A 110192-nucleotide genomic window follows, 5' to 3' on the forward strand; every position below is an offset into this window, starting at 1 on the left:
TTATTGAGTTTTAAACATAAATCCTGCAACATAAATAAATGATGGCACAATGATATTTGTCATTGTTAACAATGCTGACATCATGTGGCCAGTTATAAAACCTGTTTAATGTCCCTGTATGACTGCTGAGAGGCTCTGAGTGTACTTCAGTATTGAAGCACTCTCCGATATATTTGTACAGTCACATTTTGTTTTCATTTTCTTTTTTTTCGCCAAAATCAAACAATATTAAAAGGTGGAGCACATAAGGAGTTTACATCCAATCCAAACATTGGTTTCCTAAATGGAAATCGCATTCCTCATATTCACCCAGCTTCTATACCACCGTCTCAAAGGTTACAAGGGGGCTTGAGTCTATTATAGCTGACATGAGCTGAAGGTCCATTGCGGAGAGCCAAAAAAAAGAAGACTCACATTTACAGTCAGTTTTTATATTTTTATATTCTTGGACACACACACCCACACAAAATGCAGGCATGTACACACGCACACACACACACACACACACACACACACACACACACACACACACACACACACACATACGGAAGGCATGCAAACTGTGCATAAAACATCTAAAATTGAACATTCGATTAAAGTGAGCATACTAAAACCACACAACATTCATCACATACGTCCCCTCAACATTGTATACAGTATTTGTAATTTCTAAATCTGTGCTCAGTCACCACTCTTCCTGGTTCAGTCCAAAAGGAGTCATCCAACACATTTCCCAGTCACCTGTTGGTTTCCTGCCAACTGTGAAACATAAAGAACTATTTACACCCTTATAAAAAACAAAGGTGTAACCTGCAGGTACCACCACATTAAGTGTACATACAATGTTGTCATGTGGATGAACAGCACTGCATAAATAACATCAGTATCTCCACTGATGACAGAGACCAGTCGGAGTAAATAGTAAATCTCCTCAGAAAGGAAGAATTAAATTCATCTCCCCCAAGTTTGATTTGCATGAAGGCTCCAGTCTGCAGGCTATTGCTCCCTTGTGCATGTGCTCATTGTGTGCCATGCAGACATTTACTCTCATATGCATGACTGCTAAAACAGACCCACATGCAATGTGCTTCTCATGTAACTTCCAGCATTCATACACGCAAATGTACCAGCAGCCCCATTACACACCTGCTCAATATCATGAACCATGTGAAGATTTACTGAAGCAAAACAAGGCGTTCTCCCACATCATCATGTGAAAAGATGACATGCACTTTAGCAATTTGGGGAAATATAGCAAACAAAATCCTCGCATTTTTCTGGATCAACCATCACATTTAGCTCTTATTCTGATGCTCCAGCATGAAACATGTGCTCATGGATGAATACACTGATCCACTGTAATGCAAAATAACTGAAAAACAATGACGTCAAACGGGGGTGTTTCTCGACACCCTGGGGACCCGAGGCAAGAAGAATTATGGGTTCTCTCGGCCCGAGAATAATGATCAATGAAGTCCAGGATGACACATCAGTAATGAAATACTTTATTGAATAATTAGCATATTAGATAAATATTTCAAACTTTACACACAATATCTAAATGCCAGAAAATTGCAATTTTTACCACAATCAAATTGATTTTGACCAATATAAACATTAAACCGTTCACCTGTGTGCGCTACTAAATGTGTCTTTGTGCTTCTGAAATATTTAGCTTGCTAGTAAGGGTACAGTCCTGTGATGACAGAATCATGATGCTTTGTTTAAGACTCAAGTCATTTTGTTGTGTAGAAAGAGGGAGAAGTGGTTTTTCTGAGTGGTTTGTGATGTAGTTAATTTTTGACATTTCTGGTTAAGCTATTTATGGATCTGTCAGGTTTTCAATATGTGCTCCCCCCATGTTAAAGTCATTCGTACGCCCTTGATTACATTTATATCAAAAGACACGTGCAATTACTCCCAGATGACATTATTTATTTACATACATTTAGTTACTTTCAGCAGCTGACGACAACACCCCTCAATCTTCTGAACATAAAAACTACAACCAGTTTTGCCAAAAACTGATCCCTGCCTCCTGCACTTGCTGATACATATTTAACCTTTAACTTTCATTCTTTGTTGTATTTATATCTGACTCATGGTTTTATTATCACATTTTTACTATTACTGCTATTTATTTACCCAGAGATGTAGTTCTCGTCTGTTGTTGCATGACATTGTTTGTGTTGTGCTACTGTATACGTGAAGCTATCCAGCTCCAGTCTTGTAAATAATGCAGCATTTCAGGGTGCAGCTCTTGTGAATTAATAACGAAATAACAAAATGCCAAAACTGTGACAGAGACTAAAGGAGCTGGACTTCTCACAAACTGGGTATTAAAATGACTTACTCATGCACAATCCCACACACTGCAGCTTTAAGATTTGCTTCACAATGAAGTAGAGATGGGCAGATACCTTCACCCACAAATAATTAACATTGTCTTTCTTTTGATCAAGTTGCAGTTACTGTATCTTATTGAAGAAAAATGATCACAAAAATAGAGACACTGACTGACTGACCTTTTGATCAAAATAACAAGCCTGAGGTTGATGAGGCGGGCGGCGACTTGCTACAGTCGTTAAAGAGGGTAAACACCCAGAACTGGGGCTCTGCTTTGTGACGAGAACAACCAAAACACTGAATACAGTCGCACACACTACTGTGTTGGGCTGCAGCAAGGTCTATTCCTATTTTTGACAGCTGCACGCACCACTGCACTGTTTTGTCTGAGCCAATCAGCGTGCTTTTACTGCAGCAGCAGGGAGGAAGAGCAGAGCAGGAACAAATGACTGAAAAGGCTGAAGATGCCTGAAGGTGTGTGCCAGTGAGAGGAAGAAGGATCGGACCACTCGCCACAGTGACGTGAATTTGTTAATTGCGCGTCAAACAGGAGAGCAGCGTCACAGTGGATGGACCAATAGGAGGCAGAGAAAAGGGGCCACTTATGACATCAATGCTGGCATGGGATGAGAGTTGCCTGCATGAGGGAGCTTTCCAGCGAGTAGACAGACGGAGGGAGTATGCAGTGATACTCCAGTCATCAGTGGTACAGAATCACAGCCCGCATGCTTTCTGCAGTTTCATTCTTTTAGTCACAGTCATGTGTTCATATGGCATGCATTCAGAATCTAGTCACACATCAGACATGGTAAATATTGCTGCCTTGAATATGTGCTGAAACGGATCCAGACTTACACACCTGTGTACACTGTGAGTGTGTGTGTGTGTGTGTGTGTGTGTGTGTGTGTGTGTGTGTGTGTGTGTGTGTGTGTGTGTGTGTGTGTGTGTGTATACCCTAATTCCGTCGTCCAATGCAATGGCATGCAGACTGCAATACAATAAATGGCTGTGTGTTTGTGCATGCGTGGGAGTGTGTGTGCATTTATTCTTTGATGGACATGTGACCAGGATGTACTTTGCCTTCCCATACAGTCATCTGGGATCAACTCCAATCCCAGTGTGACCCTAACTTGCACAAAAAAAAGCCATACCAAAGATTGAAGTTTGTGGTCTGAATTCACAGAGTCTCAGTTGGGACCAACATTGGATTCAAAATAGATGACAACATCTTGTATTCAGAGAAAAATAATGTAGTTGAAAAACAAACATTTTGGTGCCTCATTGTGGCTGTTTCTATGTCCTTGGATCACAGAAACACAACTTAAATATAGCTTTTAGCAACAGAATGTATCCAATACAGGGTAAAGAGGTGCTGGAGTGTGTGTGTGTGTGTGTGTGTGTGTGTGTGTGTGTGTGTGTGTGTGTGTGTGTGTGTGTGTGTGTGTGTGTGTGTGTGTGTGTGTGTGTGTGTGTGTGTGTGTGTGTGTGTGTGTGTGTGTGTGTGTGTGTGTGTGTGTGTGTGCGTGTGTGCGTGTTAGGGGTGGGGGTGGGGTACAATTTCGCAAGAGAAAACTGACTTTATAGAGATTTTTCCCCTCAGAAATATGGATATAGTCCTTCTGAGTGGGAATGTGCTAACTGCTGATCAATTAACAAGTCCAACCTCCTTGTACTGGACATAAATCTTGATGGTTTGCACCTATAAAATACAGCAAAATCGCATGTGCAACTGACGTGCTTTTGTACTGATGTGCTGTTGTCAGTGTCTCAAACTTTCTCTGTAGAGTTATTTGAGCTAAGTATGGCCAGTAGGGTTATAGGACTGACCTTGACACTGACTGACAGTTGAATCCTACAAATATTGTCATTTCGAGTGTGTTGTATCTACTGAACAATTTTACCATGACCAATAGTTATAAAAAGTACTTTTATAAGTTATATTTTATTTTGTTTTATACTTTCTTATGTTTAAGAATCAGCTGCAAACTTAAATACATACATGGGGGTTGGAGCTGAATAATATGCAAACTTTTAATATTTCCACGAGAGGTTTTGCCATCCATTGTTAAATGCCGCACAAGGAGAACATGCAAATGTATAAAGTTAATTGAATAAAGGCCCAGGCACAGCCTTTGAGGCAGGTGTGCGAATCACTGAGTCAATGTGCAGCCCAGATTCAACCTAGCACATAGTTAATATGAAAATAGATGCGCACGATATTCAGAAAGTGATCACAGAGCAAAAACGTCAATTAAAGGCCAACTCCTTTTTCTGACATACACAAAAAACCCACATGTATACAAGCACACGGACACAAGCAGAAATCATGAAAGAATCCTGGTCATCCTTTACTTGTTTCAACAGAACAACTTCTTTTCTGCTTGAATCTCCTTCAATTACACACTCGCTGTTTCCAGAGTAATGTTGAGGCGGCTGCATCACACATGACACCCACAGCCTGTTATTACGTGACAGTATCTCAGCTTAATGTTTCAGGTTTAGGAGGTGAGTGTGTTAGTGTGCACGTGTGATAGATGGATTAAAGATGCAATCTTGCATCTATTTTTTTTTCAATCATCCGAATGACCTCTGAGCCTCAGCTATATTCATCAGTTTACCATGTCATTCTCACCGTCTGTTCATAACTGCACTGTTCTCCACCACTTCAGTTAACCAAGTTTTCTTTGGTCTTCCGTGAGCGCATGTTCCCCTCACATAACCATGCATGACTGTGTGTGCAAGAGTTCCCAGTCTTCTTGTATGGAGCCCAAACTATTGTAACTTCCTTCTATAGGTGTCTCATGTGTTTCTAATGTATTTTGAATTTGCTGTCAAACTTCTTCGTCGCTAATGCAATATTTCCAAGTTATTCCAAGAAGTGTTCTATGACAGCGTGATATATTCGAAGGCCGTGATACATTTTGGAAGTTTAGTGTTATCTGTCCTTGGCACAAGTCCACACAAGGCAATCTTGATCTGATTTTGTTGTATAGATATGTTTGTGGTCTTAACTTAATTTCAGTTTGGCAGGCTGTTCCGTTGCCGGAGCCAACCTCCTTCTATTTCGGTGTCCAATGTCACATCCGTGGTGATGAGAGCTCTAGGGTATTGGAAGTTGCTCAACTCTTCAAGAGAGTTTAGTCCTCTATCGTCTGGTTGTGCTCCATTGTCATATCATTTCTTCTTCTTGATACCCAGGCATAAATCCCGGTTTGTGATCTTTATGACATCCTCTCTGGATCCAGCAACAAAGTCAATATCATCAGCAGATAATTTTTTCCATTTTCTTAATTCTTCATTCACTAAACTTAATTAGATTCATTGAAATTCTGCAAAGTATCCAATGGACACTTGGATTGCATATAGATTGACATAAATAATGATGTTACAATGTCCATCATCATTTATGTCAATCTATATATGACCCAAGCAGGAACATGTGCACATACATCCCTTCATTAACATTGATGAATGTCTGTACATACAGAGTGTATATAGTAATAGTGTTGTTACTTCATGGTTAAATCAGCAGTCACAACATTGGTTGTGGTAGATGTTTATTGATCCCAGACAGTGGAACGTAAGGAGACATGTTCCCATGTTAAAGCCAACACAGAGTTCTGATTGATCTGAGACTTTCTCTTTGATGGGAATCACTGACATGTTGTAATGACTTTTAAATCCCAGCAATCTTTACAGGGAGCAGAAAACTGAGTGTGTTGTCAGATTTTAGGCTTCAGTGTTGTACAATGTATCGATACTATATAGAGTTGAATTTATTTGCGAAATACTAAGAATAAATAAATAATGCAAATCAGTACTGAGGAACTGTAAAGGAGAAGCTGAGTGGAAAAGGGGTAAAAAAAAAAAAAAAAGAAATTGAAAATCATCAGATTATGGAAAGTAAAAATAAAGTGCAGAACATAATGTCTGTTTCTTTCTCTTCAAGAGGAGGATGTGTGGTGATATGTAATCATATGAAACATCCACCATGATAACTCAATAAATATATCCAAATATAACACAATTACAAATTAGTTTGACATTAAGTAACACAGACATAGACGCAGCTTTTATATTTAACAATGATGGCAGACTCAAACACCACATCTGCTTATCGAAGAGATTCATGAGACATGATAAATCCACTGCTTACATATGGAATACTGATGTGGTTTTCTTTGTGTGGTTATTCAATCTATTTTCTTGTAACCGAGAAAGAAAGGTCTCTTTCTAGGGATTCTGCTATAAGCTCAGTGAAACCACAGTGAGAGAGATTCACAAAGATAGTATAGGAACGCCCCTGGGACTTGTGGGAAATCGATGGCATCACAACAGACTGATGTGAACTAGCCGCTCGTCTCAAGAGGAGAGAAGCCGGGTGAAATTGAAGAGGAACTGGTGGACCTGCCATCTCATCCATCTTTGTTCTCACGTTGCTGCTGTCATGTGCAATGGGCAGAAAATTAGACCTTTCTCTGTCCACACATTTCTTCACATCCTATTATATTTATCTTGTGTGCTTTAAGTGTTATCAGCAGTTTGTGTATTTATGTACTGACTAAAGTAAAACACCCCGGTATCCACACAGAACCATGAGGACAGTGACATGGGTTTGGAGAGGGTGACCATTGAGAATTTACAAAATCTTACTGTTCATTTCTATCCATTTTTCATTGCTGGGTTCTCACCCTCCCCCGCTTCTGTTTGTGTGAGCCCACAGCTCCTTTGGGAAGGTGTTAGGATGATAAGAACCAGTCTGGAAAGCAGGGAGAGGCAGGAAGGGAGTGGGGGAGTGGAGCGATTGGGGTCTTTACAGCTGGGTCTGGTGGTTTAATCTTTCTATTTATGAATCCCAGATGTTTGCAAAACAAATCCTGGTTTAGTGGAACTGCACATGTGTAGATATACACACAGACACACAGCGTACAGATCAGGATGAATTACTGGCTGTGTTTTTTTTTTTTTTTCACACTTCACTGGGGTGTCAGATTAACACTTGGTTTATATGAGGGGATAATGGTGACATAATGTACTGATAATGGGAAAGAAGGGAGAAAAATAAAGGAAGGGAACAGAAAAAAACAGAAACAGAAGTAAAATATAAAGTAATGACATTACTACGTCTTTGTAATATATTTGTTAATTTGAGCAAAAACATACAAGTTTTCTGACCTTGAAACTGCTCGGTGTCGCTCCATTTGTAATGGCAGCTGTGAGACAGCTGGAATTGTTGCCCAGTTACTCTCTGCTCTGTCGCTATTTCTTTCTGCTGTTTAGAGAGACGATATATTAAGCACATTTCTGCCACTGCAATTTGTTCTAAACCGCAGAAAATCATTGTCACGTCTGGAGCGAGGACTCAAAAAAGGCCAGCCAGAGCAGGTGTGAAGACAAGTGCTCTTTTATTAAAGAACAGTGAAATGCAGGGAACACGGGAACCCAAAGAAATCCAAGAAATGGTATCAGAAAGAACACAGGCAAAACATCCTAGAAAAGACACAGACAAACCGGCAACAAGACATAGAACTCAGGCCCATTATAACCTGCTGCCACCAATCATACATTCAGGAGAAACACACCAGGGCAGGTCAGCAGCAATCAGACGTGAGGAGACAAAGTCAAGGAGACGAAAACGAGGGACAGGAAACATACAAGACAGAAAATGTGCACTGACAGCATTGATTTGGGTCAGTATGGTGGCGGGTGTGTGTGGGCAAGTGCTCTAATATACTCCTTTCAAACCATAAGGATAAATAATGGAAAAGTTATTTAGTGTGAAGCCAAATGCTTTGTTGATCAACAAAGCGTTTTTCAAAGATCACAGATCGAGCTCGTCTATTCTGATGAACCCCGAAACGAAATTCAGTCTGTCTATCGTGACTTTTGAAGTTTGTGACTTTGGCTATCCTGACTATTCTGGCTTGTCTTGTGTGTTGCCACAGTTATCTTGAAAAAATAATCTGATTACTGATTGCTAGTTACTCCTTCAAAAAGTAACTCAGTTATCGGTTTTACCAAAAACTCAGTTTGGATCACTGCCTGGCCTCCCACTTATGCATATGTAACCTTTGACCTTCATTGTTGTATTTATATCTGCCTCACGCTTTTATTATCAGATTTTTACTAATACTGGTATTATATCCATTTGCTCTATGCAAGCTTTTAATTGCCCTTCAAACAAGAAATGTGTATTATTTTTTTCTGATTGTGACTCTGATCATCCATCAACTTGTCTGTTATGTGGACTTTATTTGTTAGTTTAGCTGCTTTGTAACTTAGCAAGTAGGGATATTTGGTTTAGCTCTGGACCTTCTAATGTATACAGTCCATTAGAAATCTTAATGTTACAGTTAGATGCTTTTAATTGAAATATCTAATAAGTAGTGAACCTACTGTAATATCGGTCACACTCAAGGTTTCATACTAAAACATTTTAATAGATCTGTATTACACATAAAATTAATATTGTTGTGTAAAATGTCTTAATAACACATTGAATAGTTTTACCCTCTACTTCTTTCTAAGGCATCCTCATGATAGGTTTGTACCCTGCCTCATATCCTCATAGCCTCATATAACATATCCTCCTGCCTATTTGAAAAAAAAAATGTTTGCTGTTCCAGCTCACATATTTTTTATCTGTGATTATGCACAATGTTCGTGTCCATGTGCCCCCTCCCTTCTCTTTATTCTGTTTTCATTGTGCATAATTACAACATCACTAAGCGGCTCCAGATATGACTCCCAAAGGCCTTTTCTGTTCACTTCTCTGGATGCCCACTGCTGAGTTTATGGCTTTACAAACAAGGCACAATGCGCATGCATCTGGATATGCCTGCTTACTGTGAGCCATGGGGGTGCTGGACCTGTAATGGCTCTCTTGCTGGGCAATAAGCCTGAAAGCCTTTTTTTCATTTGCACTCCTTCTCTGTTCCCAAGCATAGATTGGTGGGTTGATGCTAATGCAGTATACAGTTCCACCTTGAATTGGCAGTCCATGCTTTTGTTACCAGTCAGCTGGACCATTGCAATGCTTTATATGTAGGGGTTTAGTTTGGCTTCCATTGGTCACATAAACACATAAACATGACCACTTTTCCCCTATTTTAGTGTCATTGCACTGCCTGCCCATACATTTGTGCAGCTCATCAGCTGCTCTTGAGAATGCTAACAACCAAGCGTAAGCTCAGTGGGTTTGTGCCTTTGCAGTCATTGTTGTGGAATGACTTCAGACAGACCTCTTCCCTGTCTGTTGTTAAAACACGCAATACAACCCACCTTTTCTCTTTGGCCTTCAATGCCATGTGAGCTGTTGACATTTTACTCGACAGTTTTACTTATCTTTTTAATGCCTTTTTTTATACGTTTAACCTGTTTTAATTGTCTTTGTTGTGTTTGTATTGTCTGTAAAGAAAATTGTAATATGTTGGGACTTTGAAAGTCAGATTATGAATCAAATAAAGTTACATCAACCTGACTTTGGCGAATCAACCATTTTCATAAATGTATTCATTCAGCACGGATCAAAAAGATCCCATTCCAGCAATACTGAAAGTCTGCTCCACCGTGGCAGCATTTCATGTTTTGGAGATCTTCTTGCTTGAAACATCCCACGGTCATTGCACAGCAGTGCTGTTGGTACCTGTTCAGAAATGAAGGTGAATCTTCTGAATCTCTGCCGAAGGAATGGCTCCTATTTCACTGTATGTACACAGGCTGCCAGTGTAAATGGATGAGGTGATTAGAGGAAGTTTGTAAAGGAGAGACAGATGGGAATATTTTATCCAAGATGCAAATCTGCTTGGCAAGTCCCTCTGGCTGTATTTCTTTGATAAAAATAAAGCGCTTGAGCGGAACATTTAGAGCAGAACAGAAAATATTGGATCAGTTCAGTATGATACAATATGAGAGTGGCCGATTCCATGCTGAAACCGGCATCTGACCTGGTTGCCAAAAACAGAATATCTGGAGGACACTCCAAAAAACACAATTTTCACTGATATCTGATGACTAACCAAATGCAACTGGTCAGTGTCGTGAGCATCCAGTGCCATATGTACAGTATATAAGAATTCCACTGGAAACTAGAACCCAATTTTAGATCGGAGTTTGTGCAACATATGCAAAATAATAATTCAGTTAGATCCAAAGTGATTCATTATTGTATTTTCTAACTTTTTTTGAATCTCCAACTCGCCGGGTGCTTTTGCAGTCCAATGACACACTGTGGGGGCTTTAGTGCCTTCAATAAGAAAAACTGTTGATTCTTTGTATTTTTGTTAAGAATTGTTGACGTATTTTGATGTCAACAGCTTCAGGTTCATGCAGCATTCTGGAAAATGATCTCCTGTAGTCATAGTTTATTCTGACAAACCTCAGAATTCATGAAAAGAATTACTATGGTTAGTTGTCTCAATGCAAAATTTCAAAGTTTTATCAGGTAGAGTTCAAAATGTCAGTTAAACATCCTCCACAGATTATCAGTATTTCACAAAAGGCTATTTACACTGGGCGGTATTGTTATTTCAAAACATTAAATCAGCCAGAATCTCAGACCTGACATTATATCCAGATTTAAGACTGTGTTTAATGAACGTCAACACTTAAACTTTGGACCTGGAAGCAGAATGAATGATGCTGATTGTTGTTGTGTTTTGTGCATATTTAGTATATCCCTCCTTTATTCAGACCTCTCATGGTAAGGCAGTCCAGACCTCTGTGAGATTCCCTGAATAATTATCTTTCAGCATGAGGCAACGTCCCATAAATCTCTGCCACACTGTAGACAAAGATTTATTCTAATCTGAGTTAGTGATGAAACTTCAACTTTTTTTTCTTTTTCCACTTTTGATCTTAATTAAAACTTTGCATCACTCACCATGTCTCACCAGAACAATAATTAACTCACTGCTTCTCTTCAATATGCAATACCTATGTAATTTTGGCCAAAGCCATTTTTCTTTAAAGAAACAGAGAGACATTCATCTTCCTTATTTTTCACCTTTTTTTTTAAAAGGCTGTGAAGATATTTCTTCAGTGGATATTTTATATGCAGTCTGACACATACAATTGACAGAGTCCATAGAAAACACTGGTTGATGCAGACATAAATAGATTTTCTCAGTCTCAGAGGCTTGAATGCCTCAGAGTCCGTATACAGGGAGGAAAAAGCAGCAGCCTGCTCTGCCTTGTATTCACAATAAAAACTCTGGGCTCCTCTTTCTTATTTTGCAGTTAAGCTTGTATTCTTTATAGGAATAAGAAATGAACTCTCATAGGTTTGCATGCCAACCTTTTTTTTTTTTTATCGAATGTGTAAAAGATGAAAAACAGGTGTAGTTCTGTGTGACAGCTGCTTCGCCAGTTTGGCCAGATTGGTTATAGGAGTTTCAAAATAGCATTTGACTTTAATTTGAAATTATAGCATGGAAACACCATGTACTTACGAACACCCTACAACCTACATCAAATAAAAGGCTGCATTTGCACTGTTAGTGTCATGTGATGCAATTCAGATTTATATTTCTCTTATGTGACACAGATAAGTTCTGCTTTTGGACAATGTAAGCAGAAAAAAAGATGCATGCATTCTGATATTCTTAGATCTGATACATAACTCATTCATCTGTGGAAATACATCAGATATATATCAGATCTATGCCAATGCAACCGCCATATAACCTGGCTGATCGGATTTTCTTCACACAGTGTATCTAGGAGTGTGTTCACGTTCCCCTGTTTGAACTGGACCAGAGGTCTCTTCAGGGAAAAAACGTTTCATTTGGGCGATGTGAAACCTCCATCAAACTCTGATTCAGACTTAACAAGTCATCTCTGGTCTCCTTTAAATGCTTGGTCTCGCTTCGTTTGCAAACAATCATTCTCGCCAGTGGGGTGAGAGGACAGAAGAGAGGACGTGACAGTGCACAATGCATTCCGAGTCGTAAATTAACAAAGCTAACCATGTGAATCTGAAGAAGCAGACGTGAAAAGAAAAACTTTGAAAATATCTCATGGGCAGACGTGCAGCAGTGAGGAAGAATTAGTGAGAAAGGCGCTCCTTGATACCTGGTCCGAGGACTATCGCAGTTGTTTGTGGATATCCATTAGCCAGGAGCTAATTGGCGTAGCCACCACAGGCTGAAGCGGCTGGCCTGTGTTCACGTTTCTTCTTTACTTCCTTGCTGGTCGGTGTTTGTTTCAGGCGACAGCAAAACAGCAGCTGTTGTAATTTTGCATGACATTTTCCAGGCAGTCTGATCCCGTTTCCAAAAATGAATGTGAACGCCACCCGATCCAAATGAAGGTGTGAAAATTCTCAGCCCCCAATTCTCCCATATGAAAAGCCGCAACATCAAAAAATTTGCAACCATCCAGCTTATTTTGTCACTTGAGCATGCAGTCAATGAATGTGAAGCTTGGAGGCCATCGAACAGGAGGAATATCCGGCAAAGTGGTCAGTTCAAGAGATCACATGACTTCTCAGTCTTTGGGGAGAGGAAGGAATAATTGCAGCTTAAGGATAAGATGCATTATTATGGTTACATTATGGTCTTTTTCTCGCTTTTTTTGGCTAAAAGTCCTCCTTCACAGTAAGTACTTGGTTCAGAACGAAGTTGCCTGAAGTTTGTAAACACTACAAGTATGCATGCGTGATATGTGATCATAAGAATCAGATTTGGGTCACTTGATGAAATACATGTAACCGCATGGTAAAAACAAATCTGATTCAGCCAGCAAATTGGACTTGAGCATGAAGACTTGCAGTGTAAATGCAGTTCGACTAAGGACAGAAATGACTGCACCTTATTGTTTGACCACAGGGTTGGTTTATAGCCATTTCACTGGGATGATATAAAACTGTCCAGTCATATTGCTGTGGTTTGATAAACGCAAGGTGATTATTTGTGAAGGACTCACTTTCATGAATCCTCCAGTGATGTCACTGCTAACGTATTAGTGGTCTGACGCCACATTTCCAACTCAACTCAGCTAACCTACTAACCACAGCCTGAGTAGCTACTGAAAAAGCACCTGGTGGCAGTTCACATCCCCCAATGGAAATCCTTTGAAAATGAGTTGAGTGCAGGAGAGCTGAGTAGTTGTTTGCAGAAAAGCCCCACGACTGAATTGATATAACTTCAAGGACAACAATTAGGTGGGAACTGATGAGAACGGTGGGAGCCAAACCACATCTCCACATCTGTTAGAGCAGTGGAGCCAGACAATCTAAAAGCATCTGATTTGGTATGTTTCATTCTATTGTTTCCTCAACATGCTGAAAAAACTAAGAGAATTCAACCATTTTTAAGCTTTACCTCTTCTAAATACATTTATACATTTAATACAATTTCAGAAGATTTAAATTTAACATGTCTTTGTCCAGGCTTTTAATACACAGCAAAAAGCTGTAGTTTTCATACTCTTCATTTTATTTATATATATATATATATATATATATTATTTTTTTTAGTTTTTTTTATTTTTTTCCTTATAAGCTTTGCCTAATGGCACACTGCCCGTCTCCCTTACATCCACAAACTAGAAAAGAGAAGGATCACTTTTATGAAGATGGACATAACAGCTCCCACGCCTGATCTGTGCTGATGCGAGTTCAACCAGGGACAAGCCAGATGGGAGGCCGAGATGTGCAGATGAAGGGAGAATCGTGCTAAATGGACTGGTTCTGTCACTTACAGTAACGTCAGCAGGGATGTGAAGTCCGGGCCCACTCTCTGAGAATGAATGTTGCATGAAAATGGCCAGCCCTCCTTACACACGGAGAAGTACACACACAAACTTAGAAAGAAAGAAAGACAACACCATTGGATCTGTATAGTAATAATTGTTATGGTAAGATAAGACATTTAGCATCCAGGCATCTTAAGCATTGTGCGCAGCACTTTTGGTATTCATATTCATGTTTGTTTGGTTTGTTTTTTTATTCTTCCTAGTGTTTGTATGTTTTTGGCTTTGCATCCACATCTTCAGTTGTGTAGTTGTGTGTACCTGTGTTGCGGTTCAAGCATGTGCAACCATGCGTGTGCTTGTACAAGTTTCTCTCTCTGTCTGCCTGAATACATCTTCCCGTGTGTTTGGCCTTAGTCAGGAAATGTTTGACAACCATGACTGTACGTTATGATTTCATCGTGTTATCAGAATTGAGGTTGGTTTTTTGTTTTTTTGGGGGGGTGGGTATAGGGGGGTGGGGGGTGGGGGGTGGTTGGGATTTATTTTTGTACTTTTTTCCAGCATGCTCCTGTCAAAAAGTTCAAATGTGTCAGGTTCGAGGAATCCAACCAGTTTGAGATTTTGACGCAGCCTCCAAATCCTCCATTTTTCAATAATAGAGCATCTGTAGTTGAACAATAAAAGCCCCACAATTGTAATTTCCAGGACTACAAAGATCTGCTGCTCACATTCTGGTGCCAGATACCACCGCACACCTCCAGTGGTCTAGTCCAGTCCATGCCTCAATGTGTCAGGACTGTTTTGGCAAGAGAAGTGGTACCTACACAATGATGGCTGATTTGTGTAGACGACAGTGACATTTATTCCAGAAGTTAAACAGCTCTAGAACTCATTGTCTCTGATGGAGAGTGAACCAAAAAAATAAAAATGGCTGGAACAAGTTTTTTTTTATCTCATCCAGTAGTTGTTAAACTGAGGTAATGTCTTAGTTTGACCTAATATACAAAATAAAAAGTGCCTTCTTTCTTTCACCACTAAGGAGCCAACATGAATGTTGGAGAAAGTCAAACTTTGATGGTGTCCATTCATGGCTTGGCCTGTACTACAAAGCAGGATTAACATACCAGGGTTATACCTCCATTATCTGGCGACACACAACCAGACATCCACTGTCCAGATAACTACTATGAAGCTGATTATTAACTCAGTAACTTAACCCAGGCTTTTTCTAATCTACATTTGTTGGGCTCCACATAAAAGGGGTGTGGCTTGTTGTATAAGATGGCAAACATGGAGAAATCAGGGAAAGTTGCACACTGGACCAGGGAAGAGCAGACATTTATATTGATGCAATACTGGGATTATGGTGCTAATAACCAGGCAAAATGCAACACCACTCCAGCTTCCAAAAGAGGCATCTGCCAGCAAAAGGCTGAATGTGCACCGAACAACTAACAAAACAGTATCGTGGAAATTGTGAGATGCAATCAGGTTTAAAAAAAGATACTTAACATGAGGCTCAGAAGCCAGATGAAATACTTTTGTGGATGACATAATGAGTCCTCTGCTGACACAAATGAGACGGATATAACTATGACAGATTCTCGCTTGGTCTGTTTTTCAGCTCCAAATAACCAAATTTGACATGTTTTTAATCACTCCTACCCTTTTATACATATCTACTGAGTCTAAATTTCCATATCAATATGAGATTACGGTGTATTGTTTTTGTTTGTCATTGTATGAATTAATCCATGTATGATATGTGCAGCTGTTGTCTATGATGATGCCAGCTGGGCTGTGTGGTGCTTGTCAAGGTGTCAGTCTCACTCTGAATTCACCACAGTAAAAAGAAACAATGGGAAAGATGGTGTGTCATGAAGTGTAACGAACAAGTCGCATCCTGCACCTCCTCAGCAATTTATATCTGAAGACATGACACATATTGCATGAAAGGGGCGTTTTAAATAGCTCTTCACACATTTTCAAGCAGCTGTATGGCAGACATACAACCTTCAGTGTTCATAGTGTCAGGACTCAAAAGTGAATTGGTCCATTAAGGAGCTGATATACAGTCCAGCAATTGATTAAAGTGAAGTTGTCGGTCAGGCTTAAGAAGGCGATCATTACATTTAACAGGACAATGATGGGACTTTAATAGTTTTTAAAGGGTAAAAATGTCAGTCCTTGTTTTCTGGTGGGACCTTTCTGTGTTTGCATGTTCTCACTGTATGAGCATACATTTTCTGCAGGCACCCTCGTTTCTTCTCACAGTCCAAAGCAAACATGTTTTAAGCTACATTTGTGTTTGTGTAGCTGCCGGTCTCTCTGTGATTACCCTGCGATGGACTCTCAACCTGTCCAGGGTGTGATTAACTCCAGCGCCCTGATAAATCTTTTTTTCCAAATGTAACCTGGGACTGGAAATGTAAGTGTACCCTTTGTTATGTCTCTAAGTGTATGCACAGCCCCTCGGATCCTGAAGATTACAAGGCTTGGCTGAAGACATGGCTATGTTTGCCCCATTTGAATGAATGTCAGTAAATGTAGTGTCTATCACTGAAACATACACTTTTGGTTTGGCTGTTTGTTTACATGAATGTGTGACTGTGTGTTAATATGATCTGTGTGTGTACCTGAGTGCACGTGCTATCACTTTAGACACTCACAAAAGAGTTTTCAATAACAGAACAGCTCTCTGATGCTGCGCTGGTTCCTTTTAATCAGATGGGAGAAAATTATAGTTTGTTCTCTCGCATTCGTGACACTGATTACACACACACACACACACACACACACACACACACACACACACACACACACACACACACACACACACACACACACACACACACACACACACACACACTTACGTCTTTGTAATGACATACAAACTTACATTCTGTATATCTAAGAAATCCTTTAAATCATTAGATGAAAAATGATGGATGAATGTATGTAACATAAAGATGTATGTTATTCTTTGTAGTTCAAATGAAGATGGATTCTACGTCATCCAATGATGAACTTGTCATCCTCCTTATGTCGAGGAAGCAGAAAAATATTTTTTGTTTTTTTATTTTACAATGGGGAGGACGAGAAGAGAGGTTCCAAATAGTGCCAGATATAATCATATTTTAGCCGAGGCGCTACCAGGACATGTGTTGTGCTAAAGTATTCATTCCCAATGGAAACTGAACCTGTTCTGCTTCTGTACATAATTCTGGATGTCCATGGGGCAGTTTATGATCACAAATCAATCAGATCGGTCATTGTTGTGACGTGTCTAAACACAAATGATGGCAGATTGATGGTATTTGTGGTGTAAATGATGACGAAATATATGCTTCCATTTTCAATGTACAATAACCACTAAGTTGCATGGCATTACTGACTATACTTTGCAATTCTTTGTACATTTCTTGGGAAATAACAGGAAGCACCATACAGAAAAACTGAATCGCTCATTAGACCAGAGGTGCTCCATCCTGGTCCTGCATGTTTCTAGTGTCTTCCTGCTCCATCACACATTAATCCAGTGAATGTGTAATCATGAAGATGTGCAGACAGCCTGGTAATGAGGCCCTCATTACAATCAGGTCAACATCTTGAATATAAAGGACAGAGGCATTAATCTGATTTCTCAGAGCCACTCCACAATAATACAACTGCTTTTCCCAATCAGATACCTGGTTACTTTTCATTAAATAGTTAGTAACTATAGTATTTAAAACTATAAGCAATAACTCACCTTCTTTTCGGAACTTGTCCAATACTGGTAAGGGCTTTTTTTCCTGCAACATACTGGTAACTAATCTGGTTCAACAACCGATGATGACACCCAAACCTGAACCACAATGGGCCCCTTCATCAGCCTTTGAGCAGCTCTGGTCAATACATTGGTCTCAACAGCAGATCACATGTCTACTTACATGTGAGAGGTGTCTCTTGCAGGGAAGGCTCCCAATGGATAATGACCCAATGGTGCAGTGAAAAACGTGTTGCAATGTGTACAACAGTCTTATCTCGCAGCATTAACAGTCTGGTCTTGTCGCTAATCTATAGAGTGACAGACTGTTTAATATTTATAACATATGACTTATCCATATAATTCATTTTCTGTAGGCGGTCACACATGAAGCACCCTCATCTCAAACCACTAATACAGTCACACAGGGTTCAGTTTTATATTTATTCTGTTTAAGCGGGATGCGTAAAGTGCAAGGTCTCTCTCTCTCTCTCTCTCTCTCTCTCTCTCTCTCTCTCTCTCTCTCTCTCTCTCTCTCTCTCTCTCTCTCTCTCTCTCTCTCTCTCTCTCTCTCTCTCTCTCTCTCTCTCTCTCTCTCTCTCTCTCTCTCATTCTAAACAGTCACCTCATTTACACCACAAATACCACACATCTTCATGATTACACGTTCACTGGATTCATATAGATTTAAATACTATAGTTACTAACTATTTAATGAAAAGTAACCAGGTATCTGATTGGGAAAAGCAGCTGTATTATTGTGGAGTGGCTCTGAGAAATCAGATTAATGCCTCTGTCCTTTAATGAGGGTCTCACTACCAGGCTGTCTGCACATCTTCATGATTACACATTCACTGGATTCATGTGTGATGGAGCAGGAAGACACTAGAAACATGCAGGACCAGGATGGAGCACCTCTGGTCTAATGAGCGATTCAGTTTTTCTGTATGGTGCTTCCTGTTATTTCCCAAGAAATGTACAAAGAATTGCAAAGTATAGTCAGTAATGCCATGCAACTTAGTGGTTATTGTACATTGAAAATGGAAGCATATATTTCGTCATCATTTACACCACAAATACCATCAATCTGCCATCATTTGTGTTTAGACACGTCACAACAATGACCGATCTGATTGATTTGTGATCATAAACTGCCCCATGGACATCCAGAATTATGTACAGAAGCAGAACAGGTTCAGTTTCCATTGGGAATGAATACTTTAGCACAACACATGTCCTGGTAGCGCCTCGGCTAAAATATGATTATATCTGGCACTATTTGGAACCTCTCTTCTCGTCCTCCCCATTGTAAAATAAAAAACAAAAAACATTTTTCTGCTTCACAGACAGAAGGAGGATGACAAGTTCATCACTGGATGACGTAGAATCCATCTTCATTTGAATTACAAATAATAATATACATCTTTATGTTACATACATTCATCCATCATTTTTCATCTAATGTTTTTGCAGTAAGAAGTAAATAAAAACAGGAAGCACCAAATTGGGCTGAGAACCAGCTGGGAAACAACTCTGTCTTCTGGGGGGGGGGGGGGGGGGGGGGTACCCCCCCACACACACATGTGACATAGTGAGTTGATATAGACTGACTCTGAGTACTCGGTTACATGGCAACAATTTGCAGTGAAAACAAAATTTTTTTGTTGCATTCATCAATTTGAAAACGTTCTGACTTCGTCTCCATGAAAATTGGCGAAAATTAAATTTTCGAAATACTCAAGGCCCCATCCCAGGTTGATGGCGGAAGCGCTGCTACACCACGTGTGCAACACAGCTGTAATAAATAGTTCTTCGCTCCATGATGAACAATTAAAACCGACATTTGCCTCCAGAGTGTCAATGACTCCCTGTCCCTAGTGTTATAAAGATGAATTGAAATGATAAGGTAAGTGCAGAGTTGCAGACGTATCAGGTTGTTCAAATGACATGTACCCAATGAAGACGAGAAGAGTGGCGCTTTTATTGCTTGACTATGGATCTTGAAAGTTGTCAGCATTTTTTAATTCAACTACAAATCCATTTGTATGATAATGATTGATGAAAACTAGGCCCCTAACCTTAATCTAGCCTGAACCGTATCCAGAAAAGACCAATACGCCGATTGAGCGCCTTCATGGGGATCTCTGTTTTTGTGCTCACTTTGACATCATATCCTATCAGTTGGTGTACAATAGGTTCCCACAACTATAGAAGAATAATGACACACACAAACACACACTCTCTCACTCACACACACACACACACACACACACACACACACACACACACACACACACACACACACACACACACACACACACACACACACACACACACACACACACACACACACACACACACACACACACACACGCGACTACTATCAGGGCCCTGATAAGCATTTTTTTATCCATGGATTCCTGAAGGGTTAGCAGGCACAGCTTATCATGCTGCTGACGCAACACCATCCTGCGGCTCTATGAAGAAACTCCAGTTTGACCAACAGGGACAAATCTGTTGCAAATCTTGGCCCAACCTGATGAAATCAACTAACAGAAGAAACTGTATGCGAGTCTGGATGGCTGTTTTAGAATGATCATAGAAGACAAAATAAGCTAAAAAAAAAAAACTTCAGAAGAAAAACCTATGGCCGTTATGCTGGATTAGTAAAATGAAAAAACATGTTATATATGTTTGTACACACACTCACACACACACACACACTTAACGAGCCGGGTGTTTCATGTTCCACATCATTACGAGTGATTAGCAGTGGGAATGGGCTCTGTTGGAGATTTAGCTCAGCTGATGAGAAACAAACAGGACACTGTAGATTTTCTGCTGTGTTACCTCATAAACAGCTTTCAAGTCATCACATGTTAGCAGTAAGTGGACCTGCTGAGGTTTGTGCATGTATGAATAGATAGATAGATAAATACTTTAATGATCTCCAAGAGAAATTCACATCCAAGAGAAATTCACATCTGGGAATGTTTGCCTGGGTGCAAATTTTGGTATTGCATATTGCAGTTATGCTGAATAAATTCCACCGCTTGTCTGTCCGTTTGTTTGTTTGTTTGTTTGTTTGTTTGTTTGTTTGTTTGTTTGTTTCCAGTATCTGGGTTCTTCTTATAGGTCCAAACACATGCGTTTGAGATTAATAAGATTTGCTGAAGGCATTGGTTTTCTGTACTTTCTACATTTGCCCTGATGGACTGGTAATCTGTCGAAAGTGTACCCTGCCGTTGCCCATTGTTAGCTGGGATCAGCTCCAGCCTTGACCTTGACCTAAAGTTGGATGGAGGAGGATGGAAGATTGATTGAAATTTTATTGTGTGCTTTAACCAATTGAGCAGACATTAGTCTGACACACAGTTTATGTGTCAGCTGAGTTTAACCGCAAGTCTGCTGAGGAAATGTCAAAATCTGAAGCTGTCGTGCATATCAGTCAGCTTGTGTGACTGCATTTCTTTACATTGTCAGTTTTGCGTCCTGTGAGTTTTCGGCTGCTCGGAGATGGCAGATGGCGCTACGAACAAGTGACAATCATGCCAGCTCATTTTGGAGTCGAGCTGAAAAGAGAACACGTGCATTTCTGGCATATTGGCTTCAAACAAGAAACTTAAATTTGCCTTCATCTTGGTCATTATCAATAAACAAATGAAAAGTAGTCATGCTCCATTCAAAACACCTTCAGGCCACGTGGCAGTGTAATGGTTAGCACTCACTCTCACAGCAAGAAAATCCCCGTTTGGATCTTTTCCCGTTGCACGTTATTTTCTTGGGATACTCCAATACTCAGCTTGTGTTTGTGGAAAATCAATGTCTGTAAATTGCCTGTAGGTGTGAGAGTGTGTGACTTTCTGTGTTTGCCCCATTGCCTCCTGCTGACCTGTGAAGGGTGAGCACTGCCTTTCACCCACTGGGACTGGCTCCTGTCCCCTGGAACCCTGAGTTGGATAAAGTGGTGTGTGGAAGGTGGACTGATTGGTGATGACCTGTCCACAGTATATCCTGCCTTCTCCCATTGACAACTGGGATTTCCTCCAGCAGCCCACAATCTTAAAGAGATATACAGTCACGCTAACATGTGCTTTCAATAAGCCCTCAGAGCTGCTTGCACAAAACAAACACCAAAGATTTCTCCCTAATGTATTACAAGGCTTATATTAGAACTGCTTGGCATTGAACTGCTCATATGATCACATTCAGCTTTTTTTTGGTCTTAGACCCTTAGGGAGTCACTGATTTGGCTTGCTCTGTTCATAGCAGCAAGTCGTGTGTCTTTAGTAACACCGGCTCTTCTCGGGCCTGTGCCAAAAACTGCAGTGTGCCACATGCGCAACTTGCAGAGTTTCCCCCCTCGGAGAAGCAAAAAGGGTCAAAGCAGCACCTTCAAAATATTTCTGATGGTTTGCCAAAACATGCAGGAAGCAGAGGACAGAGGTGACAGAGAGAACAGTCATCTCACTGCTGTACGACTCCCAGAGACACAGGCACCCCTCCCTACACACACACACACACACACACACACACATACACACACGCGCGCGCACACACACACGCACCACGATGTAAAAATGTTCCGACAGCGTGGTCACATCCTTTAGTGTGTAAAATGTATACACTTTTTAAGAGCTTAGTAGAACACATGCAGCAGGACAAGGCAGTTTGCACTGTATGTGTACGACTCAAGGATAACGGGTTGAAATTGGTCAATGTTAGGTGATTTTCACTCACGCCTGTATACAATATGGTTGTAGAGAAACAGAGCAGGTAACAGATTCAAAGACTAAACTCATCTTCAATCACAATATCATTGCACTTATTCTTAGCAGAAAGAAAATATAAACCAAAAGTTACAATCAAATACAATTTGAGATCAGTTTTAGTTTCTGTTTCAATCTCAAAGCTTGGTCATATTTATAACTGAAATGTCTAAATTAGTGGTGACTCAACCACGTAACAAAAAACAAACTTAACCCATATTTCTCACTAATTTCTGCGATCTCTCTGTTAGATGGTAGTATTTGTTAACAATATAAAAGTAGCCATCTCTGGAATCACACTGGAACTCATTTAGGCAGCAACTTTAGAGAACAACACTCTGTTCTGTAGGTCCATGCTACATGCTGGTGGTGACCAGTAATCTCTGATTCTCCTGGACTCTGCAGTACATGTGATTCATGAGGAACTCTACTTTCAGAAAGTAATGCATCACCAGCACTTAACATGGAAGGCCACCTGCTTATATAGTTGGAAGTGATTATAAGTGCACCTGCTTATGTCCTGATTAGCGTTTACATGGAATGGAAAACTTGAATTCAAGAAAGAAAGAAAGAAAGAAGAGCAAAATAACTAAATTATTTGGGAGATTGATTTTAATGGGTGATTAGTCAGTGATGTGTACACTGAATTCATTGAATTCAAGGGAATTGTAGTTTCATATACAGCTTTAGGTTGTCTTTAATTGGGAAGAAGAAGGTTGATTTCCATGCAATACAAAGGAATGACTTTCATTTTGAAGGTGGTCTCTTTATATTTTCAATACATAGTACATAGCGTGTATTTTTGGACTACATTTACCTAAATTTAGATGTTTGGCAGCAACAATCATTGGTACAAAATGATATAGTATATTGAGATTTTTACATGACGTTTGAATATCCAAGTATCCATTTAGTGAAGTGAAAGGTCAAACTGACTGAATAGTTTTGAGGAAAACACAGCTGATGTCAAGGATTAAAATCCAAATCAGCATTATAAGACAAAACTTACAGAAAAACACCAAATGTTGGCTGATTCACCACATGAACTTTTTATTTCCTTTGTGACAAGACGAAAAAGTGAGATTGAGCAGAATTTTAATTATGGCTCAGCCATGCACAGAAGTCATAGTTTTTCATAACGTACAGCAAAAAAAAACAAAAAAAAAAAACAAAACATAGACCCCATATTCTTTAAGGTTGGAGATTTTTCTCGTCTGCTATGAACAGCCATGAATGAGAAATATATATAACTCACAATATACGCAAAAGATTAAGTTTGAACTGTCTGTGTTTATTTTTGTTCTGAGTGTCATGAACAGTAGCACAATACGGATCTATAGAGGCCTGATCACCTCCAACATCTCTGTCACCGAGGCTGTTTGATGAAAAGGCGAAGGATCATGGCTAAATTAATATATTAGACCTCAGCTACATTCTTCAGAAATGTAAAAGTTCTTGTTGGTGGAAAAAAAAAAAAATCACCTCTCTCTCTATGATGTTGCTTTTCTACCTGGTTACCCACGGGTTGATGGTCAAGTGTGGTTTTAGCTGTACAGTGGGCAGGGCCAGCATCTCACTCTGAATCACGTGATTGGGTGAGTTTGTGAAATGCCAATGAGCTCGAGAGGAATGATCGTGTATGTTTAGGTCGACTGGAAAAGACAGGATATAAAATATGTACAACACGTGACGTGAGACAGGAGCATTCAACACTTGCGAAATTATTTTAATATCATATGAGTTGAATATCTGCTGTGGTAATAAAAATCAAACCTTTATCTTCCCCTCTCTGCTATCGCTCATGCACAGTGAACATTCTTGTGGTAACATCTTGAGGCAGTGACATCATCCACTCCGACAGGGCAGACCATTAAGTGGAATGTTTATATGTGATGACAGTATAAATATATATCGGGATGTGTAAGTGGGGCTTTGGAGGAGGCCACATACAGATAACCTGATGAAAGCCAAAAGTGCAGCTTCTGCACACCCATTCAAACACTTCCCAAAGACAGATGACTGTGTTACAACACTTCCTCGGTACGAGTGAAAGAGCGCGTCTGGACAACCTCTCCCCGTGCAAAGGACAAAGAATGTTATTATTATCACTGTGGCTACACTTCCCGACTTTACAGTGTGTTAATGCTGTTGTGCAGCAGAGGCAGGTCTGACCTCTTCAGGAACCCGGATCCTGCATCATGTCACCATGCGTGGGAGCACACCATGCTTCAGAGACTCTTGCTTCTTTTGCATTGCTGCAATATGATGCATACATGAAGTCTTTTTTTGAGTTCATTCTCATGTTAAAAAAATTGATATACATTTTCACTATTTTTCAGACATGTAAAACATGAGATTTGTCATCCATGTTTAAAGTTATTACAGTATCAATGTCCCATTTAAGGCTTGTTGATATACAGTAAATACTTCTTCTTCCATATGTGATTAGTGATATTAAAAATCTTGTAAAATGCTTTCACACATAATATGTTCAGATGGTGGCTGACCACAGTCATGTTTGGAGTTGAACACAAGACAAAGAATGCTGCTCCTCTTGGTGTGTTCTCAACTTGAAAGAAAACGTCTTTTCACTTACTAAATAATGTCTCACGTTGGACGTTTTTATTAGTATCATATGTGTATCACTAATAAAGGCTATGGTTACACTTGGTAATAATAGGCCAGTGGTGTTGCATGTGGCTATCATGCATTGTCAGATAAAAGCACTTTAAATCCATTACTAAAATTAAATGCACTAAGATTAGTTAGAGGCAGAGGTAGATGTGGATTATAATGCTGGAAATATAAACATGCATAAAGGAAACAATGAACAGGCCTGTGTATCACACTGTATACAGATGCTTTGTGACCAAATAAAGTATCTAGATCCCTTGAAGAGTCAGTTTTTGACTATAGGGGTAAGTTTTTTGACTCAATCAAGATAAAATCTAGAATGAAATGAAATCAAGAAAGGCCGAATTCGGGCAGTTACGTCTAATGTGTACTATATTTGCTTCCTTAGATAACAGTGACTAGTGCATGATTGCAAATACCGACTATCCATTGTGATGGGATGACTAAAACATGAGATTTATGCCCCGATTGCACTTGTCTGATTGCTGTTGGTGTTACACAACATGGGCTGGAGTGAAAACACTATTCACTGTAACACAAAAAAAATAAAATGAAGTAAAATAAGAGAGGTGATGATATATTTGTACACAGAGCAAATCTCCAGACAAATGTTTTTGGCATATTTACAGTTTATCAAAGATGATACAGTATGAGCTTTTTATTTATTTTCTACCTATTTATTTTAAAGTATGATTTCATTTGTCTTTGTTGTATTTCCCTAATAATACTGTAGAACAGGACGACTGTTTTAAATAGCTGCATGTGATTCCAGCGCATCATTTTTTAAATCCTCTCATAAAATGTAGGGCAAACAGGTGAAATGCTGCTGAACTTATCCTGTTCCCGTCTGCCACAAGGGATGCAGAGGATGATGTGGTTTAGGATTTTTAATCCATGAATAAAATAATGGGGTGGAAAAATGAGTAGCAAGATGATTATTATTGAAAAGAGAACAAATTACTCTTTGTTGGATTGTACTTTTTTTTGTTTTCAATCTCGTATCATACCTGTTTTTTTAGAAGCACACACAGGTTTCCTTTCAGAGTGTCCTTTGTATCTGAGCTTTCAGTGACCTTCCCCTGATAAATGATAGCTTAAAACAACCGTGGTACCAGTAGAGTTTTTCCACCACAGATAGATATTAGGCTATGGAAGAATCCATTACATTTTGGAGATGAGCTGGAAATGTTGTTTTTCTGAGTCTAGGTCATCCTTTGGCAGATGTCAGAAATCTGTGATTGCTCTTGTTTCTTTATTATTTTAGTTTCCTGTGAATGAACACGCTCATTCATTTGCCTCAATCTGTAACCTGTATTCCAAATATAGTGGTTAAGATTAAGAAAATACAATGAATAAAATAGAATAAAATGAGAACAGAGAATGACAGATGAAATTCATACTGCATTCATGTCTCACAATAAAAAAAAAGTACATTTAGGTTGAATGGTGTAAGTTTATGTATTTTTAAAACGAAAACTGCTGATCACAGCTTATAGACGGCATTTGTTGGTTGTCATTTAGTAAAAGCCAATTTTCTACAACAGGCACACCTGGACTATTTATTATAGACATACATTGTATTTGATTTGCGTTAAATATTGTGTTTTTTCCCCCAAAAAACATGTAATTCTAAAATCATCTTAGTCCTTATTGCTCTTTCATCTGATATTGCTTTTTTTTTTTTTTATCCCCCAGTAAGATGTGTTTTTGTTGGCCTCGTGCCATATTTATACTGCACTACACTTTTAAAATGTATTACAGGATGACTACAGTTAATTCACTAAATGGGAGGTTCTCCATCCTCCAGAACAAGCCAGGAATTCTTCACGTAAACATGGCATCCATCCTTTGCGCACTGAGTCACATCCAGGGCAAACGGCAGCCTGCAGAATGAAGAGAATCATGGATGGGGTGGGAGGGTGTGCGGTGGAGGGGTGGAGGGGTGGAGGGGTGAAACGTGACGGAGGAATCACCGGAGCGGTACAAAAGAGGGATGGTGTCTAGTGGGAGGGGAGAAGAGGAGAGAGCGGGTGAGAGAGAGACTATGTGGACGACTTGGAGCAGTGGCCTGGATGTGTGAAACGCCAAGGGTCGGGTTTTTTTGTGTTCACTGGTTGACTACTGGGGCAATGCAATAATCGACCAAATATAATAGGGAGGTTTTGAACCACAAAAGTAAAAGAAAAGTTGCGGCAGGCCACAGTTCAACTGTTTCCAAATGTTGTTCAAACTCTTGGTTTTTAGAGGGGAAACATACCTGCTGACCAGTGTTTTTGGTGAACAGAGTGACTGGAACATGAAGACACACACATAGACGTGAAAAAAACATTATTATTATTAATATTATTATTATTATTATTATTATTAGTAGTAGTAGTAGTAGTAGTAGTAGTATTGTTGTTGTTGTTGTTGTTGTTGTTATTATTATTATTATTAAGCTTTCCGCCTGACTGATTAGGATGGCCTTGGAGGTGGACAGCGACAGGGGATCATCAAGAAGCGCTCATGAAAAACATCCCCGGGCGGCGCTGGAGCGCAGCGGCTACGTGAAGACATGTGTCAGCCCGCTGCGCCAAGACGCACGGAGCCAGTCGTGGCTGAGACTCGCCGTGACATGGACTTGCAGAAGAGTGTCGTCTGCGGTATGCGTCGCCTCCATCTCCGTTATCCTCTCTCTGTTGCTCAGATTGGTTGACTGGGATGCGGGCGGCAGCGGCAGCAACAGCAGCAGCAGCGGAAATAGCGCTGGCTCCGGCTCTGGGGTTCATTCAGCAGCGGGCTGCGCTGTGGAGCTGCTCTTGACTGCGTCTCACTGCGTCTCGCCCGTGTTCTCCCTCGTATGTGCCTTCTTCTGGGTCGGGCTGTACCTGATCCGCTGCGGGCTGCTGCTCCGCACCGCGCTCTTTCTTTTCGCGCTGTGCCACTTTGGCGAAGCCGCGGCGCAGACGCTCCTGCGCGACGCCGAGGTGCAGCTGCTCTCCCTCCCCGCAAATCTGCTCGTCCTCGGCTGGCTGGGCGGCGGGGCTCTGCTGGTTGTCCGGTTGGGTCAGGGAGTGTCCCTCCTCGTCCTCATCGGCGTTGTCAGGGCCGTGTCGCTCGTCTCCCTGAGCCGCGTCCGGGCCGGTTGGAGACCCCACCTGGCCTACCTGCTGGGGCTGCTGGGGGTTCTGCTTGCGCGGTATGCTGACCGGCTCCTGCCGGCCTCAGGGACCAGCGGGACGGGGTGCTGTGGCTCTGTGACCGGGGCGAAGGAGGAGGACATCCCTGTCTTCAAAAGGAGACGGAGGTCCAGCTCCATAGCGGCCTCGGAGATGATGGCTCACAGTCAGAGCAACAGCAAGTCCCACCGAAGGACTTCGCTGCCCTGCATTCCGCGGGACCAGGTAACACATTTACAACTTTGGACACCTCAAACTACATGTTTTTTTTTTTCTTTCTCTATAACTGCGTTGCCTGTGACCTTTACACTGCACTCTTCCCCATGTGCGACAGCTTTACTGCTCTGCACCGCATCATTTTAAACGCCAAAGCGCAATATTTTTTCAATGCAATATCCACTCGATTGGCACAGAGTTTGACACATCCCCGTTTTACTGTATTTATCTGCTTGTTTCGGTGATTTGGATTGCAGCGTGCTTGACATCGCTCTTGTTTACCTTTCACTCTAATTTGGTCACCATGTCCACGCAGTGCGCACTGTTTGTGTTGCTGATAAGAAAATGGATGGCGCGTTTATCATGCCAAGTAAACTGTGCCTGCCAGTGTGTGTGTGTGTGTGTGTGTGTGTGTGTGTGTGTGTGTGTGTGTGTGTGTGTGTGTGTGTGTGTGTGTGTGTGTGTGTGTGTGAGAGAGAGAGAGAGTGTGTGCGTGCGTGTGCGTGCGCGCATAGGTGTGAAGTCACATCTAAATATTTTGAGAGCCTTTGTTTATCCTGGGTGCCGGCCAGTGCTGTGTATGGTGCCAGACTTGACACTTCTGGAGCCTCTTGTGTCGCAGGTTATCATGATGATGGCAGCAGGGAGAAAGTGCAGATGGAAGGTGTGGGGAGTCACATTTTACATTCTGGCATTATAACTTGTCCTTGAATCAGATAAAGATTGGATTGTTCCGAGTTGGGAATCCTCTACAGCAGGAGAGTCAAAGTGAGAGCATATAATAACCTATGAATAGTTCATAAACAACCATAACTCTGCCTGTTTTCCTTTTTTAGTGCAAAGAAATACGAGTACAAGAATATGTAACCTTCATTCTAATTATGTGAGAGTTTGAATTCACAAAGGAAAAGGAGTTCAATTTAAACATAATAGCATTTTTAATTATAAATTAAGGTGCAAAATGCAGTGAAATGTCAATATACCAAGTTTTTTTTTCAAATGCTGCAAATGATTTTCTTATTTTTGGCGTATAAGTAGAAATATCTTAAACCTTTGCTGCAGCAGCCTTTCTTTATTCTAAAAGACTGATACATTTGAGTCACATGATTTCTACACACTTCAGCATGTTGTTGTTTTTATCAATTCACCTTTATAATGTGCTGATTCTACATTGCGAGTTGCTTCTATCACTGCTACCCAAACAAATTGAAAGTGACGTTTATGGTTGTGATCTTCACTTTTTGCAGGGTCAACCTGCTGGCCGGACCTGGTTTTGACCTGGTATGTTTGATAGTGAAGTGATCAAAAATCAGTGAGAGAGGTGGATACATGTGTTTTTTTCCCCTCCCTCAGTGTTTCAGTGAGTTAACTTTGAGCCTGAAGTGTGTCGTTGTTACTTGTGCACCTTCAGTATCTGGGCATATATAAGTTACATTGTTGTAATCAATAAGTAAAATCTGCATCACTGCAACCCTCAGTGAGCTTGTACTCTGATTTTATCAATAATTCTTGTGATATTTTTCTCCTTAATCCACCGTGAGACCAAGGAGAGTTTGTGAAAGAGGAAAGTGGAAAATATTGAGAACAGTATGCATGCAGCAACAGACGAAAATGTTGCATTTGCGGGTATTTCTACACATAATATACAGCTAAACAAGATTTTTTTTTAAAAATGTAATCTGTGGAGCAGATTCAATCTTTTTCACTGTTTCTTTTTTATTGTTTCTTTTAACGTGGAATACATTTAATTCGAAAAGTAAAGTTTTATTATATTTCAAACAGAAAAGGGACATTCATTCAAAACACTCAAATGGAACATGGTCTTAGATAGATAATTCCCGCAATAGTGGAGTCGAACCTTAATGGGTAAATTTAAAGCTGATGTAGAAAAGAGAGTTGTCAAACATTTCTACACGATATGAAGATCGTTGTGCTTTGTTTACTTCTAAATACATGGTGATTCACATCTTCTTGCAGTGTTGTTTGTTCTGAGTGTCCATAGTTGTTCTAATGCTTTCAAGAGCCAATGTGGGAGTGATGAATTTGGAATCACTCTCCTTATGGGAAATTCGAAGATCTATAGATGTGCATGTACCGTAGGGATTTGGTGCTTATCCTGGATGGCTGAGCTCAAGCCACACTCACTCATTTAAAACCTCTGTTAAGTCTCTGTGTTTTTCCCTCAACTTCACCTGTCGTTTGAAGACAGTTAGTAAAACGTGGGTGAGAAAAGAGAGCCTGATTGCAGTGATTACATAGTTGTGGCAATTTTAGACTTTACCAAGGTGACAGGTTCATTCATGTGGCAGTTTTGTACCTTGTATGTTCCACGTTAAGGCAATATTGTATGAGATTTGTTGTTTCTTTGTTTTTTTTTTTGTTTGTTTTTAAGAGCGAGCTCCTGTAGGTCTCTGTATACTCAGACATTGTTGCATTTTTTCAGGACAATAAAGTAAAGAGAAAAACACTTCTCAGTACAGAGTGCCACCCAGTGATCAGGGCTGCTACATAGATAAAGGATACACTCTGGGACATTGGAAAATGATACATTTAAACTATCTTTTCTTAGAGCTTTTAGGGCGAAATAGAGTTGGAATGCGCTCCCTGAGTATCTGTCGGTTTTTTCTTGGCTTATCTTACACAGTCAAAAAAAACAAACCCAACACGTGCTTTTAGGGCTAACTGATGACCCTAAACAACTCTTGGGACCTGGGACCTGTCCTGGCTGTACTCTGCCTCCATCCAGACTCAGCTGGGATCCTCTAAAGCTCCCTTGAAACCCTAAACTGGATAAAGTGATGTAGAAGTTGCATATGTGCATTTTTTTTCTTGCACAACTTATGAATTATTTCTCGCCTGGTGTTTGTCATAAAGCCATATGGCCACTTTTAAGGAGTTTTGCCAGTCAGATTCTGTAAGTTCTTCCAATATAAGTGCGTTAATTGTGTTTGAAGCCTGTTGTGTGAATAAAACACCTTATTTTGGCTCAACAGAATCACATTTCTCCTCACCGTGATCACTTTTGTTCCAAGGCACAGGTTTCCTTCACATGTGGTCTTCTGATCTGTTCTCACAACGGCTGTCTGATTCGTGATGCTCACTTGTTAATTGTGCCTGCCTCTTTAAGAGGCATCGCACAATTATTACAATCCTGGGAAAGCGCCGTTTTTTTTTATTATTCTTCCTCTGCCGCACAAAGTTTGCCGAACTACTAGTCCCGCACCGTTTGGAGTACGTATACAAAAGCATATCGCTACGTAGGGAGTTATCGGGAATCCTGTGCATCCATTTGGATTGTGGATATCGCAAACGGCTTCCGAACAACACGTAAAAAACGGCGATGATTTTTACATCCGCTTAACATGGCAGCCAAGAAAAACAAGAAAAAAAATCACACTTTTTCCACGCCACATCACGTCGCCAAATATTCAGCTACAGACTCAAACTTACTCTTAAAACGTTGCCGCACTTGTTCTGTATTCAGATATGTCCTCAGATTTTTCAAAAGTTTCACCAATTTTAAACTGTCAGCCTTCAAATGTCATCAACTTTTCCCTCCTTTTTCCAGTTTTGTATGGGTGTGTATGTGGAAAAGCTAGAGGGTGAGATGTCAGTTAGAGGGTGAGAAACTGCCGTTTTACAGGAAAAAAAAAGTTTTTATCTCGTCACCACAGACACATTTCTTCGTCTTTCTCAACATATTATACATCAAATTGTAGCCACAGGCCTTGTGCTTCTCACGAGGGGACACTTTTGTCTCAGAGAGACACGGTTCTCCCTCCAGGGGACTTAATTGATAGGGAGTGCAGGATTCTGTCTCATCCGCGCCAATACATTTTGACAAGTCATTTTCTCCCCAAATCCCCAAAGTTCAGCCATTTGTTTCAAGTCCTCACGGGGAGACGGAACCTCGTGAGCACATGAAAACCACACCGCACGTCCTTCAACTTCTCCCGACGCCCACGGTGAAGGAATTTTTTACCCAAGTGTCACGGTTCTCCAACTATAAGCAGTTGTTCGGGACCTGCGTTTGTGCTTAAACCCCTTCTTCCCTCAGATAACGTCTCATAGTCTCTGCACCTGCAGCAGCTTGTCAATCAGGAGCCGGCTCCATGACATCACACAAGCTGCTCCAAATCTGCCTGGCAACACACACGGCTCCTCTGATTGGCTGGACCAGTAACATGATGGCTGACCACACAGTGCTCACACACACACAGTAGCTTAGGCACCATACTTTTCAATGCATTTTAATGCTGATGGCAATGACTCAGCATCAACACTTGTTAGCATGCCAATTAGCATGCTACAAAGTTTGTTCAATTGAGCTGAAATTTGGAGGGTGGCCTCATGGGGGTGCTGCGATCACGGCGCACTAGCTAGTTAGCCGCCGCGCTAAGCTACTTGGCCTACCATCTCAGAATGTCATAAAAATCCAGATTCCAGGTCAGCCACACCTGGGAGGTAACTTCTGCGCTTTTCAGGCAAATCGCAGGTGTTAGCATCTCATGCTAACAAGTTTGTTCCAATGAGCTCAAATTTGGAGGGTGGACTCGTGCTGGCGCTGCGATCGAGAATCACTAGCTAATGACATGGTTTCCACGTACTTAAATCGCTGGTGTTAGCATCGCATGCTAACAACTTTGTTTAAATCAGCTGAAATTTGGAGGGTGGCCTCGTGGTGGCGCTGCGATCGAGAATTACTAGCTGACCACATGGTTTCCACGCACTTAAATCGCTGTTAGCTGTTAGCATCTCATGGTCATAAGTTTGTTCAAATGAGCTGAAATTTGGAGGGTGGCCTCGTGGTGGCGCTGCGATCGACAATCACTAGCTAATGACATGGTTTCCACGTACTTAAATTGCTGGTGTTAGCATCGCATGCTAACAAGTTTCTTCAAATAAGCTGAAATTTGGAGGGTGGCCTCGTGGTGGCGCTGCGATCGAGAATTACTAGCTGACCACATGGTTTCCATGCACTTAAATCGGTGCTAGCTGTTAGCATTGCATGCTAAAAAGTTTGTTCAAATGAGCTGAAATTTAGAGTGTAGCCTCATGCTGGCGCTGCGATCGAGAATCACTAGCTAATGACATGATTTCCACGTATTTTTCACACTACCTCGCTCGGCAGCAGTGGGCGGCAGGTGGCAGGCACAATAAAATTTCCGCGGGAATTTTCTAGTTTAGTACTATAATTGGTATCCAGGGAACGGCGAGTTAGTGGGCTATCTGTACTATTAGAACAGCTCCATTACACATTCAGCCCCACTATGCCTGAAACATGAAAGGTTGCAAACCGAACTCTGAAACTTGAAAGAAAGCAACCTTGCAGCTAATCAGATGTTGAGGTCATTGGTCCTCTGGCAGCTGGTCCCCGATGTGTAATCTGTAGGACTGATGAGTTGAACATGGAGATTGATGTGAGACACAGGGGGAAAGAAACACAAACAACTGATTTGCATGGGAGCTTGTGAAATTGGTGGTAAAAATTACTTAAAACTGACCGATTAAAATTTTTTACCTCATTGATGCTATAATTGTTCACAATTTACAGAGTACCTGTGGCTGCAACAAGTCAGTTCTTCTGACATCATGATGCCACACACACACACTGAGCCATAACTCAGTAGAGAGGAACAGCCCACAGACAGTTTGCATGTTGTGAGTGATAACAACAACAACAATAATAATGATAATAATAATGATAATGATAATGATAATGATAATGATAATGATAATGATAATATCACATTTTGATTTGCAGTGAGGTTGAATTGGGGATGCACTGTTATATTACATCAAACTGCTATTCCATGTGACAACATGTCATCTTTTGCACAATACTTCAAATATTTTTCTAAATAGATCATTATTGTCACCTATACTATAATCCAGAGTTTAGAATAGTGTGAAACTCTACTGATTCGGTATTTTATGAATACATTTTTAGTTTCCTGATAATCCATAGCGCTCAATTTATTTGGGAGGTTTTCAAACTGTCATGATTGTACATTTCTGTCACTACACATTTTATGTAGAATTACATTTTAAGACTGTTCTCCTTTTATCTCACAGCCTCTTTCTGACACGTGCACACACACACACACATGCACGCACGCACGCACGCACGCACATACACACACAGGCACACACACACACACACGCAGTTTGTAGGTACAGTTTATCCATACTGTAGATAATGAAGCTCTCCAGAGTGCAGTTGTACCTGAGAGAAGCTGTTTTTTTTGTTGTTTTTTTTTTTCCATCAAGCACCAGTTGTGCAGTATTTATGAAGCAAGGCTGGTGCAGGCTGCCAAGCCAGAGGCAAGACAGGCACTCTGCTGAACTGGAAGCTGGGAAATAGCATTGGCTTGGCTCCATGGCTTTATTTCTCTATTTTTTTCCTCTAACATGAATGGGATTTATTGTTTTCCTGATGCACTGCTTTGCAGAACCTTATGTGACTAATGTGAAGTTTATGATGTCGACGTGATGCAGACAAGACACAGATATGCACGTGCAGATACACGAATTGCAGTCCATTATGATCTTTGTGGACAGAGGCTCTCTGTTTTGACAGAAGTTGTTTAGCCAGGATCTTAGTGGGATGAGGATTTTAGAGAATGGTGGCTTTTTTTTGGGGGGGGGGGGTCACATGCAATAGAAAAGCATTTTCCGTATACAAGATAACAACAGCCATGAATAGAGTGTCTATTTAAAGCAACAATATTTCAAAGTGTGTTTTGACATTTTGCCGTGCAGGTTTTCATTTCCTCTTTGTTACAACATGGCAATATTTTGCTACGCAAATGCTAGCTGACTTGTTTCATCCGAGGACAGCAGAATATAGCAGTGTTGTGATAAGACGTCTAACGCAACATTAAAACCACGAATAACATTATTCTGCTGCACGTACAGCACGTACATCATCTTATTTCCATATACAGTATCTGTGTCACATAGGAGGGTGAAGGGGAGAGACAGAGAGAGAGAGAGACAGAGAGAGAGAGAGAGAGAGAGAGAGAGGCAGGTTTTAAAGCAGAAACATGTGCTCTGAAATCTATTTGAGGGCAGGCCCACATTCTCTCACTGACGCACATACATTTCCAGTGAGACACACAACCTGCTCCAGTCGCCAGAGGTGTCTTCTAATGGCATCCGTGCTTAGTATATCTAATGGAGACTGTTTTTTGGGGGTAAAAGACACATCGTCTATCTCTACAGGAAATCTGTATATGGTTCTATAGTACAATTTGTTATTCAAAAACATATTGTTTTTCTGTCTGTCACAAATACAACTGGATTCTGGCTAGGTAAACTTGCTCTGGCTGCATTCCCCCCCAAAAAAGGAAACAAATGAGTTGACTTTGTGCGTCATTTGGCAAATCTGTTGGTGAAGGTCCTTCATCTCGTCTGCTACACTGTTTCTCTTAAATTGTTCTCTTCTCAGTACAAAATGTTCATGTAGCTTTTAGCAGGCATGTTTTCCTACCCCGAATATTATGGCTTTTATGCTAATGCTACACAGATAGCAATATGGGTGCGAGCTTTCGCCGTAACTTTTTTTTGAGATCTCCCAGCTTGCAGCCTTACTGATGACACCATAGGGTTTGATTTCTGATTGGCTGGTTGGATCAACACACTTTAAAATCTGAAACAAGCCAGAGAGAAACATGAGAGACTTTCTTCACTTCTGAGGCATTAATCCCTGGCATGGGGGTGAAAATCACTGTTGGAAAACCTTTAGAAAGTACATTTGTGGACTATGACCGCTTTAATAGAACATTCAAAAAGGTCATCCCACAGGCCAGATTATACCCTTTGCCATATGTCGCATGTTCGATACCCTGGTCTCACGTCATGAAGAGAGTAATTCTTCACCATTTGCTCATGTATTATACTGTACCTCATTTTCCTATTGCTTTTTCTATACATGCCCTTTCAAGTTAATGGAGTGTTGCACATATAAATAGTACCTCATCAGTAACGTAAAAGGTGTAGCCATATCCATAATGATTTCACAGTTTGCAGAGAGCAACAGTGAGAATCCATACATTATAAGTTTATATGTTTCGACCCAGAAATACATAGTTTTGAGACGCTTCGTGCAGAATCTGAAGTATTAGATTTGCTTTAATGTTTTGGATTTTGAAGTTCTTTTCTTTTCTTCTCTTTTTTATGTCCTTGGTGTATCTGGAAAGTTGATCATATTCATGCTGCTCCCTGAACATTTATTAGGGGTTGAATATATCAGCAACAACATCTTGTATTTCCTTTTTTGCAGATCTTACATCTTGAGACGATATTTAAGGATTTACTTCAAATTTCTGATGAGAAAGATCTAACTGGCAGATGAAGAGTATTGCTTGTCGGTAGTGTGCTTCAAGCTTTGTGAGTGAAAGGCTCATCTCTCCACTCTCTAAAAGCCTGTGAGTGAAATGCTTTAATAAAAAAACACACCTATCTCTTATAAAATAGATTATGAAGGAACTCACATTGAACAAAAGTAAAATGCAACGGAATAATTTAGATGTATTCAAATTGGGAAATTATGAAGACCAGAGTATGTTGATTAAAGTAAAAGAATAAAAACAAATAAAAAAGTCTCCATGTTATTAAAGAACAAATTAGCCGAGGCCCAATGACGACTTAGGAACTGACAGAAAAACATTAGTTATTTCAGTTTGCGGTAAAATAGTGTCTCCAGAATTGATTTATTGTGCAGCCTTTTGCTGTTGTGGCTCTCTTGAAAGCATCATTTCATTCAAATCAAGCTAAATGGTGTGATGGACACTGGAGATATATAGCAGAGGAGTGATGGAAAGATTGGCAGAAAAACACAGAGGACAGGCTGCCTCCAGCCCCGAGCTGCAGTCCGTGTGTGTGTGTGTGTGTGTGTGTGTGTGTGTGTGTGTGTGTGTGTGTGTGTGTGTGTGTGTGTGTGTGTGTGTGTGTGTGTGTGTGTGTGTGTGTGTGTGTGTGTGTGTGTGTGTGTGGGTAGGGGACACTGCTCAAGGGGACTTAATGCAGGAGCGACTATATGAGGGGATAGAAGGAGTGACAGGAGTGGAAAGCGAGCGTTGAAAGATTTCCTGTGGAGGGGGAGGAAAAAAGGTGGTGTGAGAGGAGGTTTGCCAACAGCCAAAGTGTTGATGGTGACTATCTGGTCTGCATATTCACCCTCCCCGTTGCTGGTTGCGGGGCTCTGAGCTCGCAGACAGACAAGTTTTCATTGATCTAGAATGGTTTGCTCGACGCACATTGTATACGGGACTGTTTTTTGTGTGTGTTTGGTCTCCATGAAATGTGAATGTGGCTCTGTGCCACACGCTCCCACCGAGAGGGGACAAGGCCAGGGAAAGATTAACAAAAAAGGGGAAAGCGTGGCCTCTGCAGCTCGCTACTGAAAAGCAACTGCAAATAATTTTAACCTTGTCTGGCCACTTCTGTATACACTGTACACACACACACACACACACACACACACACACACACACACACACACACACGTCCAGTGGCTTCCCTGCTGGCTGTCCAGATGAGGTTTGGTAGCCCGGGACAAGGGTCTCCTTGTTGCTCCAGTCAATGGTGTATTTTAACTCTAAAATATGTTGGGGGAGAAGCATGGGGTAGGGTGGTTGGCCGAGGTGGTGGTGGGCAGGGGGGTGGGCAGCGGGGGGGCAGCAGCACTTCATGAGCAGACTCAAGATGTGTCCATGTGTACGTATGTCTACTTTTCTACAGTGAACTCTGTATGTTTCTGCTTCAAAACCTCTCTCTCTCTCTCTCTCTCTCTCTCTCTCTCTCTCTCTCTCATTATAAACAGTCACCTCAATGGGGCTATTTTTCTGTTTGGAGCATACTTTCATAGCCTTTTGTCAGTTTAAACATTCAACTAGAACAGACGGGGTGCACGTCCCTCTCACACAGCTAATTTCAGGACTTTCTGCTTTGGCTATTCCTTCAGTCCGCAGAAACAATTTTTGGGGGTGAGGGGGGCAAATTTGTAAAACTATGCAGGAATGGTTGGCATGTCTGTCTCTCTTTGATAGCTTTGCCCTTGGATTAGAGACTCGGTTCACACCACACCTGGGAGCTCCTTAGCTGATTAGAAGTGTTGCTGTGGCACCGAGGTGAGAACTGGGTACATATGTATACCGTACTAAGATTAAAAAAAAAAACACACATTAGCTATCACTAAATCTGCACTTGCTAGAAGTTGTCTTATATGTTTACAACATGAATCCATGTTATGGCTTTCTCATGACTGATACACATTAACAACAAGCTCGGTACCTTGATGTACAGTCTACGGCAGGACTATTCAACTCTATTTTTGGGAGGGCCACATTTTCAGAAAGCTCAGGATCTGGGGGCCGGACAATTCCCTGAGCTATTATTCCTGATCTCAACCTGACACATTCAAAAGTGTTTTATTTGGTACATGGCAAAAAAGTACAAATCACTGACTTTATACACATTATACTGTTTCTGTTTTGGAACAAAGGCTGTTACAGCCCCATAAACACATATTTGAAACATCTGAAAGATTATGTATGTCTTTCTGTATAATGTTGTAAATTCTGACATCTCTACTTGTAATACAAATCCCTTTCTTTCAAGCAATCCACAGAAGAGAGCAAACAGATTATCAGAATTGAAAGATTAGCTGAACATGCCAATGGATTTCATGTCACACAGTAGCATTTTGGTAACATTTTGAGCATGTGACAACAAAAGCTGTTTATCGAACAGACTTAATACCACAGCTTTTTATTTTGTTTTTTGTTTTTTGTTTTTTTGTTTCGTTCTGTTTTTCTCTTTTCCTTTTTTTTTATTTAAATTTTTTATTTGTTTTATGTCCTTTTGTTATAATTGTTGTGATTATTTTGGTTTTTGGTCTCTTGCTGCTCAGGCTGGTTTAATCTCATGGCAGTTGGAAAATATTTACATCACTGTAATTACTGTATTATTAAAAAGAAGAAAAAAAATGTATGCAGCACTAACAAGGGTATTGTATGTATCTCCCCACCAAGTCTTTCTCTGTCTCTCCTCTCCTCTCCTCTCCTCTCCTCTCCTCTCCTCCACCTCTGACTCTGGTTTCTACAAAGTTTCTCCCTGTTGGGGGGAGTTTTTCTTTCCACAGTCACAAACACACCTGCTTGTTCATGTGAATATGTTGGGCTTTTCTATTTTCTCTATAAAAGCAAATTGGAATGACTGTAATGTATTTAAAATGTCTTTCTTTTTTTTTATTAAAAAAAATAAATAACATTTTTTAAATAAATAATAAAAATAAAAAAAGTAAACAGAACTGATGTCATCGGCCGGTCTGATGTCATCCGCGGGCCGGAGTTGGCCCGTGGGCCGCCAGTTGAATAGGCCTGGTCTACGGTATGGACAGTGCAATGGGGAGCGTCAATCCATATGCTGTAGACTCAGTCGTATACCTCATCCTTGGTTGTCCCTTAAAAAAGTGGTATTGGTACATCTCTACTATACTATAGTATTTCATCTCTGAAATATCAAAAAGAAGGCACGCTGGGAAATGTTTGGTTGTTACTTCACTCTGTCTACCTTGTAAACACTCTCCCTTCAATCATTTGTTTTTCTCCTCATTGATTGATTCTTGATGACTATTGAGTCAAATTCCTCAAAACATGTATCTTTGTATGATGGTACTTAATATATATATATATATATATATATATATATATATATATATATATATATATATATATATATTGTGCCGCCCCTTTAAGAGAACAGGGGCATTGTGAACTCCGTTGTGCTGTGTGTCCCTTCAGACCTACCGTAGTTTTTTCTCCACAAACACGGAGCTTTGAGTGAAGCTGTTGTTTTCATTGTATACTCATTCATGGTTTCTCAGCTGTACTCTGGAAGGCACATATGTCTGTGAGTATTGATTGTTCTTGTGTGGAGCTTGCCTGTTGAAGACTCAGAAACAGTTCATATTTGTGTGGGAAAACTTTAAAAACGGAGCGAGGCTAATGCGTTAGCTTGTCAATGGCGTTTTCAATGCAATGTTAGCATTAAGCTAATCGCTAATTATTCTTTGTGGTTAGTTATTCAAGAATTTAATTTGTTTATGAGTGTTTGTGTTATGTTTGATCATTGTTGTGTTAAAGAACAAAGCCAAACAACCTGTAACATTTTATTTTTTTATCTTTGTATTACAGTTTCACAGTGTATCGTCAGTAAACATCCCAAAACGCACCTGCTGACTCGGTGTTTATTGGAGATCCCTGTTAGCTATCTGCCAAGTTTACCACGGCAACAAACAAGGGCAGAATAGTGAAAAGACACACGCTGAAAAGGGTTCCTACAGAAAAGTGGATCTTCGTAGAAGCACAAAGATTTCTTCTGTCAACAAAACTTCACAATGGACAATATTGAAGACACACTGGACACGAGGTCAGTATGTTCCAACACCTCACATGCCAGCCAGCGTTCTTCAGCCAGCAACACCTCACGTACCAGTCAGCGTTCCTCAGCCAGTGCCATTGCAGCCAGAGCGCGTGCAAAAGCGGAGGCTGCACGTACACAAGCAGCGTTTGCAAAAAGAGAAGCGGACGTGATTAAAGCGCAAGCATACATTGAAGAGCAGCAACAAAAGGCTGCAGCTGAGGCTACGAGAAAGAAGGCAGAGCTAGAAGCCAGTCTACACACACTGAGGCTTGAAAGCGCAGCTGCGGCTGCGGCCGCTGAAGCTAACGTTCTGGAAGCAGCTGCCGAGAATGAACAAGACGAACTAGATCGTGCTAGCCTAAAATATGAATATACTGAACATAAGTACATGGAGGATCCAAGACCTGAGCCTCACCAGGACTCAAAGCTACTCGAACCCACGCCAGCACCAACGCGCCAGCTAAAAATGGACAGCGGTGAGGCAGCTGAAAACAGCATGGGGAAAGGTATATACGAGTCAATCGAGATCAGCCACTACAACCTCTGTGATTATGACTTACCTGTTCAGCAAACATTCAAACTGGAGGATGATGCTACTCCATATTATCCTCATCCACAAACCTCAACCAGAACCAGCCTCCTGAAACAAGAACATCCGTATGACACAAATCCACCCAAAAGCAAGTCTAGCCATCCATCACAGTCACACAATACAAGACGAGTCGGACGTAGCAACCAACCTCCTCAGACACAGATGTATGCTTCTCCCAGAGCTAATGAGCCCAGTTCTTCATCCACAACAGATCTGGCCAAGTACTTAATACGTCGGGAGATGATAAGCTCCGGGCTGTTAAGGTTTGACGACCGCGCAGAAAATTATTGGGCGTGGAAAGGATCTTTCCACAGTTCTACAGCTGACTTAAATTTGACATTTAGAGAGGAGCTTGATCTGCTGTGTAGGTGGCTTGGGCCAAAATCATCCGAACATGCAAAGAGGATGCGAGCAGTCCACATCCATGACGCAGCAGCAGGCGTGAGCATGGTCTGGCAAAGGTTGGAAGATTGTTATGGATCCCCAGAGGCTATCGAGAACGCACTCCTTAAGAAAGTGGAGGATTTTCCAAAAATCGCAAACCGAGACAATCAAAGGTTGAGAGAGCTAGGAGACATTCTTTTGGAGCTTGAAGCGGCCAGGTCAGATGGATTCCTACCTGGTCTAAATTACCTGGACACATCTCGTGGAATCACTCCTATTGTCCAAAAGCTGCCGTACTCCCTGCACGACAAGTGGGTCTCTCTCGCATCACATTACAAAGAAAAATATCACACATCTTACCCACCTTTCGCCTTCTTAGCAAAGTTTGTTTGTGATCAAGCCAAAACGCTCAACGACCCAAGTTTTGCAGCACTCACAGGTGGTGGGAGCATGGGGAAGCCCGAGCAGCCTTTTCGACCAAATATGAGAACACCTATCTCTGTCAAAAAGACAGAGGTCTCAGTGAACTCTGACAGTAGCTATAATGACCACTCAAAAAATATAGCTGACCCAGACAAACAATGTCCACTCCACAACAAGCCACACCCCCTTCATAAGTGTCGTGGGTTTAGGAGCAAATCATTGGATGAAAGAAAAGCCTACCTTAAAGAGAAAAACATTTGCTACAGGTGCTGTGCATCAACCAGTCATCTAGCCAAAGATTGTGGTAAAAATGTTCAGTGCAGAGAATGCCGAAGCGATAGACACCCCACTGCACTACATCCAGGGCCGGCTCCATGGATGACTGAGATCTCTGTAACCACGAGAGATCAAGGCGGGGAGCAAGAGGAAGAAGCCGCTCTAACTGTCACGTCAAAATGTACCGACATCTGTGGGACAACTGTCAGTGGAAGATCATGCTCCAAAATCTGTCTTGTCAGAGTGTATCCAGCTGGCCAACGAGAAAGAGCGGTCAAAGCTTATGTTGTCCTCGATGAGCAGAGCAACAAGTCCCTAGCAAGAACAGAGTTTTTCGAGCTCTTTGGGATTACAGGGGGTACAGCAGCATACACTTTGAAGACTTGCTCGGGAGTCATCGAAACCATGGGCCGGAGAGCCAACAATTTCATCATAGAGTCATTAGATGGTAAAACTCACATCCCACTCCCCACACTAATCGAATGTGATATGCTCCCGGATGACATGTCTGAAATCCCCACGCCGGAGATCGCCAGACATTATACACACCTTAAGCGGATTGTGAACAGGATCCCAGCTCTAGATCCCTCAGCAGCCATCCTTATCCTGCTCGGCCGAGACATCCCAAGGGCACACAAGGTACGGGATCAATGCAATGGCCCTCACAGTGCTCCTTACGCCCAGCGTCTCGACTTGGGCTGGGTGATCGTAGGAGAGGTTTGCCTTGGAAGGGCCCATAAATCGGATCGTGTCAATGTCTACCGGACTAACGTGCTAAGCAATGGACGTACATCTCTGTTTGACCCCTGCACTAACAGTCTCCACATCAAAGAGAAGCTTGAAGTTCCAGTACATCGCTTTCACTTTCTAAAGGCTAACACGCCAAAAGACCCGTTTGATGAAAAAGATAGCCTTGGTGAAGGAGTCTTCCAGCAAACACCACATGACGACAAGCCTGCCATGTCTGTGGAAGACAAAGCTTTTCTGGAAATAATGGACAAGGAAGTCTTCATGGATGACTCAAATAGTTGGGTCGCGCCGCTACCTTTCAGGGAACCAAGGCAGAAACTCCCCAACAATCGAGTGCAAGCAGTCAAGCGCCTTTCGACGTTACGCCACATGCTTGCTAAAAAGCCGAACATGAAAGAGCATATGGTTGCATTCATGCAGAAAATCTTCGAGGCAGGTCATGCTGAACCAGCCCCACCACTCAATGGAGAGCAGGAGTGTTGGTACTTACCAATTTTTGGAGTCTATCATCCGCGCAAGCCGGGTCAGGTGCGAGCAGTGTTTGACTCCAGCGCCAAGCATGAGGGCGTCTCCCTGAACGACGTCCTGTTGAGCGGCCCTGACCTAAATAACACACTTTTGGGAGTCCTCACTCGCTTCCGTAAGGAACCCGTGGCAGTAGCAGCGGATATAGAACAAATGTTCTACTGTTTCAAGGTTTGCCCAGACCACCGCGACTTCTTACGCTTCCTCTGGTTCGAGGACAATGACCCGACCAAAGAGGTCACAGAGTACCGCATGACTGTACACGTATTTGGCAACAGCCCTTCTCCCGCTGTCGCCATTTATGGTTTGAGAAGAGCTGCCCTGCAAGGTCCGCAAGAACACGACACCGAGGCAAAACAGTTTGTTTTACGGAACTTTTATGTTGATGACGGACTTACCTCATTCTCCTCCTCCGAGGATGCCATCCGAATCCTGAAAAAGACAAAGGAAATGTTAGCCGACTCAAACATACGGCTGCATAAGATAGCCTCTAATCATAATGCAGTGATGGAAGCGTTTCCACCAGAAGAACGTGCTAAGGAGCTGAAAGACCTGGAGCTGGGCGTGGATCCTTTACCCCTGCAGAGAAGTTTAGGTCTTAATTGGCAACTTCAAACTGACAGCTTTACCTTCCTTGTCTCTACAGAGGAGAAGCCATTCACCCGTAGGGGAATTCTCTCTACAGTCAACAGCATATTCGATCCGCTGGGGTTTGTGGCTCCAATAACAGTGCAAGGCAAGGCTATCGTCAGAGAACTGTGCACTGAGCAATATGGATGGGACGATCCAATACCCGCAGAAAAGGAGACACAGTGGAAGTCCTGGAAAGAATCACTCAAAGCACTTGAGCAACTACACATACCAAGACCATACCTACCTGTTTCTTTACTCTCCACGCAGCAGAGGGAACTATGTGTCTTCTCCGACGCATCCACTGCGGCCATCTCGGCGGTGGCCTACCTCAGAGCCGTCGACAAGCAAAGACACAGTCATGTAGGATTCTGTATGGGGAAATCCAAATTAGCACCACGTCACTCCCATACTGTGCCTCGTCTGGAGCTTTGTGCAGCTGTACTTGCAGTTGAGCTAGCCGACATGTTAGTGGATGAGCTAGATGTCAACATCCACACAGTGAGGTTTTACACTGACTCTAGAGTTGTGCTAGGGTATATCTACAACGCCAACCGGAGATTCTATGTGTACGTTGCTAACAGAGTCACCCGCATAAGGAAGTCATCACTGCCAGAACAGTGGCACTTTGTCAGCACGGAACACAATCCAGCAGACCATGGAACGCGACCAGTGCCAGCCGCGCTTCTTGGAGAGACAAATTGGTTTTCAGGACCATCCTTTCTTAGAAAGGATGATGGAGCAACACCTATCCAGCCTGGGTCCTTTGAGCTGATTGAGCCAGACGCGGATGCAGATGTGCGACCCGTGATTGCTACATTTGCCACCAAAGCCGCTGGAGCACTGCTTGGTTCACACAGATTCAGACGCTTTTCCAGCTGGAAGATGCTGACATGTGGAATGGCCAAGCTCATTCAGAAAGTCAGATCCTGTGTGAGAGCTCCCGAGGGAGATATGGCAAAGGCAGATGAGCTCGTGCGAGCAAGAACAGTAATTGTCCAGACTGTACAACAAGAGACCTTTAAAGAGGAGATCAAGAGCCTGTCTAAAGGAGAAATCGTCTCAAAACACAGTCCTCTCAGGAAGCTAGATCCCATCCTAGATTCAGAGGGTGTGTTGAGGATTGGTGGCCGGATGTCATCAGCTGCAATCTCATGGGAGGAAAAACATCCTATCATCATCCCTAAAAACAGCCACATTGCTACGTTGTTGGTGCAGTATTACCATGAAAGAGTTGTACACCAGGGAAGGCACATCACTGAAGGGGCCGTCAGGTCCGCTGGGCTGTGGATTCTAGGAGGGAAGAGACTGGTATCAAGCATCATCCACAAGTGTGTCACCTGCAGGAGGTTAAGAGGAAGTATGGAAAAACCAAAAATGTCCAACTTACCTGTCGATCGGCTCACCCAAGCCCCTCCATTCACACAGGTTGGATTAGACGTGTTTGGACCATGGTCGGTCTGTGTTCGTCGCACCAGAGGAGGTCTCTCAGAAAGCAAGCGCTGGGCCGTAATGTTCACCTGTTTGGTTACCAGAGCAGTTCATGTGGAGGTGGTAGAGTCTCTGTCTACATCAAGTTTCATAAATGCGCTCAGAAGATTCATCGCTATCAGAGGTCCAGCAAAGCTCTTTCGTTCGGATCGAGGGACGAACTTTGTTGGTGCATGCAAGGAACTCGGCATAACGTCAGAAAATGCTGAGCTTCAGTCTTACCTCAAAGTCCAAGGCTGTACTTGGGACTTTAATCTTCCTCACTCTTCTCACATGGGGGGAGTGTGGGAAAGAATGATTGGGGTTGCTCGGCGCATTTTAGATGGTATGTTGCTTAAGATGCATTCCCCCAGTCTAACACACGAAGTTCTTGTTACGTTGATGGCGGAGGTCGTCGCCATAATGAATGCACGTCCGATAGTTCCTGTGTCATCAGATCCCGACATGCCAACTGTACTCACTCCTGCGATGCTTTTAACGCAAAAGGTCGATTCTGTGTCAGCTACTTCAGGAGACCTCGACCTTAAGGATCTCTACCGGAGCCAGTGGAAACAAGTCCAGGGACTCGCTGATTCATTCTGGAAACGATGGCGCCAAGAGTACCTGGCAACACTCCAGCCAAGGAGGAAATGGCAAGCAGACCAACCCAACTTGCAAGTTGGAGATGTTGTGCTCCTAAAGGATAGCCAGGCCAAACGTAATGAATGGCCTACAGGACTTGTAGTGAATACCTTTCCTGGTCGAGATGACAGGGTCCGTAAGGTGGAAGTGAGAGTTGTTAAAGGTGGCTCCCCTAGGGTGTATTCAAGACCCACCTCTGAAGTAGTGTTGTTACTTAAAGGGTCATAGTGGTATAGCATAGCATACCAGACGGGGAGTGTGCCGCCCCTTTAAGAGAACAGGGGCATTGTGAACTCCGTTGTGCTGTGTGTCCCTTCAGACCTACCGTAGTTTTTTCTCCACAAACACGGAGCTTTGAGTGAAGCTGTTGTTTTCATTGTATACTCATTCATGGTTTCTCAGCTGTACTCTGGAAGGCACATATGTCTGTGAGTATTGATTGTTCTTGTGTGGAGCTTGCCTGTTGAAGACTCAGAAACAGTTCATATTTGTGTGGGAAAACTTTAAAAACGGAGCGAGGCTAATGCGTTAGCTTGTCAATGGCGTTTTCAATGCAATGTTAGCATTAAGCTAATCGCTAATTATTCTTTGTGGTTAGTTATTCAAGAATTTAATTTGTTTATGAGTGTTTGTGTTATGTTTGATCATTGTTGTGTTAAAGAACAAAGCCAAACAACCTGTAACATTTTATTTTTTTATCTTTGTATTACAGTTTCACAGTGTATCGTCAGTAAACATCCCAAAACGCACCTGCTGACTCGGTGTTTATTGGAGATCCCTGTTAGCTATCTGCCAAGTTTACCACGGCAACAAACAAGGGCAGAATATATATATATATATATATATATATATTTTAACTTTTTCACTTAAGTACCTTCTGGAATCAATGCTTTCTTACTACCACCAGAAATAAACAATTAAATCAATACTTTTACTTTTACAAAAGTCTATTTTACAAGTAAAAAGTGCCACCTCTTGCATTGACTGTGTTAATGCTGTTAATTTTATGATGGTATCCTCTGAACATTCATGAATTTACATAGTTAACCAGCAACATTAGCCCTGCGGCACTCACAGACATTCTTAAAAACTCATTAAAGGTCCACACTGTTGCACCTCTTTTATTTTTGGATATAACTGGTTATTCAACTTTACCAAACAGCAAAAACAAAAGATAAGAAAAAAATGTTCCTTAGATTTCAAAACCGTTATAAACATTTTGAATATGAAAAAGTAATGTGCCTTGGAGAGAACATGAGTGTATGTCACACTGTGACTTGTAATCAACAGGAGTTCATTGTTTATTTTTTCTTTGAATGGGATTTATTAATATCAGTAGGAAAGATAAAGTAATGAATGTGTCTTCCTTTCAAAAGCCGGAGTGGTTCATGTTGGAGGAGAGGGCATTACTTATTCAGTAATCTCATAAAGTGACACCATTTCCTGTATGAATCCTCATTTAAATGTAGAACCAATTAAAAATTTTGCCTTTGGCCCTTATTATCTTGCATTCTGTGATGACAGTTTCTCCAAACTTGTTCCTCCACATAGATAACTGGGATTATTTATGTAGTAAAACTTTAGCACCACTGCCTCATTTTGCAAACTTTAAGCAGCATTATTCACGCCACTCGCTGTTTCCATAAAGTTTGGGCCACTTGAGATGCTGTTTGACTGAAATAGAACAGAAACTATGGTGGCAGAAAAAAAAAATATCTTAAAGTTTGAATGAGATTCTGCTGCTCATAAGACAAATTACTTTTATCAAATTAACTTTATTCAATTACCATTATTATTGACGAATTACCTTTAAGTTTATTTTAGAAAATAACGGAGCTGAGATCTCATATTGCTAAATTTATAACCTTGTGATATTTATTGTTGTTTTAGTTTAGCCAGCGATGTGGTCATTTTGCTCATTGATGTTGTAACTTCAAGGCAATTAAGCAAACATTATAGGCTCTATGTATAGGAAACGCTTGAAGGAGAATGTTTATAGAAAACCAATGCTAAGAAGTTACATATATCTCAAAGTAATTAAGAAACAGATTTGCAGTGTATGTTTTGTCTTTTCTGTGTTTGAGGAGGATTTTCATTTAGCATTTCACTGGAGTTTCTATGAGGATTAAAGGAGCTGCCTTTTTGAAAACATGCATTTGGAAAATTCTAATCTCGCTTGGTGATTTGCCGACTTGTGCTGGACAGATTTCCAGTCCATCACGAGGCAAACACACGGTCACATGCAGACAATTTGGGGAACTGTGGGGGAACATGCAAACTCCACACAGAAACGCTCAATAATCCAACCTTTATCCGAAACTCTGTGTGGCTGTGAACACATTTCCAGACTATTGGTAAATAACTACCTTTTATAAAATTTCAAATTAAAACCATCTAACTAGCCCAAAGAGAGTTCAGATTTTTTTGTTGCCACATTTATATATAGTATGTCCTGTGTGACACATTAGGTAGCCTATCACTAGTTGGTGCTTGAGACAAACCATGTGCAGTGTGACAGTTTCTGTGGTGCCAATTATGTGTACCTAAGTGACACGTGTGAACCTGGACACACACACACACACACACACACACACACACACACACACACACACACACACACACACACACACACACACACACACACACACACACACACACACACACACACACACACACACTAGGCCTTGGTGAATCTGTACTGTCCTCATAAAGCAAGACCTTGAAGAAGATTTGATTGAGGTATCATTCTACGTTAGGCCACTAAAGCAGTAAAGAGGAACGGGGTTTTACTTCTGCACCAGCCTGAAATGTTTGCATGTTTATATCAAAGGTTGCAACACAGTCAGCTACTGAGTTTAACCACTTCCTTCCATTACGCACAACTTCCAGGAAAAAAAACTAAAAAACTCTATGCTTGGCTCTTCTACCTCACAGTACGACATAAATACAAATAACTGTTAGTTTCATCACATTGTGCTAAACGTTCGTGTAAGAATCAGCAAGCACATGCTCAAGCACAGGTGTGTGTGTGTGTGTGTGCGTGTGTGTGTGTGTGTGTGTGTCCGAGAGAGGTGTGTGCTCGGTCAACAATCTGCGGACAGTGTGTTTGTCTTGGACGCCTCCAGCCTGCCTGTAGATTACCCAATCAGATAATCAAGGGTATAATTGCATCACATGCATCTGGGAGTGTTTTTCCCTTCCATTATCCCTCATAATACACATACATGCCCCCCCCCCCTTTTTTTTTCTTTCTCACTCTCTCAACACACACACACACACACACACACACACTGCAGACACACAGCAATGATGTAAATACAGCAGCTAATTTACAGAGGTGACACAATCGGCCCCCTTGTGGTTTAGTCTGGGTATAAAAACACAAAGCTGTCTTTACTTATTGCATGAGAGTGACAGGAGCATCGCTGAGAGCCAAGTCGCCTTCAAGGCTCTGACGGAGAAGTGGAATGGGATGGGATGATTGATCAGATCATGACATGATGTCTTGCTTGTGATGTTGCGTTTCTCAAGAAGTCATATGTTGCTCTATTGTATGATGTTTTCTTTTTATTTTCATGGTCATGCTATTTTCAACAATTCAATGCAGTTCTGCTTGTTTTATTACAAGCATTGTTAATTGTGAGCACAATGTTTTGTAAAGTGATTAGCTTTGTAATGTATTAGTGAAATAACTCACTTCGTATCTGATCAAATCATGCAAATAATCAAAAGGCCACAATTTCCTGATGTTATTAGCTTCACTTCCACAAACCCAGGTCGAGTCTGCCATTCATTAATCCGTCTGCACTATGTCAGGTCTATTAATAAAAGGATTAAAACTTGGCATAGGCCAACATTTCTTTGTCAGCTTTGCACAAACTTTGTTGTGTTTCCCATGCACTGCTGCACCACACGTTGAATAACCGTCTCTACAGCCACACGTTGAGCAGATAAGTCACGAAAAGTGAACAAATGCAGTGAAGCTTTGGTCGGTCCTCGACAGAAGTTACGCAATGATGACGAAAACTGTTGTTGTGGTTTAAAAGCTGTGGTCTTGTGTTGGACAGGGAGAGGAATTCATAGATGACTGTTGTTTCAGTTTTGCAACCACCAACACCTTGAGATTAGGGGTGCAATTAACAGTGATTTTACTAATCAATTAATCTGTTGATTAATTGTTTTTTTTAAACAAATATTTTTGTTTTACGTTTTTTCTTACCCAGATAAGTTATTATGAACATATTTTCATGAAGAAACACACAAGAGAATGGTGAATTTTACAGCATTTTATTTGAACAATGAGCTAAAATAATGCTCAATGAGCAATAACTGGAACTGAATATGAGCTGCTGTCTCAACCTAGTCTCAGTTTGCAGGTCACATGTCTTGTCTTTTGTTGTAGATTTAGTGTGAAGAGCGCTCTTGAGCACTTTAGATGATTTTTCAGAAGTTTTGTCCCCGGATTTATCACTTATTGGCTGTTCGTTGATGATTCGCTCATTACTGCCACACTTTGGTGGCTGCTAGAACAGATTGGTGGAAAAGGCACAGGTTGTTTATTATCTGGATTGTGACATGTAAAAAAAAACACGTTTTAAGTTGCAACACAATGTAAATTATTTAAAGAACATGTTCTTATTCTTGGCATCCTTGATTTTGATCCTCTTTGAGGATGAGGCCTTGATGACATACGGGATTGTGTTGTTGCACGGAGTATAGTTAAAAGATTGATGAAAACTGTAGGAGCCTTACAGAGCTGCATGAGCCTGGATCATCCCTCTTGTCATCCGGTGTATTGGTGTCAACTGGACAAAAATGGGTGGAATTATGGGATGGAACTATTTTTAAAAGGATGGAATTTAAATCTGAGCGTAAAACCTTGCAACTTTTGGGTCAGCTTCCTTCTGAAGCCCCTGTAGTCTAATTTGGGCTTCATCTGATCTTGTATCTTAAAAGTGTTTTTTTTTTTTTTGCAGGGGACATGCAAATTATAACTGTGATCAAACATTTATGAGAAGATTCAAAAATCTGCACAACCCAGTCTATAAAGGAAAAGTAATTCCCCAGTAAGTCCTGTAGAACAAAGGAGAAGACATTTAGGTATCACTGTTTACTTTATTTACATTGAAGAATCCATGCTGGGTAATGTGGCTTTCTGTGTTATTGGACCTTTCACAACCAACAATTTTGTTTTAATGCATAGATGCTGTGTTGTTTGACTTGATGAGAATTCCGGGTTTCAATCTGAATGCAAACGTAGATCTGTGTTTGTCAGAGGGGAAAGCAGCAGCACTTCGTCTCGAGGGAGAGACGAGGAGAAGGCTTGAACAAAGACTGGACCGTAGCATTAATTTGGGCGATATTTTCTCTCAGGATATTTTGCCTGAGGCCGTGGGCATCTCACGTAAAAAAAAAAAAAAAAAGAGTCTCCTTTGTCCCTCTTTGTATCTCACTCATTCACCACAGCCTTTCTCTGCCCCTCTCTTCCCCTTTCTCTGGTCCATTTTTTGTCGCTTTTTTGTCTGCCTGTCCCTCTCTGTTTTCTCTCCCACTCACCCCATTTCCTCTCTGTCCAACTTTCACAGGACAAATGCCAAAGGCAGTATTATTGTGTCCTCAGCTGCCATCACTCACTGTGTTATGTAATACACAGCTCGTGTGTGTGTGTGTGTGTGTGTGTGTGTGTGTGTGTGTGTGTGTGTGTGTGTGTGTGTGTGTGTGTGTGTGTGTGTGTGTGTGTGTGTGTGTGTGTGTGTGTGTGTGTGTGTGTGTGTGTGTGTGTGTGTGTGTGTGTGTGTGTGTGTGTGTGTGTGTGTGTGTGTGTGTGTGTGTGTGTGTGAGCACTTGAGTTTTTGCCTGGCTCTGGTCCCGATATGCCTTCTCTGAATTGACAGTCATCCCATATACAAACTGATTCCTGGCTCGTCTCTTCTCTACAGATGTGTGGTCTGTTTTGACCTTCACCTCTAATTCTGTGTCCACGCTCTATTTTTAATCTAAACAGAATTGCTCGCAGCAGGGAAGCGTGCCAGACCTTGGCAGAGTGGAGATGGGAAATGTCACCCAGAGCAAGATTGATACCAGTAGCTGAGGTTTAACTCTCCAAAAAAAAAAAAAAAAAAAAAAGCTTTATGTTTAAAACCAAATTCCTCAGGAGGAATTACTACTGATGAGAGTGTGCAGGTCCCCACAAGCTCCTGTTTGGGGCTAAGATTTCCCTGGACAAAAAGGAGTGCGTGTCAATGAATCTCTGACAGAATGGATCTGATCGCCGTTTGCACTCATGCATCAAGCAGCAATTCACAGTATCTACATTTCCTGGTGAATCTGGGCAGGGATCAGATAACTGATATTGTCTGGGGACCAGTGTGGATATTCTTGTTGAAAGACTTCAGCACTGTGTGTGTGTGTGTGTGTGTGTGTGTGTGCGTGTGTGCGTGCGTGCGTGCGTGCGTGCGTGTGTGTGTGTGCGTGCGTGTGTGTAAAGAAACATGGTGAGGGTTGACTGGAAAGAATGGCCTGCATAATCTGAACCCAAGTGGTGCTTTATTTTTGGACTTCTGCGCCGACTGTGGATTGGTCACAAGGAATATTCACTGCTCGGGATTTCAGAGTGTTGGAGGACGAGTGTCCTCACGCCTCGGTACTGTGGGGTGGAATGCAGGACTTCCTAATGGTGTTTGAATCGTAACATATTATCGTCTGCAGCTGCTAGGATCTGCAGGCAATAAAATGCACAACTCTTTTGATGTCAGATATCTGTGATATCGGCTCTCCTAACAGTCAGAAGTAGGGTTTTCCAATAAAGCCTATTTTATCTCCGTCTCCTGCATGTATATTGATTTCACCTATATTGATTCCAGTACTAAAATTGTGTATTAATAAAATAGTTTAGTGGTTCAGTCTTACTACTGACTAAGCACTTTAATATTTAGTTTTTATGAAGAATTATTTAACCATCTTTGTCTTTATTTTACCATATTGTTTACACATTTGTTACCCTGCATGGTTGTATGTGGGGCAACGGTTAGAAATTAGCCTTGTGCTAAATCTGGATTATTTATGGTAGTCTCATCAAAAGATGGCTTGTTGACTTGTCCAAATAAATGAATGAAATGAATGAATGAAAGCCCCCCAAGGATTCTTTCCTATCGCACTTTGAGCTCGCTCCTGTGGCAGGTGTAGATGGGATTTACACTGAGTTATAAAGATTCCAACCATTTCCTGGCTCTTTGTCAATGGTGTGTTTTCATGAGACTGTAATTTGCACTCGGTTGCTCTGAATCTGGGATGAGTATCAGCACCTCCGGGCCCCGAGGCCTCGACTTTCCTCATAGAAAGTGGTGAATTGCTTCAGGAGTTCAGACCGTGTTTAGTGCCCTAGGTGAGCAAGAATCTCTGGATTAGATTGAAGGGCAGAAAAAGATGCTGAGAGGAAAGGCTTTGCCTGTTGAAATCCATTCCAATACTTGTGAATGACGTCTGAATGACGAATACAAGCGGGCCAAAGTTAGTTTCCTCTGCAGCGTGGCTGCGTTCAGTGTCAGGAGCTCAGATATCCTGCGGGAGCTTGGAGTTGAGCCACTGTACATCATCTCAGCTGACCTGGGAATGCCCCCGAGGAGGAGGAGGAGGAGGAAAACATTTCTGATGAGACAGATGTCTTTGTCGCTAAAAGTGGCAGTAAAATATCAGAGAAAAGTATCAGTATTAGTTGTATGTGGCTAATTGTTATCGGGCAATGAAGTCTGTGTTCTACCAGGATCTGATACATAAAATTTTGCATTAAAAATGTGTAAAACCTATGTGGTGCTAATTATAACTATCTATGTACTGTAGCTGCTGAATGATTGTACCTGAAATGACACACACCATTCATTTTGCATCTTTGCCTTAAGAAATAGCCAATATTGGGCGCTCCAGCCAAAGTGTGATAAATACAGGTGATGGTTATGCTAATAGATGAATTTGATATAAAATGATCTCCAATGTCTGAAACAAAATGTGTTGTTTGCTTTGCATCTGTACTTTTGAAAACAAGATGTAATTCAGCGTTAGCAGCCATGCCATTGTTTTTGTGCTGGGAGGCATTTCCTCAGCTGGTCCCCACAAGTCTGATTAGTACATTTTTATTTGATTATTTCTCTTTTTTTCTTTTGTTTCTATGTTTGGACCATTGTTCTTTGATATCCTATGTCGTTGATGACTTTTTTGAAAGGCAATCCTGAGTATTGCTTTGTTGGTTTGTTGTACCTCTGTTTACAGCAATTATGTTCATTAACTTCCTCCTCCAGCATAAATGTTGGTTTTTTTTGTGCTTGCAGGCAATCACGCTATGGTGGACACAAGTAGTAACACATGCAATTAGATACTCCTTTTTGTGCATGTTGTTGTTAATCACACTATTATTATGAACCAATCAGCTGCAAAACACATGCAAGCCAGGCAGATAATCTGTTTCTGTGTGAGCACGCAGTATAGGAAGTTTTATTTTGAATATCAATGAACTGGGCCCACATTTGTGGGACTACCGGCACAGATCCTGAAATCAACTCCCTCGTAACATCATCACCTGTTTTTTCAAATGCAGTTTTTGAGGATAGAGAGGATTAGCTTCAGGTCAAGTTTTGATATTCAGAAATAATTGCATCCAATCCATAAATGAAAGCCTGCTATGGTAAACCATTACAAAGTGAGTGTTCGGCTCTCATGTGAAGAGTAGAAGAGGGAGCCTTTGGCTGTGACGTGTGTGCAGGATGATACACGTGCCTCTCTCTCTCGCTCTCTCTCTCTCTGTCTCTCTCTCTCTCTCTCTCTCTCTCCCTCCCCATCTTTTTAATCCAACTCTGTCTCAACCGTTCAATCGTACAAACACAAACATTCACAGACTTGTATGTCTGGGCTGTTGGATTCCTTTACGCTCGATGCAACGTGTACTAATGCCGACGTGCTTGCTTCTTCATTCAGGTTATTGTTCATCTCACGCATGCGTCTTGCTTTCATTCCCTTTAGCCTCATTCTATTGTTTTGTCCTTCTCTCCCATCTCATTAACAAGCAATTCATTGAGTATGTAAGTCCTGATCGGACGAAGCTATTCTGCACATCATCATGGCTCAAAACTGTCATGTTAGTAACTGGAGACACACACAAAATAGTTCGATGTCCTTATTTTTTATTGTTTTAATTTACTCAAATTGCAGACATTGTTTTTAATCTCAATGCTCTATTTCGCAGGATTTTGGTTTGGTCACTGGCTCTCAGAAAACTCACCACTGTGTTAGCATAGACCTTTAAAGACCTTTGTTTTTTGTTGTGTTAGATACTATATCGCAATCCTGTTAAACATAAGACCTGTGGGCCAAAACCGGCCCATGTAATGCTCCAATCCAGCCCACAGACCACCAAACTAATTTAAAAAGACACTTCTAAACTAATTTCTTAAGAGAAGCGGACACATCACAACACCGAGACTCGAGCTGAGATATCGGAGATGCTTTCAACATGAGTCTTTGCGTGAATTACTGGGCCAACGCACAAGTAATGACAGAAAGATAATTACTTAGTCATAGTGTTTTTCAGTGGCTATGTTTTACTTGTGGTACATTTGGAAGCATCCGGGTTAATGTTTCCCAGGAGACACAGCTCAAATAAACACTAATATAATACTTTCCTGCGGGTTTTGTAAATGGCAATGACCCTAGAATCTAAAAGCAATGATGTTCCTGTTGCAAAGAGCAGTGCAAACAAGACAAGTCCTGTTAGTTTTGAAGCTTTCGTCGATGCAGAGCACTTTTTAATTAGTGTTCGACAGACTTTTTTGTTTTACCTTGCCAATATGCACAGACTGAGTTTGAATATTTTTTTTAGATGTAATCATTTTTTGGTGACTTGTAGCTTCATTTAGGAGGAAACGAGAGACTCAAATGCATTGAAATAACATCATCTTCACTCATTCCGGTTGTGTCAACGAGGCCCTTGTCCAACGTCTCCAACATTCACACACCAGCCCTCTGCTGCCTCAGCAGCCCTGTGAGCCCGACAAATGCAAATGTCTGACAGTGTGAGAGCGACTGACTGATCAAAGTTTCAACGCTGTTGAAAACAACACCTTCCTGCGTCTGTCCCAAAGTAAGAGGTTCATCTTTAATTCAAGCTGTCAATTGGTTTCGTTTTCTATTAAATATTTAACATTTCAGGATAAAAGCCCAATCCTTCCAGACCACCCAACTGTATTTTTCCCAAACAAAGCCGTTTAATTATTTTCTTTTCATAAAGAATGGTCCTGTGTCCTTTAGTTTTTTATTTTGTTCTGGGTATCATTAATAAAGACCTACTAGAAGGCCTTGGACTATAGTTTGGGTTCTATTGAATTGAAGCTTGAGTATTATGCTGAAATTATAATTTTTTTCCAGTTCAGTCCCACTAATATTGGGGTGAATTATTCAGTTTGGTTATTGTGAAAGAAGTGGCATGTTGTAGGAACTGGAGTTCGGTTACGTTTGAGTTCAGTGAACAGGAAGAGAAGGATTTGCGGGAATCTGAATAGATCTTCATGAAAGTATGAATCACAGTTTCTAGATATTTGGGTGACGTAAGAATACTGACCTTGGGAATTCAGCAGAGCTCACACTCATAAAAACAATATGTTTCACGTGGTAATTAAACATAAGACTATTGTAAAAAAGTGAGACATAATATGGGTGTGGGACTGGAGAGTATGGCCCTATTAAATGACTTCAGAATTGAGGTGTTAATTTGTAGAGTTTTTTTTAAAAGCTGTTTGGGTCATTGTGACATGCACAGTGAGAAGCTGGACCAGTGTTTCTTTGTGGCCAAAAGAAAATAAACTACATTTTCACGCTTTATGCAGACCACACCTAGCTCCATGTGTTATGTGTACAAGTGGCTGATAAAAAGAAAAACAAATGTTCTGTAGAAGGACTTGCCAATAGTGTGAGAGTCATTCCCTTTTTATTTCCTATGTGCAGTTATTGTTCTTATTGCGTATTCTTCTTTTCTGCGTACAGACTTCTTCCGACATGAAGACTGAATGTGGCCATTCCTTCTAATTCCAGTTGAAACTCTAATATTTGAAGATAGCTTGTTGTTCTAGTTTCGTTTTGATTGCTTTTCTTGAAACAAATTTACACATTATTTTCATATCATCCAGTCAATTTATGTATACAATCCGTACATTTTTTGTATTGACATACATTTATTACATTTCCCAACAAACAAAGATTTTTTTCTGTGGTTGCTATGGCATTGCTTTCAGTTGCTTGTTGATAGCGTCTATCAACAAGCAATCGCAAGGAAGCTGATGTCATGTGATGCCTCTTAAAATTACAGCTGTACGTTTGACCACAAATACGCTCATATGCATTAAATAATGAGTTGGCAGATTAAACGTACCCATGTTACAATTTCAGAGGTGTTTTTATGCAATTATGTGAAATGACTGCCTTTTTTTTAACTGTGGAAAAACGTAGAAGTTATTACACAATATGTATTGAGACTGGGTCGTGACAATCCAGCATATTTTTTTTTTCACATTTTTCTTTAGATCAATGCACTTATAATAAATATACATGTAATAATGACAAAACTGACATCTAAAACGTGCATCAGCACGAAGGTTTCCTGTCAATTGCCATCCTTAAAAAGTATGAAAGAGTACATTTTTGTAAAGTATAACCACAAAATAGGATGCGAGCCATTACTCATGCAGCTTCAAATGGAAGAGCATTTTCTGGGTGCTGCTCACGTTGCTCCCGTGAGCCTCTGCCTGAACTGCTAACGCCCGGCAATGTCAACCTCGATCAGCAAAAGCGGGAGGCTGACGGAGAGAAGTGGGTTGTGGGAACCGTGACGCACTCACCTATCGCAGGAACGGGTAGAGAATGACACGCTGGCGTCACTGCCCTAACATGGGTACAACAATGCCACGGAAAAGCACTCCGCTATGAGTCTCTGAGGGGAGGCGAGAGGGAGGAGGATGTGGTGTGTGTGTGTGTGTGTGTGTGTGTGTGTGTGTGTGTGTGTGTGTGTGTGTGTGTGTGTGTGTGTGTGTGTGTGTGTGTGTGTGTGTGTGTGTGTGTGTGTGTGTGTGTGTGTGTGTGTGTGTGTGTGTGTGTGTGTTTGTGCTTCAGATGAGTATTTTTGCACGCATGGCGGCCTGTTTGCGTGTGATGCAGCTTTCTTAGCGAGGGAAAGATAACAAGTAGATGATGCAAGAGTGTATGCATGTATTTTCAACTTAAGAGTGTTATTAACGCCGTTTTAGTGTTTGGATTTCGTAATGTTGTCCACTCACTGCAGTCACTTCATTCTGATTTGAAATGCTTACATTCATCAAGGAGCACATTGCAAGAGGTTATTGCACTTTTCAGTGGTAATTTATTAATACACTGTTGTTCTTTTCCTTTTTCACATCTAATCTGATTCCGTCGATTATTTCAACACAATGTTCAGGCCCTGTTTAGTAAGTCTTGTCCCGTAATATTTGTCACATGGTTCTTCATTAAATTGAATGCATTCACATTACATAAAACCCTTAGTTAAACCCTTTCTTGGGACATTCATTAGAATACTCATTAGAACATGGATTATAGTGTTTAAGATTTGTAGATGAAAATAAACACTAAAGGTATTGAAAATGGACATGGAACCTTTTTTTTTCTTTCATATTGAATGACATTCTGTGCAGTATTTGGGAGTATGAGACATTTTCCAGAAAAAAGTGGGAAAACTATAACAATATATATATATATATATATATATGTATTTCGTTTAAAAAAAAAAACGTGGGTAAATTAGATCAAATACTTTGCTGTCCTCTTGGTCTTCAGTTACTGTATTATTGCTATTATTAGTGTCATTCATGTCCTAATACTACTAATACTAGCCTCTCTCAGTGTCATAAACTTATTAATATTCAGCTGTCTTCGCCAGCTGTCTTTAGAGTCACACATCACGGACTGACTCCAGGAAGACTAGCTGTATTTGTTGCAGCTAATTAAAAAAAATTATAATACAAATACCACTAACATATTTGCTTCATATGTCATTGTACGAATAATTAACAACATGTTGAATTGACGTATGTATGTCTCATAGCTATAACGTCAAGGCAGATGATATCAAGAGAATTTAAATCCGTCCATGTTGTCCATGAACAACCTTTCTGTATTAACAACCACCCTGAGGTTCAGCACGTAGCTTCAACTCTGGAGATACATGAAGGTGAACAAAAGTTTTATTTAACCTCGGTGCCCACTTTTCACATGCTGTCCAGGAGGTTTGAAAATTTGTGAAAATAACAGATTTTTCTTGTTTTCCAAGTAATTACTACACGTGTATTTAAATGTCCTGGTTTATACCTTGTTGTGTATTGTCCCCATAATGTGGATCTGTCTTCAGCTTCGTATCTTACCTCACCACCAGTGTTTGTTAAAGTCGTATCTCCCCATCCAATCTATCTCTCAGTCTGCCCTCTCCTCTCCTCTCCTCTATCCCCTCACCCCTACCGGTCCGCAGAATGCCGCCACCTCTGAGTCTGGTTTCTGAAAAGGTTTTATCCCGTTAGAGGGAGTTTTTCCTTTCCACAGTCACAAATAAACCTGCTTGCTCATGTGGATCCGTTGGGTTTTTCTCTTTTCTCTGTTAAAAGCACCAAGGAATGACTGTATTGTATTTGGTGCTATATAAATAAAGTTGAATTGAATTGAATAGTATCTTTGTGGACAAGCATTTCTTTGCTTTTATAATTTCCTAAGATAGAAGAGTTAATCATAACTTTTTTTATATTTGTGATTGATTGAATTGTGCAGTAAGGCTTCAACAGAACTATTTTTGATCTCTAAAAATTTCTGAATTCTTATTTGTACTGGTGATTGTTGAAAAGATATATTTTTTTAAACATAATAACAAATAATTTGTCACCTCTGAGATGCCTGTCCAACTTTCCGGTTATATCGCTGAATTGGTCATTTATTCATACAGACGAGACACAGTTCAAATATCTTAAAATTATAAGGCACACAACAATGCTGATGAAATACATAAGTTACAGGTACCACATCGATCCAAACACCTTCCAACAAGCAACCGTTGCACAACCAGACGAGCCTGAGCAGGACTTTCCAGACATGGAAAGATAGCCACCCTCGGTCACATGAACTTTCAGCAAGAACATACATTATGCTTGAAAATACAATGATTGAATGAGTTGTATGTGTAAATTGTGGTAGTGCGTTTTCAACACCACACTGCTATCATGTGCTACTGATGTTGATGCCATCTAAAGAGGATGTGTTTTTTTCTTTTCTTTCATTGACAGTGCTGCCTCTACTCTCTTTAAATCATGCTGTGTAATTACCCAGAGCATATTAGTTATTATCACCGTCATCTGTTACAAGGCATCCTGCTGCAGTGCACATGATCACTTGCGACTGCGAGACCACACGCAGCAGTTCATGCATCAAACATGAAAAGGGGAATACGTACACATCTGATCCCGCTGACAGATGCATGCACGCTTCTACTTGACAGTACATGCAAAGGCCTAGTCATGCAACTCCACTTTGAAACAGATAAGTGTACACATACTTGCCTGAGGATATGTTACTGGCTGCCAGGACCACAATCTATTCACACAGGAAATTCAGGGCTCGAGCTATAAATCAACTGATGAATACAAGTTTTAGTTTTCCCCTCCTTTTATTTAATCTATCATATTTAGTGGCATTGACATGTTTTTTTTTGTTCATTTACATAGAATATGACAAGGAATTACTCTTCTCAAATTATAGATTAAATTAATAATGTGTTTTTATAATTTTTAAATATAGATTCATTCAAAATGTATTCAATACATTTTCTCAATCTTTTTTAGACATATATTCTATACATGTATGAAACATATAAAGGCTATAAAGCTGGAAACTACTTCTTTTATTTGTAGTGTTTTTAGTTTGGTATGGATATGTATAAATAAGTAAGTGTATAGTCACTGCAGTTTGCACCGTTGGTTGGTTTTCATGCCAAATGTCTTAAATGAAGCAACCATGATTCAAACCCTTATCCCTTGTCCTCAAAGTTCAAACTTTACATGAAGCGCCACCAGAGGCGCCTCCGGTTTTCTTTTTATCCAAAATAAAAAACAATAAATGTAACTTTTGGGAACAATACATTTTGAGAACAATATAACAGTCATGAACCCTTTAATGTCACCCTGTAAACTACTTTTTTTAGTGTTCAAGTTTACAATATGTTGAATTTTACAGTCAACCATTCTAAAAAATAAAAAAAACTACAGATGAATACAATCACACCATTTGGCTGTGATTTAGTTCTATCATTCTTGTCAGTGTGAATGGAAGCTTTCCATTCTGTGATTGATCTTGGCTGTGAGCTGCTCCATTCTCTAGATTTCTGTTACTACGTCCATCCATCAGACAAGTGTGGGGCACACTGGTAATAGCCATATCCTGGTAATGGTATTTCTTACCGGCCACCAGCTTTGTGTTCAGGAGACTTCTGCCGGTTTTGAGGTAAATGTCCATTAGCTTTTTATATCCGTCATGATCTAAACTTGTACTTTTGTCTAAATGTCTGTTTGTCTATATTTTTCAATGGAGAGTTGTAGAATAAGAGTTTATATAATCGTGTTGACTCGAATACTGCTACTGTGCCACAATGTGATATGATACAACAAATAAATACACCCCCAAACATTTGTACACCATTAAATGTGGTGTTTATATTTTGAAGAAAGCCTGTCATGCTTTGACTTGATTCACGCAAATCGCAAAATCTCACTAAAGCAGCACCATTTTTAATTAGTTGGCCTTTTTCTTTTTTTCAATCTTACGCGTGATTGTCAACAACTCATCATTGTGCAGTTTGAAGGAACAGAGAAATCACGAAAGAACTACTAATTCTTATACATAAATAAATAAATAGGTTTTTAATCTAATGCAATCTTGCTTTGATAATTCTGTTTCAGCGGTCTATAAGAGCAGGGCGGTAAACAGATATTCTGAGGTGGCATTGGCACCAAGTGACAGAAACAATTTGGCATCTTGTGTTTACCTTTTAGTCCTAATGGGGATGTTTGTCATCACATGAGCATCTGTCTATATTGTGGTACTGTTTCAAAAACGTTTTGTTTGAAAAAAAGAAGAAACTTCTTGTAAAGCCAAAGGAGCCAGATTTGCATTTCTGAATGACTGGTCCAGAGCATGTCACAAACTGCAGCTCTTGTTGAGTATTTCAGCTCAGCCAGTGGTCAGTGACAGAAATGCTCCCGTCAAGGAAGAAGCTGTGAATCAGCAGCAGGGTCTTTAGTGGCCAAGGCTCATTGAGTTGTTGTATTACACAATTCTGAATGAAGCTGGGTTGTGTTGTCAGATACCAAAGGACATCTTCAGAGGTCTTTTGGATTCCATTTATCCACAGCTCAGGGCTGTTTAGCCAGTAGAAAGTAGGCCTACACAATGTTAGGCATTATATTATGGCGGAATGAAGATCCAATGCAGCATATATATAGTCGGTGTTCGTCAGGTAGAAATGTAATCAGGAAGTATGGGTTATGATCATTTAATATAGAAGCTGATCATATGAATGCAGACACAATTTCATTTATATGTGTACTGTATGTTGAAACATCACAGTAACACAAGTCCCTAGAAATTGTGATGCCTATCAGCAGATTTTTCAATAATTATTGTGACGGATGTCTTCCGTTGCTCCGTGGAGCATTTGCACGGCAGGCACACAAATGCTCTCTTGACAGAGTGACGTGGGCTTGGTAATCAGATCAATACGCCATCGTTGGTGCGGTCTGGTTTCGCAGTGCATTGACAGGACCCCGCTGGTTGGGAACAATTAGCATCAGTGAGTAGCGCAAACAGGGTTTTTACTGATGATGGTTTGAATTCACGTGCCTGTGTGTGCGTGCGTGTGTGTGGATGAGTCATCGTAATCCAGCCCAGGAGTCCCATCGCCGTTTCCCCGCTCACACACTACCACACACAGTCATAAACACACACACACACAGACACACACACACACACAAATACACAGCCTGCTTTGCCAAATCCATCTGGCAGCTCACTGTCTTTATTGGCTAAACTGTACTTCTTGGGGTGAAAAAGCATCAGTTTGTATTAAAAAAAAAAAAGAAAAGAAAAAGAAAAACTGGTTTGGCTTTCAGTTGAATAGGATGCTAAGGAACAACACGACAGTACAATAAAACAGGCTCCAATGATCAGTGTGTATGGAGGAGCTTCAAAAAGAATGTCAGCAGAATATTTAACATCACCACACTGTTGCGCTGGTTAATGTTTATCTATACATGGATTTGATGAATTGTTCATCATGATCACCTATGCTCACTTTTTAGGGCTCCTTGGCTAAATAGTGAAATGTCTGCCTGTCACTAGTTATTGTTCTATCACAACATGAACAGGCTAGCTGATTTGATTCAGAGAAAATCTGCTATTCCTCCGATAAACTGGAATTATTTGAAACATAAAGAAAAGGTCAATTTTTTGGTTAATATTGCATGCATTTATTGAAAAAAATGTATTTACAGTAGCTTTAATTTATAAAAAAAACAAAAAAAGCCAATCAAACGCTCCTCTGTTCTTGTGTTATAAATCCAGCTCAATTTATTTCATTGTAGTTTAATCTTTTGACCTCTTTTATCCCCGGCATTGAAAATATCCCCTCTTTTACAAACTGTTCTGAGCTCCGTCTCTTATATTCGCCACATAAAGTATAGCTGTGTGTGGATTTTATTTCAACTCCAGGACCAGGAGACCAACAGATGAGATGAGGAAAGGTGAGATAAGATTAGCAGAGTTAATGATATATCTGCACGGAGCCATTATGTTCTCATTTTGTGCCTCTCATTGCTTCCACACTAATTATTCACATTAAACAGAAAGTCATAACCTGACAGAACTATTTCTGTAGCCGTCAACTTGTGCTCTCTGTTTCAAGTTTCGACAGAGTCTCTCTTTTTTTTTTTTTGCCTCTCCTGAGATCTCGTGAGAGCAGTTGTGGGCCGGTAGGGGGTTCTGATCTGGCTCGCTGGGTCCTTCAGGGCCGGCGTGTCTGTCAGAGTCGTGACAGACAGCGTGTGTGTTCGTGTGTGCGTCAATGCACGTGAGTGTCCTCGACAGTACTCGCATGTTTGTATGTGCGTACACGTGCACTAAGTAATTCATACACATTAATCTGTACAACACTGACGTGGTATTTGTCGTTGTACGTCACAGCACACACACACACACACACACACACACACACACACACACACACACACACACACACACACACACACACACACACACACACACACACACACACACACACACACACACACGCACGCACCTAAACAGTGTCACAGAGTTTCATGAAGTGCTTCAAAACTAAACATCACACTGCACCTAATGACTCCATGTTGTGTGTGTGTCACAGGTGAAAACAGTCCAAATCCACCAAATTTTCTTTGAGGCCCGTGTGTGCTTTTATTTTTAGCTACCCAGACAGCTTTAACAATTAGGTCATAGCAGCTTAAAAGACTTATCTTGACCTAACAAAGAGATTGTCGAAGGACACGCAGCATGAGAATATTCAGAACTATTGAACATGATCCTAATTTATTCATAATAAACCTGACAAACTGCAGTCACCAGTGTGTCGTTTGCCAGAGGGATAATCACAGTGATTAATGCTACTTCACCACCATGCGTACAAAACTTAGCAAATAAATGTTATTTTAAATATGAACTATTCAAGCACAGTTTTCAGCGATGAGGCTTCGGCGATATGCTGATTGGGATTTCACTGTCCTGCATTCCTGCTCAGTTTCTCAGAATATCACCCAACACATACAGTCCATTTCAGTATCAATTTGGTACTGCTGTCAAGATATAACGTAACAATAAAGCCCGATTTAACCCTCATGACATTTATGATTTTCGGAATATTACAAAAAGTACCGTAAAGCAGTAGATAATGATTTGTGTCACGACGCTTGTCTTTATTGTGGCTTTCACGACCATCAAATCACACATTAGATCTGCAACCTTTCCAACCAAAACAGCCGGGGTTTTTTGTCCGTTAAGTGGAGCTCCAAAACACGTTTAACCTTTAAAATGTGTCGTTTTGATATGCTAATTTAGAATGAGAAACATTTCATTGCATTTACAATATCCCAGGTTTGATCCCACACATGTGGGTCTTTCTGTGTATAGGTTGCATGTTTTTCCTGTGGATGGGTCTACTCTGATTTATAAATTGCTTGTAGTTGTGAAAGTGAGTGTGTGTTGTTGACTGTCTCTCAGTGGTTGTCTTGTGATTCTACTGTTGACCTGTCAGGAGTGTTTCTGACTTTGAACCATCATCGACTGAGATGAGCCCCCGATGAGCTTTTACTAATTAATGGATGAAGAAGACTGATTACACAAAGTTATTTGCACCTACTAAGTAAAAGTACTTTGCACAAATCAGGAGATGATTGAAAAGACTGAACCTCTGCAAACACAACTGAGACTGTTCAAGTCCTCAAAAAGAGCTCCCCCTGCAGACGGCTGTGTGCAGATACGCGCATGTACTGCATGTAATTTCCACGCTTGCTGTTGACTTGTGTGCAATTTGAATGAGTGGAATTAGTGTCACTCTAATTAAGATTGAATGATGAAGGTGTCAAAGATTATGGGGCTCAGAAGTACATTAGGTCACCGTGATTTCCCAGCCACTCATAGACTCGACAGGAGGAGCGTATTTGAGCTGTAATGGAGGGCGTCGAGGGACAGAGGAGCACAGAGGAGGGTTTAATGGCCTGGGTGGAAGGAGGAGGCTGGAATGGTTGCGATTGCAAAACAGGGATTCGTTTGCGATTCTAAACTTTAATATCTGATACGGTGCAGAAATGCAAACACATCATCACTTTAATGCAGCTTCCGGTTAATAAATTGCACTACCTCATTGTTAAGCGTGCATATTATACATGACAGAAATAATGAAATTATTATCTTTTTTTTTTTTTTCATTCTTGCAAGTAAATTTCCCTCCGCGGGGAATCTTCAGCATTAAACACAAATCCACCGTATTAAGCAGATTATCTCATCTGCCATTCAAGAGGCAAAGTCATCTTCAGCGGATGACAGTCGCACTGTCAGGTCATCACATTATATGACATCAGTGCTATGACTTGCCCTGGAAATCCACACACGTACACACACACACACACACACACACACACACACACACACACACACACACACACACACACACACACACACACACACACACACACACACACACACACACACACACACACACAGACGAGCATGCACAATATAGGCCTGTGGCCATTGATTCGGGAATAATATTAATAATAACAACAAGAATAATGATAATCAAGGAGTGTGTACATTAAATATACACATATTCTGCTCTTCAAACATGCACATGTAAAAAAGAAGCCACATTTAAATATTCTCATATCCTGACACTGCTGACAAGATCTGACAAGTGGTAGTAACTGGGAAAATTGTTGAAAAACTACCAGAAATAAGGTTTGTGCCTCTACACAATTATTACTGTGTCCTGCAGGACTTTCACAGTATCATGGACAATATTCACATGCATGTTTTAAATGTCTTGCATCTTAATAGCGTTAAATAAACAGTAATAATTAATTTATTATTAAAAGCTGCAGTCATCTTGGAAGTTTTTTTTGGAATATGTAAATACAGGCTTATCGTTTAGGGAAGTTATTATTAGTCCTGTATTTCACAGATGTGCTGTAGTTTAATTCACTGTGCAGTGGGTGGGCAGGCTGGTAGTGGGGGAAGTGACGGTGCAGAGGACGAGAGGGGAGCTGAAGGCGATCATGGACAAACCCTCTCACCCCCATTTATGTCGAGCCGAGGCAGCGCAGGAGCTCATTCAGCCTCAGACTCATCGGATCACGTGCCTCTGAGTGCTCAGGGATCTCTTCTGTTATCAACCATCTTACTCCACAGAGCCACAGCGTCCAGTACCTCCAGCCACTGAGACACAAACCTTTGTCTTTATCTTGCTTATTACTTAATGATCATTTATTCAATGGAAACCTCTGAGCATCATTTTCCATTTATGAGTCGCTCATTTGATGAAACCATATGCAGAATATATCTTTCCTTTCATTATTATTATCAATGTATGTATAAAATGCAGGACAAACAGGCAGGGAAACAGCTTGTGGTTCATCAGTCTTCTGAACTATTCTATTCTATTCTATTCTATTCTATTCTATTCTATTCTATTCTATTCATGTTTGGTTAAAACACACAGCCACAGACACCAGTTAACCTCTCACATAACACAAATTTAAAAAATACCTTAAACGCAAATGATTATGATTTATGACTATGGTGGATAGTTTATGGTTGCTAATCTTACTAAAATAGTGTAAACCCCCAGTGGAGATATTAGGAATAATGGGTATCTTAGCTGAAAAAAATGTCCACTTCACTTCAAAAGAAAACTTGCATTGCTCTTATAATTTGTTGCGGGCTAATCAAAGGTCCTGTAATGCAGAAAACAAACCTTGGATTACCAGTACATAGTTTTCAAAATTGCACAGAATTTAATTTGTGCATATCCAGATCACACAAAACGAACGCTGCCAGGTGTGGTTACTAATGTGGTGTCCGTCTGTAAATTAAAAAAAAGAAAAAGAAAGAATAGAATCTTTGTTTCCACATTGCATATATTCAGCCTGAGTGAAGCTTAAAGTTCTGAGGTCTCCTTCAGCACCACAGCAGCTTTCAGCAGCATGAAATATAGGTCAGAGTAGTATATCTTACACTCGTCACATCACATGGCATGATTTCTCTACTGTCGTCAGGGGAATGTATTAAGTTACATTTCAGATACTGGGGATGACTTTTTTGAGTTCTTTTGCAATTTTCCCGATGCTGTATTGTTCAAAACTGATTATCATGTTATGTTTCTGTTTCACTATATAAATCAAACTGGATTTTTTTTGCCGGTTTTGAAAAGTTCCCTTTAAAGTGCCCAAAAACATAATCCTGTCACATTTAGGAAAGAATTACTTAGAACCTGCCATGTGTGAAATTGAATTTTACACTTTTTTCCTCTAAAAGAAGAATAAAAGCTGATGGTGGGTGAGGGGGTGAGGGGGTGAGGAGAGTCGTATGTAGATCAACCCTCCAGCATTAAGGGTGATGTGTCCTTTTCTTTTTCTTCATCAACGGTGCCTGCTCTTGTTTTATTTTTAGATGGGTTGATGGAGAGAAGGGTGGTGGGTAGAGGAGGGGTAAGTGTGCTGGGTGGGGGGTGGGGGGGGGGGGGGGGGGGGGGGTGGTGAACAGCTTCTGTGTTCAGGCACATTTGTATGGTGTCATCATGGAGTGGACAAATCTCTGACGTCTCCTCTTTTGTGCTTCTACCTCCAGATGATGTGTCAAGCAGAATGGGACTACAAGAGAGCGCTGAGCAAATCCCAGGTTAGTGTGTGTGTGTGTGTGTGTGTGTGTGTGTGTGTGTGTGTGTGTGTGTGTGTGTGTGTGTGTGTGTGTGTGTGTGTGTGTGTGTGTGTGTGTGTGTGTGTGTGTGTGTGTGTGGTGGTGGTGGTGGGGGGGGGTTAATTCACTACCTGACAATAAAAATTTTCACACATAGTTGATGGAATTTTAACTATTAACTTCCCAATTTCTATAAAATATTCTGAGCAATTGCAGATCTAATTTTTATGACGTGTACACTACAGCAAAAATTAATTCAAGAAAAAAAAGGCTTTAAATGCTTCTGCTTATATATTTTTTTACAGTTTGATATATAGTTTGGCAAAAATAACATTTTCCTTTAATTGTTTTTCATGTTATATTTTAAATGGAAAAAAGTGGAGCTTCTCAGGCAACTCTGAAAGCACAACTTAACATTTGATCTAGGTAAAATAATCACTCATTTATAATGTTTTTAATCCAATAATAAGTACAGGATATTTTCCGTATTTTGTTCCCAGCTTTAAGGGTACTCTAAATGCAAATATTATTATATCAATAACATTAAATTATGATAAAGTAATAGGTTATCATGTCAACGGTTGCGTATTACAGGAATAGCTATTGAGGCTAATAAGGTAAACAACAAAAATCCATCCAATGTCATGATACCACTTTGTACGACAAGATGGTGTATTGAGTCGTGCATCATGATTTATTGAACAGAGGAGCTTGTGCTGAACCCAAACGAAAAGACACCTGCTGCGCAGAAACATTTAAAAACGTGTCTGAAGCTCCTGGTTGCTGTTAAGTAAATGTAAAACTGCTAAAGTTCTGACTAAAACCACATTCACACTGAAGGTAAATGCGACTCAATTCCATCGAGCAATACGGCCACTGACTGAACGATCGCGTTACAAATGTGCAACTTCCACGTCATTGACATGTGACTGATGTGACAAATCTTCACCGGAGGAAGCAGTTCCACCAAAATGTTGTAACCAGAGCTCTCTTTTATAAAAAGCTGTGCTCTCTTTTATTTCTCAACTTCCTTCTGCTTTCCCTCATTATTTTGTCTACATTTTTGTTGGCTCGTTTCTCAGAACCACTTGGAAATGGATCTCCACGCGTTGACTTGTGTTGCCAGATCGGGCAAATTCTCTTACCTGTTAACTTTGTTTATTTAGAGCTGTTGTGTGCTCATCACATTGTCTTTATTACACATATAATCGTTTTTTTCTTTGTTTTAGCTTGACCTCTACAGAAGTTGAGGTTGAGGTTGAGGTTTGGCCTGGTTTTTATTGAGGTGTGCGTGTTTTACATTGTTTTGGCTGGAAGCAGTGAGTCAGATCTGCCAACCGTGGCACTGACAGGTGTAGACCATCCATATTTACTTCTTTAAACAGCGTGCTCGGCATGATGTCAAGCGTTCTTCTGCGCATGCAGTCGCTCTGGGGTTGGATAATGTTCACAAGTCGGGTCTCAGAAGGAAATTGGAATTGAGCATCACGACCTGCAGAGTGAACGGAGCTTGAAGGACTATGGAGACTGAACAGTGAGGTGACTCACCACTGCCACATACTGTATTGTAGTCTGATTACTTACATCCGGTTTTTCCTTTAAACAACAACAAACTCAGCCTTTTAACTTGATTTTTAACAAATCAATATGTTCCTCAGTTTCCTGAGAAAGTGCTTGTCCGATAAAAGACATTAGTCACTAGCTGGTTGTCATGCATCACCTGCTGTCGCAGGAAACACTTGACAAGTAATGGGCGGAGTATGACTGTAGCCAACTGAGCCCCAACAACTATTTTATGGTCCATTGATGATTCCTTTTGATCTTTGTCCCTATGTCTCCCAGCAACCAGGTATGTTCAATACATTCAACTGATTTGTACCGCTGGGCTCCTCATCTCTGAAACCTCTGCTGAACATTTGCAATTGGCAGATAAAGAAGGCAGGGGCGGGAGAGGGGATGCAGGGGGGGAGGTTCATGAGGCAGCAGAGCAGTGGAGAGGGCGAGGAAGTGTTTGTGGGCTACATTACTGAAATGTCAGTTGCCTTGGCTTGAGACTGTTGTGTCTTACTTCCTGTGACATTTGGGGTTCAAGGAAGGGAAAGGGAAAAAAAAAAAGAAAGAACGGGACTGCTTGAGTTTGTGCTAATTCAGATAACAGTGAGGATTGAGCGGCTGCAAACGATGCAGAGGAGGCACTCGGCCAGTAATATGGGACGACACCAGGACCATTCTCATCCTTCAAAACAGGTTAAGTTCAAATCAGCCTCCGGTGTGCTGTTTGTGCATGTGCCTGCTCCTTGTGTGTGCAAGTGTGTGTGTGTGTGTGTGTGCGCGCGCGTCTATGCAGGCTCATGTGGGCAAGCCATTTAATCAGTAATGATGAGGTGGTTTAAATAGGACAACTTGAAGCAACGTCTAAATTAAGCTTCTTGTTACAGCCTAGTTTTTAGGTCAATTACGTGGTGAGAGACTGCTGCTCGTAAGCAGGAGGGTGAAACCACTGTGGAAATTGTCACTGTTATTGTAGAGTAAATGTCTTGTGAGGGTGCGGGTGTTATCTTTGCATTGTCTCACTTCAACACAATAGCTTGCATAGTTTTTTAATCTTTCCCTTAATAATTAATAGCAACTGATTTTGTGGTAGCATCACATTGGCAATTATATATTCAAGATTACGTGAAATGACTTTGAAAATGAGAAACAGACTCTGCTGGCCTGCCACTTATAGGGGTTTTTTTTTGTTGTGATTTTAAACCGATCAACCTGCTCAGAACCAATTGCAGCTCTGCAATCCCACATAAAAAAATGATATCCTGCGCATGAATTTGACCCCTGGCAGTCTTTGTCGTGTCCCACTGCTTCAAAAAGACATCTTGAACCTGAAAGAGGTACATATTTCACAATTATCTGCGCTATTGATACAATGGCACCAAAACACGGGGGCACCTCCCCTCTGTAGTGCTGTATTTACAGTTGTAGATTCCACTGTGGAGGAGCTCAGCTGGTCTGCAAGAGTGAGCTGTTCTCTTTTTCACTTGACTGACCACGGCCTGCCTGTGGACTAAGCTTCTCTCTCTCTCTCTCTCTCTCTCTCTCTCTCTCTCTCTCTCTCTCTCTCTCTCTCTCTCTCTCTCTCTCTCCTCATTTACACCATAAATACCACACATCTTCATGATTACACATTCACTGGATTCATGTGTGATGGAGCAGGAAGACACTAGAAACATGCAGGACCAGGATGGAGCACCTCTGGTCTAATGAGCGATTCAGTTTTTCTGTATGGTGCTTTCTGTTATTTCCCAAGAAATGTACAAAGAAGTGCAAAGTATAGTCAGTAATGCCATGCAACTTAGTGGTTATTGTACATTGAAAATGGAAGCATATATTTTGTCTCTCTCTCTCTCTCTCTCTCTCTCTCTCTCTCTCTCTCTCTCTGCTCTCACCATCTGCCTGATATTTCCTAACTGTCTCTCAGGAGAGGGACTGGAGGGGGTGGGATGGGGGTTACAGAGGGAAATCTGAGACAGTGGGAAATAGCAGATATGGGAAACTGGAGGAAAACATAATTGTGACAAGGAGCAAAAGTAAAAACAAAAATGGGACTTTCTTTTGGGGGTTTTTTTTGGTTTTTTTAAGAGCGAGTGGAGGGTGGGAAAATAATCTGTTCAGATACGCATCATCCACACGTGTGCCTAATGTCTCCAAACCATGATGACAAGCCACACACGCACTAACGCATGTATTTTGCTTGTGTTTTTGCCTTCGTGTGTGAACTTTTTGCTCATAACCAGAGCTGTCAAATTCAGTTCAGTTCAGTTCAGGAGACACGTCCTAATTTGATCTGCCAACCCAGTACAATTATCACATAATTGCTTATAAATACAGACAGGGTCTGACCTTAGTTTCAGTTCAAAGACTACATTCTTTTAATAAAGAGCTTTTATAAAAACATCTTATAGTGGACATTTAAAGTGCCCTGTAAAATCCTACCTGCCAGTGTTTCTCTTCAGAAAAACTATCAGTGAAAACATGAATGCTAAAAGCTGCAGAAATTCTGTGTTCTTCCTCAACCTTCAATACCAATGCTAATTCGAGAGCTGAATCAAGTATCACTTCACAATATATTGAAAATATATCATCAACACTATATCCATATGTGTAATTATAGATAAAACAAACTGTTTCAAGCAGGAGAAACGTTACGACAAGGGCAACTGGCTTGCGGCGGCCAAAGCCTTCATGGCAACGTTGCATTTTGATGCCGCGATGTTGACTCTTTTTATCATTGTGAAGCAGAATTGACCAAGCGTTGGATTGTCAGAGAATAATAGCCGCTGTGAGCTGGGTTTAGCCTGTCGCGGGACAGTTTTACCTCACTGATGATAGGTTGTTGCAATAGTAATCCCATTAACTCCTACTGCTCTGTGATAAGTCGGAGCGCCATGCTTGGTGAATTAATGCTCTGCACATTCAAAGAAGCTTAATTTATGAAGGAAAGAAACATGTGATTAATTCAACCAATTGAAACATTTTAGTTGATTGACCTTACATAAGTCAAAAGTAAATAAACACAACAATGTCAAAAAAATGTTTGTTGTTTTAAGGAAGAACAAAAGTCAAATTACAAAGACATCAACGTAACATATTGTTATTGCATACTGTATGTTTACTTAACATCATGCAGCCACAGTAGCTATGTAGACATTACGTATTGCTGCCATCTGCTGTTCTATGGAGCAGTTAGATTTTTTTTCTTTTCCTTTTCTCCCAAATAAGGATTTTTATTAATTTTTTTTCCTTTACACTGTACAAGGCTATCCCTCAGGAGCCCTCTTGCGGACTGAGCAGCATGTTTAAGAGCCCTGGTATTGACAAAGCGATGTGCAACTATGTACATATAACAGACATGTCAGAGAAATTGGATTCCCTCTTTGATGGAATAACATTTCAGACTAAACCACCAGGTGGTCTACCTTGTGGAGTTTCTCTCATCTCTAACGCCATAAAGCATCTTTTTATTTGTTTGTTAGCTTTTTATTTTGCTCATGCCGAATCCTTCTCTATTGTAAATAGACGACGATGATGATGATGATGTGCCTTGTGATTGAAATCAGTATTTCTATTCTTAGCAACATGATGTTCCCTGATCCTATTTTTTTTTTAATCTGTGTATATCATCAGAGGCCGGTGTGTAATTTTGTCTCCTGCAACAGTGCGCTGCATTTGCTCAGAGAGTACGGCCTATCTTTCTGTGTGCAGCGTGTACTACATTACCTTGAGAGCCTGACAGACTGATCCCAGGGGGAAGTTGTGCTGCATGCTCGTCTCTGTGCGTGCATGTATGTGCGTGCCTGTCGATGTGTGTCTGCGGACATCTGTGTCTGTCTGTTGTTGATTTACTCATTGACCATTGCTCGTCCTGCCGTATCCCACGGGCCTTTATGCTGGGAGGAATCAATAACCTTCTCCCTTGCCGTGCCTCGCCGCTGCGTCTCCACTCCATCAGCTCAAATGCGTGTCGCATCAGATGCATTTGTAAAATGTGCACATTAGGTTTCAGTATGCAGCCAACTACAGCAAAGTCGGTGAATCTAGGAGGAACTCAAAATAGTCCAAAAAAGCCGCACTAACTTCTTGTGTGCATGTTTACGCGTACACAAATTCTTTGGTTTTTGTTGGTTTTTTTTTTTTTTTTTTCATACTATCTCACTTCCTTTCCGACATTAGCTTGACATAGTCCATTACTGCCAGGTAATAGTTGAATGTCACAATAGCAGGATGTCATAAAGCTCTGGAGTGGTCTAATGGGTTTTGTTCAGGTTGATTTGACACGTGCACACTCACACACACGCGCACATACAGACGCAGGCTCTTCCAGGAAACGGTCTTCCTACGAACTTGATGCATTTACTCATCACATCACAGCTTAGAGCTGTGGCGGCTTTGAGGAGCTGATAGTCTATTTAAAGAGGCAAACTATGAGCATCACCTGTCACGTTATTTGGATACAGAAGGGTGGGTTACCTTATATGGCCCCCAGTTTTCTCTGCAGACTCAAACAAATACAAGTATGGGGGCCAAAAAAGGTGGCTTTCATGACACCCTCATAAATGCAATAGAATAGCTTTCACATAAAGATAAAGAACGCTCATGACTGCAATTACAAGCAAAGTGAGAAAGTCTGGCACACATACAGGGAAAGTAGGAGAAGCAGAGGTTGCTGCCAGCCGCCAAGTGTAGTAGCCTCGAGGGTCTGGCAGATGGGCGAGCGAAGGCTTATGGATGGAGTGACCGTGTGCGCTTATTTGCGTCATGTGCTGGCACAGACTTGCAGGGAAAAATGCCTGAGAAGAGCAGAGGGGGAGATTTATGCTTTGGTTCGCACAGTCTTATAATCAGCTCTTGTCTAAGCTGTTATTGTCCACTTTGCGTGCCATTTCTTATGGGTGATGTGGATAATTTACATTTCATCCAAGATGTTTGGGCTGTGCGCTATCAGCTGGATATTTCAGAGGACTCGCATAGATATGATCAGCAGAAAAAAAGAACATATGCGCACACAACAACCTTGCATTATAATTGTTACATATCTTGTTTCTGCCGTGTTTATTCAACAACCAAATCTGAGGGATTACTGGTAATCACAGTACATTCACAGTATTATCAGAGCCACAACTTGCACTGAAATGTTGGAAACTCCAAAAGATTTTACCTTTGATTAGCTGCCTGGTCTGTTCTCCTGCTGCATTCATGTGCTTCACAAAGAAACCATTGTTTTTCCGGCTTGTTTGGTTCATAAATTCATCCAATTGTGACAGCAAAAATGTTAAAACACTGGAAATGGATAATACAAACATGAACATAACTAATCTAAGATCTAGGTCACTGTACTCATGTAGGAAAGGAGTTTGTACCCCGGCCTGGAGGAATAGAAGCATCCATAGTAACATTATTATGGTTATATCAATGCACTGTATCTGGGTGTGCCAACACAACAAATACATATGTCTGAGCTGCATGGGCTCATTCATGTTTTGCCAGCCATTGTCATGATTAGCAGTATGTTGACTTAAGGGGGAGTACTTTTCATTTTGGACCCTGATTTATTAAGATAATGTATTGATCATGTATTAATAGTGCCAGATCATGGTTTGCATGCATTGTTGCAGGTGATCGACTAAGATTAGCACCATGTTGGGGGGGGGGGGGGGGGGGGGGGTGATGATCAGTCACAAAGTTAAAGCTTTGTCATGGAAAAAAGCAAATAAAGAGATCTAGAAAGTAAATCCAGGACAGAAGACAGAGTGCAACAGTGTATGTGTTGCAATGAGGTCTTGGAATTCCACCACAATACTGCTAAATAGTTCTTCAAAAATGACGCCAGTCACCAAACATTTTCAAACAGCATAAGTCACGTTTTGCACTGTGAATTCATTTATTACACATATGGTATGTTTTTCCTACTATTTACACAATTTGGTGAGCTTACTTAAAATTGCATAGACATGAAGTCAAGCAGGTGAAATCGTACACAGTCCTGAAACTGAGTTGACCTGCCTTGACTTGCAGTTCGAGCCCACATTTATATCCACTACATTCATTTGCTCCAGGAGTAAAACGTTTAGAAATGTACCTCTGTTGTTTTGTTGTTGTTTTTTTGCCACATTGTTTTGCATGTATGACAACAACCATACACATGTCAACATTGTCCATGAATCTTTATATTAATTCTATCTACATTTAATACATTTTGTGCAATCACATACATACCCAATATTTCTACACACACACACATCCAAAAATATATACACCATTTCATATTAATAAATAAATACATTATATCTTGTGAAAGTATAGTTCTGAAAAAAAATACATATATAATCTATGTTTAATCTAACTGATGTTATGAATCAAACTATTGAGTTATACTTCTTATACAATAGTCACAACATAGTTATTTCAAAGCAGATAAAAAATCAACCACACATTAAAACAGGCGCCGTTCAAGAACTAAAACCTGTCAAACAACCACCAACTGGGAGCAGTGGAGTGCAGAAAAAAAAGAAGAGTGTAAACAGACAAGTTGTTTGATCTGTCACGAGATGAGACTATTTATTTTATAACAGGGATCATCTCAGGTTCAGTGAAGAGGCACAGCTCAGCTGACTCTCAACACATTCAGTCACCTCCGGCTCTCCACAGCAGACTGTTTCTGTAGCCTCAGCCCCTCCTTTTCTTTCCACATAAATCACTGCTGCAGTGTGGAAAGAAACAGTCTTTGTTAGGCAATAATTTAAAACCTTGTTAAACTATATCAGTACGACTGTAATCAGAATTTGCTTTGTATTTAGTGAGTTGGCTTTACGGCGCTCAAAGGAATCAACTTTGTCATAAAACTCAACTCTTCACTCAAATTTATCCATTTATATCACAATAATATTTTTCTATGGAAGAATAACTCTCCGTTAAATAGATAAAAATAGAAATAGAAACACAAACTCAATACACGGGTCTGCCTGGGACTCTTGTCTCGCTGGGATAAGCCTGTTGTGCAAAGGGATGAGACGGACACAATTGCAGGATTTATTTAAGAAGGATTTATGTCAAAACAAAATTACTATATACATAAAATAAATAAAATTAATAAACATGGAAACCATATGACAAGGTGATTATAAAGCTATTGTTTGAATGCACCTGTTATACAGACTGTTTGACTTCATGCTCAAGTGTGAATTCCGTTGATTTCTGTGTTGTTTTTTTCTTTTTAAACATAAAAAAGAGACACTTGAAGATGTCTTGCTCTGTTACAAAGGTTTCCAAGTTTTGTTCATCATGGTAACGTGAAACACTGAGTGGCTCCATGGTCCATTGGATAGCACCGCTTCAACTTTGCCTCCCAGCTTCAAGGTCTGGGCTGAATTATCAGCTTGGGTCTTTCTATTTGGACTTTGCATGTTTTCCATGCATATCTCAGCTTTTTTTTTTTTTTTTTTACCTTATTTCAAAGTCGTGGTTGTCAGGTAAAATGGCTGCAATGCTGCTTTCCTCAAGAATATGAACTTTGGTCATCATTTTCTGCGAAAAACAGGAATTGTCCAGTTTATTTTTACAATGTTGAGTCAGAAAACAGTACGGTACTGTGATTTCAAACAAACAAGAAACACCTCAAAAGAGCTCTATTTACTGTATGAGTTATTGACTTGGTCCAAAACCCTATATGTGCTATAAAACACCCAACTCTTTATGCCAGAATTCTCGCTCTGATAAAACCAGACTTAGGTCCTTGAAACTGCTTTAAATTTACCATGAGGACATTGACGTAAAGATTGCATTTCTTTTATTTCTCAGTTTTGTCAGTAAACAGCATATTTTGTCCAAATGGATGAGTGTGTGCATTGGTGATGATTCCTGTTACATTTACCTTGTGATGTACTGGTACCATGTCCAGGATGAAAACCTTTCACTCAGTATCAACTCAGATCAGCTTTAACCCTGCTCTGGAAAAAAGGGATATTGATGGTCGACTGGTCAAAGTATTATGAAATACTAAACTAACATCCATGAACTGATATAACCTGATCGGTGGCGATGTATTGTCAGTGACTTTGAAATGATTAATATGCATTAGGGTCTTTCTGAGCCTTCTGGGACTGTAACATTTGCTCATGTACACAATTAGACACTTTCTCTCTGAGATATCGAGATAAGAAGTGTGGTCTCATTCTGATCAACCACTTGGTTGTCTTATTCATATTCTCCCTTTCCTCTCACCCTGTGTTGTAGTCATCGGGTACCAGTGTGGTGGTGGACATTGCAGTGATGGGCGAGGCTCACGGTTTGATCTCAGACCTGCTGGCAGACCCGTCGCTGCCCGCGAACACCTGCAGCTCTCTAAAGGCCGTCAGCAACCTCCTCAGCACCCAGATCAGCCTCCAGCCGTTACATCGACCACGCGCCTCCACGGACACACACGCCTGCTCCGACTCCGAGGAGCCAGAAAAAGCAGAGCGATTGGCCATTCCAAAGGTTAATGTCTGTTTTTGTCCCTTCTTTTCTCATAATATCACAGGACATCAGGATATCAGCAGGAAGATTACGCACTTTATAAACTGAAGGCTTTAAAGTGAGTAAAAGCAGAGATATTTTATCAGCTGTTTCACCAACGGAGGGATGAGATTCAGAGGGTAGCATAATAAATGGTTCAGTCATTCACCTTAGCCTGAACAACTTCAACATCACCTACACTGAACCCTTGTATTATGTTAAGGGTCAAATTGACCCTTAACATAATACAAGGGTTAAAGAAAAAATATACTGTATGGAGAAGTCACAAGGACAAAATAACATTCCTCAGTACAGACACAGATTTGTCTTGTTATGGACAGAATGCTGATGCAGATATTACTTGTGATGTCACAGACTATGTGAATGTAAGATTCTGAATAAATCAAGGGGAAAAAATACTGTTTTTGCCAGAACTGGGTGAAGTTAGATCCATGACTTTACCGTACTCATGGAACTAAAGAAACTCGAGCTGTCTGCTCGCATTTGCAGCGGTTACCTTGCATCTTAAAATACATTTTGTACAGTCTGCTGGTGAAACATCATTACTATAACTTGAAAAAAGCACTTGGGACATTTCTATTTGCAACCTCCTTTCCTCCATTTGATGCTTTTTACCAGCCAGGATATTTTACTTTTTACGAACCATTTTTTAGGCTTTTATTTCATATGCCCTCAGTCATGCACGTTAATGCCTATTTTTATCTAATTTTATATTTAATTTTATCTGTGTGCTTTTATTTCCTTTTCTTCACTTGTAGCACATTGAGGAGTAGAAGTAGTACTAATTAAGTCTCTGGGCTGAAGTCATCATTGTAGAAGACAGCATTCAATCAGCAAAAATATAACACAAAATATTATTATTATTGTTGTTGTTGTCATTATACCCCCATAACTAGTTACTAGTTATGATAATTTGAAAAGAAAATCATAAAGCAGAGAATTAAATCGTTGTGCCTATACGCTTCTCATTCCAGACGACGAGGGTGCCGTCGTCGAAGTGCCGCACAATTGTGACATTGTACATTTTTCTGTACAGTCAAAAACCCAACATGATATTGAACAGCCAGATTTTAAATGTTATCTCAGAATAAGGAGCATGATGATTTGGTGCTAAAAAAAATATAATTCAGCAGAATTGGGTCAAAGGTCGAAGTCTCAGGCAGCTTTCCTGTCCTATCAGGTACATTTGTCTTGCACCCATTAAAAACAACAACAAAAATGTAACATATGAAAACCACAGGTGTATGCCCACATCAGTGCACTTTTTTCTGCATACAGCCGCCATTTCCTCCCTCACACCGGTATAGCGTGGGCCTCTAATGTGGCTTACGATGACGCAAAAGCTTCTTGCGGGGGGTTTTAATGTTTTACAAGGCCGGTGTTCCAAAATGCATGCAGGGCACTTAAGGCGGCAAGGAAACTAAATAAAGCGTGTGATGCAACGCTGGATAGCCTACCAAGAATGTTACTAGTACCGTTAACGCTGCCTGAGTGGATTCAAATGCTTGACCCATGCACTAGAACTCAATGAGATGTCGCCTCATTTTCGCTGATTGGGGATTTGTGAGTCTGCATGTGGAAGTGGGAGTAGAGCTTTGTTACAACCCTCTGAACTAAGGGCAGAAATATTACTTACTTCTGTCATTTGAATGTACAGTTGTCATGTATTACTCAGGTGTCTGACTCTTTTGTAACTTCGATGTGTGTAAAGCTCGACAGTGTGTGACATTTCGCTGTAGTTTAAATTAATAGGTTATCATTTTGCTTTTGTTTTTCCTCTCTGTTTAGCTTATGATGTAATTTTGGTTTCCCCCCCAGCAGATTTATGTTCCTTTCAGGGAAATACACAAACATGAAAACAATACAAACTCTACCTTTCTTTAAATCTCCAGTATTACACCCCCTTCATAACTTCTTGCCCTACCACACATTCCAGTTTATTTAGCTTGCTCATCAAATGTATTATTTGCCTTATTTTTCTCTATGTTCACTAACTTAAAGAGGGACAGCAACCTACAATACCTCAGAAAATATGTTGCGACATCTGATAATCTGAGTGTCTGAAGAAAAACTTATTTAGGGAGATATGATAAATGCGAGACCTTTTTTTATATAATAAATCACTTTAATGAAGTCAATCTTCACAAAAAAACTCAATATTTACTAAAAGCAATATTTTTCCCATTCCTCTTACCATAATAACTCACAGTCTGCTGATGTTCAGGCATTACTGAGAATCATGCAATATAGTAAGTGTCTGCCATAGCTGTTGGTGCAACATACAACAATCAGAAAGTAAAAAAAAAAAAACATATTTGGGCTGGAATGTTTATTCATCTATGAAAACTGAAGTTCAAGCCTCCTTTTGAAGATGCCACGGGTTTATTCCCCTCAACATATCTCATATTACTGCTATGAGTTGAAGTCATGGTGAGCGTGTGTGTGTGTGTGTGTGTGTGTGTGTGTGTGTGTGTGTGTGTGTGTGTGTGTGTGTGTGTGTGTGTGTGTGTGTGTGTGTGTGTGTGTGTGTGTGTGTGTGTGTGTGTGTGTGTGTGTGTGTGTGTTGCAGCGTCTCAGACGGAGTCTGCCTCCAGGATTGTTGAGGAGAATTTCATCAACTTGGACCACGACCACCTCAGCTACAGGGCTGCCGACCATAGAGCCAGGTCCTGTACGCAGAGACCGCTCAGCCAGCATCAAACACACTACCGACGGGTAAACTCACTATCTCGTCTACGCGGTTGGTTGCCTGTCGTTTTGTCGTCCGTTTGACCGTTTTTCTCTCGTTGATCCAGTGACTCATGGAACAACTCAGTGATGATGACCATCTCCAAGAGCCGCTCCATGTCCGCCTCCTACGCTGCCTCCATCACTTCCAACCACCTCTACAGCAAACCACTGGGAAGACCAGGTGTGTGTTCTCAGATCTGAGTTCAAATTTTTAGTAAATTAATTTACGACATTACCCTCATTTACATTGTGTCTGGGTTGGTAGAGAGTCGGACTTGCATGGCAGCCGCCTCCATTGGTGTGGGAATGTCAATTAATGTGATTAGCGGTGCAAAGTCAAATGGGAACAGCCTGCTCACATGGTGGAAAAGCGCTATATAAGTGACATCAATTTAGTATTCTAAAGTTTCAAATTTGGGAACCATTTCTTTCAGCTTTCCCTCCCGCCAACATATCACCTCTGGGCTCCCCGTGCCCATCTCCTACTGTCCAGGGAACCCCGGCCTCCAGCCCCACGATGAAGACGTGTTCAATACAGCTTCCAGAGCCGGCTGGGCCCCTGGCCCAGGTACCTGCCTCTGTGGCCACCAAGAGCCATCACAGAGCCTTAACTCACAGTCAAAGCGCCCCAAGCTCCACCACCACCCACTGGCGGCCTCCGTCACTCTGCGTCAGGTAACACCATCGGGCCATTGCCGTCATGTCAAAAGAGCAATCAAGAGGATTTGAAATGGTCCATCTCGATCCTGGTGCAGTCTTTTGAATACACGCATCCCTCTGGTCTCTGTCTCTTAGCTGTGGCAGGCCGTTCCACAATCGGCTGAGCCATGGGGTAGAATCGGTCGACAAGGGAGACAGAATACCGCATCGAGGTGAATAACAGCGCAGAGCATGCAAGCATGCATGCTTCTTTTGAGCGTGTCACAAATTTCAGCATTTAGCAGCATCACAAAATATATATTCTTTTTAATTAAAGTCAACTTGACTGATTATACTGTAACTGTAATATTAAAATACCATGTTGCATAGTTTCCTGATGCATATAAGATCCTCAAAACTGGTCTTACAAACTCTTGTCATAATTGGAAATAGTCACCACGTGATCGCAGCAAATATCACATCTCTGTTCCACAGATGAGCGCGTAGTAGCGTCTTCGGACTACGACAGCACCTACGACAGCACCTACGAGACCAACCACAGTGACAGCAGCGACTTTGCAACGAACGAAGAGGAGGGAGAGGGGGGCAAGAAGCCGGCCGAGGCCAGGGAAAGTTGCAGGGAATATCCAACAGAGGGCATCGTTCTCCATCCTATCCTTCCCTCACCTGAGGTACGTCATCAGGAACTTTTTCCAGCAAGAAAAAAGGAATGACTTTCCAATCCCTGCAAAAAAACATTCAATAGAGCAGACTCATTGTTTGGGGCACTTCAGTTGCTTCAGTTAGGAAGTCATCTTGCTTGACCAACATGCTCAGAAAATATGCAGCTCTACAGAGCGTACTGATCTTCATTGTCATTCTTGGTCAATTGTAGGTAATAATTCTAAAGATAAAAAGTGGCCAATGTTCCTTGTCTGATGTTTTCCTCTGGATCCCTCACCTTTCCCCCTGACAGGACAAGCAGGTCACAGAGGAGCCGGTGGAGCCGGAGATTGAGCCTCTCATAACTGAACTCAATAACTGGAACTTCCCTATATTCAGTCTTGTGGAGAAGACGCACGGCAAGACAGGCTGCATCCTCAGCCAGGTAAATAGTTTGTTAGATTTGATCAAAATATATCAGTACTGATTCAATTAATCAGAAAACACAATACAACAGCTCAACAGTGTTGTTTTTTCTGCTGCTGCAGCTCTTCTCAATAAATAAATAGTAAAAAGCAAATATGCTTCATAAGACTCTGGTACACTGGTTACCAGTCTTTAAAGCAGTTCATAGTCTTGCACGTTAATATTTAGGCTGAAGCACACAGTTTTATTGGCATTTCTTTTATCAACTTTTTATTGTAAGTTTATGTTGTCTCACTTTTGTTCATTCAATTTGTAATTTCTTTTAAATTGCTAATTGCATTTATTTGTGTACAAATTTAGTTTTTAACATTAAGTATTCTCTGCCGTTCTCTTTTGTCTTTACTTGGTCTTTCTTATCACTTTGTCATTTAGCTCTTAAGCAAATGTTATTGTTTCCATGAAAGAAAAAAAAAAAGCTTGCTCACAATGATGAATTCCACATTGTATGAGGCTGGGTATGCAGGAGGCAACAAAACATCAAACAATTCAACATATATATATATATATATATATATATATATATATTGGGTCAATGGGGTGGAATTCTAAACAAGAATATATACCTTGTGCTACATTCTCTAAAGCTTTTCTCTCAATAACTTTAAGCTTAAATACATACTATAGCGCGTAAGTACGTTTTGTTTTTTTGAGTCAAGATGATTATATGGAAGAAGACTGAGATGTTGTGACTGCTCACTGTTAAAATCATTTACAAACAGGCTGGATCAGATGTTTCAGATGAGGCATAACCACATATCTCAACACAGAACTATTCACACTGGTGATTATGTTTTCTTTGTTATTTCTCAGGTGTCCTATAGGCTGTTTGAAGACACAGGTCTGTTTGAGACATTCAGGATTCCTGTACAAGAGTTTATGAACTACTTCCACGCATTGGAGAATGGATACAGGGATATTCCTTGTAAGTAAAAAGAAAAGAAAAAAGGAAACTCATCACTACCGCTAGACGCCACAAGGTGGCTGTATTGCTCTTAAAATAATATTTAAAATGAGGAGTGTGCCTTCTGCCTCAGAAATATGAGGCATGTATTTATTGTATGTGTACATTTTTACCTTCATTTTATAATAGGAAGCATTATATATATGCTTTAATATGTTTTACGGTTCTTTTTCTATATCCCTGATAATTTGTCAATGAACTGCCCTTACATGCAATATAAATATGGATTGTGTAATACATCAAACTATATCAGTAAAATGCCTACTTTTAGTGGAAATACAGCAAAAAAGAGAGAAACCACAATAAATATGAAATTGTTGTTGTTGTTGTTATCAAAAGTCATGTTTCATCCCCCCAAAAACCTGGTGTTAGCTGCTTGTGGTGAAATAATGAACACAGTTGTTAACAATAGAAAGGTTGAAGTTAAACTCTGTTGGTTTGCATGTTTTCTGTTTTTACTCCAACGTCCTTCCACTAGCCAAAGATATGCTTTGAGGGTTTTGAGTTATTAGTTACTCTAAATTGTCCTTCGTTGTGAATATATGTGCACAGAGTAGTGTGTTTGTGTTGATTTTATTTGTGCTGATTTGTGATAGATTTTAAGGTCCTAACTTGGTATATGACGGTAGTTGTTTTCTGATTATCATTTAAAAGCTGCTCTCAAAGAACAAAGAACCGTGTTTGAAACTTCAAAAGAATTGTGGTGGTAAAGTCAAATTTATTGTCAACATTTATTCTAATATAGAATTATATGCTTGTTTGAAGATAATGAATAATCAATAATATGATATATACAATAATAAATCAAATCAGTATTATAAATTGGGATGAAATCAATATAATGTCACAACTAATTAAGGTGCTGAACTAAATAGTTATTTAGATATATGTATTAATATATTTATTATTTATTGATTTAGTTATTATTGGTGTTATCTTTGTATTGTGTTTCTCTGTTTTTTCACAAATTTTATTTCAGGGATTAACAATTATTATTATTGTCATCATTATTATAATTACAACATTGGGCCTTACACCTAAAATGTGGAAGTTCTACCTATAATAGCAAGCATAATAAAAATCCACAAAAGGAATAATGAGAATCCTTTGATAGCCAAGATCTAAATGTACCGTACTCAGAGTCCACTTGAACTGCCCTCATGGCCTTCAATGAAGCACTCAGGTGCAATCTGTTCTTTCCTATTTGTAGACTTGGTGTAAAAACAGGAAACAGTATCTGCTTCTTTAAAAAGTGTGAGATGCATCCTCAGTTTTTACAGTTACATGATACTGCGGGATCATAAACTTTGTCGACTGCTAAACCAATATCATCTGCTTTGAAATATTCTGTATTTTCATATCCTCAGCAATTCAAAATAATTGTATTATATATATAAAGGACTGAGTGTTTGCATTACAGAACTGCGGGATTATGTTTCTGCTGGGAAATCCTCACTGATGTAACCGAGCATTTTATTTGACCCTCTCCAGATCACAACCGGATCCACGCCACTGATGTGCTCCATGCCGTTTGGTACCTCACCACACAGTCTGTGCCCGGCCTGCCCATCCTGCTGACTGAGAATGGGATAGACAATGGTGCGTGCTTGGTGTAGTTTTTCCTTTCTTTTTTTTTATATATATATTAAAGTAGTTGTACAATCTAATGTGACTGTACCCTAAATATTATAGTTTATTAAGTGTTATCTCACTAAGTGTGTGTGTGTTTTCTTTCTGTCCATAGACTCGGTGAACGGCATCTCGTCTGGAGCCGCGGGCTTCCTGGTGTCCAAGATGAACTCTCTGCTGGAGGAGGGTTATGGGTCTCTGGCTGGTCTGATCCCCGGCCTGGAGCTCATGGCCCTGTATGTAGCTGCTGCCATGCATGACTACGACCACCCAGGAAGAACCAACGCCTTTCTCGTAGCCACTAGTGCACCCCAGGTAAACTCTGACTTTGCTTCTCTGATCAGAAATGTCAATTACACTGCTGTATATGTGGCAAAATGATTTCAGATGAAAAGACTCGCATTGAACATGAATAAATCCAATTATATTCAAGATTGAAGATGTTTATTGTCATATATACAGAGAAATACATATTTACACTGTACAATGAAAAGCTTACTTTGCTTCCCCCCAACCTATAATAAACTAAAATATATAAAAGAAGGAACAGAGTATGTACAGTTAGATAGTTACTGGTGGTTATTTAAGAATAAGGCACATTATAAAGAAATATGGCAGCAGTTGCAAGAGGTAGTGTGACTACATCTGCAGCGCAAATTTGATATAATATTGTATTCAAAAATAACAACCAAGAAATTCCTAAACTTACTAATCAGTGATATTGAAACATTTCGTGTACACAATTTAGAAATGGAATTGGAAATGGGAAGGGAAATGAAAATAACAATGTTTATTGATTTGGGGGATTTTGTATCAACCTGTTTGACTTCTCTACTCCAGTCGACCTCCAACTTGAATTTAGTGCCACTGAAGCACAAAAAGACTGGCGATTTGAATGTGTGCGAGTGTCGATCCATAAATGCATACTTTTCATTTTGAAATATCTCTGCGACGTCTCCAGTCAGTAAAATCCACATCACCCAGAATCAGATCTGTGACACAATAGTTTTGGTTTGAGATCTGTTCAACTCAAACGCCAAGCACAGCTTCATTACACTTTCTTCTCCTCCGTCGTAGGCTCTTCTCTACAATGACAGATCCGTCTTGGAAAACCATCATGCGGCTTCAGCTTGGAACCTCTTCATGTCCCGACCTGAGTATAACTTCCTGGTTAACCTCGAACACGTGGAGTTCAAGCGTTTTCGCTTCCTGGTAATTGAGGCCATTTTGGCCACTGACCTCAAAAAGCACTTTGACTTCCTGGCAGAGTTTAATGCGAAGGTTTGTCAATCCCTGCATCGTACATACACATCTACTTACTGCTGTGTCATTAAAGATTAGATAGTAATAACTTAGGGGTTTCTGCAGGTGGGTGATGAAGGCGTGGCTGGTATTGACTGGACCAATGAGAACGACAGATTGCTGGTGTGCCAGATGTGCATTAAGCTGGCTGATGTCAACGGGCCGCTGAAGTGTAAAGAGTTGCACCTGCAGTGGACAGAGGGGATCGTCAACGAGTTCTATGAGCAAGTATGTTGGCTACTTTTTTTTGGTTGTTTACATCTACAAGCTTGTGCTTATTTCAGAAAATAACCATTCATGTCTAACTGGGCGTGAATGTGACGCTGAAAACACTGACTCTCTAAATCAGTCGTGCTTCTCTGATGAACGTTGGCACTGCGATGGCGATTTAGCTTCTTGCTCAAGGACCTTTCATCAAGATTTTATGTGTGCGACTGCATGTCCCCTCTTAACACAAATAGAATATTCAAAACACTTATCTGCCACCTCATGAATTTGTTAGAAGTCACTGTAGACGGACGTCGCCTGGCAACAAATCCCGCTCCGAACTCCCCAGTCCATAAAGATAAAATCTGATTAGTCGCAAAGATATAATTGTTTGCCTGGAAACAGTATTGTAAGAAGACTTGCATTAGTTTTAAAGTCTCAGGCTTGTGGAGATTTTTTTTTTTTTAGTATTAATTCTTCTCAAAGTTACAGTTCTTGTTTCACCTCAGTATCATATGTTTGTGTGTCTTTAACATTTTGCAAATGTCACAGATAATTTATATATATATATATATATATATATATATATATATATATATATATATATATATATATATATATATATATATATATATATATATATATATATATATATATATATATATATATATATATATATATATATATATATATATATATATATATATCTGGTTGACCTAGTAAACCATTACTACTACTAAACTCAACCGATTGACCCTTTTGTTCCCATCCTGTCACTGCTGCTCGCACACTTCTCATGACCATGAAATCCAGACTGTTTATGTCTTAAAAAAAAATCCAATCAAATCAAAAACACCATAAAGCAGACATATAGAGCCGTACACTCTGCGGTGGACATGGCGATTGCCACGACATGATTGTAGAATAAACACTCCTGTGTTACACATTTGTAACATGAACTTCTCGGTACCATCAAAAACACACCAATATTGAACCACTGAAAGAAATTTGAAGGTATTTTGAAAAGAAATGGTAGAAGCACTGAGTAATTCACATTTTATTTCAACAAATTAAAGGCAAAACTGGAACATTTCTGATGAATTGTTGTGTGCTCGCTGCCAACTCAACTAGCACCCCCTCCATTTTGTGTTTTTCGCTTTGACCGGCCAATTTTCTGGCCGGTTTTTGCTGAAACAGCTTTTTGAATGTTTAACAAATGTTATAGAACACTATTCCTAAATTCTCAGAATGTTTCGATATGCTCTCTGTATATGTGCTCCCATTTTCACCAAAACCCCTTCCACTTTGACTGGCACATTTTTCACCGTTTTTTGCTATTTTTGTGGAAATGGTCTGCAGAAAAAAAATTGTGGGACACTATTCACAGATTTTGGAACATTTGGATGTGCATTTTGTACACGTGCTCCCAACACAGAAACCATCCCAGTGTCCTTGTCATAACAAGTTTAACTCCAAATCCACATGCCACGCTTCATACTTATGAAGTCATAATTTGTTGGTTGATCTCTTTTGTTTTTTTGTATTTTCGCAATACAAAACATTGTTATCAGCTGCTGGCATCCTGAACAAACTTAAAACAAAAAAACACAAACTGTGACTGGAAGAAAACCAACAGACTGCACAGAAAAACCCTAGAAGCAGAGATCTTCTGTAAAGCAAGAGTGATCCATTGACTGATTTTGAATCATCTGTTAACGCAGAACTAAACAAGTTCGTCATCGTGAGGGTTTTTTTTTTTTTTTTTTTGTAAATCAGCATATTATCATGTACCGCAGCTGGAAGCCTCTAATATGAACTGTGTTGATCAGTGAGGAGATTGTCCTCGCCGTGATCCTCGCCTGATGCTCAGGCTGCTGCTCCTCACAAACCGTCTGTTCAATTCTCATAATAGCTTTGAGAATTATGTATGTTCTCTGGGCCTGTGCTTCAGAAGGTGGGTGGAGAGAGAGACAGAGAGACAGAGAGACAGAGAGATCACACAGGAGGCAGAGGGTATGTGTAGTAGGGTGGTCCTTATTTATGAAGTTTTGAAAACTTATGGTCTGACCCCCCTAAAATCCTCCAATTGACCAAAAAATGTGATCTGCAAAGTTTCATCAAAATATATTAATATTTAGAGGTAGCTCAATGGACTTGAAGTTTGCTTAGTTGAAGCAATTTAGGCGTTATCTGCCGGATGTATCATTTGCTCCTAATGTGCATACACCATACATGGCCTTGTCAAGGAGCTTCAGTCACATATTTGTCTTCCTGTATCAGAACAACTGCAATCAAAACTAATATTGGCTGTGCTGAGATAAATTTCTTAAGTACAGAGATGGATTTGATGCAGTAAGCATGTACCATCGATGAGCGCACGATCAATGAATCAGGTTGTCAGAGACTTCTCTCAGTGACAAGCTTCACTCATTTGGCTGTTCTTCAGTGTCTCTGGCCAAAATGACCTCAACAACAAGAAAACTGTTTTTGCTGTCAACACAAGATGACATTTGTGGTGCCAAATTACCCTCGAAACAGCACGTTTTGGGTCACTTTCTCTACTATCACCTTCAGCGCAAGGAGACTGTAAGGCAAGCAGCAACTCTTACTGTATTGAAAATTGAAGAATTTTGGAACAGGGCAAGAATACCCACAAGACATAATCAAGATGTGATCAAGAAGGTTGAAAAGCTTTATGCAGAGTGGCAAGCATTGAAGAAAAATGCAAAACGAAGATCGAAAACACAAATCTTAAAAGAGGAAAATTTCACCTCCGACTTCAATGATCTTTTTGATATTGCACACAGAGATGCAATGACTCTTATTGAAATTCCTGAAGATAGAGAATTCCTGCTTGCTCAAAGAGAAAAGGGGCGACGAGGTTCAATGATTAGTGTTGATAAGGTCTTGGATAGAAAAGAAAGGAAGCGAGAGGAAGACCAGATGAAGGAAATGCAACGTCAGCAAAAGTCAGAAGCCAATGTTGCGCTGTTAAATGAAAAGGTCACTCTAGAAAGTAACAGTTGTTCCTCTGAAGCTGGAGATTCTGACTCTGATGAACCTATCCCTGGATGTTCTCGGTGCAATGTGTAGTACACATGATAACTGATATCAATAAAATATTTTTCTGTCAAATAGTACATGGCTCTTTTCTAAAGAATACTTTCACAAGAAATGCATGTGACTGGTGGTTTTGTACATGCTGCAAAGATGTTACTAAGTATTGGCAGTATATTTGGTCTTTTGCAATCATTTGATGACTGACAGCAACAATGAGATATACTTCAAGGCCTTTGAGCTACCTCTAAATATGCATAGATTTGTGTGAAACTTTGCAGACCTCATTTTTTTATCAAAAGGAAGATATCTGGGGGGTCAGAGCAAGAAGTTTCCAATTTTTATTTTTTCCCATTGCATAAGGACCACCCTAATGTGTAGGTTTTCTTTTTTGAGGCAGGTGACCTGAATGTACCATCTTTGACAGCACTCGCTCACTCACTCACTCACTCAAAGTCACACGGACGCTCATCACAGATGGAATGAGGGAACAGTCAGTTCTGATGTTAAACGCTCACTCAAGAATTTTTACCATGCTCTTCAGTGCCTCCTCTGTAAGCTTCCAACATGTTTGCAAATATCCAGGTGTGTCAGCATGGGTCTGATCACTCTGTGGCTCTATATACATACACACTCTTTCCAGGAGTGCCCTGCACTGGCGCCACACAGGTCTCAGGTTGCCATATCAATTGGAGTCTCTTGCCCCTTTATCCTCCATTGTGAGTAGCTTTGAAAGCACTAGCGTCAGAAAACAATAATAAAAAGAGAACAATTTAGAGCACGTCAATTCAGTTGGCTCGGCCTCATGAAGGTTACCAGAGATGTGGCATTAGTTTGAGTGATGATGAAATTAACAGATTTCAAACATGTCACGTGTCTTTTTAGACAAGCAGTCATCATGTCTCGGGCTTTGGGGACTTAACTGAGGATTGACAAGTACCTTAAGTGTCACATCTTTATTTAGCTTCCATTTAAAAGAGCGAGAAAATAATTGACCTGAAAGGAAATGATGATCAGGTGCTTGTTTCACCCTGCCAGGACTCACTTAAGTGGCAGCCATTAGTAATATGTCAGAGGCCAATGTTTAAAATGCAGACATCCAAGTAAGCCAAATCTCTCCAGACACCGATACTTACGGAGCAACTGCAGCTTAACCTGATGCTTTACTATTTGTAGTCTTGGCCTACTTTCTGCAGCCTGTACCCAAAGGCAGTGTAGCTATGACTCTCTGCTTGCCAACTGAGTTATGCAAATGATTGTGTAGCTGAGTACATACCATCACATGTGCCTCACATATTTTTCACCTGTCTAACCACTAAATACATTCGTTCTATATCGAGTTTGTGGTTGCATTCAATGAATATAGTTGGTTTTGTTGTTTATTGTATTTTGGCGATAAAAGAGTGGGAGAAAAAGTCTGAAGATTTGCATTGAAATTAAATGTAAATTAGTACAACTGCTATCAGATTAAAGACAGGTTCTCTTGCTTTCTCTTGTCCAATCTAGTTCATTACCTCTGACAATTTTTTTTAATCGTGTGTATCCTTCTAGGGTGATGAAGAGGCAAGCCTGGGCCTTCCCATCAGCCCATTCATGGACCGGTCCGCTCCGCAGCTCGCTAAACTCCAGGAGTCATTCATCACTCACATAGTCGGGCCGCTGTGCTCCTCCTACGACTCTGCTGGCCTGATGCCGGGATGTTGGGTGGAGCCACCTGGAGAAGGAATGGAGTCGGAAGAAGAGAAAGAAGAACAAGATGCCGAAGAGGAAGACACAGCAGACGGGGATGTTTCCACAGGTTCTGGCCACTCCCGTATGTTAACTTTGTTATTTACTCATGTTGTAGAACATAACTAACATTTGTTCCTCCTCTTATAATAGCTGCCTTATTATTTCCTCGAAACCGCAGTGCATTTGAGATGATTGTTTTGGAACTTGGTAGGCTGTAAGCAAATTTAACCATATACGACCTGTTGAAGCATCATGATGCTCCACAGAAAGCCTGCTCACACACTATTGACTACTTTCAGTGTGTTGGGCCAGAAAACATTGAAATGATGCACGAGTGTGCCCAATACTGGTCTCAAACATCCCTTAATTTTACATTCACTTGTTATTGCATAGACAGTGAGATCAGGGCAATTTGGCATTTTAGGACTGGCCAGTTAAATTACAATTTGTATTGATGTCACACTTTAACATATTGAGGTTGTTTTACCAGTGAAAGTGCAGCATTTCAAAGGTTCCAGTATTACTATAGATACAGGGCAAGTCAATATCCGGTTGAAGGCTTCATTTCTTTTTTCTTTTTCTTTTAATATCAGGTGGTTACCATTAGCACATTTCAGGTAGATACAGCACATGCTACCAGTAATTGCGTCAAAGACATGTTGACACTTTTTTGATGACACAAAGATCTATGATTATGATTCCTTCCCTGTCTTTCATGTTTTCTCCAGTTATGCATCAGAACACTCCCAATCCCACCATGTCCCTTCAAACAATGCCTTAAAGATCAGATACATTACTAGAAGTGGTTCTCACAGTTTGATTTGTGCCTCACAGAGCGGCCTGAAATCAAAAAGATGAGCCTGAGGAAAGTGTTCTGCCAGATCACGCAGCATATTCTGGAGAACCATGAAATGTGGAAAAGAGTGCTCGCCACAGAGTCCCCAGAGGACGTCCAGGGAGAGAACCCAAACTGCATCGGCAGCCCCGCCGATCCAATCACAGCCATTCACGAAGAGGAGGAAGAGCAAGCAAGCAAAGAGGAGGAGTTGGCTGACGGCCTCGATGAAAGTGAAGAGGCACCGGCGATGGAGGAAGAGGAACTCCTTCCACAATCAGAGACTTCAGGAGAAAAGGAGGAAGAACCAGAGTGATATCACAAATGGTGACCTCCTCCTAAACAGGGAATCTGAACAGTGTCTAAATTTTGGTTTTTTCTTTCTTTCTTTCTTTACTAAACTCTGCTATAGTAGCCAGCACATCACTTTGACACAACACTGTAGAAGATGTTTTGGGTAAAATGTGCCTAACAAAAACAGGGTTGAGGAGAGCGACGACGCATACCCAGTGTATCTGACAGAGAGAGCGATATAAGAAGATGAAGTAAACCTAGGGTAAGAAAAAGCTGAAAGCTAAAAAAAAAAAAGAAAAGTGAATGAATAATAAACACAGACTGTTTTTTTTTTTTTAATGTGCTTCTTTTGGTCTGGATCTGGCACCTGCACCTTCGTCCAGACTACCCATCCTGCACTATGGGGCAACCACACTGGTTAAGAAATCCACTCTATCAGAGATATATCCCCCACACCTCCCCGCACTCCTTTCGTTGCTCGCATGCGATCAGCACACTCAGGAGTCAGTTGAGGATGTGCAACAAGCCCCTTCTCCTTCAAGACAATGGGATGAAAGGCAGGGGAAAGGCTGCGTCCACTGAGGCTCAGCCTCCTGGATTTTCTGAGGTTGGAAAAAAAAAAGAGTCAGCGCCTGTGCATTGTGTATCCAGACAAACACACACACACACACACACACACACACACACACACACACACACACACACACACACACACACACACACACACACACACACACACACACACACACACACACACACACACACACACACACACACACACACACACACACACACACACACACACACACACACAGAAACATGTTCCCTGATTGAGACGTGCAGGAAGTTCAACAAAGAGTCCCGTTGCTCCAAAAGCTTTATACGCACTCAAGGAAAAACATACAAAACAGTGTTTTTGTTCAGGTAAAACAATGTTGGGCAGTAATTATTTTCCTCTGGCCTTTTGTTTGGGAGTCAGACCAGCCCACCTGCTTGTTTTCCAGGCTGAACAACTCAGGAAGACAGAAACCTGTAGAGACAGAAACACGCCTCTGCTTCTGCTTCTCTCTCACTGCTATTTAAGATGTCAGTTCGTTGATGTACCAGGACAAAGTGTGCTTCCACTTTGTGCAACACAAAAGAAGCCACTGGACACAGTACACACCCTAATGTTAATGGCATTGGTACAAAATTCACAAGGCACAAAACTGGCTAATAAGGTGACATGTTTTGTTGGGTAAATATCCTCGTGTCAGTATTTGCAGCACTTTGCAGCACTTTCTTTGATCTCTATAGTGGATGTAGCACCAATGTTTTTCTCAATATAATTTATGGGCTGGTATGTAGGCCACATGTTTCAGAAAGTGAAGTAATCCAGTAAGCCATCGTGGACCAGGCCAGAGCTGAGTCACAGCTCCAAATCACCCAAGAAGATTTACGTTAATAAGACATTACCACCGTGTGACGCCTGTTACCATCCAGGAGGTATTGTGTGTTGCCGAGAAGCTTGGTGGAGGTCCTAGAAACGGCAAAGCCAAAGCCGCGTTTATATTATTGGCTCAACATGTTAAAGACAAAGCCAAATGTACTCAGAAAACTACAAAGTTTAGCTTTCAATCAAATCCAAATGTTTTTGTTCTTTAGTAGCAGAGAGAAAAAGAGGAGTAAGCAACACAGGTATATTAAACAACATAGACATAACGATGATGTATTTTGATCAGAAGTCCAACCTTAATTAACATTCCCGAGGAATTTAAATCACAAGCCGGCGGATTGCATTTTTCTTTCTTTTCCCTCCATCCTTGGTGCTCTCCTATGACATTACGTATGGCTTAACAGGAGTCTGTGCTCTCTTTTGATGTCCTCTGTGATTCTGATTACTGGCGATGGAGGTAAAGTACAAACAAGGACAGAAGAGCCTTAGTAATGAGGCTTAGCAGACAAGGAGAAACCTTTAAGCTTTAACTTGTAGCTGCTTTTGAAAGGTCAGAAAAGTCTCCGATCTTTTCTCACATTTCAGCTGATTCTTCCAGAAGAAAACTCTTTGAAGATGAGCCAATGCATGCGGAGTCACATCATGTGATGAACCACATTTCCAAGCCTGCAAAATGTATTGCTGTGATATGCAGGACAGAGTATTTGATCTGACATCGGAAGAGCAACAGAGGCCCTTTGTGGGTTCTCAGCCAGAGACCTAAGGGTACTTTTTATTTTCAATTAGTATTGTGATGTATACTTAAAAAAACACACACGTGTTTGTCCATATCAAAGACTTATAGGACTTTATTGCCTGATAAAGACAAAGCCAGGGAAGATGTAGATATTTTTGCCATGGTTCTAGATATCAGAGATAATTACACGGCATTGGTTTGTGACTCTGCTACTCCTCTAAAAGCCTCGAGATTTGCTTGGGTTCATGTCGTATGGCAAGCTACAGCTACACACAGTCATGTGGCACCTGATTTGCTGGGTGACGACTGATCACATTTGTACGACTCTGAAAAACACAAGAAATGACTAGGAAAGCCAACAACACATGTAAACATTCTGTTAAATGGTTTTCCATACACACTGGAGGGAAAAACAGACTACGCAAACTATCAAAAAGGCTTGTTTGCTTATTGCCACTGGCTGTAGTTGCCCTAATGTGACCCAGTTTCTTAACTCACTCAGAGTTTTGCTAATACTGTCGTAATGCTGTAAAAATCCTCAGCTGTATCCATTGCACTGTTATCAAACTGCCCATTGTGCAGAGGAGGGATAAATGGTGCAGCAAAAAAGCCCTTGACTACTTATTCACTTATTCACTACACTTGCAAAAGTGTGCAGCAGTTGTTAAAAAGTATTATTGCCTGGAAAAAAAAAACTTCACTTTAATTTGAAGGATTACATTTTTTTTGGGGGGGGGGGGTTCCTAGAAGTTCATACAAATAAATGGAAGTACTTCTTGTGGCATGATCCACGCATGAAAAGGTCACTATTTATGTGAATCGGGCAGGAAATCTTAAGCAAATATGGTCTATGTAACATTTTATTGAAACACTTGACCTATCATTTGTAGCATATGCAGCACATCCTGCACCCGTCGTCTTCCAGTCGCCTCTACTCGCAGTGGCTTATCAAGTTTGTTGGAAGTCGGTAAAGCGATCTATAAACACCAGCCGATATATGATTGATCTGCACAGTTGTGGATCTAAGCATGGTCTGGAAACTTATGTTGAGTTTTATTTCCAACCTCTGTACAGAAAGTAGTACTCAAGTCATTTGAGGGGAAAAAACAACCTACATAACAAAATGCTACAGGAATTTGAATACAGGTGAATAAGCATGCGCTCCATGCACTGTAAATACCCTTCGCACTATACAATACATCAATACCTCACTTGCAATCTACTGTGCGTGCTTTTACAATGATTCTTTCCTGTCGCACACTTGTACTATCCTGCACGCCCCCTCAATGTGTTTGAGGATATTCAGAGATTTCTTTTTTTTGCTTGAATTTCACTTAACTTTGCCAGTATCTAGTCAATCAAAACGTCGGCTGTTTCAGTTTTCCTCACAAATACTCCCCAGGGCAGTCATGTGTTGGTGTGTAACCGAGTCTCATACGGCTTGGTCAAGTTTCACAGTTGTTTATACAAATTTAACAGTATAATCAAAGGGCCATATTGGGGTTTTCACATGATTGATCATTTATCTTTTTAACTTTGTATTTACAACTATAGTTTATATGTACATTGTGTCAAAACATCTCCAAGACATATTGTGTTGTTACGGTAGCAAACTCGCCAACTCTCCTCAGGTCATCGAGCCTTGCAATATAATTCTGTACTACAAGATGGCGTCATGTCCCCTCGGTCAAACAATACGAGAAAACGCAGATAGTTGACATGTAGATGCGACTGTAAATAATACAACGGCTGAAGCTTTTAGCATCTATCAACTGAAAACTGGCATAACTCTGAGAACCACAATCACCACTGCCACCAATGGACAAAAGTGCTGTGACATCAGTCCTACATCCTGTAGTGCTAACTTTGTAATGCATATTCTTATATACTTATATACACTTTTCAACATGTTAGAAGTACTTCTTGCAAATTTCTATTGGGCTGTTAGTTTTTATTATGTCTGCAAGGTGTAGATATATTTTGTTTGCTGTAGAAATTTGTTCAATGAATGCTAAATTTAATTCACTGATGATTGCAGCGTTAACAATGTAGTTTATTTAGTAACTGAAGTAAGTGAGTGCGTTAACACAATTGTAATGCAGCTATAACAAATAATTGGAGGGGTGTATAAGCACAGTGGATAAAAACCGATACATGCCTTTAATCGGATAGTTCCATAAAAATGAACAAGCTGAGTTTAAAACAAAGCTCTAATTTAAACCCTGTTTACACAACGTATTTTGGTGAAAATGTGAAAGCTTTTATTGCGTTTTGGTTGTCTTAACAATAATGATTAGAGCCACTGAAAACACAACTTTTTAAACACACTCCGATTCCGTGTTAATTGAAGAAAATGCAACTTTTCTGCAACGCTGCTACTGCACATGCACACCACAACTCCAGTAAATAATTCTCCTGCACATGCAAGGTGTATGTAGATGGACAATAACATAATTTTCCTCCAGTCTCATGACTCCCAGTCCCTATTCTTAATAACAACAATGTTTTCCTCCAGAGTGTCACGACTCCCAGTCCATATTCTCCTGGGACTTTGTAGTTATATAATTGAGAGTCACTGTAATAGCAATCCAACTTAATGATGTGTCCTTACGAATGTCTGTGTACTCCCATTGTTAATGTTTATAGTGGATTGTCCTCTGCACGCATTTGTGTGTGCTTTCACTATATACTGTATATGAACAACAGCACCCACTAGCGGCCCTACATGGAAACTACTTCATTTTCAGCATTTCTACCTTTTTTCAAATGATGCCATGTAAACAAAAATTATGCTTTTTCACTTGAAGCGTTGTGTAAACGGGGCCTCGTTAAAGGGTATCTTTTTAACTGACGAGAATGAAAACATAATCAAGACAAGTCAAAATGATCAAGTAAGCTGTAGTGTAACAACTATCAGAATCATATGCCTGTCAGTTGTAACAATATTTATGAGGACGCATCCACCTCACTTCCTCTTTTAAAGTAAAAGCCACTGGATTTGCCACACCCAACCTCCCAGCAAACTGCACATTGCCTGTTATGCCTCCGCAGCAATAAAGAAATATATCCGTTATATTTTCAAAACTACCAGTATGGTCCCAAAAATTATCTCAAGAAACTTGCTTTCTTAATTGTCATTGCTCTGACTTACATGGAGATTCTTGACCATCTCTACATGTGACCACGTGTCATCATTTGGCTTTTTGGTCCTCGTCATCATGTCAAACCACAAGATCACTACTTGTCTTTCTTTTTACAAAATGCTCTTACAAAACAAACTAAACTTGGCTGGAAAGAATATTGCAGGGTCTACAACTATAACCAAACCCTCAGTTCATCTGAGTCATTATGAGTGGTTTCTTTGAAATAACGAGAAGGGGATTGCTGCACACTGAAGTAACTGTGCAAACCAAAGAAACTTTTTTTCCACTTTGCAGTTTTTTTTTTTTTTTTTATGTTTTGCACAAAATAGCCCAGAAAAGAGCATGTTCTTTTTTTTTTCTTTCTAAATCTTGTAATTCTGTGTGAAAATGCATTTTGTTTTTGTGGAGTACTGTCAGCATTAATCCGAACAGACTGCAGCTCACAATGTTATCCACATACTTGCTGTCTCTTATTCTTTCACGGCTGTGTCAATAGGCACCAGTAGCACTACAATGTAACGGACTAAGTGTTCTGTTCCCAGACTAAAGCCCTTGCAGTTTCCTTTTGATGGTTTGAACCAAAAACATTTCTTTTTTGTATTGTTTATTGTTTTGGCCATATTAAAAAGGGGCTATGCTCCTGTGCCATACCATTTTCACATGTACGTATGTAAACACTGTTTGAATGCTACAGTATAGTCCTCAGCTTTCCTTGTTTGTCACAAAGGAAACCAAAACAAGACTTTTTCACAACTTTCAAAGCAAGACAAACAAGATTGGTATGTTTCTAATCTCCTATAATGGTCGCTTCACTGAGTCTAATCTTTTCTTCTCTCCAATATCTTGCACTCAACACATGTAGCAATACCTACAGGATGGGAAAATTATGTGATTCACCAGTATTTGTTTAAGTGGAATATGATGTTTTATTTCTATATATTGTTTGACTTTGTATAAAAAAAAATATATACTGTACAGATACAAAAGTATATTATGACAAAAAAAGACTTTTAGAAAAAAAATATTTATTTTTACTGTTTTGTAATTTAGACACAATACTGTAGCTCCTCTATTGCCAGACTTACTGGAAGTGCCTCTCAATAATGTATTACAAAGTAACTATACAATATATTGGGATTATTAGAACCTGTCACTAGCAGAGCAGTGTCGATGTTGTAATGTGAATATTGTTCAATAATAAAATTTGCAAATGCCACACGTGTGTCCGTCTTTGTTCTTTGGGTTGTTTCTCCAACAGCTCGTGGGAAAAGTTGGAGAGTGGATTTTCTTTTGGCGATCAATCTTCCAATAATCCAAACAAACACAGAAAGGTTAGTTTTGTTTCTTCTTCTATTCATTTATTTATTTTGCCCTGTGACAGACAGGCAACTTGTCCAAGGTGCTTCCATCAGATGTCAGCTGGGATCAACTCCAGTTCGCTGTAAACCCAGTGTCTGGAAGCCATGAATTGTATAAGTGGATTGTCAAATGTTTTTGGTGCTACAAAGCACATATTTTATTCCGAAATGTGTTTGATGGGTTACTGAATTTCATCCCAAGCATGAGAATGAGGAATAAACGGGATTTGAGTGACTGAATATCTCATGGTTGTTGCTGTTTGAATATTTCATAAACTGCTGATTTACTGGGGTTTTCTTACAAAATAATGTATAACAAACAAAGAGAAAGTATCCAGAGAGCAGCTGAGACGGTGTGGGGATTCTTTCTTGTTGTTTTTACATTTTTTGAGGATTGTTTGAAAGGCCACATTCCACCTGAATATTGTTGCTGAGTCGCTGACCATGTCTGTCCCTTTATAATACAGTGTGCCATCAGGATAGTGGACTGTGTCCTAAAGCTCCAACCTTTTTACTTTTCACTTTGGGTAAGTAGTTGGTAAATACAACAAAATGTCTTCCTACTACAGTTTTTTTGAGAGTGTTCACAAATTATTGATTGGGTTAAATTGTATTTTTCTTCTTTATTCACAACTATATGCTAATGTATTTTCTGGTCATTTCAGGTCTTTCCGGGATTAATCCGGGAACATCTTCTCAAAGTTCAAATCAATCTGTATAATCAGATCTTTAAATAAATATCCTAACATGAAATTATAGGCATTATTTCAAGGTTGTGATGAAGTGATGATTCCACCCTGTATATCTTCTAAACTTCACTTCTCGATGCCCCTACCTGATTTAAATACTATCAATTTTAGGATTGCTGTTAAAAGACTCACAGGCCTGACAATGAAACCCTTTTGATGTTTTTTAAACAGTCTACACATATACTGTACAGGTTCTGCCTGTAGACATGATGTGGCAGAACAGGTGTTTCAGGAACACTGTAAAAAATGCCATCTATCATCTGTCACTTATATGACATTGTAAGGAAGTTCAGACACACAATTGACTATTGATGTCTAAGATCTGTGTACATTGATAAGGGGGTTATAGCATGATGTTGATTCTTTTAAATAATTTTCTGAGACTATGCTGGAGAATTGATCCAATAACAGCAATATAATTACACTTTCCAGCTTTTGTACAAAAGCAGGTTGTGACAAAACAAACACAAGCTGACCGCTATTTAACAATATGGTTGCACTGTAAAGCGTAACCAACATTAGTGACAGATTACATTTGCATGGTTCTGTCAGAAGTTTATTTGTTGTGAAAATACCCGACTTCACACATGCCAGGGCCACACAGCCAGGAGAATGAAATATGTGCCATTTACTCATCTATATATTCACACAGATAGAAATGAAGATAACAATGTTTGCCAGACAAGGTCAAGTTGACTTTATTGGTACCCATTGGTAGATTCTTTCTGCAGTAGCAGGAGAAAGCGTCCGATAATTCACACTGATACATATACAAAGCAGCAGAGACATGGACAGGTACTCACAGGCTCACTGACAGGTTGGAAACCAATAAATAAATAAAAGAAAGACATAAATTGCCAATATGAAAAACCTGTTAAAAGCCTTAAAAGGGAACAATAGATAGGTAAAAACCAGGTCAGATTGATTCAAAAGAGAAACAGCAGCAGATACAAAGCTGTTCCTATAGTGTGCAGTCTTAAGTTTTATGACTTTAAATCTCCAACCAAGATGGCAGGAGCTCGAACTCTCTGGCTAGGACAGGGGTGGCCAACCCTGGTCCTCGAGAGCCGCAGTCCTGCATATTTTAGATGTTTCCCTGCTCAAACACACCTGTTGTCATGATGAGGCTCTGCAGAAAGCGTGACAAGGAGCCACTAATTTCTGTCAGCTGTATTGATGTGAGGAGACATCTAAAACGTGCAGGACTGCGGCCCTCGAGGACCAGGGTTGGCCACCCCTGGGCTAGGAGATAGGAGTCAACTCTGGAATTGGAGTTGGCCAGTCGCCATAACGATCTGTTATACAGGCTGTCGGTGTTGCTGCAGCAAAGTGTTGTAGTGACCGTGCTTTAAACTTCTTTTCAATCCGCAACTTCTATTGTTTGTCGCCTGTCAGCTTCATGCATCAAAATCCAAATCTGCACTGCACCAGCAGGAGAACGGAGTGTTCAGACTGTCATGCCTGATGTGCTCACAGCAGAGCCTTCTTACTGACGTCATCACCCATTCGGAAGAAAGTCAGTTGTCGCCAAACAAACAGTTTCAGAACAGCAACTTTTTCAAGGGTGAAATTTGGTGAAAAACGTCAAGCTTCAATCCACTGGAATTTTTCGTGTTTCCTTTTATTGTTACACAGTAGGAACCTGTTTTGTTTCACTTGAGAAACAGTGTCTGTGTTGAATTGAGTGTTTAATAACCTTACAGAACCCCCACTGAGTGCATTGCTGCCTCCGGTTCTGGCTCCTTGTCAATATCAATATCAGTGCTACCTCCTGTCATAGTTATCATTGATTTCCTTCATCTTCCTTCTAAAATGGAAACTGTTCTTCCTCTTGGGGATTGCTCAAGTGGTGGAAAAGTGCTATATAACTGAAATCCATGCAGTGACAGACCTGGATGGTTTTCCGCCCCGGGCAGCTGCCCACTTTGCCCAGACCAAAATCCCCCACTGAATCCATGTACCACTTATTGGTAATTGGCCAAAAGGTTGATTTCCAGCAGCTCCCAGTCTGTACGAAGGGCATGTGTCTGTTGCTCTGCATGGTACAACATAAATAGTCCTTTAGCTCAGGGGTCTGCAACCTTTATGACCAAAAGAACAGTTTTTGTCACTTAACACTGAATCAATTTTAACTGGAGCAGCAAAACACCTTTAACCTTTTAAATGTGGTTGTCATTTCTAGTTTTGATATATGAAAACTACATGAACATAAACAGTGACTTATTCCGTCTCATTGAATTCATTAAGTTTCAATTACAATGAAGGATGGTACAAATTTCATTACATTTTTTGTACCTGACAAAAAAAATCTTATTTTTCAGCATATTTTAGACAATTTTGACAATTTAGCTGTTTTAGCCATTGTCTTTTTTTATTTATTTATTTAAAAACATTGTTATAGCATTTTTATGTTCATTTCCCCATTTTTAAGCTTTTTGTCTTTTAGAAATCCTTGTCATTTTAGGATCGTTGTTTTTTTAATAGCTGTTTTTAGCAGGACCACCAGAGTTATCGTCACTTTATTTATGTATCTATTTTCTTTTTTTTTGGGGGGGGGGGGGTGTTGACTTTAAATTGTAGAAAAATCATTCTAAACAAATTACCCCAGTTTCAACCCAACTCGAGAGCCATGTGGCTCCAGAGGCGGGTGATGGGGTGACGCGTAAGGCTGCATCATTTCAATAAAGCTCCAATGAATTGAGGGGAGAGAGGGAGAGAGAGAGAGAGATACATCCTCCTCTTCCTCTCTCTGGCTCATTGCGCCGCAGCTCCTCGGTGCGCTCAGTTCAGACAGTCCACTGAACGAGACTCACTTTCCGGAGCAGCATCAGCGCGTCTCTCCCGCGTGTCTCGGCCGATTCACGGACATCTTGTGTCACGGGACTCAACCCCCCTCTTTTCTATTCTTTTTAATGCGGACCCAGTGAGCCCGACAATAATCAGTCGGCTGGAAATGAACGGTGAAGGTCCACGTCGGTCTCAGTTGTCGCCTGTCCTCCTCCTCCTCCTCTTCCTCAGTGCGCATCCACATGAGAAGTTTGACCGGAGCCGGCTGAAGGGAGGCGACCTGTGCTTCCGATTGGCTCTTTAATCCCCACAGGACAGCGAGGTGAGTGCTTTCTGTCCTTTCTTTTATCGTCCCGCACGCTCCTGAAGCTCAGCGTTAGAAGACGCACAGCAGGGAAACGTCGGTGTCACGCCGTCTCCGTCTGACCTTGTCACACTGTCCCAGTGACTCATGTCCTTTGGCATATCCCCAACCATGTTTGGGACAGAACAAGTTTATATGGAGGACTCCTTAAAATGGATCACCTTACATAGAACTGTGTTGATCCTCCGGGTCAGGTTCCCTCGTTGCAGCAGCATCACAGAGGAAAAGAACAGAAACAGCACCCACTCTGAGGCAAAGTCAAGAAGTACACAGCATTTAAAAGAAAACGCACAAGCTCATCATAGCCCTTGAATGTACTGCCCAGATTTGGAAGATGCTGGTTGTGAGCGAAAAAAATATATGCAGGGAAGGTCAAGTTGAAAGATTTCAAGTGTCAGAGGTCAGTTTAAAGAGTCTGTGTATTAAAAAGCTCGACTTTTGGTTCTATATCATGCAAACTGATAAACAAAGGTGCTTGATTTACCAGGATCTTGTAGTATTTGTGCTAAGTTGCACGCTGGGTTTGCAGATCATCAACTATGAAGTGGCATCACTGTTTTTATCAGTGTCTTGTTTAAATAAGCTGTGTCTCCTTTCGAAGGAAACAAGTTCAAATGTATAGAGTTTTTATCAGGTCGCAAGAATGCAAGTGTAAAAAGTATACATAAATATATATAAATATATCTGGACAAGGTTTCAGAAGAATTTAATTGGCTGTAAGAAATACTATTATCCTGCAGTAGATGTTAAAGGGTGACCCATCCTCTCTGCCAATGTGTAATATGCACTTATTATTATTTACTTTTGAAGAGGTATTGGGAGTACATGCGCTATATCCTGGCTCAGGAGCCACACAGCAGGATCATGAATATATGACATTGCCTCATATAATTAAAAAAAAATACCTTGTTTGATCAGTGATACTAAAGCACTTCTATAGTATGCTACTTTTCATTACTCAGTACTGCCATAATCTAAAGTAAGTAAATATACCCTCCTATGTGCATTTTTGTAGTCAAGAAGTTTAGTTGGGAAGAATTTAACTTGTACATTACATTTAGATTTGTTTGACTAATATTGTAGATACAATAGAACATCCGCTGACCAATACCATGACTGCATACTAACAGAAGTTGTTTCTTCAGTACAAACCTACAGCACTTTATCCACCTTTATTAATACTATTACAATAGACGTCTTACTAATGGCTTTCCATTGTATCCTATTCATTATCAACACGTCTCTGGCTCCATTTCTCCACCTCATTGGCTGCCGTAGCTTCCATTCATGAGCACTTCATTCACACTGCTGGAGGACTGCTCAGAGGCATTGAGTGTGAAAGGATTCTGTTCTCTTGGATATTTTTCCTGCTACTACATATTAATATGGCACGCTGACATGGCTAACTGGAGCTGATTTCCTTTGTCAGCTTCAAGTTTCCCTTTCAGCAGCATACAAAGAAGCAGATGAGGACTAATTAACATCCTTCCAGGGAACAAAGGACATTTGTTGAGCCATACTGTAAGGCAGGTAAATGGTGATGGATTCTTCTTGGTGGTGTATAACGATTGAAAAGGGAAGCGTTCATTAGAAGTGTTCATTTTGACTCCACAACTTGATACTTACTAAAATCTTTATCGCCTTAGCAACAAACCTTTATTAATGTAAGTTGATCTTTCATAAAATCAAAAACTTCCTGCAACCTTTGGTTTTTGATCAGTGGACTAACTGTTTTTTCACTCTTTTCGCTGCTTGTATGAGGTGGAAAGTACACAAATGTGTCAAAATTTAGGGTAGTTAAAATAAGATCCCATCATGAAAATAACTAAAATATTATATTAATGACAGAACCCTACTTAAAGAAGTGCAACGAGTAACACTGAGGCATGATGGACAGTCACTGTGTAAAGACGTCAACAAAGTCTGATTTACTCTAGTTTCTATTTGCTGGCTAATTTACTCAATTACTAAATATCCGATTTCAGTAATCCAGATTTTATTGGCAGTGGTGGGTTGTTTGTTTGTTTGTTCATGAAGACAAACCCTCTTAGTGGTGAGACTTGGATGTTGAAAACTGATTTATAATCGTCTTTATAAGTCAAATGGACAAAAATATCTGCTTGAGGAAAACACCTCTTCAGAAAAATTTTTTTTCGTTTAATGTACAGAATTTGTATTTATTTCACTTCACAATTGTAACACTGCCAAACCAATCTGTTGGTGGATAGGCTTTTGTCTTCTGCATGCATATAGTTTATACTTGTTTCCTCTAAACACGCTCTCTGTTCCTCTGTTTGTTCACCGAGCCTGCTGTGTTACCACGTTTTTGTCTTTTTACGACATATTGCTTGCTGCGAATTTCTACAAAATCACATAAAGTGGTACAAACTTTGGTTGTACGCAGCAAAAAAAGTGCCCGAGCTCCATTTTCACTCTGTTTTGTGACTCTGTTGCTGGACTAATTCCTTGAAAGTAGGTCAAACCTGTGGCATTAACCCTGCTCCTTCGGTCTGCTTTAGACCCAGAGACAGAAGAAGAAAAAAAAAAGAATTCATTGAGGGAGAAAAAGAAAGCCGGCCGCTGTCTCGGTGATGAAGGTGAAGCTGTTGTGTCAGTGTGCCGTTTCTGCACAGAAATCACAAAGTGGATCTCCTGGAGTAATTACAGTCTCTGCTCCATGCGTCACAACCGAGGAGTGAGGAGAGAGCAGGAGCTGTGTGAGGCCAGCAATACAATGTGGAGAGTTGAATTGGAGTGGGAGAGAAGGGCTACATTAGTTGAAATAATTGAGATCTTTGATCATGTTGCTTTTTTGGTTGTTGTTCAGACTTGATTGCTTTTGATTAAAAAAAATAAAAAAATAAAAAAATTCTACTTTCCTCCATTTCGGTATCCATAATAATCTGAAAAGAATATTTCTGAAGCACCCAAGCCATCTCTGAGAACAATAATCTACTAGATCGACTTGTGTGTGCTTAATCAACATTGTTCTTTGCTTGAAGTACTTAATTATTTCTTTTGTGTAAAAAATAAAACGCATGTAGAGCTTAATGTTTTTCCTGTCGGGGTATTGAGATCCATCTGTATAAACTGGAGTGTTTATTTGATAGATTGTTCGTGGTCTATTTTCCACTAATGTATCTTCATTTTGTCCATCTGTGGTGCTTGTGAACGCTGATGGCATATTTGGTGTTTTGAGATACTGAATGAAACACAGTAAAAGATAACAAGATGCTCGTTGTTGTTGTTGTTGTTGTTGTTGTTGTTGTTGTTGTTGTTGTTGTTGTTGTTGTTGTTGTTGTTGTTGTTGTTGTGTGAAGTTAAAAAGATCTGCTCACATTATTTAACTTATTCATGGCCCACAAAAGTTACTCATTAAAATGTTTTATTGAAGATTCCACAGGTTCAATCAAGTTAAATTAACTTGTCCCCAGATTAGTCACAATAAATATGTTCATAATCACTGTTTTCTTCCTAGATTCATCACAAACAAACGCCATTTATCACATTACGGAAGGTGATGGAAAACATTTACTGTATTAGAGAATGTGATAGAAAACAACGCATAAAGTTCACGTTCTTTATGTTAATGACGCTCACCTGAGTCACACCACTCCTTCACATCATGCTAGTGACTTCATATTAATACAGGAAGCCGGTTAAATGTAAAATTTACAATATCCTTCATATGACTCTGCTCGGCCCACACGTGTGTTTGTCTCATTCTTTTTAAAGGGATATTGAGAGATTGTTTTGAGGACATTTATTTTTGATTTGCCATTCAATTTCAGTCTCACTGAGAGATGAACTCACACTTTGAAAGGTCAAAGTGTCCTCACACATTAACTTTGAAAATGTTTCATTGAACACTGAATTTGCAAGGTGATGGGTACTTATAGATGTACTTATTTCTTATTGGCTGCAATGATAATGTAGAGCATGGGTCTGCAGCCTGTATTGGCTTTCTGAAGCTTCCTGGAAATTATGTGTAGAACAATTTTCATCCTATTGTCTATTTAAATATTTTTTTCATACCTGGTATAATTTTTCAGAAAGACTTTCCAGGTTAAAGTAGTTCAGAAGGCTGTAAAACTGCTAAAATGACTATTTCAAAAAGGGCCACAAACAACTAAAATTGCTAAAGAAAAAAAAAAGTGTTGGAGGAAAATTGGTTTAAAAAATGTTGCCAAAACGTTTGAAACTGTCAAGAATGGGGCAAAAGCAGGTGAAACGGTATGAGCAAAAAAAGGTCAAAATGGTCAATGGATTTCCCTCATATAAGGCTTGAGCAGTTCCTGAGCGCTTTACATCATTAGTCGCATTTACCCATTAACATATACGGGAGTTGAGGCCGTTGGCTGCAGGCCGTTGGTGTTTGCTGTATGCTAACACTGGGTGAGCTGCTGCAGCAAACAACCTCCTCCATTAAAGAGCAGGAGCGAAAGCTTTTTGGAAGAATCTCTCCAAATGCTTTTGATGACAGTTGGGGGATTCAAAGATGTGAAATCCTGAGAGCCTCACACTGGCGGCTGAGAGCATGGGCTGCAGTGGCAGTAGAACCCCCCGCTGGGTGTGATGCTCAGGCAGACTCCTGAGTCAAACTGTACTTGTCATGACTGTGTATCAGGACAAGTGAAGATTTCTCTCCTTTGAAATGAACCAACTTTCTGTGGTGTGGTGAGATCCCAACACTTCCATGTGAGGTGCCTAGTCCCTCCATTGGGAGCGTTTGGGTTTCAGTGTCTTGCTCAAAGACACTTTGAAGGTTCCATGTTCGATTCTCCATCTCCACTTGTCCACATGTCAATTTGGGAGATGATTGCTCTGCCAACCGAGCCACATCCGTTAAAAGTCAAAATGGCCAAAACAACTATGAATCAGTTAAAATAAGGAAAACAGTTAAAACTGCGAAAACTCGCTACAAAAGCTTAAAAAAAAATTTTTTTTTAAAGCTAAAAAAAACTGTTGTCATGAAATGTCATGAATGTACATTGAGCAAAACTACATAAATAACTAATGATTAAAAGCATTTTGTGGCTCTAGGAGATTTTTTTTGGATGGGTAAAAAGAGCGATAGTGCTAATCTAGGTTACCTCTGGGTTATTCTGTTTCCTACTAAAATCCCAAAATATGCATTTGAGGCTTATTTGTGACTCTAAAAGAGCCCAAAGTGTATGTGCGATTCAGTGGGATTCGTGATCTGGTGAATCTTGCTTTTACCTGCAGTCGGCGGGGATTGTCTCTGCAAAAGATGGATGGAAACACAGCTTGAAACTTTAAATATGTGAACCAGAAAGGGCTTTTCATTGTAATTACTTTAACATTTTTTTGGCAGAATGCAGCTGACATTACAAAGAAGTTCAATTCAATTCGGTTGTATTTGTATAGCGACGGCAGAAAAGGAAAGCTCTCTTTTAACAAGAAGAAACCTTTGCAGAGCCAGGCTCAGATGTGGCGGCTTTGTGCTGTTCTGGTTGGAGATTAGAGGATAGAAGGAGAGAAAAGACGAGGACAGAGACAGAGAGCAACAAGCAAACAGAAATAAATCCGCTCGCTGCAAACGGATGACAAGAGACACTTTCTCTATAGTATGTGCTTATTTCTTTATACTGCACACAAGTCTGTATAGGAACTCATGCATTTTATTCAACATTTGAGCCAAAAATAGATGCAGCAAATGTAGTGGAGGTTGCAGAATTACACAAGAAGATCAGCTGAGCCCAATGAAACAGCATCATAACAGTTCAGCAGCTTGTTGAATTACACACAATAAGTCCCTGTACG

General features: G+C 40.4%; 1 protein-coding gene across 1 annotated transcript; it reads left to right on the plus strand.

Moving 5' to 3' along the window:
* Positions 1 to 27650: 27650 nt before the first annotated feature.
* LOC308142786 (cGMP-inhibited 3',5'-cyclic phosphodiesterase 3A-like) lies at positions 27651 to 93877 on the plus strand (the record flags this gene model as incomplete). The annotated part of the gene is made up of 16 exons (XM_080513364.1): positions 27651 to 28574; positions 69166 to 69216; positions 79021 to 79263; positions 81872 to 82017; positions 82098 to 82213; positions 82467 to 82707; positions 82828 to 82904; positions 83167 to 83363; positions 83648 to 83779; positions 84631 to 84742; positions 86273 to 86380; positions 86526 to 86725; positions 87488 to 87691; positions 87779 to 87940; positions 92528 to 92789; positions 93542 to 93877. The coding sequence occupies 16 exons, from the start codon at positions 27651 to 27653 to the stop codon at positions 93856 to 93858; spliced, it is 3492 nt and encodes a 1163-aa protein (XP_080369490.1). The 3' UTR covers positions 93859 to 93877.
* Positions 93878 to 110192: the final 16315 nt, after the last annotated feature.

This window comes from Blennius ocellaris (assembly GCF_963422515.1).
Source record: "Blennius ocellaris genome assembly, chromosome: 2".
Lineage (NCBI taxonomy): Eukaryota > Metazoa > Chordata > Actinopteri > Blenniiformes > Blenniidae > Blennius > Blennius ocellaris.